Here is a 108,529-nt window from a genome sequence, read left to right on the forward strand (position 1 = left end):
TCTTGTGCTGGCTGAGACACCTCTTCCCATCCTCCCTGAACTCTGGCAATTGGGGCTGCAACAGGGCCTGGGCCTGGGCCGCTGGTGCCTGTTTAGCCAAGAGCTCTAAGACCTGGGCCATCTGGGCCTTAATGTCCATAATATCCCTTGCCTACTTGGAACGCTTCACCCTTCTCGCTCATGGCGATGGGGAGCGACTGCAGGCAGCCTGCGCATTGGAGATGTCTAGCAGGGGGTCCTGGGACAGGTCATGGAGGAGGGGCTCTGGGGCTCCAAGAGCCGCCGACGGTCCGGCCATAGAAGACGCAGAGCTCGCCCTCGTGGCCCTCCCCAAACGAGCTTCTTTCACCCGGGGCTGAAAGGCCTCACAGATGTTACAGGCAACCTCCCTCTCGAGGGCCAAGGTGGCATGTTGAATGCCCAAGCACCGCGAACAGAGGTTATGCTTTTCCTCTTGTGGGATATTGGCGTTGCAGGCCATGCAAGGGTGGAAACCCGACTTGCCAGACATGGGCCAGGTCGACCCCCAGTGGGGCAAGAGCAAAGCACCCCTGCCCGTTGCCAAACCAGCAACATACAGGACATACAGGCTCTGTGGGCGCCCTTTCACCGCACTTGCTACCGGTGCCATGAGGTCGGCCACGTTGCCAGGAATTGTACGGCAGCGATAGAATGTGGTGCGGCCTCCCACTACGTATTATGAGCACCAGGTAAGCCCAGGATTAATGATTGGGAGGGGCCTTGCATTGTTGAGGTAGGGTTGGTGATGTGAGCATTCACGCATTAGTGGACTCAGGATGTGGGCAAACTTTAATTGAACAAGCTCTGTTGATGGGGGTACCTTGGTGGTCACGCGGGGTAGTGGTAATTTCCTGTATTAATGGGGATAACAAGGATTACCCCCTCACTAAATTAGATTTGACTGTTGGATGTCATACCTGCCACGTAATCGTGGCAGTGGCTGCAAAGTTGCCATATCCAGTAATTTTAGGTCGAGACTGGAGAGATTTCGAAACAACGATTAATAAAACGGTAAAATCAGTCTCCGGTAAGACCATGGGAGCAGCGGGGGAAGCTACTGGGAAAATGTTCCCGCTGCATGCTGATTTGTTCCATTCCCGATTTCACCCGAAGAGAGTGAAGGGTTGAAAAATGGGAAGGAATGTCAATGAAACAAGGCTGGGGTTTGTTGTGGGAGTCTTCTCAGTCTACCAATTGCAAGCGAAAGGGTATCGGGACTCCGTGTGACCTGCGGGGGCGGGTTACTGAGGCCCCCAGTTCTAGCATTGGAACAAAAAAATGATCCTTCGCTGGCTCACATCTGGGTGCAGGTTCGGTCTATCGAGGGGAAGGATGTAGAGGATAACCGGCCGCTTACATATCCTCACCACATTATTATCGGGCACTTACAGTATAGAGTACCCCAAGCCACGAGCACAAGTCAGACTGTAACACAATTACTTGTTCCTCAGTCTTTCGACGTGAGATCATGCAGTTGAATCACGATGTCCCATGTTCAGGCCATTTAGGCAGCGATAAGACCCGGGAACAAATGCTGGCTCGTTTTTATTGGATGGGAGTTTTTAGTGAGGTGACGAGATATGTAGCGGACTGCCCGGAATGCCAGCAAGTAGCGCCGGGGTGGGTTCGCCCGGCCCCGCTGGTCCCACTGCCCCTGATCTCAGTTCCCTTTGAACACATTGCTATGGATATAGTGGGTCCATTGAGCCAGACTCACTCTGGATATACGCACATTACCATTGTGATCCACTAGTGCTGCACCAATTGCTCAAGAGTTAGTGCAGATTATACCACAACCGTGTTGTTTGAAGAGTACAATTTCATGCACAGGACTGTGGTTTGGGGATTCATTGTTATTGTTTAGTTTTTGGCCTGCAAGCCAGCCGTGTACCCTCCGATACCATTGCTGGTAGAGGGGCGGCTCTTTTCTGTTTACTTAATAAAAATACAGACATTTTTGGGAGACTAATACTGTCTGGACATTCAATTTATGTACCACACAACTCGCATTTGTCACAATCCATCAGTTAGGGAGGATATTTAAACAACAAAAGTAGGGAAATACAATGTTAGGGTGTTTAACCCTAACTCTGCATTCCCTCCCACCACCTTACAAGTAACAACAGACAGTCATCATCAGACGAACAACATACAACAGCAGACCTGTGGCAGGGCGGAAGCCTTACACATGGGAAATATGTAGTTTTATTGTATATTTTTGGGTTAATTATTGTAAAAAGATTTATTTAATTAATTCTTTAACTGCTGTGGCGCTCTGCCGGGGACGATTACCTGTGTGCATGGAGCAGCAGCTGAAAGCAATGAGCTGTTCCAGCACGCAGGTGGGCGTGTCTCAGCGGAGTGTCAGTATAAAAACATAGCGATCACTGTGATCGGGGCTGCTGCAAGGCCTGCCGTTTTCATAGTTTGTTGTATTGTGTTTTATTTTTAGTGTTTTTACAGTCTTGTACCGTCCTCTGAGCGCTACCATTGCTGCTAGCGTCACATGTCATTACTGTTTGTTTGCTTTGTTTTATGTGTTAATTTCATAGCACTTCTGTGTCTCCGTGCCTCTCGCCTGCCTGTCTGCCTGCTTCAGTGCGGGAACAACACGCAAGAATGGTGTTATCTGCAGAGAGTTGTATGTTGTTGCCTGTGTTGCCTTGCCCCTTCCACTGCTTGTAAGGGGGGGGGGGGGGGGGGGGGCAGAGTTGGGGTTAACATCGCATTTCCTTACTTTTGTCGGTTTAATATCAACCCTAACTGATGCATTAACAAAGTTTTTTGCAAAGAATTTACTTCCTTTTTGAGAATATAATTATAGCTAGAAAGCCTCTATATTGTATTATAGAGCACACAAATTTGTAAACTTGATTAAACACATCACAGGCGTATATACAGTATATGTTAAACACTGACACAGGTTTATATATAATACACATGATTAATTTTTCTTCACCTATTCACACAAACTGTTTAGCAATCTTAGTTAATTGTCTTAATTAAAAAAAAAAAAAAGATGTAAAAGTTGTGGCCATAGCTGTACTATCTCTCTATCAAAAAAATAAAAAAATGTACAAACATAATAGTTGATAGTTTTCAAGGGAGGACGTTTAATTTTAAAATATTTTAACCATTAAAATATTTAATATATTGTTGCGACACAGGGTCTTTGAAACTTGTTTTGTTTTGTTTTGTTTTGGAAAGGAATGGACAGACACTGTAATTGTTGGTACAAAGCAGAAGTCCTGTTTATTCTTCTAAATAACACTCTGTCCCTACCACAAAACAATGCCAAAACAACAACCCCTCCTTTCTCTTATTACTTATCTCTCTAGACTCCCAGTATCTGCCCTCCCTACTCGTTCCTACTCCAGTCGCCCTCACAGCCTCTAACCGGCTCTATCTCCCGTAGGCCTTAATTGAAGTGACACTCCGTATGGTCTGTCTTCACCCAATCGCTCTCACTAACCACTCTGCTCTCTTGTGCAATCCCCCCTCTCTTATATCAACCAGACTAGACCCACCCCCCGACCCACTCTCTCACCAATCACTGCAGCTCATCACTCTCACTGACTGAAGAGACCCGAACTGACCGGCTTAGCGGCAGTGGGGGCACTGCGTAAGCAGCACATTTATTTTGTAGTTTTATTATTGTGTTTTATTTTCCCTTTTCTTTCGCCTTTTGTTATTTATTATTTCAGAGCACCTGTGAGTGTGCCAGTATTAGCCGTTTACCAGTATTGTTATTTCTGTGGTCCTGTTTACCGTTGCCGGTATTCAGGCCACGGACAACAGCGCCCTCTGTAGGCTAACAGAAAATATATAAAACAATAAAACTGGGCACCAGTGCGGTGTTTTCAATTAAACCTTCTGTCTCCCGTGTGTGTCAGTGAATTGCCCACCACCCTTCCACAGGACCACACATCCAAATTTATGTGCAAATCCATTGAATGGGGTAAAAAGTGAATCAAAATAATGAAAAGAAACACCACTGTTCAGGAGGAACAGAACAGGAGATGGAAACAGGACAGAGGGCTGCCGGATCTGAAGCCAACAGAGGTGGAGCTACTGTTCCGAAAGTGGGAACAGGCAAGAGAAGCTCTGCAGTCTCCAGCGCAAGAAGGAGAAGCCCTGCTGTCTCCAGAGCAGAAGGGAGAATCCAGGCCCTGGTCAGTACAGTCCATTGCCTCATGCTCCGGGACACCCTGCTGAAGGTTCCGGACCTCTCATCGCTGCTAATGTCGCTTGGGCTCCCCCTGCCTATTGTTGTGCTCCCCCTTGCGGTTCAGAGATCGCTTCGCCAGTGCCAAGCCTCAGACCTCTACCTGCTGCACCACCCACAAGGTCTCTGGTTGGCATGCCAGTCGCCCTTGTCACCTTGGCCAATAAAATAAGTTAACTGTAAAATGGCTGACAAGCATTAACTTTGTCATCTCAGACTTGCTAGTAATTATTTTGCTACTATATGTCTAAATACACTGCTTGAACAATTTGAGTTACTTTATTATAATACAATACTTTATGGCAATTTAGACAGGTTCAATATTTCAAATGCATCTCTGTTTCAAATAGCTGGCTGTAGTTTAAAGATATAAATGAATTAAAACAAAATACTTTTGTAATACTCACTAAAAATGTTGCCTACAGTGTGTTTTGCTCTCAGGCAGTGTTTTCAGCTATGATGAATCATGGTTTATCTGTTAAGGAACAATCTCTGGCACACAATGTGAATAAAGTGAAAAGGTGAATTAGTTCTTCTTCAATGTTTGTGGAATCCCCAGAAAGCCTTGAAATCACTTTATTAAGCTACTTTCTGTTTCAACAACTCCGTTTCAATGTGAGTGGGGTGGGGTGGAGTGGGGTGGGGTGGGAGTTGCCAAAGTGAAACACTGGCGCACAGACAAATCTTACAGATTAAAAAATACAGTTTTGATAATTTACTTTTTTATGATAATAAAAAAAACTAACTTGCCGGTTATTCACTTCACTACCACAAATAATTAGAACCAGGTTCTGCAGTAAATGAACAGTGAGGATATTTCCACTGAAACAGACTTATTGATTTAGTGTGGCTAAATTTGCCGGAGCGCAGGAACTAGGGGTGTGGCAGTAACCCCTGGCTGGAGCTGTGTTTGCACTGCTCCTTTTTGTATTGCTTTTGAACACAAATGATAATAGACCAATCAGTGCTGGCTGTCACAACAGGGGCAGGATATTTTATTAATTACACGTTGCAATCTGGCAAGAGTCGGCTAGTAGTTGGAATGCATGAGATGTGTGTATATAGTAGAACGATATTGAAAATGTCCAAAAAAAGAATATAAGATTTTTTTTTCTAAATTCTCAGTGGTACCACATGCTAAAATCATCGTCACAAATGACACTACCTGTGGGTTCTGCTTTGTGGAGCAATACTAAAAACACACATACACAGTGATGGGCTAGATGTCCATTTCCTCATGAAAAAAAATAATCAACATGAGCATGACACCGGAGCACAATGTTTGGAATTGGAGCCTCCTGACTTATCTTGTGTACAATGACTACAGTAAATAAAATACAACTGTTCAACCTGTTTTTAAAAGTAAACAAGACACTTCTAAATTGCAGTATTTAAGTGGATCATAACAATATACACTACTTTTCAATTTATTTGCCCTAGACGTTACGGTTCCGTTTTGCAAAAATTGTAGCAAGGACTGTCGACGCTGGTTTGTGTTATTAACATGTTTGTGAATGTATGACTTCCATCATATGCTGGGGTCACAGTTTTGTTCAATGGTTTCAGCACCCCCACATTAAAATTGTCCCAACGCCACTGTAAATGTGGACTGTTCCGTTTTAATGCCATTAAAGAGGAGAGTACCTGCCCTACACCTCAATCACCACAAAGACATGTAACAAGTCTGATTGACATGACACAGTAGCAGCGTTCTCCCCAGGAATTCTGTACAGACTGGCGGCAGAACATTATAGCCGGGAGCACTTTTAACGGAAAAATAAACTTGCCTTGCCTTAAATATATAATACGACAAAGAATCTGAATAATGTGTTGTCTTTCGTTGACTCTATCTGGTTGCGCTTTTTTATGTTCTACATTTTCTTTTTCATTACTGTTTTTTTATTATGGTAAATTACCGTGCTTGTTTAGACACTCTACGATTTGACCACGAAAGATAACGTAGGTTTATTGGAGTTCACACAAAAAACTGTAACCTTTTTAGCTTAATTATTGAGCTTATTGCTTCATTTAAATTGTTTTCTTTAAGTTAAGTTTTCAGTGCATTTTGTTAATGCACGGCTATTTCTTTTTTGCTATTCTACGTTTTTTGAATGCAACTGTTCATTTTAACCATTTTTTTTTAACACAACAGTACTCGCACACGTTTGGTCACGATCACAACTGTTGCATGAAACCGCAGTGTAATGATCCAGCACCTCTGCACTTAAGCATTTGTATGTAAACTGGCAACAGCTGATATCCCATCACGACGTACAGCCTTTATCTCTCACAAGCACCTGGGTACATCTTGTTACGATATTACAACAAAAGGAAAACTCTTTTTTTTGGGGGGGGGGGGGTTGCATATGTATAGCTATTATGTACTATATATCACCTTACAGTACAATAATATGACAAAAAATGGGCTGAATGATAATACCCGAAAATAATCTTAATATTTTTTTTAAAAAATATTAGTAGCCGGTGCAAATATAGTATTAGGCGGTGGACTGTGCCGGTCGCTGTCTTATTTTGACCCCTTGCATTCATTGTCACTATTTTTGCTTTGAAAATAATTGGTTATTTTTTTATCAATCATTTTTAACGTTTTATCCTCTCGAAGTGCTTAACACAGAAAACCCGCCCCTTCAACTCTCTAATTGGTTAAAGGTTGAGTCAAGACGTAACACAGCTGTCACGTGGTTCCAAGATATTTTTCACGCAGCAACGCGCAACTGATGTAGTCTGCTGGAAGCGCAATCAAAACTTATTGTTAAAGGCACAGTAGCATCTGCAAGACTGGCGGATAGGGTTTTTTTCAGCCGGGCGCGACAGCCACTTTGCGGCTGAAAAGGCCTGGAGAGAACCCTGAGTGGGTTCTGTTTTAACGTCAGCAACAACAGAGCTCGTCCAGAGGAAATAAAGTGCTTGTGGAGGCATTAATGGATTAAAAAGAGTTATATGTATACTGGCACTGACCTGGAGTGACCATCTTTATCCACATTGAAATAACAATTCAGACTGCATGGTTATTAAAACTGAAGTAAAGAGTAAAACAATGGGGTGATTTTCAAAGTGTAATTGCTTTATTTTATTTTTTTTGAAAAAGGAAATAAAACACCCTTTCTAATCATGAAATAAAAAACAATACATATATATATATTCTTAAATGGTTTTTACATTATACACAGTTGCAGACAAAAGTATTTGGGCAGTTATAAAATATGAGAAAAACCACAAAGAAAGTGATTTCTATAATTTCTAAAGTAGAGATTCAGATTTACAGTGCCTTGCATAAGTATTCACCCCGCTTGGTCTTTTCCACATTTTGTAGTGTTACAACCTGGAATTAAAATGGATTTAATTAGGATTTTTTGTCACTGATCTACACAAAATAGTCCATAATGTCGAAGTGGGGAAAAAATCTACATGTTCTTCAAAATTATTTACAGATAAAAAACTGAAAAGTCTTGATTGCATAAGTATTCACCCCCTTTGCTGTGACACCCCTAAATAAGCTCTGGTGCAACCAATTGCCTTCAGAAGTCACATAATTAGTTGAATGGAGTCCACCTGTGTGCAATTAAAGTGTCACATGATCTCAGATTAAATACATCTGTTTCTGGAAGGCCCCAGAGTTTGTTAGAGAGCATATCAGCAAACAGCATCATGAAGACCAAGGAGCTATCAAAACAAGTCTGGGATAAAGTTCTGGAGAAGCACCAATCAGGGTTGGGTTATAAAAAAATATCCCAAACTTTGAACATCCCCCGGAGCACCGTTAAATCCATTATTAAAAAATGGAAAGAATATGGCACAACCGCGACTCTGCCTAGAGAAGGCCAGACCTCAATCCAATTGAGAATCTGTGGCAAGACTTGAAAATCGCTGTTCACCAGCGGTCCCCATCCAACTTGACAGAGCTTGAGCAATTTTGCCAAGAAGAATGGGCAGGATCCAGATGTGCAAAGCTGGTAGAGACTTACCCAAAAAGACTCACAAAGGTGTTTCTACCAAGTATTGACTCAGGGGGGTGAATACTTATGCAACCAACAAATGTCTTTTTTTTTTGTTTAATTAACTTTTGTGTCACAATAAAAAATATTTTGCACCTTCAAAGTGTTAAGTATGTTGTGTAAATCAAATGATAAAAATCCCAATTAAATCCATTTTAATTCCAGGTTGTAACACTACAAAATGTGGAAAAGTCCAAGGGGGGTGAATACTTATGCAAGGCACTGTATAATAAAACAATAAATTATTACATAACATGCATAAAATGAAAAATAACATGCAAAAACTGATTTCATACTTTTTTCACCTCTGCAAGGAACATTTCTGTTTATTCTGTTTAGCCATATTTTTGTTGATTGAGACACACCATGATCCAGATTGCAGCAGGGTGAATAAACATCTACTCTAATCAACATTTGGACCAACGATTCAATCTAGAGAAGCTTGGATGGAAGCATCCGTAACAAGCTGCTTCTGGGGCATTGATACAGGGATTGCGTATTTGCATCTGTCACCCAGGTCAGCCCTGCTTTATCAAAAGCAGTGTGAAATTGTGTAACCAACCCGGGTCCTGGCCAGTGTGAAAGGGGCTTAAGACGGAGTTGGCAACCGGACACAATATGAATCAATCAATCAATAAATAAATAAATAAATAAATAAATATATATATAAATAAATAAATATGTATTACTGTGTGACAGAGACAGAATGATTCATGGTGATAAATCTCCCTCCCAACCTGTGGGGGCGCTGTGTAAAGGGAACAGAGTGCCCTGGACTGGATGGCCAGACTATTCATTCCCAGGGTTAGGTCGAAGTCGGCCATCTAGAAAGGGGGCAGAGCTACTGTACACTAAATCATCGACCCGGAAGGGAAACGATGTGGCAGCCGCGCATTGGAGTGGTTGTTTGTTAACCAAGGGGGCGTGATTGACGGCATATAAGAGGATGTAGCGAGGTGATCTGTTCCTTTGTATGGTTAACACTAACCCGGAATGAGAACTGTGTAATATATCGTGAGTGTTTTGTTTGTTTTGTCGTGTCTAATTATATACTTCTTTGTTGTTATTATCTCTCTGCCTCGCTTCTCCCATGCAACTCCATTACTCCGCTCACTCCACTGGCTCCCGATTACCGCTCGCATCCAGTTCAAGACTCTTGTACTAGCCTACTGATGCCTTGACCAGACTGCACCCAGCTACCTCCAGACCTCCAAAAATTACCTTATTAAGGCTCCAGTCACATTCCCACAAGCTACTAAGGATGGGGAATTCAACCCCTTCCATGCCAGCCACAGTTTACAAGACCGGCTTTTCGCCAGTGTCAAATAATAACTAATACTGTTGGGCGGCTTTCGTCCGTCTGCACACAAAAATAATAATAATAATAATAATAATAATACATACATACATACACACATACATACATAAATAATAAAAGGGGTGACACCTTGCCACAATTTCTTGTCATGACACACATGTATCAACAAAGTAAGTAAGAGAAAAGCTTCTCTGATGTATTTAAGAAACTCATCTTGACTCTCTTTCCTACCTTCTGACCGCCTTAGACACCCAGCTATCCTGTCACATATCATGTCCTGAGTGGGATTCGAGTGCCACAGACTCAGAGTGGGAATGTGATTTAATAAAAAAAATAAAAATTAGGAAAGAAAGGAAGACAGCGATTAAAGAGAGCTCCAGCTACAAAGAGAGACTGTATCTGGCTGGACCCTCCTCATTCCAAACCCTCTGGGTCCGTGCGTGAAAGACTTCCTCAAGGCCATCTTGGACCAAAAAAGGTGTCTGGCCTGTGGGGAAAGCGGACACAGTGTTGCCTGCTGCCCACTCTGGAAGGAGCGGGGTGGCCACTTCCCCGGGGAGGTTTGTGAGTTCCAGGGCCACCGGAGGTGCTGTTGAAGGAACGTGGGAAGAGGTGGTGGTGGTCATGTGTTCCGACCCTACTGGGACCCCCAGACTGGGAGGCAGAACAGGAGCAGTAGAGGACGGAAAGGGCCCCCCTTTACGACGCGTGTGGAGAGTTTGGGCACAATTGGGAGGACTTCCCCTACGGAGACCCTTGCTATGAGGAGGCGTTGAACAAGGGCCTGATCGGGGATGCTGCAGAGTGGTTCTGGGCTGTAGACCAGACCCGGCCGTCCCCAGCGCCTAAGAAGGAGGAGCTGCCATCTCTAACGCCCACAGGGGGAGGCCAAGTGTCCAGAGCCCAAGAGGGTGGGGTCCAAGCGTTCAGAGCCCAAGAGGTGGAAGCTCGAGCCACCGGTCCCACTGGGAGAAGTCTTGTCCCAGCTTAATAGTTTAAAAAATTAGGACAGTTTAATTAAGTTTATGTCAGAGCTTTGCAACTACCAGTAATTTTCTGAAATTTAAACAATTACTTGTATGTAATTTACTCAACCATTCAAAATTAGTGGCTTTGTTCTATTTGCCTTTTAGTTTTTTACATTTGATCTGAAACTTATTTTACCATTGAAAAAATTGAAAAATGCTTCGTCAAAATGTCAAAAAGAATTTACTGAGTTATTTTAAGCCTTACATTTCACTGACACTGATCCTCCCTGGCTCCCTTTCAAGTTGTACCTGGACCAAACAACTAAGGAAGAGCTTGAAATGGAAATCTAATTTTTAGAGGGTTAGGTATATAAGTGACTCTTTTGAAAGTTTTAATCATACATCATGAGTCATAAATCAACTGGGCAACACATTTCTCAACATGTACCCGGGAGTGTTTGCCAGGACAAAATAAATGTAACCTAAGGATCACAGGGTATCCAGATCACGCTCTGTCCTGCAACAATGCTGGTTCCCACAATGCACCACTCATTTCAATCAGAGAGTCAGCATTGTTGCAGAAGGGAGCATGAACTGGATGCACTGCAATGTTTAAAAGAAAAAATCTTTCTCTCAAAGTAAAAGTTGAAAAAAAATGTAATTCCCTAGTTCATGTGTGAATATCAAAATATAAAAACTATCAATAATATGTTTAAAACAAATGACTGCAATCTGGACAACACGGAATATAGCAAAGGTAATGTGTTTCTTCTAAACACTGCAGGGGATTCTGTAACATTTTAAATCTGCCTTTATTTTCCACCTCAAAAACAGAAAAAAGAAAACCTTTTGAAACTTCATAACCTCAATATTGACCTCCATCCTCCCATGGACTCTGTGATCACTAAGTGCGTTAATTAAATGCTTTGATACATCAAGGTTAAGGAGCCACAGGGTGACAATATAGTCAAATCACCTTTACCATTTACTCCCCAAATGAATAAAAGAAATCAAAAAAGCTTGACTCAAACCGTTAATTTAGCTTTCATGTACACTAGGTCACAAATGTTTCAGGTAAAATTAGTTGCTTTCCTGGAAAACTAGGGGGATTTGACATAATTACACATAAAGGTAAGTAGCCCTTGACACATGATGTCATGTGATTTCTGAGAGATTGTGAAAAGAAAAGTGACATCACCCACAACAACAACATTCAGCATTCAACTTTCCAGGAACATTCCCTGGGAAAGTTCCTGGAGCGTTGCCTACCTGGCCTTTTGCCTATGACATCAACTACTGGCACCCTGTGAGAGCAGTGCTGTACTTATGTAGAGTATCAGTTGTTTCGTATATAAAGCACTGTTTAGTCACATCAGCATTATCTTAGTAGCCCTCTAAACTGGCACAAGCAGTTCCTGTGCTCTTTAATTTAGGAGAAAGTGACAGTATTATTATTATTATTATTAGCAGTAGTAGTAGTAGTAGTAGTGATAGTCGTAGTAGTAGTATCATTATTTCACAGTTTTATATTGTGGTAACAAATACATGCTTACATGTATATAGCTTTTTTATTATCATTATTCTGATGACTTGTGGTGGTGACTGGAAGGACTTTATTACAGAATTTGAATTAATTTCCAAATAAATAATTTCATGTGTACGTACAGTGTACAACACATTCTACCAGTATATTACTATTTTTTCTTTCATAACAAGGGATCAGCATGCTTGACATGAACTCAGTGGAGATGTTGACACTTAAGGTTAATGTTAGCTTTAGGTAAATGACCTGGAGATGCAGTAAAAACCAGATGTTTATAAACAGGTTTGCTTTATATGTATAGAAATTTGTTTTTAAGGATGAAAATGCCTTCTTGAGGCTACGTAAGTAAATGATTAAATCTGGGATCTATTGATCAAACAGTGACAAATCTTAATATATCTTTCACTAGCTACATACTTCCCTGAGTCTATATATATATATCCTGTATTGTTGGTTGTGCTTTTAGGAACTCAGTGTAACATCCAGCTTTGTGTACTGAAGCAACAGTTACCATGTTCCTGTATTCACCCTGGATTACAGTTGCATAATGATTTGTGCATGTGTCAATGAAGTATGTGCTGTGTACCCTATCAGTGATCAAGCTTACACATGGCCTGATACTTGTAGGGACAAAAATAGGTATGTTTTTAGTCACGGCTGTACTTTTTTAAATAGCAAATTCAACATTTTAATGCAAAGTGCTTTAGCTAGCTACGTTCCTAAAATACAAATTATTCAGTAACCATGGATGCTATATTTGAAAAAAGGCTGAAATGCTGATCACAGTGACTTGACAAGGACAATTAGCTGTTATGCTAGACAGTTATTTAGAATCTAATTGTTTTTCATCAGATCCAGAATGCTAAATGAGTCCTTGATAGTTCACCCTCACTAAATTTAGAAGACAGATTAAAAAAAGACCAAATACATAATTGATGACAATTTGGAAGAGAGTTATGAGATAGCATTAATGAGTGGAGCTGGTCCATGTAGAAAAACATCATAGCTCCGATATATATATATATATATATATATATATATATATATATATATATATATATATATATATATATATATATTGCTCAAAAGAACAAACTTACCAACGTTTTGTTGTGTTTAACAAACCTTTGTCAAGAGAAAGTGTGTTTGTAAAACAAAGTAATGGTATGTATAGGCTTTTGATGCCGTGGTAACCACAATCACTTATTTCTATTTAAATCTATGAATGTGTTTGTAATGTAATTTACTACATAATTAATGATGTAATGATCCACAATTCCTTTCTATTTAAACCTTCAGGCATCATGGTATCGAGTCTATTTATCCATTTATTCTTCCTTTATTCACTTTGTATTGTACATTATTTAATTGTATTTCTTCTAAAACTACAAAATGTTCTTTTTTGGAAAGTGTTGATATTGGTTCATTAACTTTTTATTTTTTATGTATGATAGGTGATTCTGTATTATTCTATTTAATGTTGTACCTGTCTCTCCTACGTAGTTTATTTTGTTACATTTTTGGCAAAATATATCATAAACAGGGTTGCTAGTTTTGCGATTTCATTTTTATCTTTACAAATATATTTGCATACTTTACATGTGCTCTTACAGGTTTTAATGTCTTTTAATGTATCTATGATACATTTATGTTTACTGTAGAACAAAATTTCCAAACTATTTTTGAAATGTTTGGTAATGATTTAGAATATGTAATTATTATATGTAATATAATTGCAACCTTCTTTTCTCTTTTATGAAACTCAAGTAGTTGAGTTTGTCAACTCTTTAATTCTCTATCAATAATCTGTTCTTTATAGCCTCTTTGTTTAAGATTTATCTTCAATTCCTTTTTCTGTTTTTTGAAGTCATTTTGACCAGAACAGATTATTTTTATCCTTATACCCAGTCTTTATGTTTGGCTGTTTTGGTATGAATAGGGTGTGCAGATGACATATGTAGGTGCTAATGAATATCAGTAGGTTTAGCGTAAAGATCGGTTTTAATAGATCCTTGATCAAGTTTAACCAAGATATCAAAGAATTCAGTTTCAGATTTTGCCCACCATAGAGCCACTGAAATGCTAGGATGGCTATTATTTGCTACTTTATAAAAACTGGGAAAAAAATTATTCTCCGTGTTTCCATATTCCAAATATGTCATCCACAAATCAATGTATGTGTATTGTCTAGTTTACTCCATAACATTTCCTCCCATTTACCCATTTAAGTGCTTGCAAAATGCACACCTAATTTTGAGCCTATCACTGTCCCATCATTCTGCTTGTAACTTGTGTTTGTCGGATAGTACTCTCTGTACTACTTACAGCATCAGTAGACTTCTCTGAGATACTTGTATTATTTTCTGGGATGTTTTGACTTACCCATTCTTCCATTGATATGTTATTAAAAAGATTGAAACTTACTTTAAATGCCATTTTGTTACAAATAAAACTGGTGGAGTGATCTTGTTTGATTTATTTTTGTGATGCGGTTACAAACATTCTAAGGGCATATACTAGTGATTATATCCCTCCAGCTCAGCCTATTAGAGTGCAGGGAGTCATTCCATTGACTTTGTCTCAGCCCCATTACCCAAACAGTCCATAATGCCAAATCAAGATGAAGCCAAGGGCCTTTACCACCCAGGCGTGCATATATTTCATGGGAACTGCACAGCCTGAAGTGGTTTATATTATTCCTGTAAGTTCCCTAGTTTGCCCTGTTAAGTGAACCTGGTGTTTCAACTTGGTTATGGAATGATAGTTCCTGCCAAACTAGATATGCTGTGACATTTTATAGATTTTTATCCAGATTTTTAAAATCAGTAAAGCCATATTTTGTCCATGTGAACCAACTACCACTACACATTTACTAAAAAGTAAACAGGGCCAACAAGATGGTTATTAGCTACACCACTGGTCAGCCAATCAACTCTGTCATACCGACACTTTATATTCTGTATTTTTAAATGTATTAATAAGGACAAAGGCATGCTTTACAACAGGCAAACATGCAGCTTATTTTTTATATGATTAATTATCCTTTTTAAGTGATTTGCATCTCTCTGTACAGTAGGTGATGTCATCTATTTTGTAACATGCCCCTCGGGAACTCACATATATCATTATGTAAAATTACTGTTGTGCAATATCCGCTTTCAACTTTTGAACTTGGAAAGGAGAGCAGCAGGAAATTATTAGTACATTACTATATATCCCTGTCATATAGTAAAAAAAAAACACTTTGCCCTTTATTTGTTGAATAAAATAAAATTAAACTGTTTTTTTTCTGTATAATATTTATTTAAAGGGAAAACAAGCTGCTCATCCACAAGGAATTTACACGAGGCGTGTCAGCTGTCTTTCTCAAAGCACTGTGAAAACAGCTGAGATTGCATAACCAATGCTCTGTAAGAAAGATTCAGAACAGAGTTACACAAGTGGATGTTGTCTCGAAATGTTATCCAGATCATCCAGCTGTAACTGGATTATTCTGCATATTGCTGGTAGTCTACCGGCACCCTGTGAGAGAATTGTTGTCCTTAGTATAATTTGTTTAGTATTTCAAACTCTGTTTGTGACCTCACCTTTGGCTTGGGGTGCATAACTCCAGTTACAACTTCCTCACAGTAGAGCCTTCATTGACGGGCAGTATCACTTGTGTCGTCTTTCACGTGTGAAACGTCTTAAGAAAGAGGAACAGTCTGATGTGTGGTGCGGATAATCAACGGGTTGTGACTCCCTCATTTCACAGAGAACATCCTAATCAGCACAATATATGATATTGCCTATGATGCCTGATGTGGATATTTTTGTATCGGAGGGATTTTAAAAGAAAACACAATATTATATCTTTGCAATTTCAAAAACGTTCACTCTCCTTTGCTACAGTTTGCTATGCTTTCTTCATAGCATTCAGCTGTCAGATTTTTAATGAATATAGGCCTCTGGTTATTCCACAAGGCATGTATGTGTTCTTTCACAGATAGATTCCTATTGGCCTGAGTTAAGAAAAATTATTTGCAAAAAACAATTCTCTCAAATGGACACCCATACCAAGTTTCAGCACAATTGGATTGCTCTAGATGCATACTGTAACAAGTTTCTGTAAAATATCCCTTTTGATAAATAGTGTCATGAAAAGATTGCGTCATTTCTCATTATGGGCAATCCTTCCAAGTACTGCTGGGAGTGAAGCCAATAATAATTTCTTAGCCTTACTCAGCACTTGGTTAATTCCAACAAAGGTTTACACTTGAGTGCTTGAGACTCTGTTGATTCTCAGATGAGGCTGCATTTGAATTCTTCACCATACCCAGTAATATAACATAGTTAGTGAAAATCTACTTTAGGAACTTGCTGTTCAGTTTTTTTTTCAACTCCAGTTTACCACTACTTGGCAGTTTCTCAAGGTCGGAATCATGACACGTTGCACCATTTCTCCACTGGCCTTCACCATGGCATTATTAGAGCCTCAAAATGGGTAGTGGGAGGAAAACGGTTGGCTTCTGGTATGTGGCTGCCACTACTTACAAGCATGCATTGACGACATGACCACCATGACTACTGTACAACTGTAGCCTGCAGCAACCGGTTAGTCGGCAAACTTGTAGATAACATCAGATGGGCATGTACGCAGTTCAAGCCCACCAAGTCGAGGAGTACTGGATAAAGTATTCTATATTGATGGTGAGGCCATTCCAACAGTATCAGAAAAGCCAGTAAAAAGTATTGGGAGGTGGTATGATGGGGAGGAGTGGGAGAGACTGCAGGCAGTGCAAGGCTGAAGAGGATCAACAGTAGTGCACTACTGGGCAAGCTTAAAGTCTGGTGCTTTCAATTTGGTCTTTTTCCAAGGTTGCTGTGGCCACTTAATGTGTATGAGGTTTCCCTGTCGACAGTAGAGAGACTGGAGGCCTTGAGTAGTTCACACATTAGTAAATGGCTGGAAGTTCCATGATGCCTTAGCAAGGTAGCACTCTGTGGTAGAGGGAAACTGCAGCTACCAGTCTCAGCTCTAACTGAGGATTTCAAGTGCGTGAAGGTTTGGCTGGAAATTACACTGATGGAATCGGGTGACGAGTGTGTGAAGGAGGTAGCACCCGTAGTGAGAACTGGGATAAAGTGGGCAGCAAAGGAGGTGGAAGATACAAAGGCTGCCCTTCGTATCTGATATCAGTTGGTAGCTACTGAAGACAAAAACAGGAGAGGATGTGTGTCAATGTGGAATGTGGAATCAGGTCCACATATGATGTTCTTCCATCACTGCAGAACCTGAATGTGTGGGTAGGAGAGAACCCTGCATGTCCTTTGTGTTCATCACCTTCTACTCTGAAGCACATTGTTACAGGATGTAAGGAGGCTCTGAGCCAGGGTCACTTCACTTGGCGTCATGACCAGGTACTGCGATGATTGGCATTAGCACTGGAAGAATGTCAAAATAAGATCAGCAGCTTGCTGACAATATAATCAATATCTGGCACACAGAGAACGACATTTCTCCATCCAGGAGAGCAACCAACTGGAAAGGTTATTAGAACTAAAATTCACCTGGGACAATTGGAGGCTACTAGAGATCGGAGAATACATGCAGATGCTAACAGTGCCATAGAAGGATTCCTGTAGAGCCTACATATAGCCTGACTTGGTTTTCCAGGTGGAATTTCTTATTCAAGGATCCCATCTATCACTTGTATACTAGCCTGTACCTGCTGTTTGGTGGAGATATGGTGGCTGAACTATAAAGTACCCCTTTATAAACGCCTGATGCAGGACATGTTTGTAATTAGAGATCAGTACTGTTAAAACGATTCACTGACTATTGAGCAACACTTTTACCTTATAAGTTCCCAGTGTGGCTTTTGCCACCTTTAAGAACAGGAACACATTTATTTGTTTATCTCTAATTATATCTTATAATAACATGGTGTTAAGAATTTGGCACGACTGGTTATGTCCTTTTAACACCCATTATAAAATGGGTTCAGAAATGTATGCGTCTTGATTGGCTACTGCGTGTTCTAAGCCATTGCATTATTACAGCACAACCAATGGGTAAAAACAAGTCCCAGTAACTAAGCCTCATTACCAACAGATAATTGTGCCAACCATTTAGAATTTTAGAATTTTTAAATGTTACTGGTAGACATATTTTCTCTGCATCAACAACAAATGTCAGACTTCCCCCAAGTAAATTTCAATTTATTTGCTGACTCCAGCATTAAATGATGAATGTTTGGGCTACCTTGGTTTTTAATAATTGGGCAACACAAAAAGGTGCTCCCTGAACATCATTACAGGCGCCAATTTCAAACAAAAATAGTGTGTTTCTTTCCATTCTGAAAACAGGCAGCATCAAAATGGTAAATCGCAACATCACCCTTCTATATCGGAAACAGACTGAAACACACTGATGTCATTGCCTGCGGTCTCTCCCCTTACAGCACATGGTTTAGTCCGAAAAGTGTGGCTGTACATACAAATACACAGTGCCAGACGTGGTAGAGAGGTGGTAAAGCTAGATGAAAACGGGCTAGAATACGTGACTTTAGTATACAATGAAGCCACAAAAAAAAAAGCCACGTGGTGATAAACAAAGAGCAGCACAGATGTTTTATGTATGCTTTACCAGAAAACCCCATGTGCCTGGTGTCATCCTTTAAAAAATGCTGCCAAAGCTACACATAAACACTCCTGCTTTTTATCTACACTCCAGCATCTAATGAAAACAGGAAGTCCTGCAGAGCTACATCCTCGCCGGTGCATCGACTCAAAAAAAATGAGAGGCTCAAACATATTTCATTTTAAATTAAAAAATGTGTGTAGGGCCTATATCTTTATTTCTAAAAAATAGTAACCCATTTTATAAGTGCAGTAAGACACCCCAGGGGTGTTGGTTGTCCTGCGGCAGCCTCGTGCTTCGCCTCTGGGTGTGCGGTTATCCCAGCACAACCAACACCAAGTCATGTCTTATTGCTTACGTAATCCTAGCTGGCACTGTGTAGGTCAGGGGTCTCTGATCCTGGTCCTGGAGGGCTGGTGTCCCTCCTGGTTTTTGTTCCAACTGTACCCTAAATTACTTAATTTGACTAATTAAATGCTTATTAAAAGCTTAATTGGTCCAATTAATTAATTAGTGTACAGTTAGAACAAAAACCAGGACACCAGCCTAAAGTCTTTGTAGCCATTTACATCTTGATAAATGTCTACCAAATTCCCAGTGAAATTTAGCATCCTACAATTGAGACTTAAGGTCTCTGTTATATTTGTCAACTTTAACTTCTACACTTATTGTGGACACAAAACATGACTTGAAAAAGGAGTAAAGCTTTTAATTTCTCCAACATATCACATCTCAGGCCTCTGTCAGTAGTTCCATTGTAATAACTTCTAACATTTGTTTTTATTCTTTTTTGTGTTTAAAAAGTAAGGGTCAACACATTAGGCCTTTGGGAGGAGAGAAAAAATATAGGTTCAGTCCTCCGCTTGTATATATATATTTGTACGATCATTAATAGTTTTTTGAGGAATATGCTAATTGAAAAAGTTTTAGTTTTTCTTTTTAGTGTTTTTTTAGGAAAACCTGTACGAATAGGATGCCTGTATGAGGAATGAAACCTAACTCTAGGTGTGTATAAATCTTTGTGCTGGCTTTCCTTTGCAGTCTTCCTGGTTTCTATTGCTGTGGAATGTCATTTTGTGTTTAACGTTAGAGCTCAAGGGCCAGATGCCAGATACCTGCAGTACATATGCGAATAGCTATAACAAGAAGAGACAAGTCTTCATGTATGTTATTTGCAATTACAACCGCAATGATAGACTTCACCTTCAAAGAACTGCCATCATTAGTAAATTCATTTTGGGATGCCTTCTCTTCCTACAGGCTTTAACTTAGTCATTCTTGAGAGTTGGGACAAAACAGGTTTGCCTACTTTAAGTATCAATTATTCTTACAAGAATAATACTTTCTGCAGATAATTGTGTTTCAATTATAAATGTAAGTGTGATGAACATAATAATATTTTTTTACTGAAATGTTTTTCTTTTTCTTTTTTTCGCTTAAGACTTTTGTCTACTAGAAAACACTTTGTCCGGAACAAAATATTTAAATTTCAAAGTGTTAAAAAAATGTTAATGACTTTCAAAAAAGGAAAATATATATTTACTTAAAGGAAAACAGCAGCCATTCATTAGCATGTCTTCAATTTTGCTATATATATATACACGTAGTGGACAAAAAAATGGAAACACCTGGGTAAATGAGGGACACCAAGTATATTGAAAGCAAGGGCTTCCACACAGGTGTGGCTCATGCGTTAATTAAGCAAATAACATCCCAGCATGCTTAGGGTCATGTATAAAAATGCTGGACAGGCCTGGTTGCCTATAATTATGGCTAGCATGGCTGCAAGAGGAGACCTCAGTGACTTTGAAAGAGGGGTGATTGTTGGGGCGCGTTTGGCAGGAACTTCAGTGACCAAGACAGTTCAACTTGCTGATGTTTCACGAGCAACGGTGTCTAAGGTGATGTCGGCATGGAACTCCGAGGGAAAGACATCATCAGCAAAGGGCAACAGTGGGCGGAAGCGCATACTCCAGGATCGTGATATCCGTGCATTAATTTGAAGTGCAATGCAAAACAGGCAAGCAACTGCAGATCAATTGACTGCAATTTTCAACCTTTGGCGTGAGCAGCCAGTTTCATCAAAAATGGTCCGCCGAGAACTCCACAGAGCAGGATACCATCGTGGCCCATCTCCCTATTAAGTGACTTTACATTGGTGTTTCCATGTTTTTGTCCACTACCTGTATAATAGAAGTCAGGCTTATTGGTCTGTAGTTACCTGGTTGAGTTTTGTCTCCCTTTTTGTGGATCGGTATTACGTTTGCAATTCTCCAGTCTGTCGGTACAACCCCTGTGTCAAGAGACTGTTGCATGATCTTGGTTAGCAGTTTGAAAATAACTTCTTTCATTTCTTTGAGTACTATTGGGAGGATCTCATCCGGCCCAGGGGATTTGTTTATTTTAAGAGCTCCTAGTCCCTTTAACACTTCTGCCTCTGTTATGCTAAAGTTAAGAATTTCACTACTATATATATATATATATATATATATATATATATATATATATATATATATATATATATATATATATATTTCCCATGTAGAAACAATGACTTTACTCTAAATTCCTAAACTAAAGCTTACTTTATTAGACTTTATTTTTTTCTTTTTTATTATTAGGCTTCCATCAAGCCAGAATGGGTAAGTAAGCCTATTGTTCTTGTTAGAATTTTTATTAGGCTTCCAAGTCAGAATAGCTGGAAGCCTGTTCTTGTTAAGTTTTCTGTATTTTTTTCTTTCACCAAATTTTCAAATCCTGCACATTTTCAATGCCAGATTTTGCATGTTCCATAAAATCAATACCATTACATGGTCCCTCACTCTGAACAATAATAGGACATTGGTGTTCTATTAATAGGTGGCACCAGCAAAATGAAAGTTAACAGTGTCAATAAAAACAGTGCACAGTACTAGCCTTATGAATACGGTATTACATGCATACCATTATTTCGCTGCAAATTGATTAAGTTGTGAAGTAGCTTGGAGGTCATCAAATTGCCTGTAACTTCTAATTCTAAATGTAAAGTCTCTTCAGAATAATTTTGAGTTGTGAGCTTACATTTAATGTATTGTCTATTTCATATGAATGTTGTAATGTTTGTGGCTTAATGTAAACTTTCTTAATAAAGTGTTGTTTTAGGTTTTAACAGGCAAGTCTTTTTGTGTTCCTGTAGTCACCTCCGTCAGACATTGTGTCAAGGACATGTCAACAGTCGTACTGATATTAAGCTAATTGTTGGGCAAAATAGATTCATTGTACTTAAAATCTTGTTGAACTGTTAAAATAGTTCTTATTTTATAACTTTCAAACATATTTTTATTTTTCTGATTTGGTTAAAAATGTGTGTCTTAAAGATAGAGCTGGATTTCATAAAAATCAGTGTTGGATGTATTTGTCAATTTAAAAAAAAAAAAAAAAACATAAAAATATCCCACCTTTTTTTTCTTGTGTAGCACAATACAATATTCAACTATAAAAGATGAAAACTCTTAAACTTTCTCTGGTTAAAAATACTAACATGACATGCTTTTTACTTTCTCTGACAAGTTGAAAAAAATCTCTGCTATCAATTACATAAACTTTTTTATGAAAAAATATTGTGGTGAGAAGGTTGAAACTTTACATTAATTACTAACTCATACTGTGGTCTATTTAAAAATCATACCATTTCGTCCCTACTCTCAAGAATCAGTGACCACCTGACTGTATGTGCAGTGTTAAACAGTATAGAATCAGACAACAATGTTTGCAGTCATTCATATTCTCAATTTCTGAGCCAGCACCAGTTTGTACTAACACATGTAATGATTAGCACTACTGGAGATAAAATGTCATTCTGCCTGCTTATAGTGTAATAGGCTATATGAAAATCTTAATACTGTATATTCTCTGGATTTTCTTTAGACAAAAGCCTGCAAAGCAGTGCAGTACATTAGACACTCACAAAGGTGTTCAGTCAGGAAAACTAATGCGATAGAGAATAATATATATTAAAGCTTAGACAACAAATACTGTTATATTATTATTTCTTAGCAGATGCCCTTATACATATTTTCATTAAATCTTTGGCCTCGCCCTTCGATGTAACCCTCCTCATAATTTAGTTTGCTGATAGTGGAGAGGCTGACTGTAGGGAAACCATGGGCAGGGGGTCAGGATAGCTGCCCACTTGACGAAGCTGAAAAACAGGTGGAGGCTGGGGAGATGGAGGCAAACTGACGTATAGTGGGGACGAATGGATTGAGGTAATATATAAAGCCCATTCTAGCTGACCATTGGAGGTCTTGTTTATCGAATAACAAATGAGATACTTGCCATTTGACTGCCGAATGTTCTGGTAATGAGAGTGTCTAATATACTTGATGTTTACAATCTTAAATTATGGATTGTACCGCCACCATGTGGATATTTGCAGTATGATCAGGGGACCGGCTGATTATCAGTCATTTAGACACACTTTCAGGAAGTGTCCTATTGCGTGTGCTTGGTATCTATTACCAGTGTTGTAATAAAAAAAGATGACACATAAATAACATGTAATGGATGTTTGGGATTAAGGGCACTGAAGACAGAAGTCTTCTATTTATGCAAATAGCAGGTATAGCAGAAAGAGGCCGTGTGAGCAATCCCCACTGTGCCTTGTGTGTGTGTAGTGAAAGGTTAGATCATGAACTGAGATTATATAAATACTGTATTTAGCTTTAGCCATGAATATGTGATGATGCAGTATTGGGCATTTATTTGATTTATGATTACCGGTATATGGACTTCAGAACTGGGGATGCCAGTTTATATCATTTACATTTTCCTAATATTTAATTTCTTCCTTGTTCATCATGGCTGATTGTGAGGCAGTGAGGATACACAGTAGCATTGTTTGAGGCAACATTAACATTGGTAAGTTGTTTCTTTCTAGTTTCTAGAATTATTTATTTATTCTGCAGACACCTTTATCCAAGGCGATTTACAGAGATTAGGGTGTGTGAACTATGCACAACTGCAGTCACTTGTGTCTCACCCGAAAGCACAAGGAGGTTAAATGACTTGCTCAGGGTCACATAATGAGTCAGTGATTTGAACCAGGGACCTGCTGGTTACAAGCCCTTTTCTTTAAGCACTGGACTACACAGCCTACTTACACTGGGGGAAAACATGCTTTATTGGAACAAAAAGTAGGGCTATCTGGAGCACAAAACACACTGAATAAGTGTATTGTATTTTATTTCTAATAATCTGAGCTTTGTCTAAAAATACAGAAGTAAGATTAGAAAAGATAAACATAAGAGCCCTTAAACAAAAGCAGTTTAAAAATATGAATATCAGTACATGATAAAATACAGTTGATTATTATTATTATTTATTTCTTAGCAGACGCCCTTATCCAATGTGACTTACAGTCGTAAACAAAAATACATTTCAAGAATCACAGTACAAGTATTAATACAAATTAAGAGCAAGATAAAACACAATGACTGATACTTGTAATGAAGCGTTTTACATAGAAAGTTTAATGTACAACGAGTCAAAAGGATTCCTCACTCCTTAAAAGGAACCACCTTCTTGCCAGCAACATAAACTTCTACCATATTCCGGTCATCGCCTAAAAAAAAAAGATAATTGAGAAGTGAATGTAAATAATTTCACAATAAAGGGGGTTCTTGAAATAATGACAGCATAGACAAAACATATTTCTTTATTTCACAGGCTTTGGGATTTTATATTAATAAGAGTATAACACTGTGAAATAGTGATGATTACTTGATACACAATTATAAATCGTTTGAGATTACATTTGAGTTTCCACAGCTCACCACTGTTATAATGTATCATACTGTAGTTAATTACACACAAGCACAATATTATTTCCAGAGAAAAGAACAACTTGATCAAAGCAAAGTTAAGCTGCACTTCCAAAACAAATGTATATTATTATTATTTGTTTATTTAGCAGAGGCCTTTATCCAAGACGACTTCCAGAGACTATGGTGTGTGAACTATGCATCAGCTGCAGAGTGACTTACAATTACGTCTCACCCGAAAGACGGAGCACAAGAAGGTTAAGTGACTTGCTCAGGGTCACACAATGAGTCAGTGGCTAAGGTGGAATTTGAACCGGGGACCTCCTGGTTACAAGCCCTTTTCTTTAACCACTGGACCACACAGCCTCCTTTCAACACAAAATATCCTTTCACAAATTCAGATTACTATCAGTAGTGAATACATTCAGCAGGTTAATGATTGCCAAGCAGTGATTTACTGGTGTCTGTCAGAATTTTATTATTATTATTATTATTATTATTATTATTATTATTATTTGTTTATTTAGCAGACGCCTTTATCCAAGGCGATTTACAGAGACTAGGGTGTGTGAACTATGCATCAGCTGCAGAGTCAGTTACAACTACGTCTCACCCGAAAGACGGAGCACAAGGAGGTTGATACCTCGTTTCCACAAATTTTATTTCCATACTGTGTCAGCACGGTACTCAAATGGCATAGTAATGAAAGCATGCCAGGCTGTCCCCATGAAAAGTGTAATTCTGTGTAATGACGCAATACCTAGAATGGTAGCCATGGTAATAACTGTAAACGCAGAAATGTTAAGATGGAGTTTTTAAATGCGATGTTGTTTATTTTAGCGATGGTGTTCAACTTTATTATACATAAAACAATTACAGAAGAAATAAAAAAGACAACGTAAAGCCCGCTACAGAAGATTTACATCGTCACTCAGAAGGCAAAGGATAGCAAATAGAAAGGCAGCCTACGGCTTTTTAAATTTTTTTTACTTTTCTTCTTTAGCTAGATACTTTCATGTGGATTTTCAAATGGGTGCAATCCAGTCCTACTTAAATCCTGCACCAACTCTACGCTCACCTGCATGCACTTGGTTGGCATGGATTTTAAATGATCACAGTCCTCCAGAACTGGTAGCGCTGGAGATCGCAGCTGTAACCTGAGGAAGGTGTATTGCATGCATTGAAAGGCTATTTTGTAATGAACCACCCTAGTTAAATGAGGTGTGTGTGTGTGTGTGTGTGTGTGTGTGTGTGTGTGTGTGTGTGTGTGTGACTCCCAATAGATAAAGCATCCAATATATACATTAATTATTGTAATGATATTCCATGTCAATAACTTATTTAGGACAGTATTTCTTTTTACAAATCAATAATTAAAAAATAAAAAAAGAAAGAAACGAAGAAATAGGCTAGACAGAAAAAAATAACCACAACCTTTATTCTATGCTTATACTTTCTAGCTTGCTCTACTTGGGACTGCATCGTTTAGGTCAGCAACTCTTATAAAAACTCCTTATATTTACAATAGTCAACCTTCAATTTTTTAATTTTGTCACGACACTGGACACCATTTCTTTCAATTGTGCTTCTTAATACTGGGATATTTGGTTATATGCCTTCATGTTCCTGACTGCGGTTTTTAGCTGTTTTTGGATGTTATATTCACCCCATGTTTTTATCAGCATTTTAATTTTGTAATCCTCCCACGGAGCTTGTTTAACCGACATTTTTTTTTTTTTACTCTTCATTCTTGTACCGTTGCATAGTCTCGCGCACAACAATCAGTGTCGTGGAAACGAGGTATAAGTGACTTGCTCAGGGTCACACAATGAGTCAGTGACTGAGGTGGGATTTGAACCAGGGACCTCCTGGTTACAAGCCCATTTCTTTAACCACTGGACCACACAGCCACAACTATATATTTCTGGGAACAATACACTCAAAAGAATACAGAGCATTTGACTGCTGCTTTTAAAAAGAGCTATGTATCAAGCTATGTATCAAACCTTATATTTTTAAAAAATATTAATACCTCTTTCAATTCTAAGTAACTTTGATTGTGCATTTTGTGATTTATTTTTTCTAGACTGCACTAGCAGTCTTTTTTGAGTGGTGTCCTAGATCTTGGAATTCAGCAGTGTTTAAAAATGTTACCTGTGTTGGCCCTGTGGGCACAAAGTGAATAAATGAAACAAAAAATGTATGCACCAGTCTTAGGAATTAAATCATACTCACCCAAGTTTAAGAACTTTTCAACAACAACCTGAAAGGTAAACACATTGCAAATAATCAATGGTAGACACACATTTGCCTCTAATACATATACTAGATAGGGATGTGCAAAGTGGCAAAAATGGGCTTACAGTTTACAAGTATACCACTAAATGTAAGTGTTTAAGTCTTTTAGAAGCCTTTTCAGAAGCAGCTCCCATGTTTGAAAAATGACATAAAGTCCTACAACATTAGGACTTAATAACCTACAGCAGAAACAGCAATTCAGTGATGTTTCTTGGTAAATAGTAATGTATTGTTTCACTGTTAATCAACGTGAATACATGTAAATGATTGATCAATGAATAAATACCTCAAAAGTATCACCGGCAAAAACATCGAAAGGCCCGCCTGGGATTGAAGGACTCACAAGCACTGCATCAAAGTCCTTGCCCACTTCAAAGTTTCCAATGGTGTCTTCCAAAGCCAATGCTGTTAAAACACATATTCTCTATTTAATGCATTCATTTCAGCAAACTTTGTTCTTAAATCAAGGATACTCATTAATGCCTATTATGAGTTATAGGAATGGTCATTAAAAGGTTCCATTTGATTTTTTTTTTTTTTTTTTTTTTTTAACTTCAAGGCTTGGTTTACCAATAGTTTGTATTTAGAACAGTCAACTGTTTCACCTTCTAAAAATACTGTACAGCAACTACTGTTAGGATAATAAACTGCAATAACTAGGATTTTACATTCTGTATACTTAAACATAAATCATAAACGGAACACAAGATTCCAGGCAGCAACCTATTTTTACCATGTTCTTTGTTCTTAAAATGTATTCGGTTTACATAATTACAGCAACTCTTAATTATCCGTGAAAAAAGGTCAGGGCCGGATTAACCTATATGCAAATTATGCTATATTATTATTTTATTATTATTTATTTCTTAGCAGACACCCTTATCCAGGGCGACTTACAATTGTTACAAGATATCACATTATTTTTACATACAATTACATTTTTTTTTTTTTTAACACATTATTTTTTACATATAATTACTCATTTATACAGTTGGGTTTTTACTGGAGCAATCTAGGTAAAGTACCTTGCTCAAGGGTACAGCAGCAGCGTCCCCCACCTGGGATTGAACCCACGACACTCCGGTCAAGAGTCCAGAGCCCTAACAACCACTCCACACTATAGCTTAGCTATAGCTTAGGCTCCCCCGTAGAATTGGGGCCCCCCGCGAGGTCGGCGTTTGTTTGGGGCATTTGACAAAAACTGCATGCGGACGGACGGGCCCACACACAGGAAGAGAGTTGCACATAAGCTTGCTTTCGGTTTAATTTTGTTCTTTTATGACAGCTAGGCATTTATTTCTCGATTACAGCATACCTAGTCTCCGAGTCTCTCATGCAAGCAGCTTCCTGCTAATGTACAATATCAAATGCTCCACACCCTCTGAATATCTCATAGGGAGCTCAAAGCAACCCACGAACACATATGAGTGAGTCTCAACGGGGCTGACGGACCACCCTGTACTGAATGAACTATCCTTAAGAGTGCAGAAAATAAAAACACGTGTTCACAGCGCTGTATTGGGGCATAACCATAGAACTGTAAGAACAATATAGGCTATGTAATAATCGCAGACCGATGGACACACCAGTGGTGATGCCAAGGGGAGGTGAGGGGTATCGGGTGCCACCCAGTGTTGCCAAGTCTCACGAGAAAGAAAAATAAAAAGCAGCACTGCTTCACTCAGATGAGGATTGGTCATAGAAGTTCGTAAATAGGTTTTAACCAAACTTAAAAATGAAAACAGACGCTCACTGCTTGCAGTGGTTACTAGAAGAGTGATGACTACCTTGATGATTTTTAGTAATTCAGAGCATACAATTTGTAATGGTCGCAAATCTTTGTACAACTCAAACAGATCTTTTGGCTTTTCACTTTTTTCAGAAAGGTGTCTCTTGGCAACAGTAAATTTGAGACTGCAAAATCATTTTATCCACACCAATGCTCTAATAAGAATGTGCAATTACAGAAAGATGCTCACATTTTAATTAGTCTCCTGTATCATGATCCAATGCTGAAATTGCTTTCAGAAGAGGCATATTCTCAGTAAAGCACCTATCAAATTCTGAAAGAAACCTATCTACTATTTCAAAGTATTCTATTTTGTCCTTCAATTCAAAAGAAAGAGATATGCTGCTAGAACTCTCCGCATTTCTTCCCAATTGTGGAGTCTGTGAGAAACTGCGTCAGTCATAATGACACCTTCTGAACTCATCTAGAACACCCCTGACCTTTAGTCGCATTCATTTCTAAAGCTTTCTCGATATCATAAGACTTGGCTGCATCAAAAAGGCTAGAGAAAGAAGTATCAAATCGCATGCTTTGTAATTTGTTCCTGGTTGACTCTGAGCAAGCTTGCTTTTGAAATCAAAACATCACTAGACTGAAGCTGATCTGATAGACTATTGGTGGCACGGAGAACCTGCTCTACAATATATTGAGAAGTTTGTCTCGCAATCCTATAGCTTCAGCTGCTCTAAAACTTCAAGCAAACAAACACAGCGAAGTTTAACTTTTGAAACTGAACGATACCTGTAAGACCACCTGGTTACAGCAGTTCGCTCAAGTGCTAGGACTTCAGCTTTCTGAGCCTCAATAAAAAGCTGATACCTGGTCTTGCTGTTGGTAATGAATATGTAAAGTGAAAAAGAAGAAAGCTCACCAATGTTTCTAATGCAGTCACCAAGAACAAGATTCAGTCTATGTGCATGGCAATGAATATAGATTGCTTGAGGAACCTTTTCCCTTAATCGTGCCTGTACTCCATTAAAGAACCATTCAAAACACTTGCTCCATCATAGCATTGAGCAATGCAGTTTGACCAGTTCAAGCCAGTTTGCTGAATTTCTTTGTAAATGAAATCATCTAAACTGGCTGCATTAAGCTACTCTGTATGAAACCCTATAAAACGTTCCTTAACTTTCCCTTCACTAAAGTACCTTACTAAAATGGCAAGTTGTTCCTTGTTAGACAAATCTTTTGTTTCATCTACCAGAATTGAAAAGTACTCGGCTTCCGAAATGGTTTCCCTAACGTGTTTACCAATTACCGAAATGAAATCGTTTTGGTACTGGGGACTTGTATAATGGCCATACCGACGTTCAGGCTTTGTTTTGAGAGTGGAATTTAACTCTGTGATAAGCTGAAGCATTTCAATAAAATCTCCAGCATTGAAATGACCATGAAATGCTAGACTCTGTCTGCTCAAAAGTGCTGTAACTTTAGAAGCTCACATGTTATCTGTTTTCCTCAATTTCTTGTTGTCTCACTGAGGACAAACACGATGCAACTGACTGACGAGAGCCAGACTGAATATCCTTGAAATGAGACCATGCGACCATGTTCTTAATATGCCGCTCACTAGCTTGATGATTTTTAAACAGAGCAGATATATCTTTCCATTTCCGAGCTCCAACGTCTATAAAAACTCGCTTACCAATCTTTTCACCTTTTCGAACTGCAGATCCTACAACAAAAGCAATATACTGCATCTTGTGAAATGGAGTACTCTAACCAAGTAAAAGCTTCAAAATAAATGACTCTGAATTTCCTATTATAGGTTATTAGGGTATTCTGTCAGTCTTAGTTGACATGGACCATAATAGGGTGTTTTAGAAGTGTCCTGTATGTCTGTTGTGGACGTGTGTGACTGAAGGCTGAGATTCAGGAACTTCTAAAGATAGAGGAGGAGACTAGCTCAGTGAAACTGTAGATGTCAATGGGAATACTGGAGTAGCAAGCGAAGAACTTTCTCTGACTGCACCTGATGCTTTAATGTACGGTGTCCATATTAGGATAATAATATCTAAAGCTGAATAATTATAATCGTTTTCGTGAGGTAATGCTTGCCATTGTACATTTCAATGCAAGCAAAGCAAGCCCAAAAAAGCATAATAAATACTTGTTTAAAAAATATGCTCCTTAAAAGTACACATTCTTGTAATGTTATTTTGCACAAAAGCATATTTTATTATATATATATATATATATATATATATATATATATATATATATATATATATATATATATATATATATATATATATGTATGTGTTACAACCTGGAATTAAAATGGATTTAATTAGGATTTTTTTGTCACTGATCTACATAACATAGTCCATAATGTTGAAGTGGGGGAAACAATCTACATATTTTTCAAAATTATTTACAAATAAAAAACTGAAAAGTCTTGATTGCATAAGTATTCACCCCCTTTGCTGTGACAACCCTAAATAAGCTCTGGTGCAACCAATTGCCTTCAGAAGTCACATAATTAGTTGAATGGAGTCCACCTGTGTGTAATTAAAGCGTCACATGATCTCAGATTAAATACACCTGTTTCTGGAAGGCCCCAGAGTTTGTTAGAGAGCATATCTAAACAAACAACATTATGAAGACCAAGGAGCTATCAAAACAAGTCCGGGATAAAGTTCTGGAGAAGCACCAATCAGGGTTGGGTTATAAAAAATATCCCAAGCTTTGAACATCCCCCAGAGCACCGTTAAATCCATTATTAAAAAATTGAAAGAATATGGCACAACCGCGACTCTGCCTAGAGAAGGCCGTCCACCAAAACTCAGTGACCAGGTAAGGAGGGCATTAGTCAGAGAAGCAACCAAGAGGCCAATGGTAACTCTGAAGGAGCTGGAGAGATCCACAGCTGAGATGGGAGAAACCATCCATGGGACAACTTTATCCCGGACGCTCCACAAAGTTGGGCTTTATGGAAGAGTGGCGAGAAGAAAGCCATTGCTGAAAAAAACCCATATCAAATCCCGTTTGGATTTTGCCAAAAGGCATGTGGGAGACACAGCAAACATGTGGAAAAAGGTTCTCTGGTCTGATGAGACCAAAATTGAACTTTTTGGCCTTAGCGCAAAACGCTATGTGTGGCGCAAAGCTAACACTACTAATCACCCTGAGAACACCATCCCCACGGTGAAGCATGGTGGTGGCAGCATCATGTTATGGGGATGCTTTTCATTGGCAGGGACTGGGAAACTGGTCAGGATTGAGGGCAAGATGGAGGGAGCCAAATACAGGGAAATTCTAGAGGAAAACCTGTTTCAGTCTGCAAGAGACCTGGGACTGGGGCGGAGGTTCACCTTCCAGCAGGACAATGACCCTAAACACACAGCCAAAGCTACACTGGAGTGGTTTAAAAACAAGAACCTGAATGTCTTAGAATGGCCCAGTCAAAGCCCAGACCTCAATCCGACTGAGAATCTGCGGCAAGACTTGGAAATTGCTGTTCACCAACGGTCTCCATCCAACTTGACAGAGCTTGCAGGATCCAGATGTGCAAAGCTGGTAGAGACTTACCCAAAAAGACTCACAGCTGTAATTGCTGCCAAAGGTGCTTCTACCAAGTATTGACTCAGGGGGGTGAATACTTATGCAACCAACAAATGTCTTTTTTTTTGTTTAATTAAGTTTTGTGTCACAATAAAAAATATTTTGCACCTTCATAGTGTTAAGTATGTTGTGTAAATCAAATGGTAAAAATCCCAATTAAATCCATTTTAATTCCAGGTTGTAACACTACAAAATGTGGAAAAGTCCAAGGGGGGGTGAATACTTATGCAAGGCACTGTATATGTATGTAATATATATATATATATATATATATATATATATATATATATGCTTTTGTGCAAAATAACATTACAAGAATGTGTACTTTTAAGGAGTATTTTTAAACATGCCTTTTTGGGGCTTGCTTTGCTTGCATTGAAAATGTACAATGGCAAGCATTACCTCACGAAAACGATTATAATAATTTGGCTTTAGATATTATTAATATTACTTTTTTCAGCTCTCAGGCATTGAATGTGTTTAGTTATCTACGCCCCATTTAACTTTATTGGCTGATCTCTTCAGACCAACAAAAATTATGTGGGAGGGAGGAGGGAGCATGACGGAGGGAGCACACAATGACTCCTTTTTGCCTGATGTACGAAGACGTCCTAATATGGACACCGTATCAATGGAACTTTCACTGACTGCACCTGACGCTTCATTGCTGGTAGATTCTGTGCATGTCCTGCACCTGTATCCACTTAACTACTTTGCCACATATACCCAGCTTCATACATGACAGCGGTGCCATATACAGTTGCTACAATTTGGTAGTGGATTTTAATATAAATTTTGTTGAAGTAATATGCATTATACAAATCAAAAGATTGAATTGTGCATGTGAGTGACATGTAATGTGTGATTTATAGTATTTACACATTGTCAAACGATTTTTGTTAACAGAGGAAAGAAAAAAAACAAAAAAACAAAAATAAATAAAAACATACAGTGCATGAAGTGTCTGACGAATCTTTGAAGGTTTAAAACAATCTTCGAATTTCTGGCTAGTGAACGAACTTTCTAATACAGCCCTGAAGCTACGAATCATACAGATATTGTCTGTCAAGTAAACATCCGGGCTACTGTTTTTTTTTTGTTTGTTTCTTTCATGATATTGTGTATGTGACAGTCTCCCTGTGTGTGTGCTGGGTTAGGGTTAATAAAAAAAATAAAAATAAAAAATAAAAAACCACACACACACACACACACACTCGGGTCTGTATGCCACCCCTTCACCTCCCCTCTTCCAGAATCCTGGATTCGCCACTGGGACACACTGATGACATTTCTCACATTTTTATATGGCAGCTCTACAAATCGGGATAATATATATATGGTATTTCCCTCCATAATGAATTACAAAGTGCAATGCCAATCACATTGAATATAAAAGCTTTTTTTAAAATGCAATTCTCAAGTCTGCAAAACATAAGTGCCTAATTTTCGTTTGAAACTGGAAAATTAATGGTTACCATGCACAGTGGCACATGCATGATGGAAAATACTTTAAAGTGACTGCATCTGTATTTGTCACCTTCTCTTTTTAAATTGTCTGTGCAAACTCCATGGCCGAACATGTATAATAAAACCGTGCTCAGTTCTTCTCAGTGCTGTGAAAGAGCGGACTGGAAATGTCCGCTCCGCTCCAGCAACTACCCCGCTCCGCTCCCCCGCTCCATATACAATTGGCTCGCTCTGCTTCGCTCACACTCTATCCCAAACGCAGGGCTGGATTAACCAATAACACCATTCGCCATAATATGCATAGGGCCCCCAAAATGTGTTAGCGTAGGGCCCCTACGTCATTTAATCCGGCCCTGAAAAAGGTAGTACTGTAAAATAACTTTCTGTGGAATATGGAATTGGTGAACAGACAATTCGTGATTTAAAAAAAAGAGGAACAGTTGATTTCATACGCGAGAAGCTCTGATTCTTCAAGTGGGTGGTCTAGAAGAAAACCAATAAAAAAAAAGGATGCCCGACAACTTTAAGAAACTATAAAGTAAGTACAGTATGCTGTATGTTTTTTATATGTTTTTATAGGTTTTGCATTATCCATGTTTTCGTTTTATCCGGGGGATCCCTCCCTTCCATTAACCCAGATAAAATCGAGAGTTGACTGTATCTGCTTTTTGTGCCCACTTATATTACCCCCAATTTTCATCCAGGAACTCGTGAGCAGATGTCAGTGAGCTGAATTCCAGTTTTTTAGGCGGATATCAGGCGGATATTGTTGCTTTCTCAGAGTGCAAGGTTTGGTACTGTTTAAATACCCACCTTGGCTTCCTCCAAGGGTAGCTAATCGGAAGACTTCCTTGTAGGTCAGAGTCTCATACCCAGAAGTTTGAATAGTAAGAGCCTTGGAGGTGTCCAGAGCTCTCCTCATAGCATCAAGCATGGAAGGAGAATACCCACCAGAAACATCTAGCCAACAAAAAAAAAAAGGTTATATTTTGAATTACAAAGGGTGGAATTAAATGGTATAAAGCTAGCAAGAAACAGCTTGCAGGAGTCAGTGGTTGTGCAAGCGTTATGTAATTTACATTATTTCATTCCTCTCAAAAAAAATGCCTTTGTACTTGCTTCAAATTTTGTCCACTGTTTCAGTGCAGTTTCTTGTTATGGGCAGTGGAGTCACTTAAGGGACATGCCATGTCTGTCCATGCCAACCCAACATAGGTTTCTACATATTTCTCATATTTAAATATAAGAAAGAATCATAGCAGATATTAATAGTCACACTTTTTTTAAGACTAGAACTGAAAATCACTGAATGCAACTGAAAAGTAGTAGCTGAAAAGTATTATTATCCCACTTTCATTAACAATACTCACCTGTGCCCAGCCCAATCTTCACCTTGTGCTTTAAAACATTACGAACATCCAGCAACCCACTGCAAAGCCTACATAAAACAGAACATACCAGTAAAGCCCTTCTTGAAAAAACAGCAAAAAACAAATTAACTCCAAATGCAGGTTTTCAAAGAATCATGACAAGGAGGAACATGGGCTTTAAATATTATCACCAAGGCTTGTGTTGTAATGAATATTGAATTGTAGAAGTCATACTGTACTTTATATACTGCTGCAATGAACAAGTGACACCACAAAAGACACCAGAATACATAAAATGATGTACAGCCAGTGGTGACAACACTCATTGGCAGGGTTTTCATGGAAAAATAATAAGTCTTACATTTTTCTCATGGTATTTTGGTAGTACAGTTCATGTAAATTTGGCTTTCTATGTAGTTTAGGGAGAAAAGTGCCCTTTCCAAATGCAAATAACCTAATTAATATAAAAAATGTGGGAGGGTACATTTAAAAGTTTCTGTAGTTCGCTCAACTATTAATAATTCTGCAGCTTTCTTAAACTGGGTTTTCACAAATGTTTTAGTTTGTGTTGAAGCACTGCAAGTGCAGCAAAAAAATATTTTTTAAAAAAAGCACAGGAAAAAACAAAAACCCAAATATGGCATTACACAAATACAAAAAAAAAATCCATAAGAAAGCACTGTGTACTATCTTGTATTATTTGCTAAACATTTGACTGTAATATATATATATATATATATATATATATATATATATATATATATATATATATATATATATATATAGTGATGGCTTGCCTTCCAGTCACAGACCTTTTCTCCTTTAAACACAGACTTGACAGCCGGAATGCAGTGAAAACACCGTAGCGTGTTTATTATTTACAATACACAAAATAAAAAAAAACAAAAAAAAGCCTAACCCGTTCTCGGGCCCTATCTAAACAGTTGTTGTTACTAACTAAATACGAGGCAGGATAAGCCTGTTCCCTCGTCGTCAAAACCTAATCGCAATCCAAAAGTTAAAATCCAAATACCTGTTTCAGTGTTCATTTACCAGTAACCCAAATAACAAATAACTTTCTTCCACTCACTCTCCAATCAACAGCTAAACTCCTCATGTTCTCCCTCGTCGTCACTCACACACAGAGTTAAAAACCAATCAATTACATTGTTGAAGATTAAATTATTAACTAATTTGGACTGGAGCCAACCCTGACTCCAGTAGCTTCCACACAGTCCTAATGCCGCTATGTATTGTCCCTGCACAACAAGTAGTGTTTACCAACCAGTTTGTTTATCTTGTTTTCTCAATTTTACTTACCAATCCCTTACAATATATATATATATATATATATATATATATATATATATATATATATATATATATATATATATATAGTGGTAGTGAGGGGTAAAATAATTGATGGAAGGTACATTAGCTCAGGAGTTCAGCAAGGCATGTTTCCTTTGAAATCTGAATAGAGGGAAATGTAGTCCTGATTTTAAACTGGGGGACACCATTTCCCCATCAGGCATTGCGCGGACTCTGGGCTGATCAATTACCAGCACCTGTATACACTAAGCCTCTGTATAAAAGGAAGGGAAACCCTGCACACAGGTGTGGTGGTAAGGCTGAGGCCTACAAATGGGTTGTTGGAGAACATGAATTAACCATTAAATAAGTACTGCATAGCAGTACTTGGAAGTTGGCCTGTCAGTTTGGCGTGAAGTTTAAATACCATGGCTGTCAAATTTGTATGCAGCCTGAGATCACAATAATGTTACGAAAAATGACAAATAAAAATAATAATAATATGAAAACATGTCGATTATGCCACTCTTAAAAATTCAAGTGGGCACATTATCTTTCAAAAATGTACCTAGCTGATTTTACCGAGGCTGCCTAAAAGTACACTACGACCCTGGCTATTTCTCTTCAAAAGACTTTTAACCTGTGAAGGAGCTTAAGAATTTTAAGATATTAAATGTTGTACAATGTTGGTTTTTATGCTGCAGTAATGAGTTATTTTGTAGCAAAATGTGGTTAAGGGTGGGAGAATTTTGTTTTAGCAGTGTATCGCAGATACTCTTTTTTGCAAGAGCTGCATACCACAGAGAAAGGGAAATGTTTATTGTCTAAAACACTGATTGGCTACTGACACATCATGAGTTACTTTTATTAATCTAACATATAACAGATTCTGCTTTCGATATGATTAAGTTTAAAACTTTTTTATAAAACTAAAATATCTTTGTAAACTTCCGGTTGATATTATGTTTTGCTAATTTGTCTGTACAATGCTATGCTAAGCTAAAACCAGGTTGTGAAAGTGGGAGTGCATGAGCAGATTTGGTTTCAAGGTTCCTCTCCCTGTGCTGTGGGTCTGTCTCCTTGCAGAATTCTGCTTAGCCTGCAAAATGATGATGTGGACACAGAATGGTACAGTGTTTGGTAACCTTGAGGTCAGCAACTCATTTTTGGCTGGTTGCCAAAGGGTGCTGTCTTTCTTTATTGGATATTAATAAGTTGTTTGTGCACCCGTATAAACACCATTGTTGAATGTGTACATGTCAGAGAATCATTTACAAACTGCCTGTGTTTGCTTCTCTCCAGAATTCTTCTGAATCAAGCTGTATTGCTTCTTATCAACTCTCGGAGAATCTGTATTTCAGTTTTGGTCCCTACACCTGCAAACCAGCAATTACGATTTCTCTTTTCTGCCAGTGATCCCAAAACATTCTTCAGTAGAACTGTACCAGTGCTGTCATCCTTGCATTCCATTTTGCCATTCAAAACTATACTCCAATCCCACGTTTGTTCAGCAGTTCACCATCTTGTAAACTCATCTACATCCATTCTACACAATTGTAACTTGAAAGTCAAGGTGTTAACGATTGCACTTCCTAACCAAGAGGGCGTGACTAAAGGTACAAATAGGGGACGTGGCTTTGGTGATCTGTTCCTTTGTTTATGGTTAAAAGAACGCTAAAGGACGAGCGAAATATAACCATGAGTGTTTTGTGTATGTTTGTTTTGTCGAGTCTAATTGTACTGTTTGTTATTTATTAGACGGCCAACACGATCCGGAGCTGTCGCTTAAGGCCAGCACAAACCCGGACAACAATGCACCATTGTTCACGGATTCATTGTATATTCACCACTTGCACGTTAGCACTCACTGTGGACTTGTGATCGTGTGTGTGTCTTGTGTATGTTTAATAACTGTGTTTATTATTTCAGGACTGTAACCCGTAGTTAAACAGTGCAATACACATTGCTGTGTATTGTCTGGGATTATTATTTGCGGTCACAAAAGACCTGGAATCCTTACTAAACTCATGCAGACGGTGACCATCTCCTGAGTTAATTAATTAATTAATTGTTGCTAATCGGGAGATTGTCACTGAATATAAACCTGCAGCTCTCTACCCTCAGAGAGAGTGTACAGAGGAGAGTATGGGAGAGCGAGCAAGGAGAGCTAAAAACAACTGCTAAGCATGCTGGTTTACATCAGCACGATAGTTATTTGTTTATTTGTTTGGCCAACGTGCCTTTTTGTTTGTTGTGTTTTGTTTAGTTTAAATATTTTGTTTGTTTTATTATTTAATAAAATAGCTGAGCGCTGTAGTGCTCAGTTTCACCACCTCCATCCATTGTTTGGTTTCTGTTACTTCCTGGTCCGTGACATCACTACCCACACGTCACTGCAACAACAGCTCAGCCACAGGGACAAAATGATGGTACCACCCAGACATCCCAAAAAAGGGCTGAACAGCTTTGAAATTAGGTGGTATGGGGAACTGTTGTATGGCACTAGTTTTTTCAGGATCAGTCTAGACTAGATGTCCAAGAAACTTAATTTGCTTTTGACAAAAATGGCTTTTCTTCATGTTGAGGGTGAGTCCAGCTGCTTCCAACTTAGCAAGTACAGCTTGGATATCCTGGAAAAGTTGCTGTAAAGTTTGAGAATAGACAATAATATCGTCTCTATAAACAAAGCAAATTTTCACTCAAAGATCTCCAATGTAGTCTCCATTAAGCGCTGGAATGTTGCAGCTGCATTTTTCAAGCCAAAGGGTATGACCCTAAATTGAAAAAGTCCATAAGAAACAAAAGTGGTCTTGTTTCAGCTGTCCAGTTCCATCGCCACTTGCCAGTATCCACTATTAAGATCTCAAGTAGTAAATAGTGAAGCTCCAGCTAGTGACTTTAGGATTTCAGTGATAGTAGGTAAAGGGTATGCATCCTCTTCAGTGATGGAATTTAGCTTCTGGTAATCTACACAGAAGCGAAGCCCTCCAGTCTTTTTTTGGAATTAACATGATTGGAGAGGCCCAGACAGAAAAAGATGGCTTAATGATTTTATTAGTCAACATCTTTTCAATCCGTTCCTTCACTATTACCTGTTTGTAAGAAGTGAGATGATTCACTATTACCTGTTTGTAAGAAGTGAGGCTTCTGCTTCATTGGAATTTCATGACTGGTGTATATTCTGTGACACAATACATCAGTACGTCCAAGTTCCGAGGTACACACAGGATCATTATTTCTTAAAATTTCCATCAAATGGGGCTTTTCAGATTCATTCAAATATGATTGCCTCACTGCACTGTGAATGAGACTAAGTATGTCTTCTTTTTCTTCTATAGAAGAAGTCATAATCCATGTAGGCACTGTCACAAATGGTTCTCGCACGTCCCTTTTGTGCTATAAGTCATTAGATCCTTTTGCATGGAAGGCCTCAGTTGCAAGGGTGTGCAGTTCTTTGATGGACCCAGATTCAGTTAAAATCTGTTTGCCCACTGACAATGGGAATGAGAATGTAGAAATGGGAGCCACTACACCAGGTCCACCAGAGGTTTCCTCGCTCTGGGGGGGGTCCTCTCCACAGCGCGGATGGCCTCCAATCTATAGCCTGTCCCTACAAACCTCTCCATGTCCTTCTGTTTTCCCGCTTGCGTTTATGTGTGTGGCATGCAGACTTTTCTTTTTCCTGTCCCACGAGTGCAGTTCTGCGGGGAGCCACACCTGTTCTTTCACAGCTCATGCGCTTTAGCCTCTAATCTATACGCCTTTCACTTGTCCTAACCCTCTTCCCCTTTTCATCCAGTTCCCATGGGCATCCAGTGGGTGCCCGGCCCTCACTTTGGGGCTCACGCCTGATGGAGGTCAGTTCTACGGACAGGACCTGTCTAGATCTTTCAGTATCCAGGTCCGGGTACCTTTCTGTCCCCCCAGGGTAGCCGGGTCTCCCTACCACCAGGCAAGCTGCCGGGACGGGTCCTCCGCCGAGGGGGGGGGGATTTCCTCTATCCATGTTTTCGGTCTCCAACCATACCGGACCATTTGTACCCTACTCTCCACAACCGCTCAAGCAGCTAGTGGACCTCCAAGCAGCAGGGGACCTGTCCTGTCTGTTTGACTTTGTCACTGACACTCTGTCGCCCAAGTCCCACAAGCACTCCATCCCCTTCTGCCTTTGCAGGCACCCCCGTGAATTTATTTTAACCAGAACTACTCAGAATGCGACTCATAGTGATTTTACAATTTTTACAATTTGTAATTCACCATAGCTCGTGTTATTTACTAATATTATCACACTGTGGTTTCTGTCTACTTACAGTTTAACTTTTCATTTTAAATTGAAACAGCAAAATGACCTTTGTGCCTTGTGCAAATACATATAGACAATAAAAAAGTAAATACACTACCAAGAACTTTTTACACTGTTATTGTACCAAATTAATCACGATATATTACTGATTCTAAATTTTGCGTGTTTAAATACATAGCAAAGACTCTCGCATCTCTATTTATCAATGTTCCAAAAACTCACTCTAGTTCACATTTTACTAAACATTGTTAAACTAATAAATAAACAATTACTGTAATGAACATTATCATATTCATCATAGTAAAGTTGAGTTCTTATCTGTAAACAGGAACACGTTTAAAGTTTGAAACTCATGGTCTGGAACTTGGTGTTATTTACATTATCGTCGATACACTGCGGTTTGAGGTTCAAGCTACATCTGCATATTTAAAGTGGTTGTAAGCTGAAAATACTTTTAAAACACCCTTTTCTTATACCAATACAATACTAACATAATTTTAATAGCAAAACTGTATTTATCTTAAGTATTTCAATTGTGGGGAAACCTCAACGTTATTAGAAATATATTTCAAGGGCAGTTCTCATCCCTCATTAAATCTGCATTACGCCACACTCACTGTAGTGCTCAATGCTGCCTCAGGGGCCGGTTGTAGTAAAGCGATCTGATCCTGGATCCAGACTCCGATCTGAGTGGAGCTTCAGTGCTCTTCGAAGACTAAATTCACGGCTTTGTAATTAAATTACTCAGAAGCGACTGAATAATAGCTATTTGCCACACTCATCACTCATGACAACATTGTGATTGGCGTAGGGATGTCTTTGAATCTTTTAATTAGACATACAAGGGACGCAATGTTTTGTTATACTTGTTTGTAACATATTTCATTATTTCAGACAGAGTAATCTTCATGCAGCCCCAGCTTCAGAAACTGCCATTCAAAACTATACTCCAATCCCACGTTTCTTCAGCACTTCACCGCCCTGAAAACTCATCTACATCCAGTCTAAACAATTGTAATTTGAAAGTCAAAGTGCTAACAGGCGTTTTTGTTTATGATTCTTCATCTATAAAAAATGTTGTGCTCTGCTCATCCTGGCTGCGTAGTTTCTCTCCACCTACTTTTTTACGCTCTCTCTCTACTACAGGGATATTTAAAGGACAACGTGAACAATTTTTTCTTAAAGTGACAGGGAAAGCCAACTTAATTAAATCACAACTGTGTTTATATTACTATTGTATAAATTGTACTGCTTTATGTTGCATTGCATTAAGGCATCAGAAAAAAATACATTAATAATAATGGTAATACAACATAATGTACACTAACATTGGTGTTGATTAATCAATAAATTAACAGTTTGTTGTATGGAAAAGTATTTCAAATGAATTTGGAATATTTAGTCAATTATGTCCATTTGTATTTAGTTTTGGTAGTGGAAGTATCCAGATTTGCATTTAGTTTTTCAATAAAAAGCAAAAATAGATTTGAATGTTCATCTATTAAACAGTTTTAATGTCAATTTCTTAAACAGTTTGTTAGTTACAGCAAAAATAGATTAATTGAAACTGATTTTCTAGTCATTTTGCTTAAGGGTTTTGAATGAATCTTATGGGTTTGAAAAGTATAATACACGGGTGACCATCAAAATGAGCTGACAGGTATGTTTAGGTATAGTAGAAAGTTGCATGGGGTTGCATCACAAACAGGATCTTCACTGCTGAAGTCTCTGGAACATAAGATACGGCTTTCGGACATGTTTCCATGCAAAAAAAACTTTGGTAAACGTGCGTGGCTTTTTAGCGTGAGAAGGCGATTTAGCCACCCTTTTAACTCGTACCATGGTTTGGCCACACACTTCTTTTAGTGTGAGGAATGTGTGTGATACGTGCATGCTAAATCACATTCTGACGACAATACAGAGAGAGAGAGTTTGGTTTCTAAACTGCATGGAAACCCTGCCATTGAAGCAATCAGCCGCATTTAAATAAAAAAAATAATAAAACAATGTTGTTCACTGACCTTTTTTTTCTGTTAACACATTGCATCATAAGGCAAATACATTAAAGGCTATTTGTTATTACAGGTACAAAGATGATTGTACTCTTGTGATTGACACAAACCTGTCCAAAGAGATTCTTTCACAGAATTCCAACAAGATGTAACAGGTTTAAATTACCAATGAGAGCAATACTCACGAGAGGTTTGAATTAGGGCAGTGAGAGATTGCAGCCCCTCTCTGATTGAAAATGTCCAGTTCTTTATCGGTGAGATGGCAGCCATGTGCCATCACAGTCTGTAAAAAATATATTGATATGTAAATCAGATACAGTACTGGAAAAAAAATATGGAAACAACAAATGATTGGGGATTTTATTGCCCATTTCCTCCTTACTCAGACCTTTACATTAGACAGAATAATTAACTTTATTTGTATTATTAAAAAGCTTAATAATTTACTTAAAAACTCAGTACTACATTTTTTTGAAAATATTTCCTGTTTAATAAGGACATTGAGAGCTGGTTACACAGATCCACATTAGCAGTAATCTTTAACCAATATAATATTGCGACTAGGACTACATTAACCAAGCTAAAATTACACAGTCGAAGATTGGTGGTAATAGGTGTCAAGTGAAACCAGCCGTAAGTCTGGTAAATAATAACTTACAACAAACAAAAAAATGTGCAGAACAGGGGGGGAGAAAGGGGAGCACATTTTAGATGGTGCTTTAGTCTGCTTACCTTATTGGTCAGAAGGTTGTATTTGTTATACACATCTGTGTAAGACTTGCAGTCGGGAAACATTTCCTTTACAATTTGCACCTCCTCTGTGTTTTCACTTATGTGGCTCTAAGTAAAATACAATCAAACATCTAAAATTCATATTTATAGAACATTACATTACAGATTCTATACAGAGTTCTTTATTAAACACATTGGGGGTTCATAAATATTATTTATTTCTTAGCAGATGCCCTTATCCAGGGCGACTTTCAATTGTTACAAGATATCACATTATTTTTTTACACATTATTTTTTACATACAATTACCCATTTATACAGTTAGGTTTTTACAGGAGCAATTTAGGTAAAGTACCTTGCTCAAGGGTACAGCAGCAGTGTCCCCCACCGGGGATTGAACCCATGACCCTCTGGTCTGGAGTCCAGAGCCCTAACCACTACTCCACACTGCTGCCCCTTTTTTGTCATGGTAGTTACATTATCATGACAGAAGGCAGTACTGTCAAAACTGCACCTTTTCCTCATTTGCATACACTTAAACTGATTCATAAAACAATTCGATGATGGTAAATGGCTTTTATTGGCATGAAAAATACCACATGCTCAATTGCTGGCAGTAATAATATACGCTTATCAATGGGAAAAGTTTAATGTTTTATTCTATTTTCGTTTGCTTGATGTTTTGCTGTCTGACATGATAATTTTGTTTATCGATGTTCATTTAACTTGAAACAAAAACACATTGGAAATGTGAAAAAATGCCAAGTTATCAAAAATGCCCAGCCATTTAAAGTAGAGATATCAAAAACACCTTGCCCAGCACAATGCAAATCGGCACAATTGTCAAAACGGTGGGGGCCAAGGTTTCCCCAATTGTTTCTACTAACTTGGCTTGTGTTTTTCAGGCACAATGAAAGCAGATCAAACGCATGAAAAACACAAGGCAAGTTAGTAGAAACAATTGGGGCAACCTTGGCCCCCATCGGTTTTACAGTTGTGCCTAGGCAAGGTTGTCCCAATGGTTTCTTGAAACTTGGCTTGTGTTTTTGATATATCTACTTTAAATGGCTGGGCACTTTTGATAACTTGGTGTTTTTTCACATTTCCAATGTGTTTTTGATTCAGATATCACTTCTGTGTGTGTGTGCGTGCGTGCGTGTGTGTGTGTGAACATTTAAATGCAAGAACATTTAAATGCAAAGTTATAATATTGGACACATTTCACAGCATTCAAAGTGTGAAGACTTTAAAAAAAAATTGTAATAGTTTTCAAACTTCCATATGCATAATGGTAGTAAAGAAGCATCTACATTTCCAAGACTTTATTGCTAGTTACTGATTTTGACTTTGGTTCAAAAGTATAAAAGCATACAAATGATAAAAAGGATGTACATTTCCCAAAATGTTCGACATTGTATTTATTTATATACTTGGCTACAAACTTATGGAGTCAATCGTCCATATGCATATCAATCGTAAAGTGAATGACATGAACATGTTTTTCCTTCTAATCTTCTGATTTTCTCAACTTACTCCAATGTACTCCAATTGTAAAGCATTAGATCTGTTGATAAAAGGCCACGTATATGTCCTCTGCATTTCTTGGCCATGGTTTGAGTTCAATAAGAGTCATCGCCACAACCCCCCCCCCCCCCACCCCACCCCACCCGAGTCAGCTCGGGGATCTGTGGTGTATATCTCCCTTTTTTTAACAATCTCCAGTTTTTCAAATCGACTATGATGTCTCAGTTTTCTCACATTTTTTTTTATTTTAGTGTAAAATAAAATTCGAAATAATTAGATGTTATAAAGGTATTTATATTTATTAATGTATATTTATAAGGAATATCGTGCAAAATCCAGCTATCCTCCCCTGAAGTGCTAACCAAGGAATATTCATGTTTTGGGGTTGCTCACTAATGATTGGTCAGCTGTCAGAGCTTTGACTTTCCCATTGGTTGCTAAAGCAGGGCCTTCAAGTGAGGCAGAGAACACCCTGGGAGATTTATGGCCCGACTCTGCTCACTCCTGATTGGTCGCCTGTCTAAAAAAAAGGTCATTCTTCGACTCACCTATTGGTTAAACTCACTCAAGACCTTCAACTGAAATGGAGAATACCCTCAACTGTTTTTCTTGCGTCTGGGTGTTGTTTTAGACTTATGAGGGGGAAATGCAGATCTCTTATTGGCTGATCACATCCCCTTCAGGAAACCCTTAGACTCTTAAAAAACCTCTAGTAAACCCTGTAAGTCATCTTGGATAAAGGCGTCAGAGAAATGAATACATAATAATTAGAGTAGTATGTTTCATAGTATAAGCAAGCACACTGTACGCAAGTGAGTGAGGCAACGTAATGTCATTTGACTGACAGAGAATACCTTGAAGGTCCTGACGGCACGCCATGGCATTTGCATGCACCCACTTTGTAGTGCCAGGCACTGTGAGGACACTCTGTGTATTCCACTCCTTTGTGTTTAATAATGGAAGATAGTTTGTAATTGCGGTTGTCCACATTAATTGTACTCTTGTGCACACCAGTAAAGTTGACATCTTGTCACTTTGTAATATTCCTGTTTGGCTTGTTTTTCAAAGCATAAGCTGGACTGCAAGCAGTCTTCCTGCTGACTGAAGGACTTCACGTTTCATTAGTGTGAATTGTTGGCATCAATGAATGTCCACTTCTGCTCCATATGAATTAGTTGTTCCAAACACATGGAATGTCTACCATCAGGAACATGCAGAGAGAAATCATGCCCCATTGTAAAAATTGACTGCAAGTGTTCCCTCAGAACATGGTAGCTTTTGCTGTTCCTGAATGTTGGTGACGGCTTGATGTACGAAATATAAACAATCTTTCACCAGGGATCCCTTGTCCGTGTTGGTCTGCTTCAAGCTTCTCAACTGAGGGCAATAAAGACCTGTCAGCCTGCTGTTCTCTGCAACTGCAGTTTCAAATGCCTTAATGCAGGTGGGGTCAAAGTTGATAAGGTCTACGCCACTTATATACCAGAGACTGTGGAGTTTACAACGCAACAAAATATGGAGTTGATGTTTTGGATCAGATGACATGGAAGTATTCTGTGAAAGCTGGCTCCCGACAGTGGTCTATTCAGGTGTTTTACAATGTATTGGACCTAGCAGCCATCAAGAGAAGAATTTACCAAGGAGAGAATATATTTTACAGTTAGCACAGGAACTTCGCAAGAAGCATTTGGAACAGAGGGAGACTGCCAAGCGTGTACCCACAGCTGAAGCTGGCAACCCCGCTGAGAGCCGCAAAAGATGCCAGTGCTAGGTTGGCAAGTGCAATAAAAATAAAACTTCAGACAGCTGTGCAGAAAGACGATGTGGAGAAGCGCATTATCTGTGTTGATTGTTTTTTTATAATTTATTGTGCTGTTCGCCTCCATAAAATCTTTTTTTCTAAATTTATTTATCTACGTTGTTCAGTTGCTTTTGCTCATCTGATAATAAACCGATTGCTGTTGAAAAGTTAAAAATGTATTGCTGTCGTTTCAGTTTTATAAATAGGTTTGTTGTAAACCCATGTCTGTTCAGATGTTTATTTATTTACATTTTCTTGTTTTGATTTGTAAAATAAATGTTCATATATATATATATATATATATATATATATATATATATATATATATATATATATATATATATATATATATATTACAGTGTTTTGAATACAGCCGTCCGAAAGAGTATATCTCCGGTCCTTCTAGTGTTAAGTGTCATGTCCTGACATTTGTGATGGTGATTGCGTGAGCACCGATGACTGGGAACTGCTCTCGAACAATGTAGGCCCTGTCCATGACTTCAAACTTAGACCTCAAGCGTTCAAAGGTATGCATGTGTTCATTGTTAAAATGGATGGTTATAGTTTTCACCATACTGGGGTTTTCCAGATAATAGGAAACAGCTTGAAGCTTCCCTATTTCCCCATTGATGAAACCAGTGGCAATGTCAATTCCTCTGAAGCATCAGTTTACAGCCTATTTTCACTTGTATTCTAGTTTCTAGTCCAGCTGTACAAATGCAGTCAGCCTTGTAAGCTTTCATTTTTGTGGTGTAGTCATGTAAGGTTTGCACAGTGCTATCATAGTGTCTTCATCACCATCTTCCAATGCTTTCTGCAATTGCATTATGGCCAGCTTTGTTAGGTGCAAAGTTTTGCACTGGTGTTCTTTCTTTGCGTCTGGGTTGTCATGGTAAGTTTTGCGTTGCTGTTCTTTATCTGTGTGTTGTAATGGTAACTTTTGTGCTGCATTAGTCGCTTTGGCTGTGGTTGACAGTAATACTGTTCTTGCTGTCGTTGTCATTGAGAGTGTGGATGTTGATGGTAGTGTTGTAGCTGTTGTTTTTGTTTTGTGTTTGGATTCTTACTGTAATGTTCCCGGTGTTGTCGTAGCTGTAGCTCTCGATTCTCATGGTAAATTTTCTCATGGAGTTAAATGGCCAAGAGCTTGTGAGAAAACTGCATGGGACTGTGGCAATGTGCCCCGCCCCTATGTGCATTTCTGTATTGTATGTTGCGTGTGGTGTGTTAATGTTGGTGTATAGAGATGGCTGCACGGCATATAAATGGGTGTGTGCAGCACGAGTTATTTAAAATGTATAATTGTATTTAGGCACGGGATTGCACATCATTTCACGTGCATTTAAAGTATATACTATGTGAGCACGAGGTTGCACATAATTAATTCACGTGCTGGGATTCAAGTGAATAATTAATTAGTAATTGAATCCCAGCACAACAGTATATATAGATGCACGTTTCATTCACTTGGGGTTGTGTGTTCGGGGAGTGGAGAACGGGAGAGAGAGAAGGAGAAACAAAAAGATATCAATTGCTATTGCGTGCTGCTAGGACCAGCACGATACTTGTTTATTTAAACTCACCGTGTTTGTTTGTGTGTCTGTCCGTGCACCGTTTAAGTGTTAGTCCGTTTTGTTTGTCTATTTATTTTGGCTTAAAGTGCCGTGTCCTGTCTTTTGTTTGTTTAAACCTTTTATTTATAATAAACAGCGCTTTCATCATTTCACTTCATCTTTCTCTGTGTGTTCATTTCCTGGATCTGACGGCACCACTGAGTCAGCCAGCCGTGTGACAGGGACACATGGATCTCTGTTTTGAGTTGGAAAGGTTAAGTGTAACAGTTGAAAAGCAGCTGGATAAATTTGGGGACATCATTTATACAATACCAGGCAGAAGGATATCTACATCATCAGATAGAAAGAAACGCAAATGGACGGAGACGTAGATGAATCACATTAGTTTACTGTAAAGCTACGTCTTAGTTGGTGTTTATTTTGGCGAGAGCCGAGTTTAAATCAGCATGAAGTTTTTTGTTTTTTGTTTTTTTTTGCTTTACCTTTTGGTTGTAGAAAAAGTTTTCTTGCTGATGAGTATGATGGGGCATGAAGAGTGTCATGTTGAAAAGTCATTTTTTTGTGGCTCTGGTTCTTGATACAGTTGTGCTGATACCGTAATGCCAATCTGACGGTTTATGAAACAGTGGGAAATAATTGCAGTGTTGTTGTGATTGTGGTTTTGGCTGTAGATCCCAATGGCACTGTTGTTCCTGGTGTACAGGTTTGGTATGTAGTACATGGTGATGCTGATGCCGATGCTGTGTTTGATTGACTGAAGCTTGACAGTTCTCTATGAGCTTTGATAAATTGTGCTGTGTTTGAATGATGGCTGTAGCATGATAATTGTGAGCTTTGGTGGAACCTGCTGTAGTTGAACGACAACTGCAGCACAATAGTACTGCTCCCGGGACTTTGGTGGATCCTGCTGTGTTTGATTAACTGAAGCATGGAAGTACTGGTGTAGCGTTTGTTGTCGGTTTTGCTGCCGTTCCTAGTGTGTTATTTTACTTTCTGTGAGTGGACTGTTTTCTTTTGGTGACTTATTGTTGATGTACATTTATCATTTTGTTAGTATTGCATATAATACTCATGTTTTTTTCTTTTTTTTTTTTTTTTTTTTTTAGTTCGAACAAGCATTTTTTTTTTGTAATGTAAATATCAAAATATGTATTGCTTTTGTGAAAGGGCATTTCTTTTGCTGTATAAAAAGTATGCATCTTTTAATGTGACCATTTGTGGTTTGTACAGGTAGTTTTTTATTATTTTTTTTATTTATTATTATTATGTATTTGCTTGTCAGACACAGTTATCCAGGGTGAGTTACAGAGGTAACAAGTTATTACAATATAGTTAAGAGCAAGTAGAAATTGAGAGTTACATTAAAGGGTACATTTACAAAATTGCAGTTGCATTTAAGACCATTATTTAAGAGCCAATACACTTAAGTGTAGGTACACACAAAACTAAGTGTTTATTGTCAAAATATATGCATTAACACTTTGGCAGCGAGCCATTGTAATTTTTGTGCTTAAGCACTGATGACGCGCTCTCTCTTCCGAGATGTCTCATGGCAAAAATAAGCCGTGGGGGAAACAACTCAGTGTTTCTGAGCCTTGTCATTGAATAAGGCTCGTACTAGGGGGAAAAAAAAAACAACTGTATCCCTACGTGCAAATTTAGATGATGCACGTCAACAAAGTGACGCACAGGAAACAGGTCTACCAGCGCATATTTTGAAGTTTGTATTGAGTCACACATCTTAGAATGTTCCAGAACTGACAGCGGCCACAACAGAACAGATGCTTAATCTACGGCTCTTTTTGAAGGAAATTGTCTTTTGAAATTATAATTCAATACACATTTAGATTCAATATCTAAAATAAGAACTTGAATAGTATTTCATTTTTTTTTTCCTTTTTCTTCAGACGCTTGAAAAGTACGAGAAGAGGGCTTGTGCTGTTGATGGTACGCACACCTTTTTATTTACTCATTTGTGTTTTATTTATATGTTTGCTTGTTAAAAGTGGTTGCCACATGCATTTTTACGTTTACTGCTTTATCACCATATCATTTATTTTTCTTTAGACTTTATTTTATTTTTTTCTGTTGCTGTTGACTTGATGACTTCTATATGTTTTGTATATAAATATGATCTTCATGATACAAAATTATTGAAAATCCGATAATATGCAGTACATATATTTGTCAAATGTAATTAGTGCCCTCATTTCATTTATTTATTTATTTTTGCTTCTTTTGACTTGCTATACGTGATTGAATTCTATAACTCTTGTATACAAATATTATTTTCTCCCTGATACCAAATTATTAATTTTAAATAAATACTTTTAAAAAAACTATTTTCCCATGTTTTTTTTTAATACATTACCATGATAAAAGGTTTTACATAAGATTTGGCAGTGTACTTTTGCGTAGTCTGCACTACTTTCATAAAACAGCTGACAGTTCTGAAAATAGGGCAGTTTTGGGGAATTTTGGCATACAGACCACGGCTTGGACAAAATATCTAACTTGGAAAGGGGTCAATTATTTTTTGGGCGGTGCAGTTTATATAAAAAACATAATACATTTTTCAATACATGATATCATTGGAAACAGCTACTGAAGGTCTCTCTCTCTCTCTCTCTCTCTCATATATATTTTAGTTCAAAGAGCCAGCTGCCCAACGTTTTGATATGTTGTACATATCTTTCTCAAGGGAGCCTGTGTTTGAATATATATATTGGGTTTTAATTTCTGATGTAAGGTTGCCAAACTACAAGCACTAAACAAGCACTGTACGTATATCTTGTCATGTAATTTTAGATTCACTAAAGTTATATAGGAGTCTGATAAACAGTGGATTTGCATAGGAGAAAAGTGTAACTGCAGTGACAGTGGAATTATATATTGCAGAAAGTTGGCAGAAATATTGTGAACAAAATCTGTTGTGGCAGATTACGATGAGTTGTAGTTCATATCACTGAATGCGACGGGACTTAATGTCCCAGAATACTGAGCAGGCAGCCACTTTAGCTCATGAAATCCTGTGGCATTGTGGGACATGAAGTCTAACTCTCCATAATGTGGCACAGTTGTATAGCAGTATAAAGCAACAGAAATGACATTAAATACATTTATACAATCATAATAAAATATACTGTAATAAATTACAGTTCCCGCAGGCAGGGGTCGGACGAGAACCAGGGAGCTCTTGCACTGAAGCATTGCACCGATACCACTGTACTAAAGAGCCTGCTGCGTTGCAAAAGCAGATATCGGCTTTTGCAATGGAGCACCAGCTGACACTAGATAAACTATGTTCTGTATTATTGTACCTCCATTTCAGCGTCTGACTGTAAATTTTCTTGTATTAAATTGTACTTGATCTTAAAAAACAGCCACTTCCGATAGGACCCGCTTTTTTTTTTTTTTTTTTGAAAGAGCCAATTGTATTTTAGGCTCAGCTCACCGCTACAACCCCTGCGCTGACTCAGGAGTGGCGAAGACGAACACACACTGTCCTCCGAAACATGTGTCGTCAGCCGACCACTTCTTTTCACTCTGCAGGCCCATCATGTAGCCAACCCAGAGCTACAGCGTCGGAGGACAACGCAGCTCTGGGCAGCTTACAGGCAAGCCTGCAGGCGCCCGGCCAGTCTACAGGGGTCACTGGTGCACGGTGAGCCAAGGACACCCTGGCCGACCTAAGCCCTCCTCCCCTCCCCTCTGGGTGATGCTCAGCCAATTGTGTGCCACCCCCTGGGAACTCCCGTCCACAGTCGGCAGTGGAATAGCCTGGACTCAAACCGGCAACCTCCAGGCTATAGGGCGCATCCTGCACTCCATGCGGAGTGCCTTTACCGGATGCGCCACTCGGGAGCAGGACTTTGTTTGTTTTACGTCTCATCCGAAGGACCGAGCACAAGGAGGTTCAGTGATTTGCCCAGGGCCACACACACACGGTGAGTCAGTGGCTGCTGCAGAGTCACTTCCAATAGGACCTCGTTTGTTTTATGTCTCATCCGAAGGATGGAGCACAAGGAGGTTAAGAGACTTGCTCAGGTTCACACACAAGTGCTTTCTTATTTCAGTTGCACCACACCTACTTAAGACAATACTTTGTTAGTTTATCACTAAGAGCTGTTCATACTAAGTCGGTGATGTCATTGCTGCTCGGTAGCCAATTAGAAGTGAGGATATTTCAGAGGGCTTGGTCAGTGATACAGATAGAAATTCCCACTGAAGAAACATGTGGACAGGACCTTTAAAACTATCAAAAATAAACATATCATTTAATAGAAATATTAAGACTTTAGTTTTAGAGATTCATTGATTAAAATTAAATCAGTGCCTTTTTGTGAATCGGGATGCTGAAAGGGCAAACTTCTTTGTTCATACTTTGTATCTTAAACCTTCACCCTTCCCTGTGTTAAAAATCCAGATAAACTATGTGTGTCTGTGTGTATCCTCTCTCTCTCACTGTCACTGACACTGTGTATATGTGTGTGTCTGTCTGTCTGCGTGTGTGTGTGTCCTTTCTCTCTCATTATCAGTGCCAGTGTGTGTTACGACAGACAAGCTGACAAGACAGCTGTGACAGATCCCATCGGCTCATATAGGAACTTTAAAATGATTCCTATTTAAGATTTTTATTATTGTATTAAATCCTATAAGAAAGTTTAGAATCTAATATAAAAGGATGTCTTATAATTATCAAGAGGATGTATCGACAAAACACCAAGAATGGAAGGTGCCCACTTGAAGCACCCTTCTCAGTCATGTCCAGACGGTTGTCATGCTGATGCGCTGGGGAGGCTGCACAGTGGTTGATCCCTGGAGCCAGCATTGCAGCCATTGTGTGTGCTGATGTGCCAGGGAGGCAAAATAGGCTGATCCCTGGAGCCAGCATTACACTTCAGCCATCAACACCAGACAGAAGGATATTTACATCATCAGATGGAAGGAAACGCAGAAGGATTACATTAGTTTACAGTTAAAGAAGCTACGTCTTAGTTGGTGCTTAGCTTGGCTTGAGCTGATTTAAGATTTCCATTACACAAGAGTAGATGTTAAAACTTCATGCTGATTTGAACTCTGCTCTCGCCAAGATAAGCACCAACTAAGACGTAGCTTTACAGTAAACTAATGTGATCCATATGTGTCTCCATCCATTTACGTTTCCTTCCATATGATGATGTAGATATCCTTCTGTCTGGTGTTAATGACTGAAGTGTAATGCTGGCTCCAGGGATCAGCTTATTTTGCTTCCCTGGCGCATCAGCACACCCAACGGCTGCGATGCTGGCTCCGGGGATTAACCACAGTACGGCCTCCCCAGCGCATCAGCATGACAACCGGATAAGTAGGGTACATCTCTGGGGTCTTCAAGTGGGCACCTTCCATCCTCAGTGTTTCGTCGACTAGCCCACGACACCTCAAGAGGGCTCGACAGTGATTCTGGCGTCCCAGCATCACCCCCCTCCGTCCCCCACTCAACTCAGCCCAGCTTACTTACCTGTACATCAGTGTTTCTTTCTTTCTATTGTGCTTGAGATCCCCAGCCAGAATCTTTCCGTCTCAACCACAGCCAGTTGCTGCTTCTCTCTGCTGCTTCAGATAAGTTCTTCACTGTGCGACGCAACTCTTTGCCACTGAATCTGACGTCTCTGAGAAACCGGGTTGTAGAGTGTGCCACAAATCCTCGACAACCCACTTCCACTGGGTAAACCCGGACTCTCCATCCTCGCTGTTCCGCTTCAGTGGCTAGTTGAGCATACCGCAGTTTCTTCCTCTCATACGCCTCATCTACAGCATCCTCCCATGGCACTGTTAACTATCAGGTGAACAAGGCGTGCTAATCCAGACCACAAGACAATATCTGGTCGAAGGTTAGTGGTGGCAATCTCAGGTGGAAAAATAAGCCGTTGACCAACATCTGCCAGCATTTTCCAGTCTCTAGCAGCTTCCAGTTGTCCTGGGCGAGGATTGGTTTTAACACCTTTTCTTGGTGGTTGCTCTCCTGGGCGGAGGAATGTTGTCTTTTGTGTGTAATGTTTTGATGGAACAGGTGGCAACTTATTGGTCATGTTACTCTTGTCTTATAATGCTAAGGCCAAACATCGCAGCACCTGGTCATGGCGCCAAGTAAACCGTCCTTGGCTAAGAGCCACCTTACATCCTGTCAAAATGTGCCTTAATGTTGCAGGTGATGAACACAAAGGACATGAGGGATCCTCTCCTACCCAGAGGTTTAGGTTCTGTGGTGATGGAAGAACATCATATGTTGACCTGATGAGGAAACTGATCCTGCTCTGTTCCATTGACCATATGTCTTGCCAGCCAATCTTGCGTTGTTCCACACTCTCCCATCTCATCCGTTCTCCCTGCTTGGCCTGGGAAATGGCCTTTATACACCTCATCCTCTCCTCCTGCTTTTGCACCTCGTTGACTACCAGCTTCCTCCTTTGAGCTGGGGCTGCCTTGTTCCATGTAGGAGGAGCTGAACTGAGACCAAGAGCCCCTCTTCCATGCTGAACTTGCCCCATGATATCACTAATTCGAAGGGCAGCCTTTGCATCTTCCACAGCTTTCTTTGCCGCCCACTTTCTTCCAGTTTTCAACACAGGTGCTGCCTCCCTTACGCATTTGTCGCGTGATTCTACTAATGTCATTTCCAGTCTGACCTTGGCGCACTTAAACTCCTCGGTTAGAGCGGAGACTGGTAGCTGCAGTATTCCTTTACCATAAAGTCCCACTCTGCTGAGGCAGCGTGGAACTCCCAACCATTTCCTGATATATGAACTGATTAAGGCTTCCAGCTTCTCTACTGTTGTCAAAGAAACCTCGTACACAGTCAGTGGCCACAGCAACCTCGGCAGTAGACCAAACTGAAAGCACCAGAGTTTTAGTTTGCCTGGTAGAGCGCAGCTGTCTATGCTCTTCAACCCTTCCACTGCTTGTTGTCTAACTTCTCCCACACGAACCGTGTCCTTTAGATCCCCGTCGTACCATCTCCCAAGACTCTTCACTGGCTTTTCAGACACTGTTGGTATTGCCTCACCATTAATAAAGAATGAATTACTTTGCCTTTAATTATAGAGATGCTCCTTGATTTAGTGTGCTTGAATTGCATTTGTGCCCATTCAATGTTATTGGTTAATTTGCCCAATAACCGATTAGTACAGGCTACTGTTGTAGTCATGGTTGTCATGTCATCCATGTATGCTCGAATTGGTGGTAGTCGCATTCCAGAAGCCAAGCGCTCTCCTCCTACTACCCATTTTGATGCCCTAATGATTACTTCCATTGCCATGGTAAAAGCCAGTGGAGAAATGGTGCATCCTGTCATTATTCCAACCTCTAGGCATTGCCATGTAGTGCTGAATTCTGAAGTTGAAAAACTAAATTGCAAATCTCCAAAGTAGGCTTTCACTAAATTTGTTATTGTCATCGGTACACTGAAAAAATCAAATGCTGCCCAAAGAAGTTCATGTGGCACTGAACCATATGCATTAGCCAAATCCAGGAATGTCACATGGAGCTCCTTCCTCTCCTTTTTAGCTGATTGAATTTGTTGCCAGATCACATTGATGTGTTCTAAGCATCCTGGGAAACCTGGAATGCCCGCTTTTTGTATTGAAGTGTCAATGAAGCAGTTCTTTAATAGGTAAGTTGACAATCTCTGAGCAATAATGCTGAAGAAAATCTTGCCTTCTACGTTTAATAGGGAAATAGGTATAAAGAAAGTATCTCTGTTCCTCTGGAATCTACCACACTCTCTCCCTCTTCCTCCGCTAAGAACCTCGGAGTCACCCTGGACCCCTGCCTCTCTTATTCCCAGCACATCTCCACTCTGGCACGCACTTGCCGATTCTTCCTGAGCAACATCCGAAGAATCCGACCCTTCCTCACCAACTACGCTACCCAGCTCCTGGTCCAGGCCCTGGTACTCTCCCGCCTAGACTACTGCAACTCCCTCCTGGCTGGCCTCCCTGCGTCCGCCACCCGTCCGCTCCAGCTCATCCAGAACTCTGCTGCCCGCCTGGTGTTCTCTCTGCCTCGCTTCACCCACGCTACTCCACTACTCCACTCACTCCACTGGCTCCCGATCACCGCTCGCATCCAGTTCAAGACTTGTACTAGCTTACAGATGCCTTGACCAGACTGCACCCAGCTACCTCCAGACCCTCATCTCTCCCTACACCCCCACTCAACCTCTCCGCTCCGCCTGCACTAGAAGACTGGCTCTATCTCCGCTACGCTCCCCTGCCTCCAGAGCCCGCTCGTTCTCCACCCTTGCTCCGCAGTGGTGGAATGACCTTCCTACAGATGTCAGGACTGCCCAGTCCCTGACCACATTCCGGTGCCTCCTTAAGACTCACCTCTTCAAACAGCACCTGTAGAACTCCTCTGTTTGTATCCTGGGACACTATCACCCTTCATTTAAATGTGCTTTATTTTGCTCTTATCTGCCCCCTATTTTACTGCATTTAATCCTGTACTTCAGAATACTGTAATCTGCCAAGTGTTTAACCTGTAGTATTTTGTATTTACTCATATCCTGATGTAACTATCACTATTATCTGCTGTATTATTGAATTCTGGTTTGTCACACTTGTACTTTGCTTGAACAAGTGTTATTGTATTTCTTGCTCTTATTGTATTACTTGTATTGTAACACTTAATGTATTTGCTTACGATTGTAAGTCGCCCTGGATAAGGGCGTCTGCTAAGAAATAAATAATAATAATAATAATATAAAGACTCCACCTGCTCGGCACCATGCTCTTGGTACAACCTGTTTTTCCCATGCCACTTTCATCAATTTCCACAGAATCCGTAGAACTCCTGAAGCACTCTTGTACACTCTGTACGGAACTCCATTAGGCCCTGGAGATGATGAAGCCCTTGCTTTTTTCACAGCTTGCTCTACTTCTTTCCACTTAGGTGCACAGTCCTCCATTTGGTATTCTGGTGGATTGATAGGTGGGATGTCTGACGGAATTGACATAGGCTCCTGCCTTTTTGAATCTGTATGTGTTTCCTCCAAATATCTCTCCAGCTCAACCTTAGATGCTTTTAGTGTGCCATTCTTCTCACTGGTGAATAACTTCTTTACAAATTTGAATGGGTCTTTATAAAAGTTAGCTCTCGCACGCTGCTTCTTTTTGTAGCGTTTCCGTAGGCGCTCAGCTCTGCGCAATGTTGCAAGCTTATCTTTTATGACCCTTTGTAAGAGATTGAGTCCCTCCTTCTGACTTTGTTCTGCTCTTCTCCATTGCTTCCTCAGCTGTCTCCTTTCTCTAACTAAGCGTTCAATCTCCTGCTGCCGTCTAGACTTTCCAGGAATGGTTTGTACTTTTTCCTTCCTTTTTTCAACTCCAAACCTCTCACTTCCATATGCGTAGATGATGTCCCCAAATTTATCCAGCTTCTTTTCAACTGTTCCACTTAATCTTTCCAAAGCAAAGCAGAGATCTGTGTTTACTGTGTCCCATGCAGTTTTCTCACAAGCTCTTGGCCATTTAACTCCAGGTTTGTGCCCGTTGAGGTTCTTTTCTCTCTTATGCTGGTTTGTCTGACCGGGTTCACAAGGATCATTAGGTTCATCACTAACTGTGTCCATGCAATATCAGCATGAAGTTTTAACACCTACTCTCATGTAATGGAAATCATCTTCATTCCATACAGGAACTAATAAATGATACAAAGTTTTGAAAAAAAAAAACTTTAACAAATATCCCAAAAATCAATGTAATTTCAAAGACCCCCAGAAATACATTCCCAATCTCGAATTAGATAATTCAGCTGAAATTCTCCCATTTGTGAAATGCTATTGGACTGTTTTACAGATGCAATTTCCAAATAATTTATCTGACTTTTCCACAACCTCTTCTCTTAGAGTAATATGTTCTTGAGTGGAGAATGTTGGCTTTCTTTGCTTTTTTCTTTTATACAATTTTAAATTCCACAAGCCATTGCTACAGCACAAACTTTACCATCAGCTCCATCATAAGAACTGGACAATTTCATATTTGCCAGTAATTTTGCCAGTAATTTTCAATCACCTATAACATGCTGGTACAACATGACCGTCACTTTATTTATCCTGACGGTGGTTTTATGAATAAAAAAAAAAAACTTCACTGTAAATTAATGGGATGTCTTGGAAATATTGTCTATTTTTATGAATAACCCCCATAGTGGTGGTTTTAATCCAAATACACAGCACAGGAATAGCACATGAGCCTTTGACACTTTTGCTAATTCAGTGTCCTTCTATGTCTTCAAGTTTGATTGAATGGCGCCATAATAAAGGGAAGTATAGCAGGTCGTAAGTGCTGTATTTTTTATTTATTTTTGCCTTTCCCATAATAAGAAATAAACTACACTCTACAACTTAAGACCATTAACAGTTATATCACAGAGTTAAAGCACCTAAAACATATTTAATTACTTTTGGAATTGTATAATAATATAAAGTAAAAATTCCATATCGTTGCTAAAATCTCAAAACCTCTTATCTCAAGATGTCTTAAAGCTGCTAAATACACTTGGTCCCCCTGTACAAGAAAATACAAAGATAAGATGGTCATGCCCATAATAAAGAACAAGGGTAGTAATTACAATGTATTCATACATATTATACATAGCTAGGTAGATGTAAGGAGACAAAACTAAGATAATAAGGAATCTACTTAACATACCTGAATGTGCAGATCATTATTTTTTGCAATAAAACCTAGATCTTTCAACAGCTTGTCGGAGCAGGACAGCACAAATCGTGGTGTTATGATGGGTTTCACCTGCGGATACTGAAAAGGGAATCGGTGAGCAGCTGTTAGTACAGGCTAACATGCAATTATTGCGAACATTTTATTTAACTGTAATTATAGATATGCCGCACTTGTATAGTAACAATGTAATTAATATTTAATTACACATCAATTTACAAAATGAACAATTTTTTAAAGTTGTTAATACTGCCTTATAATTGAAAATGTAATTACTAATATAGTTATGTAACTTATTATGCCAACTTTCAATTTACAAACAGTGGTGTAGTAGAGCCGGGACACCGTTCCGGTACTTTTCTCTATAGGCAGAACCTTGAGTTAAGAATTAACTTAAGAATTTTAACCAATTTCTCGTAAAAATGCTTATATGGCGCCCGGCTGCTCTATTTTCCGTGCCTGGGCACCAATGAAGCAATCTCTTTTCTGTGGGGAAGTCAAATTAGTCTTTCTGCGCTTTGCCACTAGGAACAAAAAAAATCAGCGTCCGGTTCCTTACATACCAGTTTTGTTGGTACACTCTGAATCAGAAAAATGCTGACGAAGAAGACGGCAACTGGCTTAGTATGGCACTTTGTGCCCTGGGGGTAACATTGTAAATGTGCAGGAAAAAATGTGTACAAACTATGATTTGGTGGGAGAGGAATGATGTGCCGGTGGGCTGGAATGTGTGTCCATGTTTTTCCTGTGTCTCTGAATTAAATGGGGTAGGTTAATCAAGCTCAAAAAGTTGCCAAATTGTGTTTATTAAACCAGCCAAAAAACACACTAGATTTAATATATATTAAGCCTAAATAAGTGCTACACATTTCTTCAAAAAAAAAAAAAAAAAAACACAGGTAAGTAATAATGTTATAAATTATTTATTTATTTATCTGCTTTGCTTGTTTTTTTCTTACAATTTTGAATGCAGAGCTCCAGAAAAAAGATGGAGCAGGGAAGATGTGATATACTATACAGGACATTGTGGCGATTGAAGTGATGATCTCATAATCGAAAGGAATAGAAAAAAAAACATGCATGATAAAAATAGCCAAAGAATAACCAAACCACCAAAGACAACATATACCCGCTTAGATGCTTTCAAAACAAGCCAAATTTGCTGGAAGAATGCCAATCTGGCAGCACTGATCAAAGGGGAGTAGCCTAAAAGTCGCATGCGAGACGCATGCATGACCTATTGAATGTTACCTCAAGTTCAATGTACAAATAAAATGCGAATTCATATAATTTGTTTAAGAAAAATCTATATTTTAATTGGCGTTCCCATACTTTCAGATTTAGGACTACACCACTGTTAACAACATCTAATATATATTAAGGTTTTTATAATTTCTCATTAGTAGTCCATTGAAGATATTTTGGTTCCTTGCCTGTTTTTTTGCATGTAATTTAAATAATTTTTTATTATTAATTTAAAACTTCTTTGTAATTTTGTTTTAAGATTTATTCACAAATTGTTCATCAAGATGACACACTAGAACCAAAAAAAAGTGATTTCTGTTTCCAGTTTTATTTGGAAAGCAAGTTTTTCTTTGGAAACCTACCTTTCTTTGTAAAAGTGTTGAAATAAACCTGCAAGTGCAACAGTCACAATGAGTCACAATAAGATATAAGACTGTCAATTGCTTTTGTTTAGATCAGTTGAATAGATAAGCTGTGCAATAAACAAGGTTTTAGGTAAATGGGCCAATGTAATGGATTTAATTGAAACACAGACATCAAAATGTCCCTGTATTTTGTAGTGTATTTAATATATTATCAAACCATTAAATTATGATGCAAGTACGAAATTATGCAGCAGGCATATTCAGGGAACAAAATCAGCTATGTGGAAACTTTGTTGCAACAGACTTGGAAACAGTGGTGTCCTGGCTCTCCATGGTTGCTCTATTGATGGTGTAATGGCTAATTTGTTGTCCAACGTGTGTACATACAATACTTACAGTACTTACAGTCTCTGTCTGTGCCTAAAATGATGGAAGAAGTTTTCCTGCTGTAGCAGGTCCTAGTTATACCTTTTAGTTTCCTCAACAGATTCCTCTGTGGTTTCTTTGTACTCCTCCACAGTGTTATTAATATCCATACACACTTTTCCCACCAAAGCCCGCTGTCCAATCTTATCTGAAAAAATGACACCAACAATTACTTCTTAATGCTGAATCTTTCACAACAAGTTCTGTCAAAGTAAGTGCTGTAAAAAAAGATGTGCTGTTTGAGTCAAGATTAAATGGTCTTTGCAGCACCATTAAAGTTTATGAATTGAAACTACTGTGAAGGCCTTATTATAAACTGTATCATGTTGAGTATGTTGTATTTTTGTATTAGGTTTATTTGTTTTTATTTTGCTCAAAATGCCAGTAGATGAAACTGTTTCATGTCACTCTAAATTAAAGGTTTAGTGTCCCATATGATTTTACTGGACTAAAAACAGGTGAAACTTCCTGTAGTAGGGTGGGCAAACCAGGGGTCCGGCGATTCTGCCTATGGAGAGCTCTGCTATGTACTACTCATTAACTTTTCAGTTTTAAAGTCGTCATATCATTGAATACAAATCAGTGAAGCACAATCTTTCTTCATTTATACATTTTCAAGTATAAATACTCCGGTAAACATAAATAATAATCACAATACTTTTAAATAAATAATAATCACAATACATTTTTTGTTTTATTTCCTTTAAAAAAAAAAAAATAGCCATTTTAGAAAACATCATCATATGAAGCATTTTGAAACGGGTAAAGATGATTTGATTTCCATTACACGAGAGTAGAAGTTAAAACTTCATGCTGATTTGAACTCGGCTCTCGCCAAGATAAGCACCAACTAAGACGTAGCTTTACAGTAAACTAATGTGATCCATATGTGTCTCCATCCATTTACGTTTCCTTCCATATGATGATGTAGATATCCTTCTGTCTGGTGTTAATGGCTGAAGTGTTATGCTGGCTCCAGGGATCAGCTTATTTTGCCTCCCTGGCGCATCAGCACACCCAACGGCTGCGATGCTGGCTCTGGGGATCAACCACAGTGCGGCCTCCCCAGCGCATCAGCATGACAACCGGATAAGTAGGGTACATCTCTGGGGTCTTCAAGTGGGCACCTTCCATCCTCAGTGTTTTGTCGACTAGCCCACGACACCTCAAGAGGGCTCGACGGTGATTCTGGCATCCCAGCATCACCCCCCTCCGTCCCCCACTCAACTCAGCCCAGCTTACTTACCTGTACATCAGCGTTTCTTTCTTTCTATTGTGCTTGAGATCCCCAGCCAGAATCTTTCCATCTCAACCACAGCCAGTTGCTGCTCTGCTGCTTCAGATAAGTTCTTCACTGTGCGACGCAACTCTAGGCCACTGAATCCGACGTCTCTGAGAAACCGGGTTGTAGAGTGTGCCACAAATCCTCGACAACCCACTTCCACTGGGTAAACCCGGACTCTCCATCCTCGCTGTTCCGCTACAGTGGCTAGTTGAGCATACCGCAGTTTCTTCCTCTCATACGCTTCATCTACAGCATCCTCCCATGGCACTGTTAACTCTATCAGGTGAACAAGGTGTGCTAATCCAGACCACAAGACAATATCTGGTCGAAGGTTAGTGGTGGCAATCTCAGGTGGAAAAATAAGCCGTTGACCAACATCTACCAGCATTTTCCAGTCTCTAGCAGCTTCCAGTTGTCCTGGGCGAGGATTGGTTTTAACACCTTTTCTTGGTGGTTGCTCTCATGGGCGGAGGAATGTTGTCTTTTGTGTGTAATGTTTTGATGGAACAGGTGGCAACTTATTGGTCATGTTACGCTTGTCTTGGCCAAACATCGCAGCACCTGGTCATGGCGCCAAGTAAACCGTCCTTGGCTAAGAGCCACCTTACATCCTGTCAAAATGTGCCTTAATGTTGCAGGTGATGAACACAAAGGACATGAGGGATCCTCTCCTACCCAGAGGTTTAGGTTCTGTGGTGATGGGAGAACATCATATGTTGACCTGATGAGGAAACTGATCCTGCTCTGTTCCATTGACCATAGGTCTTGCCAGCCAATCTTGCGTTGTTCCACACTCTCCCATCTCATCCATTCTCCCTGCTTGGCCTGGGAAATGGCCTTTATACACCTCATCCTCTCCTCCTGCTTTTGCACCTCGTTGACTACCAGCTTCCTCCTTTGAGCTGGGGCTGCCTTGTGCCATGTAGTAGGATCTGAACTGAGACCAAGACCCCCTCTTCCATGCTGAACTTGCCCCATGATATCACCAATTCGAAGGGCAGCCTTTGCATCTTCCACAGCTTTCTTTGCTGCCCACTTTCTTCCAGTTTTCAACACAGGTGCTGCCTCCCTTACGCATTTGTCACGTGACTCTACTAATGTCATTTCCAGTCTGACCTTGGCACACTTAAACTCCTCGGTTAGAGCGGAGACTGGTAGCTGCAGTATTCCTTTACCATAAAGTCCCACTCTGCTGAGGCAGCGTGGAACTCACAACCATTTCCTGATGTATGAACTGATTAAAGCTTCCAGCTTCTCTACTGTTGTCAAAGAAACCTCGGCAGTAGACCAAACTGAAAGCACCAGAGTTTTAGTTTGACTGGTAGAGCGCAGCTGTCTATGCTCTTCAACCCTTCCACTGCTTGTTGTCTAACTTCTCCCACATAAACTGTGTCCTTTAGATCCCCGTCGTACCATCTCCCAAGACTCTTCACTGGCTTTTCAGACACTTGGTATTGCCTCACCATTAATGAAGAATGTTTTATCTACTACTTTGCCTTTAATTATAGAGATGCTCCTTGATTTAGTGGGCTTGAATTGCATTCGTGCCCATTCAATGTTATTGGTTAATTTTCCCAATAACCGATTAGTGCAGGCTACTGTTGTAGTCATGGTTGTCATGTCATCCATGTATGGCTCGGATTGGTGGTAGTCGCATTCCAGAAGCCAAGCGCTCTCCTCCTACTACCCATTTTGATGCCCTAATGATTACTTCCATTGCCATGGTAAAAGCCAGTGGAGAAATGGTGCATCCTGCCATTATTCCAACCTCTAGGCATTGCCATGTAGTGCTGAATTCTGAAGTTGAAAAACTAAATTGCAAATCTCCAAAGTAGGCTTTCACTAAATTTGTTATTGTCATCGGTACACTGAAAAAATCAAATAAAAAATGTAATAAAAATATTAATTTAGCGTCAAAAAGTTTTCTGTCCTTTCAGCGTACCAGTCTGTAACCCTTTCCCAAATAATGTATTAGAAGGTAAATGTACCGGTATTTCCTGCACTAAAGCAGGAGGCGATCAGGGAGGAGTCAGCTGACTAAGCAGTGTTCTCGCTTGTTTGATATGTCGCAAGATCCTTTTATCACGTCTGCTTGGCGGTACTAAAAATGTTTGTGAACGAGGTGGAACAAAATATAACACAAGGTTTATATCATGTAGTGGATAATATAAATCAGAAGTGTGGAATTCTTTTGGAATCACAGTGAATGAAAATAATGAACAGGACTATGTAAAAGCCCCAGACAGCTCAAATGCAGCCATTCACGGGCAAGAGCTGCATCACGTTTGAAAACCAGAGTCTCTTGGGCCAGTAAGGGGCTACTAGGAGCACCTTGGCCCGGTCCTGCCTGATTTTCTCCAGACACAACGGGAGCAAGGAGAGCGGTGGGAAGATGTGTAACAGTTGCCTCGGCCACTGGTGTGCCAATGCATTTATTGCCAGCGGGTTCCCGCCTCCTATTATGGAGAACCAGAGGGGACAGTGGGTTGACACTCCTGGGGAGGAGGTCCGCTGCCCAGTTTGTCACCACCAGGCTGGACGCGTCCGTGGTGATGAACTCTCTTCTGATGATACTGCCCAGTGCTACACCGAGGTGTAGATAGGCTGGTTGTTTCCACTAAGAGAGTACCTTCAGACAGTGATGAGACACTGTCCGTAGGAAGTTGTGGTTAAATGTGGGATGAACAACCCTGCTGTTGAACCAGGCCTGACGAGGGCGCATGCGCAGGAAACCCAATGGAAGGGTCTGGGAAGCTGCTGCCATCAAGCCCAAAAGTGTCTGGAACGTTACTACCATGAGCGCTCTGTTGAACTGAAAGAGCTCCAAACAGGCGACTATTCTGTGCACTGCCGTCTGACAGAGTGGCCAGCATGGACCCGGAGTCCAAACACACTCCTAGATAGGAGGCTGTCTGAGAAGGCGTGGGCTGGTTCTTCGCATGACTCATAGTAACGCCCAACCCTTGAAGGTGGCCGGTGACCAGTTACGTGTGAACGCCTGCCTGAGCTGGAGACCTGGCGCAATGAGCCAGTCGTCCAAATAATTGAGCACTCTGATGCCTTTGAGTCTCAATGGGGCCAGGATAGCTTCCATGCACTTCGAGAAGGCACAGGGATCTAGGGATAGGCCAAATGGCAAGACACAGAACTCGTTCGCTGTTCCCTGAAAGCCGTACTGCAGGTACTTCCTGTGCGCTGGTTTTATGGGATGTGAAAATAGGCGTCTTTGAGGTCCACTGTCTGGCCTGATTGAACCTCCTTCGGCTCAGATACAGGTTGACCTGTCTGAGGTTGAGGATAGGTCTGAGGCCACCATCCCACTTGGGCACTAGGAAATACCTGGACTAGAACCCTTCCTCCAACATGCAACACCTTAGTGGCGTTCTTTGAGTCTGTGACTGATGTAAATAACGAGAAATAAATAACTCCAGCCGGAGGTACTGCAGCCTGGGGGGAGAGCACAAAGTCAGCTGACTTATGTTGCTTGATCCCTGGGAATGAGCAGCTTAAGCCACTGGCTTCATGTGGGGCACAAGACCGCAGTGGCACATAACAAACAACAGGCTGTAATGCACAAATACACATCATTAGTAAAACTAATACAGTGATTACTTTTAATATCACATAATTTGTGTAAAAACTCAATAAATGCAAAATACAGTCACCTCCAAAATGATTGGCACCCTTGATAAAGATGAGCAAAAAAGACTATAAAATAAATAATACCAGCACTGAGCTATGTTGTAATTTACCAACATGTGGAATATATTTCACTGTATTAATGATTCAATGGAATCAACCAAAATTACACATTTCTCAAATTATAAATCTATTTCCAAAAAAAATGGCACCTTTGTTTTCAGTACTTTGTGCACCCTCCCCTTGCAAGGATAACGGCACTGAGTCTTTTTATATAATGTTTAATGAGATTGGAGAACACATTGGGAGGGATCTTAGACCATTCCTCCATACAGAATATTTCCAGATATTTGATATCCTTCGGTCTGCACTTATGGACTGCCCTCTTCAATTTAAACCACAGGTTTTCAATGGGGTTCAAGTCCAGAGACTGAGATGGCCATTGCAAAATGTTGATTTTGTGGTCAATCAACCATTTTGATGTGTGCTTGGGGTCATTGTCTTGCTGGAAGAGCCACTTGCGGCCAAGTTTCAGCCTCCTGGCAGAGGCAACCAGGTTTTTGGCTAAAATGGCCTGGTACTGGGTAGAGTTCATGATGCCGTTGACCTTAACAAGGGCCCCAGGACCAGTGGAAGTAAAACAACCCCATAACAATGATCCACCACCATATTTTACAGTAGGTATGAGGTTCTTTTCTGCACACATATCCTTCTTTCGACGCCAAACCCACTGCTGGTGTGCGTGGCCAAAGAGCTCTATTTTTGTCTCATCTGACCATAGCACCCGGTTCCAATCGAAGTGCCAATGCCGTTTAGCAAACTCCAGGCACTTACGTTTGTTGGTTGCTCTCAATAAAGGCTTTTTTTCTGGCAACCCTTCCAAATAGCCTATTGGCATGGAGGTGGCGCTTAATTGTAGATTTGGAGACTTGGTGACCCCAAGATGCAACCAAGTTCTGTAATTCTCCAACTGTGGCCCTTGGATTTCCTTTTGCCTCCCGAACCATCTGCCTCACTGTGCGTGGGGGCAAGATACACTTGCGTCCTCTACCAGGCAAGTTTACCACTGTTCCAGTGGTTTTGAACTTCTTAATTATTGCCCTAATAGTGGTAAGTGGTATATTTCGTTTTTCAGCTATTGTTTTGTATCCATTGCCTGATTTATGAAGGTCAACAACCATTTGTCTCTTTTCATTTGTGAGTTCTTTCTTTGCCTTTCCCTATGGTGATGGATGACAAATGGATTTCATATGCGTGTTACCTCATTTTTATACCCCAGTGAAACAGGAAGCCATGGAAGGCCAAAATACAGTTCCTTAAGACTGAGATGAACTTAAAGAAGTAGAATGTTAATGCAGACTTAATTTTGTTTGATTTTATTTATAAGAATCTTTAGGTGTGCCAATAATTCTGACGCCTAACTTTTTGAGAAAAAATGTTATTACTTGTTAATAAAAAAACTTTTTCTCTGAGCAATTGTATTAGAATAAAAGAATAAGGTTTTCCTATATATTTGAGCATAAAATATAGCTCATTACCTGTGTTGTTTATTTTATACAGCCTTTTTTGCTCATCTTTATCAAGGGTGCCGATAATTTTGGAGGTGACTGTATATAGCAGAAAAAGTAGCAAGTACTTATCTGAACCAGCTCTCCTGTCAGGTCTGTGACCGCTTTTGTGCCCTTGGGTCAGGCCATTATTGTGTCACAGGCTCTAAGAGCAGCTTTGATATATCTTATTCTGTAGAGGACAGAACTCAAATCCGCCTGGTGAAAAAGTAGCTACAACTACATTCTAAATGATTAAAACTCAATTTTTGGGCATTTTGATTTCACATCTGTTTAAGTAAAAACTAAATGTAATAATCTATTTTATATTTTATTTCTTCAAATCAAAAATGTTGTTTGACTGTCCTACCTGTAGGGAATTAGCACAAACTAAATGCTGACACAGCAGCAACCACAGGATGCCAGACTTTAGAAGAACACAGTAAACAGACTAACATAGTATTTGACACTGCAGTTACCTACCTGCAATTTCTCCAAGTAGCAAAGTAGAATCTGTGTGAATAGTTGCAAAGTAGCATGCAGTTGTTGTGCCATTTTTCAGTGTTCTTTTCTAAATTGAAGAAAAGTTGTTAGTATTTTTATTTATTATAATTAAATTCACCATGGGCATAAGGGAGACCAGGGTTGGTATAAAGCAGGTTGTTGTCACAAGCTTTATATAAAAAAGGATTGAAATAGCAGGAAAAGACAGCGATTGTTTAAGTACATGAGCGGGATGGGTGTTGCCTACAAACACTTGTGTCAGAGAGACACTGGTGGTATTATCATTACATACAATATACACATCATAAGTACACACTGTGACAACCTGACCCAATACTGCTTGTGAATGAAAACATTCTGTTAATGGAACTATTGAGCCAAACAAGTCTATTGTTAACATTTCACACTGATTCCGTACAAAATGAATCAACAATTTGGTGACACAGAGAAACAAATTTTGAAAATACAAAAAGGTTGGTATTTTGGTAAAAAAATCTGCAGTATGCTTTTAGATTGTTACACTTGACATAACCTTTTCTAAATGGATATACTTAATGAAATACACATCTTGTAACCGTGATGCAATATTATTGTGTTTGAAACAGTTAATGAAGAAAATTCAGAAAGTGTAGTTTAATTGTTTCTTTACAAGTTTTGTAGGGGCTTTTCAACTTTTCTGATAAAAATGCTTACCACAACTTTGTTGTAGACCTCTTCCGCAAACTCAGTTTTATTATACTTCAGTTCAGCTGGGAATGTGTACGTGTTTAACCACTGTAGAAGGGGCATATCAAGACCTGTTCCCATATAGCTGTACTGGGATGCATGGATATGAGTATCAACCATACCTGGGATGAAAAATTCCCTGCAAGAAAGAATATATACAGTCAACCTTGGTTAACTCGACTGGTAGAAAACTTGACACCTTCGCTTAATTCAACAGACAGTCTTGGTCCTGGATTTTGTTTTTGCATGCGAAACAATCAACAGTGCTTGATTTCTGTGTGAAGCTGTCAGTTGATTATTATTGTTTCTGTTCAGAGTTAATTCTGTATAATGTACATTTGTTAACTTTTGCTATTTACGGTAAGCAGTCAAATTAGACAGTACAAGCCAATAACTATAAAAGTATAGTCAACTGTTTGTGCACAGTTTGTGGTTGGATTGTTTTCGTAAAAATAACACAGTAGTTATTTTATGAATCCTTATTTCAATCAAACTCTACGAGTTGTACCAAGTTTGTACAGTGCTGTATACTGTAATTGATTCATTCACTGCAGTTCTTTCAACCGTTTCCATAAGGACATTTAACTGAAAATAAACTTGTAAATACTGTGAACGTGTGAGTTCTGTTACTTATATGCATGTTAATACCATGGCTCATGTGCACCCGTGGTTAACTCAACACCTTGGATAAGTCAACACTAAATGGCATCCCTGTGGGGTGTCGAGGTTGACTGTATATATATATATATATATATATATATATATATATATATATATATATATAACAGCAAGGAAACTTAAAATGTCTTTTAACATGCAGATTACTCTAAACTGAAAATAATTACTGACCAGTCTTTGAGATGTGTGATATCTGTATTTCTGAATCCCCACCTCTTGGCAAGATTCTCCTGCTCATAAGCACCTTCAATAAACACAATCTGAAAACACAGCGTGAACAGAACAATAAAGAATAGAACAAGCAATATGCTGGATTGTTTCAAGGCATTGACAGAAATGTCCTACATGAAGATTCCATATCAAATACATGATCTGATCATGATCTGTCCAATAGCTAGCAAAACAATCCATTCTTCCTTCAATTCTAAGATTGTGCTGTATTGCATCTCTTGATTTTGTTGTTGTATACACAGCAAATGGAATTTCAATGTGAGACTACAGTCTGGTTTGTATGACAATAGTTTAAAATACTTTCTATTTTGCCACACTATAGATCAACATATTATATTTAAAATGTGTTACTTATAGGGCTGTCAATGAGTTCCAGTAATCACACACAGTATCACACACGAGTACAGCTAGGCTGCAGCGTGCTGAACACGCCTTCACTTCTCAAAATACACAAGCAGCTCTTCTGCGACAGACAACAACAATACAATAACAAATTAAACACAACAGTTTCAATGAAAATTCAGGATCGCTGCAAGCCCATGAATCAAGCTAAGTACGATAATATAAGACTTTTTTTTTGTTTTGTTTTTTAAGAGTAGGCCAGGGGCATACCCAGTTAGCACACAGGCTCACCCAAATCTTTGCCTATGTGAATACCAAGTTGAAGTACATTTACATATTTGTTATTATTATTATTATTATTATTATTATTATTATTATTATTATTATTATTATTATTATTAATAATAATAAACTGTGCACCCTGAAGGTGGGAGCTCAAGTTTAGGACAAAAAAGGCTATTTTTAAAAATGTCACAGGCTTTAGCCAATCAAAGCAAAGTAGTCATTGTGATGCTATGTTTGGGTGGGATCTTCCTCTCACACAACGAATCATGTGCAATACACATTTGATTGACAGCTTGTGAGGCAGCTGGCACAAATCTTTTGAAAGTCCCAGACATTTACATATTCCAACTTGTTTTACAGCGTCGGAGGACAACGCAGCTCTGAGGAGCTTATAGGCAAGCCCGCAGGTGCCCGGCCAGACTACAGGGGTCGCTGGTGCGCGGTGAACCGAGGACACCCTGGCTGACCTAATTCTCTGGAGTATGACTATAATTGCAATATTCAACAACAAGCCTGACGCCTTATCCTGTAAGGTGGAGCGGAAACGAGAGGATACTAACTACGCTAGGCAATGGTAAATCATTGTGACAGAGACAGAATGATTCTTGGTGATAAATCTCTCTCCTGACCTGTGAGGGTGCTGTGTAAAGGGAACAGAGTGCCCTGGACTGGATGGCCAGACAATTCATTCCCAGGGTTAGAAGGAAGTCGGTCATCTAGAAAGGGGGCGGAGCTACAATACACACAGCCACGGAATGGAGGAGTGGTTTCACTAGTTAACCAAGGGATCATGATTGACCGTACAAAAGGGGGCATAGCGAAGTGATCTGTTCCTTGTTATGGTTAAGCTGAACAGGAAGGAAAGTTATTATCGTGAGTGTTTTGTTTGTTTTGTCATTATTAAACATACTGTACTTTGTTTCACGAATAACTGTATTTACACCACAAGCACTTTAGCACGCACTGTGGACTTGTGTATGCGTTTTGTGTTACGTGTGGGTGTATAAGAATAGGACTGTTATAATTTCAGGACCAACCTGTATTGCTTGTTAGCATTATTACTGTGTTTTGGTGTCAACAGACCATTGGATTTATAAATAAAATAACATTGCACCTGGTTTATCGTTGTCTGTCTGTTCATTGATCATTGCTGCATTCCTGCACATGCACACAGTTAACCACTTTGCCACACCTGGTGTCAGATAAAAAGGGATGGAACACGTTTCACTAGCAGCGCTGCTGGAGGTGCTGGACAGCAGACGGGAGGTCGAGGAAAGACGGAGAGAGGAGCGGTACACGGTGCTGATCAAGAGGGTTGGGCTGGCGATACCATCCAATACACCAGCAGGACCTGTGATGACGGCCCCAAAAGCAAGGGCACAATGATGGCGGAGGATGACCCAGAGGCTTACATGGACGCTTTTGAGTGGCTGGCTACCACCGCATCATGGCCCAAGGAATTCTGGGCAAGCCAGCTGGGACCCTGCCTGATCGGGGAGGCTCAGGCAGCCTACCAGGCCATGACAGACACCGAAGCCACCCAGTACGACCGGGTAAAGCAAGCCATTCGGCGCCGTCTCAACATCATGGTGGAAACACACAGAGTACGGCTCCGCGAGTGCAAGAGATCCCCGGATACACGCGCCAGGGTTGTCGCACAGAAGTTGTGTGACCACATGGTGCATTGGCTCAACCCCGCCCAGAAAACGAGCTTGGAGATGGGCGAGGCTATCATGGTCGAGCAGTTCTGCCATGTGCTCGGTGCCAAAATCCCTGGTTTCTGCCCAGGCCGGCACAACGGAGCAGCCAAGCACCACCTCCTCTCTCAGCTCCACCATCACCAGGGCCGGGACTGAGACCTCCTAGACCACCGACCCCTATGGGCAACCTTGCCTCCCCTCCATGCTCCATCCTTCCCACCTACCTGTTTTAGATGCCAACAACTGGGACACCAGGCCAGGTCATGCCCATCTGTGATGGAGTGTGACATGGCAGCTTGCAATTGGGCATCAGAAGCGGGTAAGCGAGGGGAAAATTGTTGGGAGGGGTCTTGTATTGTACATGTGATTTTAGGGAATGTGAAAACCCACGCATTAGTGGACACAGAGTGTGAACAGACCTTAATTCGGACAGCTCTCTTGGGCAGTGTGTCATGGCAGCCACAAGGTCAAGTGGCTATCTTCTGTATACATGGAGACATGGCAACATACCCCATTATAAAAGTATACTTTTCAGTAGGACCGATAAAACGTCACCTGGTAGTAGGGGTGGCAGAAAGGCTACTATACCCAGTAACTCTGGGCCAAAACTGGCCAAACTACAACGAATTGATTAAATTAATGGCAGTCTTGACCGCACACATAAACGTGGCAGAAAAGAAAGAAAGGGAAATTATTGGTGTTTTTCCCTTTCAAGCTGAAATGTTTTTCCTTCTTTTTCATCCAAGAAAAACAAATAAAGAGAGACGGATCAGAAAATGGGAGGGAGCATTAATGAGACAAGGCTGGGGTCTGATGGTAGAATGCTCTGATGGTAACAAACATCAGTCAAAGGCGGAAGGTTTTAATCAGACCCTAAAGCAGATGCTGAGACAATTTGTGAATCAAGAGCAAAAACATTGGGCATCGCTTCTCCCCTACCTCCTTTTTGCAGTGAGAGAGGTGTCGCAGAGTTCGACAGGGTTCTCTCCCCTTTTGTACAGCAGACAGCCTCGCTGCATCCTCAATCTGTTGAGAGAGGGGTGGGAAGTGCACAAAGGCTCATTCAAAAATGTAATCGGCTCAGCACCAGCAACAGCAGCATTACAATCAAAATGCAAGAATTCAAACATTTCGACCAGGAGATAAAGTAATGCTGCTTCTTCGCTCATCGCAATCGAAATTATGTGCTTCCGATACTGTACCTCAGCAAAAAGATGTGCAACTGCTCCGTGGTCGAAAAGGAGTATTTGGCCATTAAATGGGCTACTCACTCTTTACGATATTACCTGCTGGGACATTTATTCGATCTTGTCACAGACCACGCCCCACTCAAGTGGTTAAGCACAATGAAGGACAGTTATGCCCGGATAACTCAGTGGTATCTGGCATTGCAGCCCTTCATGTCTCATATGATTCACCGTGCAGAGAAAGAACACCAAAATGCAGATTATTTTTCCCGGGAGGGGGGAGTTATGGGAAAGATAAATTCAGCCGAGTGTTCCTTCGGCTCCACTCTATGTGGTGGGATATCCAATTATTTTTAGGCTCAGCTCGGGAGGGCGAAGACGAACACACGCTGTCCTCCAAAGCGTGTGCCGTCAGCCGACCGCTTTTTTTCACACTGCAGACTCACCTTGCAGCCACCTCAGAGCTACAGCAGCTCTGGGCAGCTTACAGGCAAAAGACGTGTGTTATTATTGTGAGTGTTTTGTTTGTTTTGTCGTTATTAAATATACTGTTTGTTGGTATTTAGACGTCTAACACGATCCGGATCTATCGCCAGAGGTCAGTACAAACCCGGACTACACTGCACTTTGTTTCACGAATAACGTATTACACCACGAGCACTTTAGCATGCACTGTGGATTTGTGTATATGTTTTGTGTTACGTGTGGGTGTGTAACCCTTTGAAGGCCAAGCCCCGGAACTATTACCTCAGGGCCGAACCTGAGTATTTCAGGCCCCGTCCCTTCACAGCGGTGACTGGTTGATTCTTCAAATGCATCATTTAAAATGGTGCTGGAATGTGTACTGATAGGCTTAAAAGAATCACATGGACTGAAGGGAAGGCGTGGGTAAATTTGTAGTTAATATTTGTAGTGTAAACAGAGAGTTAGTTTTGTGAGTTGTGAGGTACGTTTTTGTAAAAAAATGGAATTTGGCAAGCAATCACGCAAGATCTTGATTTGGAGGAGGAACAGGTTGTGGATCCTACTTTTACTGTATATACCAGTGAAGAAGAATCCAACGACACTGAAGGTAAGACGATTCATGATTTTATTTTTGTACTGTTCTTTTATTTATGTTCTTGCTCACCTATCGTCTGCTAATAAGCCACTACATTAGTATATTTATGAAATGTTATCATGTTTGTCAGTTTCATTGCAAGTTTGATCATTTATTGTGTTTATATATAAATTGTCTGTCAGACTGATCACTTATCAATTATTTAGGTAGATGATTTACTTTATACAGCAACGTCATTTTATGTCTGCACGGGTTTGTATTTCCATGTACCATCTGGAGGGTGCATGACAACCCCATTTTAGTAACGTTAGTAATGTTTGCACAACTGACATTTTAGGCGTGGTTGCTATTTATTAGGCTGGTTATAAGGGTATCTGCTAATAAATAAATAAATAAATAAATAGACATTTTATTTTCATGATTACAATTTAGTTGTAGTTCATTGCAGTTTCACTTTATTTGAACGCAAATAACATTACCCTTATAAAAGCTGAACATAAATTTGCACGGTGACTTTCCCATGATTATATTACACATTTACAATGCTTTACTTGTTTGTTTGGGTTTTTTTGCCGATCGACAATGTGGCTTTACCATGCTTCTCTGTTTACCATGCTTGCCTTTGCTTTACCATGCTTCTCTGTTTACCATGCTTGCCTTTGCTTTACCATGCTTCTCTGTTTACCGTGCTTGTCTTTGCTTTACAATGCTTCTCTGTTTACCATTCTTGTCTTTGCTTTACCATGCTTACCATGTACATGTATGGACATTTACTAAACATGACTATTGTGATCCTGTCAGGAAAAATATAAAATGTAGAATGACGTTAGTATCCTTATGAAAATGTAATGTGGTACAAGCATACATTACTTGTCATTTTATGACTGTCTTCGCCTCACAAAGCTAATATGACTTCATCCTCTGAAGGTCCTTACAAAAGTGGAATCATTTTTTTTTTTTTATAGCGGGACTTTTGAAAGCTATAAGATTTCTTTACACATTTTACTAGGAATTCTGTAACTGTACATCCCTGCAATTAAGGATTTGTTGTTGTACTTTATAAAATTGTATTATTGATTATGATTACCGTATTGTACATCACTGCAGTTCTTGTATAAAATGTAATGTATTATTATTGATTGTTATTGCACACCTGTTGTGGAAGGGTGGTGGGTAATACACTGACACAGGGGAGACAGAAAGGTTAACTTGAAACACCACACAGGTGCCCAGTTTTATTGTTGGTGGGTGCTACCACGTTTTAGCCCGCAAAGGGCGCTGTTGACCGTGGTCTGCCTACCAACGATGGTAGACAGGACCACAGTAATACCAGAGGTGGTACAGAGTACAAGTGCAGGCGCACTCACAGGTGCTCAACAAAAATAAACAAAAGGCAAAAGGAAAAAGGAAAATAAAACAGTAATCAAACTACAAATAAAAGGTGTTGCACTCAGCAGCGTCACTCCAACATCCTTCTCCTCAGAATGGCACCACCTGTTCATCTGAAAATCCTACACCCCCGTGCCTTCCCGAGAGAAAAAATCTGCGTTTTAATGCAGGTTTCCTGCTCGGTGGACAACCCTGAAGGCATAGGACTGCAGGGCCAAGTACCACCGCGTGATTCTGGCATTGCTATCCTTCATCCGGTGAAGCCATGCTAAGGGAGCATGATCTGTAACTAGGGTAAAGTGTTGCCCCAGGAGGTAGTACCGGAGTGACTCGACTGCCCATTTTACTGCAAGACACTCCTTCTCGATGGTACTATAGTTTTCCTGCTGATGTACAGGACCGGGTTCTCACTTCCCCGCACCACCTGAGACAATACTGCCCTGAGACCTGTCTCTGACGCATCCATCTGCAGGGTGAACCTCCTACTGAAATCAGGACTGCATAGGACTGGCTTGCTACACAGTCTCCGCTTCAGAGCGAGAAAGGCCCTCTCACACGGCTCCGTCCACTGAACCGTATTTGGGGCAGCCTTCCGGGTGAGGTCTGTCAAGGGAGCAGCGAGCGTGGCGAAGCTTGGGATGAACTTCCTATAATAGCTTGCTAGTCCTAAGAAAGAGCGCACCTGGGTTTTGGTCGTAGGGACCTGCCAGTCAGCCAAGGCTTTCACCTTAGCAATCAGCGGCCTGATCTGGCCACCCCCTACTCGATACCCCAAATACTCCGACTCACTCTTTCCAATGACACATTTCTTTGGGTTAGCAGTGAGCCCAGCCTCCGGTAAGGATTGCAGCACCGCCAGTACTTTACACAGATGACTTGGCCAATCCTCACTGTGTATAACCATGTCATCTATGTAAGCAGCAGCCTACTGCTGATGGGGCCGCAAGATGCAATCCATCGTCCGCTGGAAAGTGGCTGGTGCTCTGTGCAACCCAAAGGGCATGGTCCTAAATTGGTATAACCCAAAGGGAGTCTTTGGAAGGGTGAGGGTATTCACTGACACAGGAGACAGAAGATTTTATTTGGAAACACCGCACAGGTGCCCAGATTTATTTAGTTTTCCTGTTACTTGTTTTATTTACTTTAGCCCGCAGAGGGCGCTGTTGTCCGTGGTCTGGATACTGCCGACAGTAAACCAGGACCACGGGGTTACCAACACAGGTATCCCAGTCCGTGCACCTTCAAGTGCTTCAAAATAATAATGAAAACAGAAGGCGAAAGAAAAAGGGAAAATAAAACACAGTAATAAAACTACAAACAAAAGTGCTGCTTATGCAGTGCCCCCACTGCCGCTAAGCCGGTCAGCACGGGTCTCCGTCCTACACTCCGCTGTGCTTATACACTGGGGTTGGCCAGGGTTCCCCGTATATCTATACACGTCCCCGCGGGTACGTAATTATTTCTTTTATTTATTTCTTTTTAAATTATTTTTACAGACGGCTGTCCCCTCAGTCGGGCTCGCCTGCTCCTTATTTCACGCTGACCTCTTCCGCCAGCGACACTGTACTTTCCCCAACCCGGCCACCCGAGTGCATAACTAAGCCAGTTCTTATGGGCCGAGCAGTCTCCCAAGGCCCGCCCCTCAGCCACTCAGAGAGAGGGAAAGCACACACACACTCTTCCCCACCTCTCCGTGTCATCGCCATGGCCGACAGGCGGATCCCACGAGACTGCTGCCCTCTACCTGCAGTAATACGGATGTGCCAGACAGTCAGTCCAGATCTCCCCTGTTACAGAGTCAAAAACGCCGTCCTCTCTCTGGATTCTGGGATCAGGGATATCTGCCAGTACCCCTTCGTCAAATCCAGTGTCGTCACAAAATGAGCCGTTCCTAGACGCTCCAGCAACTCATCTACCCGGGGCATGGGATAAGTGCGTCAAACTTAGATTTCTCATTGATTCGCCTGATGTCAATGCAAAACCGAGCTGACTCGTCTGGCTTATCTACTACAACAACAGGACTGTTCCAGTCACTTTGGGACTATTCTATTACCCCCAATCTAAGCATTTCATCAATTTCCGTCTTACTACCTGTCTTTTACATTCAGGTATACGGTATGGCCTCTGGCGAACTGGCGCCCCCAGCTCAATTTTAATGTGATGATGGGCTACTCAAGTCTGCCCCGGGATGGGAGAAAACACGTCAGGAAATTCCGTCACCAGAGTCTGAGCCTGACCCTTCTGTGCTGGTGTCAGATTCTCTGCAATCTGTACCGACCCTTTTCTCCCGAACACAGAAAGATCAGGTCCCAGATCTGGGACGTCATCTGCTTGCGCTGCTAACAACGCCTCCGGTTGCAACCAGCGCTTCAAGAGGTTTATATGATAAATGTGTTTCTCTCTCTGTCGCTCCGGCTGGCAGATCTCATAGTCCACCCTCCCAATCCGGCATGTAACCTCAAAGGGTGCTTGCCACTTAGCCAGAAGTTTCGACTCGGAACCAGGTAAAAATAGAATTACTTTATTTCCTGGCTGAAATGTCTGCAACCGGGCTTCTTGGTTGTATTGTGTCTCCTGTCTGCACTGAGCCTGCTGCAAATTGTCATGCACCCATTTTCCCACAGACTCAAGACGTTTGCGCAGGTCCAACACATACCGATTTGTCTCTCTCTGTCATCTCTCTGACCAGATCAAGCACACCCCGGGGTCTCCGCCCATACAACAGCTTGAATGGTGAAAACCCCGTAGAAGCCTGAGGTACCTCTCTGATCGCAAAGAGAAGGGGAGGAATCAGCTGGTCCCAGTAACGCACATCACTACTAAATCTGCGCAACATGCTCTTAAGGATCTTATTAAAGTGCTCCACAAGACCATCGGTCTGAGGATGAAACACCGAGGTCCTAACAGTCTTAATTCCCAAAAGCTTACCTGTTCCGCGGATTAGCCGGGACATAAAGTTGGTGCCTTGCTCGGTCAGTATCTCCCTGGGGATCCCCACCCGAGAGAAAACCTTCACAAGCTTGTTGGCAACAGACTTAGCAGACATAGACCGGAGGGGTATGGCCTCTGGATAATGCGTAGCATAATCCAAAATGACCATTAGGTGTGTGTATCCTGCCGCACTCTTTTCCAGTGGCCCAACTATGTTCATCCCAATACACTCAAACAGAGCTTCCACTAGGAGCAAAGGCACCAATGGAGCTTGTGGGACGGCTCTAAGGATAGCTTTCTGACACCCCCCACAACGCTCACAAAAATGTCTGACGTCACCATCCAGCCCCAGCCAATAGAACCGTGTCACGAGCCTAGCTTTGGTTTTGTCCCTTCCCAAATGACCAGACAGGGAAATAGCATGAGCAAGCTGCAACAAATCCTCCTGAGGAATGAGCAACAGATGACGCACTTCCCCGTCTGGGGTAATTTTTCAACACGGTACAGAAGGTCTCGATCAATTTCAAAGTGAGGGTGCATGGCAGCACGTCTGGACTCAACCACACGACCATTAACCACAGCTGCTCGGTCAAAGAGCCTGCCCAGCACGTCGTCACGCCCTTGCTCGAACCGGAAATCATGGGAACAAGCTAAAACATCGGCTCCCATGGCCTCCAGCTCGAGATCGGGTCGGTCTCAAGCGGAGGCAGCCGAGCCAGGCCCCTGTGCTGGCTCCGCAGCCTCCTCCCCAGACTTCACCAATTGCCCCCACCTGAAACTCCCTCCATTGCCAACCCTCATTCTTAGCGGCCCGGCAGTCCCATTTAGTTTTCCGGGGTCTAAATCTATGACAAAACCAAGTCGGGTTACAGAAGGGGAATATCTCTCCAATTACTTCCTCCTTCTTAGCCAACAAGGAAGATGGGGCTGTCAGGGCAGCTAACCAATCTTTGAACTGCCCACAGTCCCGTCCCAGAACTACTAGTACTGGCAATCGAGGACAGAATCCTACCTGTACTTGCGTCACCTGCTGGCCAATGTTTATATTTACACTGATCTTGGAATAAGAGTGTACATCCCCATGAATACATTTAATATGCACCCGTCCCAATATTTGTTTATGCCCCGGTAAGATTAGGCTCTCCTGTATTAGAGACTGACCACACCCTGAATCCAGGAGAGCCTAGGTTTTCGTACCATCCACTGTCACAGGAAGAACAAAACCTGTCTGCTGAAGTGACTGAGGTAATTGAACATGCTTACCTCCATCACACTCCATCATGGGGCAATCCCGAGCGAGCTGGCCCACCTCCCTGCACATCCAACACCGCAGTGGACTAGTTTCTTGCCTGGAGCCTCAGCAAGAGGTGGAAACACAGGAGCCATCAAAGGAGCTCGGCGGTAAGGTGACCACGCGAGACCCCAGTCCGACACCGCAGCAGCCCGTGGGTGACCCCACTCTGCCCCGGTTCCCGGGCCGGGAGTTTCCACCGCCCCACCCCCCCGTCCAAAACCTTGTCTACCCCTTCCCCCCAGTTCCTTCGCCCTATCAGGGGCCAGTGGAGGGGGTGATCCAATAGTGCTTCGACCAGGCAGCCTAGCTGGCGTCGATTCTGCTGCCTGGTACTGCTCTCCCAGTGCAGCTGCCCAATCCAGGGTGGGAGGTGTCTGCCGCCGTACTCACAGTCGTGGTCCTGGAGCCAAGCACTCCAGAAACCTGCTCGATCACAACAATCTCCACCAGCCTGGCTTTGGTGATCGCATCCGGATTCAATCTGGGGTGCTCCTCTGGCAAGAAGCTTTCCTCCTGAAACTTCCGGTGGTATCCCTCTGGTGTGGCCCCCACGTGATTCAGGATGGTTGTTTTTTTAGCATGGGGTAGTCCATCATCCGGTCGGGAGACAGCGTCCTCGCCGCGGCTTGCGCCTCCCCCGTTAGCTGGGGCAAGAGATAACTAGCCCATTGGGCCGGAACCCAACCGGCAGAGGTCGCAAGGGCCTCAAAAACCTCCAGGTAGGCTTCAGGTCGATCCTCAGCCGTCATTTTGGTGGGTCTTAACCGGGGATCTGGTCCCGCCGGTCTGGCAGCCCCTTGCACTGCAGCAGTCAGGGTCTGGCGCAGGAGATCCATCATCTCTGCAAACTGGGTGGCATCCATTTTTTTGTGCACTGCTTAAAGTGGGCAGTGCAAGTGAATCCCACTCTAACACCACGTGTGGGTGGTGGGTAATTCACTGACACAGGGGAGACAGAAAGGTGAACTTGAAACACTGCACAGGTGCCCAGTTTTATTGTTGGTGGGTACTACCACGTTTTAGCCCGCAGAGGGCGCTGTTGACCGTGGTCTGTCTACCAACGATGGTAGACAGGACCACAGTAATACCAGAGGCGGTACAGAGCTTAAGTGCAGGCACACTCACAGGTGCTCAAAAGAATAAATAAATGGCGAAAGGAAAAAGGAAAATAAAACACAGTAATCAAACTGCAAATAAAAGGTGCTGCACTCGGCAGCATCACCCCGACCATTGTTACCCGCACGGCTCGGCTCTCCGTCCAACACTTGCTGCTCCCTCAATCTGCTGTAAAAATACTCATGGGGTCTGCCCAAAGTTGTCCAAGCTACGACTACTTTTGTTGTGTTTTGTTTTCTTTTGGATTTCTTTCCCGGCCGTTTTTGGTCCTGGAGCAGAGCTTCCGCACGCTCAGCACGTCTACGAAGGGCAGACCTGAGGGAACAACAGAATGTTATTTTATAGGACCAGCAATTCCCCCAAGACCTGCCTCTCAGCCACTCAGAGAGAGGAAAAGCCCACACACCCTCTCTCCCACCACTCCGTGTCATTACCGTGACCAACAGGCGGATGTTGAACAGCTGCTGCCCTCTTCCTGCAGCACTATGAATACACCAGAAGAGTCAGCACAGATCTCCCTGTTACACCTGTCTGTCGGGCAAGTAAGAGGGGGAGAGTTGCTTCCTCCAGCTCTCAGGGCTGTTTTATACACGGCGTTCCCATTCACTGGTGTTCTTGGCATCAATAAGATAATGAGGGATGATGCCATGGAACTGGATTGTTTTAAGCTGTTTTTGACCGATGATGTTATGGATAACATTCAGAGGCAGACAAATACATTTTCCAAGGAGCAGATGGAGAAAATACCAGCTGATAAACCCCATGCAATGTCACTTTAGATGGCCAGTGGCAGTTTTTGGGGTTTTCATTTTTGATGGGGATAGTGAAAAAGCCATGTTTCGACAGCTACTGGTCTGGGGACTCCACCATCAATACCCCCCTTCTTTGGTAGCATCATGAGCCGGAATTGCTACAAGCAGATTCTTCAGACACTGCACTTTCAAGACAACAAAGCTGTCAGGCCTGAAAATGATTGCCTCTGGAAAATCCACCCCTTCTTCGACCGCATTACAGCCTTATTCACCAGCGTCTGTACACCTGTGCAAGATATTTCAGTGGATGAGTCTTGTTTACTGTATAAAGGAAGGCTTCATTTCAAGCAGTACATCCCACACAAACAGGCATGCTTTGGGATGAAGTCATATGAGCTTTGTGAGGCGAAGACCAGCTACACCGATGATTTTCTGCCAATCTTTACCATTTTACATTTGCCATTTTGTCATGTTCTGAATTCTGTAAATAGTTTGAAAAATAATATTTCTCATGTTCTAAGCTTTTAAATGGTATTTGGTTGTGTGTTAATTTAATAAGATTTGAATGAATTATTACTTTAAAAACAAGTGTAGTACATTTTCTTTCAGAATTCCAAAAAAAAACAAATCTGGCGCAAATTCCATAGAAGTCTAAACCCGGCTCTTCATATGAAGAAAAAATACTACTGTATCTCTTGTGGGGACATTACTTTATGTGTATGACCATGTTTTGGGACCTAAAACAATGAAATGGGGGTGTAGGAGGATACATTATTATTCGGGAAACTTTAAAAAAAAAGTTTTTAACCTTTTTTCTGCCAATCTGTTCCTTTTTACATTTGACCATGTTCTGAATTCTGTAAATAGTTTGAAAATAATATTCTTAATGTTTTAAGCTTTTAAATGATATATGGTTTTATGGTAATTTAATAACAATCTGAATGAATTATTACTCTAAAAACAAGTGTAGTGCATTTTCTTTCAGAATTCCAAAAAACCCTGGCTCAGAATTCCAGAATAGCAGTCTAAACCCGGCCTGGAAAGGGTTAAGTACAGGACTGTTAGTTTCAGGACCAACCTGTGGATTACAATAAAGCAATACACGCTGCTGTATTGCTTGTTATCATTATTATTTACTGTGTTTTGGTGTCATCAAACCATTGGATTTAAAAATAAAATAACATTGCACCTGGTGTGTCTGTACATTGATCACTGCTGCATTCCTGCAGCTGCACACAGTTAACCACTTTGGCACAGTCATTTACTAACTTTCATTTTAATAATTGCATAAAAATGTAATATTAGATTGCTCTCTCTGGTTTGGCTTTTTAAAGTGCATTCACTGCGGATATACTGTATGTACATTTATTTTTTTGTCTACTTCAAACATTTTAAATGGATTTACAGAGGAAATATTTGATGTATTCAGGGTTTTAATTGATTTCAATTATTTTTGAAATGTAAACTATGTCCTTTGATGTCAGACCTTTGGTCATTGCCTGTCCAACCTAAATTGGGGCCCATCCAAATTTCCAAGCCTACTTATGCCACTGGAGTAGGCTGCGTTGCTGCTTTTTTTTTTTTTTTTTTTTTGAGTGTAGTATATAAGCCTACCAATTTTTCTTGTTAGTTTGCAATTTTTGGATATGATGACAAACTTTTTTTATGTTCTCTTCACAATTAACAGTTCATTTCCTAGAAGTGCTTACTGTCGCTACATATTTATAATTTTATTTAAAAATAAATAAAAAAAAATATTTCAGTCCACAATCACATTTAAAAATAGATATCCTGTTTATTCTCAGATCTCTGTAGCGTCACTGGCAAGGCACATGTTTATTCAACAAAAACAAAAAGTTTTAACAAGCAAAACAACTATACAAACAAAAGAAAACTCACGCCCAAGCAGTGCTATCACAGTGTGCTAGCTGAGAGTACAGCCTGCTACTCCCAGCTCCTCTCCTAACTACCTTCAACAAACAAAGGATTTTGGACTCCTTTTAAACCATGTGGCTGGGACTTGATTGATGATCAATTATTCAATAACGACCCAGCCACATTCCAAGGAGTCCCCGAGTGGCTCGCCTGGTAGAAGAGCAGCCGGTTGTGCACAAACTGTGCTGGTCTTCGCTGGGGACTCCGAAGGGAGCGTCGTATTGGCTTCAGCGCGCCCGTGGGTTAGGGAGGTAAAACCAGCAGGGACTGTTTCTCCTCATTGCTCTACAGCGAACCCTGCTGGCCAGGTGCCCAGTAAACTCACAGTGGACACCTGCAGGGCTGGCCTTTGTCCTCCAGAGTTCGGTAGCTCAATGACATCTGCTCTCGAGTTCCTGGGTGAAAAGGGAAGGTGGCTTGGTCGTGGGATTAGAGAACGACCACGGACTCTTCGGGTCTCCTGAGCTATGTCGGGAATTGCTGTGTTGAGGAGAAAAGTGATTGGGCATTCCAAATTGGGAGGAAATCGTGGGGGAAATTCTAATTGGATACACTACATTTTAAAATAAAAAAATAAAAAAATAAAGACCCATCCACATTCCACACACCTATTTCTGTAAGGATGGAATTAACCCCAAACTTAATAAATTACACTATTTACAAGTGCAGTGTTTCTGCCCTGTCACAGTAATCAAACAACAGGTTTTGCATTTTACATGATAACTGTAACTATGTACTTATCTAACTCAATAAAAAACATTGTTTTAGAAAACTGATCATGTTAACGACCTAAAAGCTATTAGCTATTTACACTATCTGTCATTCTCTTTATTCACTCATCCAGCAAACAAATGCCATACCTACAGAGTGTTATACACAGAGAACAATATTAAATCTGCTGATGTTGTTAAATATTGACTGCGGGGGGGGGGGGGGGGGGGTGCACCTTGGGATTCTGATATTTGATAACTTTAATTTTAGAATGTAATTTTCTAACCCATCACTGTTGGTATAACTTCTGCTGGCCTTTAATCCATTAAGTACCACTTAAGCTGTATTAATGGAATTTGATACATTACATTTAGACTTTACTTTTGCGATTAACAAAATTAGAGTAAGTTATCTTAACAATACAATTAAAATAACAGGTAGATGCCAGTTAAAAATACTCCAAAAAAGTACAAAGTAGCCTGTCCTCAGATGAGGACAGCCACACTTAATGGGATAAGGAAAATTAGATAATATCTTATGAGGGTTATTCATGGAACAGGTGCAAGGGCTGCGTGGAGTAACAACAAGGAATTGAAATAGGAATTATGTGCTTGTGACTTAAGAAAGAGTACAGTATTTAGCCTTGGCTCGCGGAGGGCCACCCTCGTGGAGGTGAGACCGCGCCGAATGGACTCCAAGGCTGGGAAGCAAGCGTCACTTTCCCCAAGGGGAAATGAAGAGAAGGATAGTGCATAGATTAAAGGGAAGTCTAGAAGTCTGCCTGGCTTACAAGGATCGCCTCCGCTAAGGAAGGTCGGCGAGGCCAGACTTCCGAGGCAGCAACGACAGGAACGCTGAAAGAGTGAAAGAAATAAACATGCAAAGAAGGGTTCTCCAGAAAGGGAGATTGGCACAGAAGAACGTAGATAGTTAACCCTTTGTGGTCCTGTGTCGGACCACAAATTACAATTTTCCCTTTCCGGTCCAATGCCGGACCCCTGTCCGACATCATCAAAAAGACGTAAAGCACAGGTCTCTAGTCGTTTTTTCTCCGGAAAAAGCAGAGAAAACTATGAAATGGCCGAGACCAACAGGAGCTGAAATAAAAAATCTGATCAAAGAAACTACGGATATGAGCAATACACATAGCCCCGGCACCACAGAGATAACACGGCCATAAACAAACAAGACAGCTGCTTCTGTATCCAGCGCTCAAAAAGAGTATCACAGACATTTACAGAGCTTTTTGAGATGTTACAATAATAAAATAATGACTTGGATCGCATTATTGAGGAGTTTGGTGATAAAATGAGTGATCAGGAGATGATTTATCAGTATGTAGACACTGAAGAGGTATGTGAAAAATACAGCGAACAAGAGGTGGGGCGGGGCTGGAGATGCAGTACTGAGTGTCCTGTTGATATGCAGTGCCTTTTAAACCTTTTACTGTGAAAAAAAATACTTTTAAACAGTGCGTCTAAAATAAACTGCGTGTGTGAAAATAAATTGGACCTGATGTGCCTGAGAAGCGCTGAATAAATGGACCGCAAAGGGTTAAGAGTACAGGGTTTTCCCTTGGCTCATGGAGATCCGCCTTCATGGAGGTGGGACCGAACCAATCGGCTTCTGAGGCTGGGAAGCACAAAGTGTTAACGTGGCTGACCTCTAAGCTTGGGAAGTGAGCTTCACATGCCCCTAAAAGAGGACCCCCGGCTCCCTGCATCTGCACCATCAATGCATTGAAGAAGGGTTAGTAAAGAAAACAAGTTAATTAGTGGTAATTATTTATCAATAATACAATAAATAATAATAAAAAATCTAACCGCTCCAAGGAGGAAGTGTTAATAGTCTGCACATCACAGACCAGAAAGAGGGAAGCTGTTGTGGGTATTTGTAGATTGCAGAGTTCTTTTGCTGTGCAGGTGTGTTCAGGAGTTCCTGTGGTCTACCTGGTACGAAGTAAGCGGGTTGCACCGCCATTTCCCATTTAATTTTATGTCTGCAGTGCTGCATTCTGTCTTGTTATTTACTGTCTGTGTCTATACGGTATATTGTAGGGCAAGTTTGGACAATATGCAGTATTGGTGAAGCCAGTATTCCAGACTCTCCTGAGGTAACACAGACCGTAATTTTATTGTTTATTTTTGTATTATAGTTTGCTTTGTGGCTGTGTGCTGTAACTTGTTGTTTTCTTTCTGGAAGCAGAATGCCTGTCAGCCACTGTTTCTGTTTCTTGTTGTTTTGTAGCTTGTTAGTTTATCTGTTATTTATTTTCCCTTGTTGTTTTATTCATTTTTGTGTTTACGCACAGGCTAATTTGTCTTTATAGTTTTAATATAATCGTGTGATGTTTTAGTTTTATTGTTTGTGTTTTAGTAATTGTTAGGGGAGCTGCAACGAGAGAGCATCACTATTGTGCATCAGGGCTTTACTATTTTCCCAAAATAAAAGTACAACAAAAAGCAGCAATGCATATAGCACAGCAATGCATAGGCAAGCACTGAAGCTGAGAGAGGTTTGGCAAAACACACCAAAACAAACCACATATAAAAACAAACCAGGCCAAGCCATAAAAGTTATCCATAACAAAAGCACAGAAAAGTGTAACAGTGCACAATGAAAGCCTGGCAAAGCACATGGAAACACAGACAGCAGAAAATGGAAATGAAAAGTCGGGGTCTGCACAGCTAATGCAAACGAAAAAGCAAGACAGAGAATAGTGGTGCATTCCAGAGTTTAAACAGGCTGATTAATTTATAATTTTGATGGGACATAATGGGGGTGCAGCCCTAGCTCGTGCCCCCTGAATCACACGTAAAGGTTATAATAACATAGTTAAATAAGATAATTACTTTCTGTATCTGAATATAGGTTATGCTGAAAAGCAATTTATCCCACTGTTTTGTACCATATGACAGTGTAAGTTCTCTGGACTAAAAATACACCACTTCCAACTCTCTTTGTCGACAACAGATGTCACTGGCCCCAGGAAGCTAAATATTTTTTTTCTTTTCTTTTTTCTGTTTGAGGCTTCCTTTGCATTTTTAATGTATGACTTTTTTGACTGTATATGTACAAGTGTCTGTCTGCGCCCTGCACCGGGTCATTCTTGTAATAAATAAACAAAAAGCTGATTTTAAACTTTAGTGCTGACAACGTCTTTGTGGGGTTTCGTAGTGGCAGTAGCATTTGTACTGGTACCTGTATGTAATAATTGCAATGTTACAATCACTATGTTTAATGTGCATTCTTAAGTAAGGATGGCATTTTAATTAATACAATTACATTAAAAAAATAGTGGAGAAAGTTGCACACACTGCAGCACTGTGCCTAATATTGCACATCCCTTTAAGAAAGTGGATGGCGTGTGGCATGACAGGGTTTTTTTCTCTACCGATATTTTTTAAACAGGCCAAGTGAGACAGAATATAAAGGCAGAGTTTTAGTAGTTTAAAAAAGAGGAGGGAGAGAATGGAGTTACTAACACCACGGCAAGTGTAGGTTATTTAAAAATAGCTCTTTTGTTTGCTTGTCTGCATTCTCGTTTGAAGATAGTTGGCAACAATTTAAAGAATGTTTTTTAGCAACTTTTTTGTCTGGCGATTATGCTTTTCAAGCTTTGTGTAAATGATGGAAGTCAAATATCGCTGAAGCAGAAATTCTTATACTTCTTCACTAGAATTTTAATCCCCATTTGTCCAGCCAACTGAGAGGCAGAGTGAACACAGTTGATGAAATGGTGAGCCTTGGAAGGCAACTTGAAAGTTAATAAAAGCACCACTAAAGGGTCCAGATGCTGGAAAGGGTCCTGCTTCAAGTATGCCAGCAGGGAAGCAGAATACATCTTCCTTTAAAGATAACTTTGCTGTATTTTGTTGGAGGTGTAATGGAACACATCCACCTTGATCATGTCCACAGTACAGAGGGCCGTCTTAAAATGTTCACAAAGGGCCGTATAGTTCAACCCAAGGTGCCGGTGCAAGCAAGGCAGATGAAAGAGGCAATGTAAGAACTAAGAAGAGAACATTGTCACAGTTATTTCTAGTAATCTTTCACAAAGTAAAATAGAAAAGGCACCTGACCCTGATAGTAATAGATCTTTACAGTAAATAAATTCAACTGAATTTGCTCTTCAGCAATTGGTTGTACCAGTCAAATTTCTCCCAAATAGCTGAGTACTTGAATGCTTTGAAGAAAAAAGGAGTGAAGTTTTGTTGGACACCTGAATGTCAAAACACTATGGATATTTTAAAGAAACGTTTGATGTCTCCACCTGTTCTTGGCCATCCAGATTCCACATTACATTTACTGATGCCAGTGCACATGGGTTAGGTGCAGTATTGTCCCAACGAACTCCAACTAATAGTGAAGAAGTGCTGGCATATGCCAGTCATACTTTAACTGCTCCGGAACACAATTATTCTACAACAGAACGAGAATGCCTTGCTGTTGTATGGGCCTTGGAGAAGTGGCAATATTATTTGGAAGGTAGACTTTTCATTGTGATAACAGACCACTCATCTCTGGGTATTTAATACTAGCAAACCCAACTCTCATTTGATATGTTGGGTTCTGCGGCTACAGGAGTTTAATTTTCATGTGGAGTATCGAAAAGGAAAATTGTATGTTGTTCCTGATGCTCTGTCAAGAGCACCACTGGATATGATGGAGAACACATTGCTGTGAGTCCACACCCGAAGTCAACAGGCTGTAGGTATGAGGCTTTTCCTTTAACTGATCCTGACATTTGGAAAGCTCAACAAGAAGATCCCAAATGCCAGAGACTTTATGATGAAATCTTGGCTGCTGAAGAACTGGCCATCGACTCTCCAGTTTTGTGATTTTGGAGGACAAAGTTTACCGAAAGGTTAAATTATCAGGAGAAGGCTACAAATACCAGGTTTTTATACCACAGAAACATCGCAGGGATGATTTGTTAGCCTATCATAATAACAATGACCTCTATCTAGGAGTTCAATGGGAAATACTCAAATTTTAGTTGTTGTAGACTAGTATACAAAATGGGTAGAACTATTCAACCGGCATATGGCTAAAACTGAGACCATTGCTTGTATTTTGAAGTTTTTACAAGATGGGGTACTACCGACTTCATTTTATCAGATCGTGGGCCTCAATCTTTCTGAACTCTTGCAGCAAGTATGTTGGCAACGGCAAGTTGTGAGAAAACTGAAAACAGCTTATCATCCACATACTAATTTTACAGAAAGAATCAATAAGATTCTGAAACCCATGATTGCTTCCTATCTTGCTGACCAACATAAAAATTGGGATAAATAATTAGCAGAGTTCGCATTCGCAATCAACTCAGCCAAACAAGAGTCCACAGGATTTACAAGCTCAATTTGGGACGTCCATTAAGAGAACCATTAGAGCAGGCCTTCAAGAGAACTCCTGCACAGTCAGCAACTCTGGCCTATGAAACAATGACCCAGCTGAAAGACATGCTGGTGAAAATACAGGAAAATCTGGGAAAAGCAAGAACACGTCAACAACGGAATTACAACAAAAATCATAAGTAGCCTACCAGCTAAAAGATGTGGATGAGAACACATCCTTTATGCAAAACTCAACAGTGCTATACAGCCAAATTTGCCCCACGCTGGAAGGGACCATATAGGATTGTGAAGCAACTTGGTCCTGTGAATTACCGCATTGTCTTGGAAGAAACAGGCCAAGATCTTTGAACCGTTCATGTGGCAAATTTGAAGCTATTTTTCCTACAGCCTCTGAACTTGATAGCTATGAAAGAAAAAAAAAGTACTGGATTTGTTTCAGGATGATGGATCTGATGAAGAATTTCATGGTTTTACCTTGGATGATACAGCTACAAGTTCTTGAGACTACGGGGGGGGGAAGACAGAATGTAAAATGCGGATAGTTAGTAGTTTAAAAAAAGAGAGGAGGGACAGAATGGAGTTACTAACAGCACAACAAGTGTAGGTTATTTAAAAATAGCTCTTTTGTTTGTTTTCTGTATTCTCGTTTGAAGGTAATTCAAAATGTTACGGTTTACCTGTCTGTTTAATGAAATAGCTGAAGATGCAGGGAATATGGATCGAACTCTTTTGGTTGGTGAGTGCTGACCAGAGAAACCAAGGAAACTTCTTCTGGAAACAGGTTTGGCTATTTATTTCCCTGCTTTATGCTTCAAGTTTGGAATCGTTTGGAGCATAAGCTAAAACTGAAGTCGTTTGGGCTATAAAGAACTCTTGAACATTATTACTGCCGTGGTGTTTTGTGCAAATATGCTGTTTAGTAAGCACCTGCTATATTGTGTATTGTTTTGCATTATTCTAATAGTAAATAGTAGTTGATTTGAGAAGTGTATCTTATTTGTGTGTGTGTGTGGGGGGGGGTCTCTGTCACGGAACTCCAGAGTTCAGGATTGGTTGATTTGTATGCATTATGTTTATTTGTTTTTGTGTAGGTAAGTTAGTTTTTTTTTTTTTTTTTTGTTCTTACCTATTAAAACTATCATTATTCTAATATTATATAAAAGAAAGCTAACTTAGCCTACCACTTTATTATCTTGTCATGTGTGATGAACTTGAATCTATTCCTTTCTGTAAATTATTATTTTTGATAAACTGATATTAGTTTAACTATTAGTTTTTATGTTGAAACTAAACATTCCTTAGTGGGTAACATGCCTGGGATCAGTGGCTGTATTAAGAAGTTATGGGCAGGATTTTCAAAAAACAGTGTTATTGTATCGAACTTGTGGTATAATAACAAGAGCTTTAGTAGCGAGTAATTTTCACATGAAATGTGTTAATTAAATCAATCCGTTAATGCTTTGAAATTGAGTCGATGAGGTCATTAATGAACGCATTTCATACATTACTTCGTTTCTGAACAACTAAATAAGGGGAACTCATTAATAAAAATGCATGTTAACGAGATCAAGAAAAATTAATGGAAGCATAATTCGCTGTTATGGAAACTACTAGCATACAGCGAGACGGCACTTCCAGCAGCCAAATGGAAATCAAAAATAATGGGAATATCTATTTTGTGTATAATTTGTAAACTTCATTTAAAACAGTGCATTCTGTCATGCAAAATGTACATTTATTTAGATAACTTCACATATAAAATACTGATTTATGATTATCTGGCGTGTGGGTAAAAATCGGACTGCACTGATTTAAAAAAATGTTAACTTTTTTTTTTTCTTGGATGCCATCTATGTGTATTAGTTGGAATTAATTTTCTTATGTTGACATCTACTTTTGTATGTATGTATGTACGATTGTAGGTTATTGTGACAGTGTGCCCCGCCCATGTGTGTGTTATGTGTTATGTTATTATTATTATTATTATTTATTTCTTAGCAGATGCCCTTATCCAGGGCGACTTACAGTCGTAAACAAAAATACATTTCAAGAATCACAGTACAAGTATTAATACAATTAAGAGCAAGATAAAATACAATGACTTCGGTTCTACCAAGTACAAGTATATGACTAAATACGATTAAAAAACTAATATATCTGAATGAATTAGAAATTGGTTTTCTGAAAAGGACAATAATAAACCAATTACAATTCAGCTGTATACATAGATTTAACCTTTAGGAAAACATGGCATTCGTGAATCCATTTTAGATTGCATAATGTTTTTCTCAAAGTTCTGGCAGGACAACTTCCTGAACGCCACACAAACTGTTCAAAAAAGTATTTTTAATACAACAATTGGCGAAATTATTGTAGCCTAATAAAGTGTCATTTGCTTATATGTAGAATTGTTTTGTGACTGTGGTTTTTGATGACAAATGCGACATAAGTAATCTAAAATAATCGACGCATCCATTTTGTATTATGTTACGTAAATTTTAGGTCTCCTACCTGAAAAAGCAAAAATATAATCGTTCACATAGGGCAGTCTCTCATTAGCCATTAGCTGTATACCATAAAGAAGGATAATCAACAATTCAAACGAACGTGACTTCCAGTCGCCACAACCCTGTCGCCACCTACTGGCAGGAGGTGGTAGCAACTGCCCAATGTATTTCAATGGAATCAAGTTTCTCTTTTTAATTAACTAACAGGATCGACTTATCGCTAATGCCTCTTGCGAGATTTCCTGAATGAGAAGACATCTGATGACAGTAAGAGAAACTTCTCCCAAAGCACCTCAGCGACACAAGGTGGTCAGCTCGTGCAGATGCACTTCACAGTTTATCATTCAACTACAAAAGCTACAAATCTGTGCTACAGTCTCTTGGTGCAGACACTCTGCAGAAGAGCGACACATGAGCAGAGGCAAGCTCGTTAGTTGAAACTATGGATCAATTGGAGACTGCATTTATGACAGTATTTTGGATTAAAATCCTTACAAGAATAAATGAAACAAGTAAACTTCTGCAGTCTGAAACAATGGACCTAAGCACAGCTGTGGCACTATTGAAGTCACTATCCGAGTTTCTGGAAGCACAACAGAACGATTCTGCAATGTCTTTAAGTCCTATAGCTAACTTCCAGTTGCAGTGGCAGGACGTCCAAAGCGTATGGCTGACGACAGTGTAGAACCTGCTATTGTGCTGACTGGTGAAGAGAAGTTCAAAGTGGGCTTGTTCTACGCCATAGTTGACTCACTCGTCAGCCATCTCAACAAAAGAATTCATGCATATTCAGAAATAAACAACTGTTGCTGTTAAAGAGTCTCTCGAAAATGTAATCAAATTATATTCAGATGACCTCAATGAAGAGATTTTTGATCAATGGGTACAATGACGCTCACTTCTTAAGGAGTTCACCTCTAAGCCATCATCACAATCTCCGCCTACACCGCTACAAATGCTTACCATAATGAACATGCATAAGTTGCAAACGGCATTAACCTGACACTACCAGTCTCAAACTGCAGTGGTGAAAGGTCTTAAAAAGGATAAAAAGTACTTTACGTGCTACAATGGTTCAAGAAAAACTGAACAGTCTTTCTCTGTTATGAATTGAATCTGAGATGGTAAACTCCGTAGACTGTTCCAGTTTAACTGAAACTTTTGCTGCAGCAAAGGCACGCCGAAAGTTTTTTATATGCAAAAGGGCCATTTTTGTCATTCCCCCCTAAAATTTTGAAATCCACCCCATTTGCTGGAGTATAGCGGGGAAATCCCCCTCAGCACAAAATTCAAGCCCTGATAGTTCATATGAGAAATGTGAAGTTTCTCTTTTAGTGGGAACACCGCACGGCTGGTGTTTTGGCCAGCTTTGACTTTTGTTAGCTGTTTTTATCCAAAGTGTTTTTTTGTATTTTTGTATTTGTCTTTTCTTTTCTGTACACGTGTGTGTATCCTTCTGCACTTGGACTACTCTCGCTGTAGGGACTTGCCCCTCCTATATAGCCACATGCATGCGTGCGTGTGGCTGCATCCGGTGCACTACCTCTCCAATCAGCTCCAGGACATGGCAGGGCCCAAGCCAGTGGCTATCCAGCTTGGGGCAATGGCCACGCTTTCTCCTGGGACTGAAGACCCAGACTAGCTCTCCGGCGTTGAAGTAGTGCCCTCGAGTCCTGAGGTTGTAGTTCTGCTTCTGCCTGACGCCAGCGGCCTGCTGTTGGTGCGAAACAGTGGGCTACCACTAGCCTCCTGGCATACTCAGGACCCGGGGGCACACTGGGAATGTCTTGGGGGCGGCCGAAGACCATCTCCTCTGGTGTGAAGAGCTCACGCCCCAGCATGAGCAGGGCTGGAGTGCAGGCAGTGGAGTCCTGTACAGCTGAATGACAGGCCAGCAACACAAGAGGCAGGTGGATGTCTGTGGCAAGGATGACTTTGAGTGGCGTGGGTGGCACATGGCATGCAGACGGCATCCCCTGGTGACGGCGAGCAGGCGACCCCAGGCGAAGCAGAGCCGGCGACCCCCGGCGAGGCAGAGCCGGCAACCCCAAGCGAGGCAGAGCCGGCAACCCCAAGCGAGGCAGAGCCGGCAAACCCAGGCGAGGCAGAGCCGGCGACCCCAGGCAACGCCGGTCCCGGACCCCCAAACTGCAGCAGCTCCGGACCCTCCGACAGCGACAACTCCGGACCCTCGGGCAGTGAACTCGGGAGGAAAGCCCCTGGCCATGAAGGCAGCAGCGGGAGCTCCACTTCTCCCTTGTGCTCTGTAGCCAGCGGCTTCGGCCCCAGACTTTCCATCAGCACAAAGGCATCCCCGGGCATTATCGTGGAGGCATCCCCAAGCGGTGAAGTGCAGGCATCCCCGAGCGGTGACGTGCAGGCACCCTAGGCATTGCAGGCTCGGCAGCCCTAGGCGGTGCAGGCCCTAGCCGCAGGCAGTCTCCCTCTGGTGGTGGAGGTCTTCCTCTAGCCTGCCATCGGGAGGTCCTCCTCGTTCCAGTCCGGGTCCACCAGCCATTCGAGCATTTCTTCCGTCTCCTCCCTCAGGGCCGCTAGATGCTCTGGCTGCTGCGGAGGTTGCTGTTGCTGCCTTCTGCAGCTGTGCTTTCCCATTTAAAAAAAAAAAAAGATTTGCTCAACAATAACAATAAATAAATAAATAAAACACCTGCATTATCTCTGGTCTGAGTCCTGGAGGCGCTGTTATCCCATGGTCACACCAAAAATTAATTAAAAGGGTTGAACATTTTGATGTTTATATTTTGAATTTTTTGCACCTTTATGAAATGGTTGATAATGTGATCTTTTCATTTGATGACAAATGTATTATTTTGATGCGAATATTTGATTTTGAGACATGTATTTTGAGATTTGAAAGCATTATTGCATTTTGCAAAGGATTTTTGAAGTTCATTTTGACTTGTGTGTTAACTGTTTTGGTAACGTAGGATATTGTTTCAGGAAATGTGTTTAAGCAATTGAGAAAAACATTTTAATTGTATGATGACATTTCCTGCCTTGTCTGCAGTTTTTCATTACCAATCAATAATACGGTTTTCAATCAATGATAATGAGAAAGCGTCTCCTGACAATCTGAAAACTTCTCTGCGCATTTCAAAAAGGCTAATGCTTATGCTTATATTAAGGAAGATTAAATAATATTGCTTTTGCAAGAAAAGAAGTGACAACATTTCATTTGATCAGAAAAAGGAATACGATGTAATCTTATTACAGCTTGATCCATGTCTCAGCCTATACTGTTGACTCAAAAAAATAAACTCCAGCCAAGATCAGCAAAGAAATCAGCCTTCATAAAATGGGTAGTTATCTAATTCAAATTGTCAGAAGATGCTTTCTCATGATCATTGATTGGTACCGAAAAACTGCGTAGATTGACAATAATGGAATAGGCAGGACATTTCATCATGCTTAACATGTTTTTAGCAGGTTCATTTCCATTTTAAGTGATACCTGTCAGCTTACATACGACGGCCCTGAAGTGCAAAACACAAATACAAATAAAAAACACAAATACAAATAAAACAACACAAACACAAAACACAAAACACAAAACACAAATCCAAATCCAAATCCAAATCCAAAACACAAATACAAATCACAAAACACAAATACAAATCGAAAAACACAACAAATACAAATCCAAAACACAAATACAAATCGAAAAACACAAATACAAATAAAAACACAAATACAAAAAGCCCACAACACAACAGAAGTAATTTCACAATGGAAATACTATTGAGGCCACTCCTCCAGATACCCCAGCACAGTCTCCACATGTTTCTGGAGAAGTTGAAGCTGTTTAGAAAGTGTAAGCTGAGTCTTTAGTAACTTAGACTTAGTTTGCCATGGTATATTTGTCAGTGTTACTTGGTATAACAACGGTAAGTATCATGCTTACCATGAGTTTTGTGTACAGTAATACTAGCATTTAAAAACTATTATTTTAGTTAGACAACATTTTACTTGATTTTTTGTAGCTCAAAAAAGTTAGGCTTCGATGTCTGTGAATTTCTAGTTGTTTTAAAAAAGCATCATAAAAGGTGTTTTACACAATGCTGTTGAGGTTAGTGCAATTTCAATGCGCGAAGATCAAAGTTTACTTCTGGGTCACAGCACATTTATGATTTAAATATAAGTGCACTTCTCAGTTGTTGTTTTTATGTCATCAAACTTTGGGTATATACTATGCTGTTAGAGGTACAGGACTATAAAGTTAATCTTTTGCACAGCCATGATTGTGGAAATGTTAAGCAATACCAATGGTGTATTGTGACAAGCAGGCTGTAGTGGTGACATCAGACCCGGAAGAAACACATAGTACTGTGAGGTGAAATGTGAATTGTGCTGTTGCGTGCTTTAATAATGAACTAAATAAAAAGGTTTTAAACAAAAACAGCACACGGCACTTGCGGCCAAAATAAATAGACAAACAAAACAGACTAACACTTAAACGAACAGTGGACTAACAGACAAACAAACAAACACGGTGAGTCAAAACAAATACTTATTATTTTAGTTTATTTTAGTTTCTTTTACTCTACTTATCTCTCCCGTTCTCTACTCACCGAATACCCAACCCCGAGTGAGTAAAACATGCATCTATATATATACGGTTGTGCTGGGATTCAATTACCAATTAATTATTCACTTGAATCCCAGCACGTGAACTAATCTGTGAAAACTCCGTGCTCATATTTTAAGTACTTTAAATGCACGTGAAGTGAAGTGCAATCCCTGTGCCTAAATACAATTATACATTTTAAATACTTGTGCTCATTACCCACATTATATCCCGTGTACCAACTACAATACACCAACATTAACACACGCAACATACAACATAAAACACAAAAATACACACAGGGGCGGGGCACATTGCCACATATATATACAGTACTGTGCAAAAGTTTTAGACAGGTGTGAAAAAATGCTGTAAAGTAAGAATGCTTTCAAAAATAGACATGTTAATAGTTTATATTTATCAATTAACTAAATGCAAAGTGAGTGAACAGAAGAAAAATCTAAATCAAATCCATATTTGGTGTGACCACCCTTTGCCTTCAAAACAGCATCAATTCTTCTAGGTACACTTGCACAAAGTCAGGGATTTTGTAGGCATATAGTCAGGTGTATGATTAAACAATTATACCTAACAGGTGCTAATGATCATCCATTCAATATGTAGGTTGAAACACAATCATTAACTGAAACAGAAACAGCTGTGTAGGAGGAATAAAACTGGGTGAGGAACAGCCAAACTCAGCTAACAAGGTGAGGTTGCTGAAGACAGTTTACTGTCAAAAGTCATACACCATGGCAAGACTGAGCACAGCAACAAGACACAAGGTAGTTATACTGCATCAGCAAGGTCTCTCCCAGGCAGAAATTTCAAGGCAGACAGGGGTTTCCAGATGTGCTGTCCAAGCTCTTTTGAAGAAGCACAAAGAAACGGGCAACGTTGAGGACCGTAGACGCAGTGGTCGGCCAAGGAAACTTACTGCAGCAGATGAAAGACACATCATGCTTACTTCCCCTCGCAATCGGAAGATGTCCAGCAGTGCCATCAGCTCAGAATTGGCAGAAAACAGTGGGACCCTGGTACACCCATCTACTGTCCAGAGAAGTCTGGTCAGAAGTGGTCTTCATGGAAGACTCGCGGCCAAAAAGCCATACCTCCGACATGGAAACAAGACCAAGCGACTCAACTATGCACGAAAACACAGGAACTGGGGTGCAGAAAAATGGCAGCAGGTGCTCTGGACTGATGAGTCAAAATTTGAAATATTTGGCTGTAGAGAGCGGTACACGAATGAGTGTCTGCAGGCAACAGTGAAGCATGGTGGAGGTTCCTTGCAAGTTTGGGGCTGCATTTCTGCAAATGGAGTTGGGGATTTGGTCAGAATCAATGGTCTCCTCAATGCTGAGAAGTACAGGAAGATACTTATCCATCATGCAATACCATCAGGGAGGCATCTGATTGGCCCCAAATTTATTCTGCAACATGACAACGACCCCAAACATACAGCGAAAGTCATTAAGAACTATCTTCAGTGTAAAGAAGAACAAGGAGTCCTGGAAGTGATGGTATGGCCCCCACAGAGCCCTGATCTCAACATCATCGAGTCTGTCTGGGATTACATGAAGAGAGAGAAGCAACTGAGGCTGCCTAAATCCACAGAAGAACTGTGGTTAGTTCTCCAAGATGTTTGGGCCAACCTACCTGCCGAGTTCCTTCAAAAACTGTGTGCAAGTGTACCTAGAAGAATTGATGCTCTTTTGAAGGCAAAGGGTGGTCACACCAAATATTGATTTAATGTAGATTTTTCTTCTGTTCACTCACTTTGCATTTTGTTAATTGATAAATATAAACTATTAACATGTCTATTTTTGAAAGCATTCTTACTTTACAGCATTTTTTCACACCTGCCTAAAACTTTTGCACAGTACTGTATATAGCACGGCCAACCAACTTATAACACTAGTCGTATACTTCTCTTTCAAATAAACTTCTAATGATTTTGAATGTGAGGTTCTTAAGAACGGTATTGTCACTGTTTGTGCCCCGGCACCTCTCTCTGTGCAAACTAAAAACTGCTAAATTTCATACATTTTAATTAAATTATAGCTTTGTAAAAAAAAAAAAGTACAAGAAGATATTTGGGTTTAAAAATGTAAAAAAGGCCTGGAACAGAAAGATGGTTCAACAGGTGTTGATAGATCAACATAAGATTTTATACTAATAGTCTACTTGATGCGAGAGTTGTGCGACATTTTTTCAAATAAAATAGCGGCAGTTGAGTTGGTTTGCTGCAGCAGAGTGCCCGAAGGATAACATCTATAGACTTAAGAAAAATGGTTCCACATAGAACCAAAAAGGGTTCTTTACCATATGGCTGTGGTGGAGCCCTTTACATGCAAGAATCAAAATAACATTATTTTTTCTTCATTTTACCTATTTTAGTACCTATATATATATTGTGAGAAAGTGTAGTCCTGGGGAGCAAGAGACTACACCTCCCAGAAGGTCACTGGCTGAAAAGCCTTAATTTCTGTAATTGTTTAATTACATGTGTTAATTGTTTTATTAGTAATTATCACCTGCACCTGGCTATCATTGTAAATTAGAGCCAGGTGCAGGGTATTTAAAGAAAGCAACCAGTCTGTTCTGGCCTGCTGAAGAGTGAAGAGCCCGGTTGGGTGTTCAATCGTAAAGAAAGGTAGTGTGAAACCTAGTGGTGGGAAAAGTGAATCCTCTTGAACCACTGAACCCTCTGAACCATTTGCTTCATAAAAGATTCACTGAGCTGAATCACTTGAAGCGCTTTGTGCTTCATAGTGACATCTATTGGTAGAGCCGAATCATTGAACATACTTGAACTTGAACATACGAGTTACACACAGGCTGCTATTGCCTGGAACTTGGCATTTAGAAATTATGATCTGTAGCCTAATGTACACGAAAGACACCATAAAGCACGCTTTTTACAGGCTCTGTCAGTGTCATTTGTGACTTACAAAATGAAGTTACATTGTATAATTTCTCTGTTATCTGGTTATATATCAACCACACATGTGATTACCCAACAAAAAAGCCAGTCACGCATACGCATTATCATACTTGAAATTTAAAATTGTTGTACAATCGAAAACACGATAATGTTGCTTTAGAAAGGGAGGCAAATCTGACCTCAGGAAATGTACTTGGCTGGGAAATTAGTGTTGAAACAAGTAAGATATTTGATATTTCATTTGTTAGCCATTTTCCCGGCGGCGCAACAAGTTAGTAAGTCATGTAATTAGAAATGCTTGTCAAGCGCAGGATCAAATCCCTACTCCTCCGAGGAAGTGTGCGTGTAGAGAACTTGTTTTAGATTTTAAAAAAATAATAAAAATTTTCCAAAATTCAAAACTAAAAGAATCATACTTGCTGATATTTTTTTAAATAAACTAATTGAAAAAAGAGAGAAATAATAAATGCTTCCTTCCAGGAGTAATCTAGGCTATATTTCAACAAAACATTGTATTGATTCAGGTTCAGCCAGATCACGTTATGTGCGGAACACTGTTTGCTTCATATGGTTCGAGGCGGATTACGTCATTTGTTTGCTTCATATGAAGCAGTGGTCATTTGAATCACCTGAAGTAGTGAATCACTGAATCATGTGACTGATCCGAAGCCTCAATTAGCTCCTGTGAGCGATTTGAAGCCTCATTGAGGCAAAATGCTGTGTATGATTTGAAGCCGCAATGAAGCAATGAATCTTGTGAATGAACCCGGACCTCTGGATTGAGGTTGATTACTTCATCTCAATAAACTCATAGAGCCGCCACGGATCCCACAGTCACAACACAAACATCAACAAGATATGGTGCTTTAAGGTGTAATGGTGTTTTTTCAATAGTCTAGTAATTTGATATTTATAAATTATATTTATTTTGTTGATGTATCACAATGAAATAATATTGAATTCAAGACTTCTTTGACAAAGGTTTTCTGGAAAACATCTCAAATAATCATTACATTTATTTTTATAATAATTAACAATAATTAAACTCCTCCAATTTCACATAGTAGTAGCCAGCATATATATATATATATATATATATATATATATATATATATATATATATATATATATATATATATATATATTTTGATTTAACAAAGATTAATTGAAATTAATTTAAAATGTAATCTGGCAAACAGTATATTCTTCCTTCCAGTTCTAACCTACGTCAGCGAAGCATTATTGATTCGAAGTAAAGCGTTGTATTAGTGGTTTGTGTCTTCTTTTGTAAATATACCATCAAAACGTTTCGATAGTACACCTACGACACCGTCAGCAAGAGTTTACTCTGTGAGCGTGCGTGACTGAACACCCCGAGCGTCTGCAGCTTCACAGGATCCGTAGAACTGCTGGTGTTTGTGTCACGTGATGTATTGCTTCATGTGAACCAATTGAACCTTCTATTCACAACACTGTTTGCTTCTAATGGTTAAGACGGGTCGAAGCGGGTGAGGCTTTTTACCCATCACTAGTGAAACCTGGTATAGTGTTTTGTGTTAAAACTGTGTTTATTTTGTTTTGTTTTGTGTTACAGGTAAACAGCTTAGCTGTCCTGTTTTATAGTTAGGTTCCTGTGTTGTGTTTAGTTAGTGCTCATTAGAGATAGGTGTTTATTTTGTTTGTGTTATTATTTTTAAAAAAATAGCGTAAAAGCAATTTAAAACCTCCATTCCTGTGTGTTGGGTCTATTTTTGGTATTTAATCATATCTTGATGTAACTATCACTGCCACTGTTATCTGCTGTATTACTGAATTGTATTTTGTCACACTTGTACTTGCGTGAACTATAGTCATTGTATTTATCTTGCTCTTATTGTATTACTTGTACTGTAACACTTGAAATGTATTTGCTTACGATTGTAAGTCGCCCTGGATAAGGGCGTCTGCTAAGAAATAAATAATAATAATAATAATTTTTAAGAGCCAAGAACCCGAGTGGTGCAAGCTCGGTTAGATATGGTGGCAGTGAGTGTGGGCACCCCTACGTCCCAGGAAATGGATGCAGAATTAAAAGAGTTGATCACCATGATCAACAGAAACACCGCTGCTCAAGTGGAGCAGAACGAGAGATGAAGAGTGGAGTTAAGGCTGCCAGAGCGGGAGCCTACAGAGCTGGATCTGCAAATCCATAAGTGGGAGCTAGAGTCGGCGAGAGAAGCCTCGCGGTCTCCTGCACCAGAGGAGCTGGTGCTGGGTGAAGAACAGGAGGAAGAGTCCATCTCGGAGCCAGAGGAAGTGGAGCCATGGTCATCTCTGGAGCCATGGGCTGCAAGCAAGGGGGAGGAGGTGAGACACCTACCTCCATCACAGCACCAGAAACCACCCCTGCAAGCCAGTCCAGCGCTGCCGAGTGTGGTTCCTTGTACCGGTGTTGTGTTTAGTTAGTGCTCATTAGAGCTAAGTGTTTGTGTTATTATTAAAACCTCCATTCCTGTGTGTTGGGTCAATTTTTAAAGGGGCAAAGAACCAGAGTGGTTCAAGCTCGGTTAGATATATATAAAAAATGAAAGACAGTTTAATCCCATCAGATTCTATAGTGGGGCCCCAACCCTCACCCACAAAAAACTTTTCATAATCATACTGGACATGTTTATCACACATAAGGAGGTGTCAGGTTTAAAAATCGCACACACATACATTTACAGTTCTCAATGTATTTTAAATATAAATCATTGCGCTGAAATAACACTAATGTGTTTTGGGTAGGCTACACCTTACATTATGTAAAAATATAAATCTATACAGTATACAGTACAGTAGTAAACCAGAAATGTCACAGAAATTTGTTTTCAGGGCTTTTAAGTACACCCTGACTTTAGTGAAAATTAGGTACTTGGGTGTTTGTTTCAAAAATACACTGAGCACAACTGGCAACACACTAGAAAAAAGCGGACTGGGGAATGCCAGCAACAATTGCGACTGTTTAAAACATGCTTTCAAAAGTTCTTAACAAATCGATGCAATTGTAAAGGTCGCAATTGAATTGCCAGCAGCTTTAGTACATATAATTACAATATTTTTGATCCCTCATTTGCACTATCTCCACCCTGTTTTGTGAATTTCTGCAGGAGGACACCCAGAATTACATATTCATTTAAGGCTAAAGCTCAAATAAGAACTGGGCTGCAAAGCATTCATTAAAATGATGCTAACAGCGTTGTGTTTGCTTAATACATTTCACACTAGACTTCCGACTGGTTTGCATGTGGTTTGCAACAATTGCGACAGATGCAACACTTTAGTACTTCTACCCCTTTATGTTTTGCAGACTTTAGTATTGCATTTAAAAAAAAAAAAAAAACTTTCATCTTCAGCGTAATGGGCGTTGCACTTTATAATTCATTATGGAGGGAAATATCTACATTCTCCCGATTGTGGAGCTGCCATATAAAAATGTGAGACACGTCATGAAGCTAATTTGATATGAATCATATGCAAAGTTTGAAATAGTTGAGTAGACCGTACACGACATCGTAGGAACCTGTTAATTGCAATATTTCCAAAAAGCATCAAAGTAGAAATTTGTAAAGAAACACAATTGAGATTATATATATATATATATATATATATATATATATATATATATATATATATATATATATATATATATATGCAGTGCATAAGTATTCACCCCCCTTGGACTTTTCCACATTTTGTAGTGTTACAACCTGGAATTAAAATGGATTTAATTAGGATTTTTTATCACTGATCTACACAAAATAGTCCATAATGTCAAAGTGGGGAAAAAAATCTACATATTTTTCAAAATTATTTACAAGTAAAAAACTGAAAAGTCTTGATTGCATAAGTATTCACCCCCTTTGCTGTGACACCACTAAATAAGCTCTGGTGCAACCAATTGCCTTCAGAAGTCACATAATTTGTTGAATGGAGTCCACCTGTGTGCAATTAAAGTGTCACATGATCTCAGATTAAATACACCTGTTTCTGGAAGGCCCCAGAGTTTGTTAGAGAGCATATCTAAACAAACAGCATCATGAAGACCAAGGAGCTATCAAAACAAGTCTGGGATAAAGTTCTGGAGAAGCACCAATCAAGGTTGGGTTATAAAAAAATATCCCAAACTTTGAACATCCCCCGGAGCACCGTTAAATCCATTATTAAAAAATTGAAAGAATATGGCACAACTGTGACTCTGCCTAGAGAAGGCCATCCACCAAAACTCAGTGACCAGGTAAGGAGGGCATTAGTCAGAGAAGCAACCAAGAGGCCAATGGTAACTCTGAAGGAGCTGGAGAGATCCACAGCTGAGATGGGAGAAACCGTCCATGGGACAACTATAACCCGGACGCTCCACAAAGCTGGGCTTTATGGAAGAGTGGCGAGAAGAAAGCCATTGCTGAAAAAAACCTATATCAAATCCCGTTTGGATTTTGCCAAAAGGCATGAGGGAGACACAGCAAACATGGAAAAAGGTTCTCTGGTCTGATGAAACCAAAATTGAACTTTTTGGCCTTAGCGCAAAACGCTATGTGTTGCGCAAAGCCAACACTGCTCATCACCCTGAGAACACCATCCCCACGGGGGGATGCTTTTCATCGTCAGGGACTGGGAAACTGGCCAGGATTGAGGGCAAGATGGATGGAGCCAAATACAGTGAAATTCAAGAGGAAAATCTCTTTCAGTCCGCAAGAGACCTGGGACAGGGGTGGAGCTTCACCTTCCAGCAGGACAATGACCCTAAACACACAGCCAAAGCTACACTGGAGTGGTTTAAAAACAAGAACCTGAATGTCTTAGAATGGCCCAGTCAAAGCCCAGACCTCAATCCGATTGAGAATCTGTGGCAAGACTTGAAAATTGCTGTTCACCAACGGTCCCCATCCAATTTGACAGAGCTTGAGCAATTTTGTCAAGAAGAATGGGCAACCAACAAATGTCTTTTTTTTTGTTGTTTAATTAACTTTTGTGTCACTATAAAAAATATTTGGCACCTTCAAAGTGTTAAGTATGTTGTGTAAATCAAATGGTAAAAATCCCAATTAAATCAATTTTATTTCCAGGTTGTAACACTACAAAATGTGGAAAAGTCCAAGGGGGGTGAATACTTATGCAAGGCACTGTGTGTGTGTGTATATATATATATATATATAAACCTTAAATAAACACCCCGGCGTTTATTTATAATATTTGCCAGTAGCCCGGTGCTTATTGGAGACTGGCAACTATTTGAGACTCTGCGTTTACTATGTAAGATAACTAACGTCTGCAAATACTTCAGATGCAATAATGGAAAAGCTGCCTGCACACAGAAAATGAACAAACAGAAGAACGAATCTGTATTGAAAAGCTCAATTGCATCTACCACTGTTAATAATAATAATAATAATAATAATAATAATAATAATAATAATAATAATAATAATAATAAAAACAGTAAAATCCACTAAAGACAGCCTATAAATATAATAATAACACAAGCGTGTTTTAAGGTAGGCTTGCATCACAATAAAAAACAAACATGGTTTTAAAATTAATAAAAGCAATAAGTAGCATCTTTATTAACACATATTCAATTTATTATCACCACGAGTCACTCCATTCACTTTCAATATGATATTAGATCAAACATTGCCAAAGTGAAAATAAAACCCGATAGCTTCCCCATAGCTTGGATGTTATTCACAATATAATAATATAATAATAATAATCTTTATTTATAGAGCGCCTTTCATACCACAAGGTTCAAGGCGCTGCACAAAAAACAAAAAAGAAGGTAACAGAACACAAAGATTAAAATCAAACTTAATAAAAAGGCATAAATTGATGAATAAGTTAAACAGGTTTAAAAAAAAAAACATCATATATCGCAAAAAGAAAAAAAAAAGACACAGTTTAAAACAACTAAAAACAACAATATATAAAATCAAAAAGCTAAATTATAAAAATAGGTCTTAAGCCTAGATTTAAAAGTAGCTACTGTAGGTGCACCTCTGACATGGTCGGGGAGAGAGTTCCACAGCTGCAGAGCACGAACACAAAAAGCAACTTCTCCTTTCCTCCTGAGCCTCACCCTCGGAATACAGAGGAGGCCACTATTAGTCAACCTCAATGCACGCCGAGGCTGATAAAGAGACAAGAACTCTGAGAGGTAATCTGGTGCCATTCCATTTAGTGCTTTAAAAAGGACCCTTGCAGCCTTAATAAAGCTTGGCTAATAAGTCCAGAAAAAAGAGCATTACAGTAGTCCAGTCTACATGAAATAAAAGCATGGATTACTTTTTCAGCATCAGATAAAGACAGAAATTATCTAATTTTGGCAATGTTTCTTAGATGATAAAAACATACTTTTGTAATCATTTTAATATGCGACTCGAAACTTAAAGTAGAATAAAAAATAACACCCAAATTTCTCACTTCAGACTTCAAATTAGGAGTTAAGTCCTCCAAATGTATTTCTGATAAATCAATTTGTTGCTGAGAGCCTCCTATCAACACTTCTGTCTTATCAGAGTTTAATTGCAGAAAATTTAAGGACATCCAAGTTTTGATGTCAGTGATACACTCAAGTAAGGCTGCTGTTGTGCTAATGTCACCAGGTTTCACAGAGATGTATAACTGTGTATCATCAGCATAGCAATGTTAATTTAAAGCATGTTTATCAATAATCTGGCCTAGAGGTAACATGTATAAAGAAAATAATATCGGACCAAGAATCGAACCCTGAGGGACACCACAGGTAATATTTGCTAAACCCGACACAGACTCCCCAGGTGAAACAAAGAACTGTCTGTTTGTAAGGTAGGATCTAAACCAGTTTAGTACTTTACCATCTTGGCCCACCCATCCCTTAAATATGTACATACTGTCCAAGTTAAAAGACTTAAAAACCCACCATACTCACAGACATGACTTATTTTCTTTTCGTTTTTTTAAGAATATGATTTGTGGCTTACTATTTTTTTTAACCATTAAGGAAGTTTTTTTTTTTTTTTTTTTTTTTTTTTTAATGCACTTAGTTACAGTATCTAAAACTAAAATGGGTTCTTACCAATAAAATATTATGGTACAGATTTGCTTCTCTAACTCACAATCTCCCAAATCGTTTAATATACTGTCCTTCTCTTTTTTCTTTTACCATCAGATTTATAAAAGCTGAATCCCTAGGTATCAAAAATTAAATACATTTAAAATAAAATCCATTCATAACATTACCGCATTATCTCATTGCTGACAGCAGGTTCGTTGTTAGTTAAAAGCAGTTAATTTGGTAGCCTAATTTAATTTCGGTAAAACGTGACATGGCATTTACGCCTCGTTTCACAGACCAACATGAGCACTGCTCTTGGATTACTTTACCCAAAGTAACATGTACTGTTAATAGGTGTCTATGAAGCAGCCATTAAAACGTTAAGTAAATAGGTAATATATTTTGGAGAATAATTACCTCAATACTGAAACTCACCTTTCCAGCTTCACTAACACCCAAAATAAAATTTTCCAAAATTTCCATTGGGGAAGTGTGTGTGGAGTGAACAAATGCCCCCTTAAACACGCTGGTGATACGTATAACAGACTCGTTGCAGCTTGTCATCTTGAAAGCAGTCTGACAATATAGTGGAGAAAATAAATCCTTTATACCGATCTGCAACTCAAGAAACCCACGTATTCTCCTTTTGCGTGTGGGTGACGACAGCCTCAGTTTTCACAAGTGGACGTTGGACTGCACCTGACTAATGAGTTCTACCCAATGGTACTGCACTGTTACACAAACAAGGTTAGATTTACACAATTCGTTTTTAAAAAGGACAATGTGAAAGTGACGCCAACGTCTGTGCATTAAGTATGAACATAAAAATGTTATACAGTTGTTATTTATTGTCAGCTATAAATCACTATATTGTAAATTATTTCCTTCTGTCGATCTCTAGTTTATAATAACAGATCGAATTTATTCTTAAACTGTTTTATTAGGGCATTTTTTATGGTAACTAAATCAAACCATATTTTATTTGTCAATAAACTTTCGTCATCAGTTTATCAAGCTTTACAGAGCATAGGTTTAATATGGGCTTAATTAATTTGACATTGTGTATCTCTGGATTTATGTTGGGTCAGTTATGCAGTGGCATGAAAAGGTTTACAAGCAGGATCATACAATAATTGTCAAAACTAACAAAGTTTTTATTGTGGAAACAGCAGGCAGGGGAACAAATAGTTCCCTTTCAATTCGAAGATGACCGCCAATGATACTTTTGGTATATGCCTGCTTGTCAGGTATTCGCTGAGCATTTTGTATCAAAGCTGCCGATAGCCCCCTCCGCGGAGTGACGTCCTCGGTCCCGCCTCACCGAGGTAATAAATAGACACTGCGTGAAGACGTCAGTCTTCTTTGCCTTTCACAGCCAGGTTGATTTCCATTACACGAGAGTAGATGTTAAAACTTCATGCTGATTTGAACTTGGCTCTCGCCAAGATAAGCACCAACTAAGATGTAGCTTTACAGTAAACTAATGTGATCCATATGTGTCTCCATCCATTTACGTTTCCTTCCATATGATGATGTAGATATCCTTCTGTCTGGTGTTAATGGCTGAAGTGTAATGCTGGCTCCAGGGATCAGCTTATTTTGCCTCCCTGGCGCATCAGCACACACAACGGCTGCGATGCTGGCTCCGGGGATCAACCACAGTGCGGCCTCCCCAGCGTATCAGCATGACAACCGTCTGGATTGAGCGAAGTAGGGTACATCTCTGGGGTTTTCAAGTGGGTACCTTCCATCCTCAG

At 40.1% G+C, this 108,529-nt stretch overlaps 1 protein-coding gene and 1 long non-coding RNA gene across 2 annotated transcripts; one reads left to right on the top strand and one right to left on the bottom strand.

Annotated features, from left to right (window-relative positions):
* Nucleotides 1-23,919: 23,919 nt before the first annotated feature.
* Nucleotides 23,920-107,565, bottom strand: LOC117421485 (guanine deaminase). The gene is made up of 14 exons (XM_034035955.3): nt 107,208-107,565; nt 69,564-69,652; nt 68,682-68,853; nt 67,968-68,055; nt 61,056-61,161; nt 60,585-60,612; nt 58,951-59,058; nt 43,361-43,468; nt 42,814-42,911; nt 35,003-35,070; nt 34,446-34,592; nt 27,099-27,217; nt 26,750-26,777; nt 23,920-24,315 (listed from the first exon to the last, which is right to left on the bottom strand). The coding sequence occupies exons 1-14, from the start codon at nt 107,334-107,336 to the stop codon at nt 24,251-24,253; spliced, it is 1,353 nt and encodes a 450-aa protein (XP_033891846.3). The 5' UTR covers nt 107,337-107,565; the 3' UTR covers nt 23,920-24,250.
* On the top strand, nt 49,391-71,370 carry LOC131737318 (uncharacterized). Its single transcript, XR_009328938.1, has 2 exons — nt 49,391-50,206; nt 70,611-71,370. It is a non-coding gene; the product is annotated as an uncharacterized LOC131737318 (long non-coding RNA).
* Nucleotides 107,566-108,529: the final 964 nt, after the last annotated feature.

Source organism: Acipenser ruthenus, chromosome 1, assembly GCF_902713425.1.
Source record: "Acipenser ruthenus chromosome 1, fAciRut3.2 maternal haplotype, whole genome shotgun sequence".
Classification (NCBI taxonomy): Eukaryota; Metazoa; Chordata; class Actinopteri; order Acipenseriformes; family Acipenseridae; genus Acipenser; species Acipenser ruthenus.

What these genes read in the sequence shown, in the direction of transcription:
- LOC117421485 (XM_034035955.3), bottom strand. Translation starts at nt 107,336, where the DNA reads ATGACAAGCTGCAACGAGTCTGTTATACGTATCACCAGCGTGTTTAAG. An exon ending in TCTGTTGAGGAAACTAAAAG is followed by an intron (nt 60,613 to 61,055) that starts GTATAACTAGGA and finishes TTGCACTTGCAG; the next exon opens with GTTTATTTCAACACTTTTAC. An exon ending in GAAGATTGGGCTGGGCACAG is followed by an intron (nt 34,593 to 35,002) that starts GTGAGTATTGTT and finishes TTTGTTGGCTAG; the next exon opens with ATGTTTCTGGTGGGTATTCT.